General features: G+C 36.8%; 1 protein-coding gene across 1 annotated transcript; it reads left to right on the plus strand.

The window, feature by feature from the left end:
- Positions 1 to 26,051: 26,051 nt before the first annotated feature.
- On the plus strand, positions 26,052 to 110,280 carry GNAI1 (G protein subunit alpha i1). The gene is made up of 8 exons (XM_012466549.3): positions 26,052 to 26,212; positions 79,447 to 79,489; positions 79,589 to 79,730; positions 90,086 to 90,243; positions 93,733 to 93,861; positions 102,136 to 102,265; positions 103,615 to 103,768; positions 108,192 to 110,280. The coding sequence occupies exons 1-8, from the start codon at positions 26,095 to 26,097 to the stop codon at positions 108,380 to 108,382; spliced, it is 1,065 nt and encodes a 354-aa protein (XP_012321972.1). The 5' UTR covers positions 26,052 to 26,094; the 3' UTR covers positions 108,383 to 110,280.
- Positions 110,281 to 144,179: the final 33,899 nt, after the last annotated feature.

A 144,179-nucleotide genomic window follows, 5' to 3' on the forward strand; every position in this document is an offset into this window, starting at 1 on the left:
TATAGCACAATGTCAGGATCAAGAATGTTAAGGAAAGATGAAAAATATAGAATTAAGGAAATGATTCTAGTCACACTTAAAGACTTTTATTGTACTTAGCAAATATGACTGCTTTAACTCAAAAATCAAATAAAAATTGAGCATTCTGATTACCATCGAAATAGAAGAACTGAGTATTTTAAGTGCCCATTTTCTTAAAATAGCAGGGTAATATCAAGGCATTTCGATGTTTACCGGGAGGTGGAAGAAGCAGTATGTGGGCTGAAAGATCTTATATACTTCATTCAACATATTAATTGATAATAAAACATTACATTCATGATATTTTATAATTTTCATTTTATACTAGATTTATTGTTTTTCTTTAAAAAGAGAAACTATTACAAGTTATTTTTAGGTTCAATAGAGATTTTAAGTATGTAATTATAAAACCAAGTGGAAAGTAACAAATATTTATCATAATATATTACATAGTTTGTAACCATACAAGAGTACATACACATTGGACATCAATAATGTTATTGTTGTTGAATTCTTAACTACTTTCCATGTTTAAAAGTAGTTTCACAAACATGGTATGCAAACTGAGTTTTGTGTTCGCAGCCAAGAAACCTAGACAAGCCATAAATGTGTCACTTACGTTGGTTAACACAGTTGTACATACCTAAATACCTGGTAATAATGCACATAAAATTATTAACTTACTGGTTTGTAATAATTTGGGTATACTCTCAGTTTTTAAAACAGGAAGCTCATTTTGGTGGTCCTGCATTCCTGGGCAATGCTGGACCCACTGATCACTCCTAAGAGCACATCAGTATGTATTACCAAGAGTATTTATCAAAATTTGTATGTTTTGATACATTCATAAAACATTATTAGCATTTTGGTTTTTCTTCTAGAGCCTTCTTATTCAAATATGTTCTCTGAATCAGCAGTATCTACCACTTCTGGGAGCTTGTCAGAAATACAGAATCTCAGGCCCCACCTCAGCCTTGCTGAATTGTGATTTACCTTTGAACAAGATCCCCAGCACAGGTGATTTGTGTGCACATTAAGAGTTTGAGCAGAGCAGAGCAAGGAATTTAAAACCTAGTATATTGGAAGGTTTAAAGGTCTCAGGTGGTGTAGAAAATAAATAAATTTCAAGGAAAGGTATCCCAAATCATATTCAACTTTACTTTTTCACATCTTAAATTCTCTTTAGAATCCATATGTTGCAATTTGGCCATTGACTGAGTCAGTTAAATGAACAGGCACAGTTCAGAATTTTGTAGAAATAAGAGACTTTACTATAAAGCACTACAGTTTGGGAAATTGTTTTGAAAATAGAAAAAGATATGAAAGGATATTAGCAATATGTTTTCTGGTTAATTTTTTCAGCATTTTAAATCACAATTTCAATAATATTCAATATGTCACTGAATCAAAGGTAAAAATCCCTAAATAATGAAGTGATTGAGTACTCCATTCACTTTCTTTGCATGAGTTGAAAAGATTTCCAAATCTAAAGAAGCTGTAACTCAGTGGAAAGTACACAGGACTTGGTCCTATTTCAACAATTGTCTAAACTTATATGCTGGAAGTTTTCCTACCATCAGATATTGAGTTCTCTATAAACATTCTTTGAATAAATGAATTAGTGAGAAATCAGAGACAAAGACTATTCTTTCTAGAATATACTGTAACAGGAAAAGATAGAAGGCAATATCCCAAAGGAAGATACATTCGAAATATTTTTGACTGTTTATTAATCCAGAGAGCCAATTTGTTTTTAAAATAAGAATAGCATACTCATATTTGCCAATCAGCACATTCTCTTGCTGGTGAAAATATATGTCAGACACAATGTTATAATCAGAAAGTTACTGTGAAACCAAAACATTAGATGAATGATTATAATGGCTAGTGAAAAACCGATGCATAGCATTTTGCCTAAGATTATACTAAACTCACCGAATAGATGCTTGTTTTCTTGAGTTCAGGGCACCTCTTCATCAGTTATAGATATTTTGTTACTGTTTGCCCTCTGATTCTTGTTGTTTCTTTCTTTAGAAAAAAATGCTCGAAATGAAAGCAAGGATGGATTAAAGGAGGCCAATTAGGACCCAATTGCTATTCTGTGTGTGTGTGTGTGTGTGTGTGTGTGTGTGTGTGTGTACAAGTGACCTTGAGTACAAATTTGGCTTGGACAAGCTTCATTTACTCCTGTTTAGAATTTGTCCAGGACTTTTTATTTTTATCAAAGTATTTGTACTCATATTTGCATTAAAATAATCAGAGATGAGTTTATTAGATCTACTCTTTCTATTCTCAGCTTCTGTAAGGCATATGGTTATATCTTTAAAACAATATGCAATAACTACCTATCTTTTCTAGAATCTTTCCATATTTAGTAAAACTAGCATCTCCCTTCCAGACAGCATATCGTATGCTCACTGAGAAAAACCAACCACGCTTGGAAGTGAGTGGCTAGCACGGTCAACTCTTTGCAGTTTCAGGTGGTGATGGGAGAAGTTTTGAAGCCACAGCCTCTACCAGACACTTGGTAACTAGCTAGCTCTGTCACAGTCCAGATGATGCATGAAGATACCAGTCGACAGTCAGCAGGGTGAACAGGAAATATGGCAAATGAAAGGCTAGCTATACATGATATTTCTACTGTATGATGTAGAGACTACTTTATAATCTCTTGCTACAGTAGTTTTGTCATTTATTGTAAATTTTATTTTATTGTTTGGTAAAGCTTTTTTAGTTTGCAATAGATTTTGGTAGCAATGAACTCAAAACATAAACAGCAAGTGTTATAGTTTAGATATTTGACTCTCCAAACATTATGTGGAAATTTGACTCAAAATGATGGAAGTGGGGCTTAGCGAAAGATGTTTGGGTCTCGAGGGCAGATCCATTATGAATGGCTTGTTGTGCTCATCATGGTAATAAATGAGTTCTCACTCTATTAGTTCCCAGGAAAGCTGGTTGTTAAAAAGAGCCTGGCACCTCCTTGCCGTTGCTTCCTCTCTTGCCATGGGATCTCTACACAGCAGCACTGCTCTGCCTTTCAGTATGACTGCAAGCCGTCTGAGGCCCTCATCAGAAGCAGATGCTGGCGTCAGGCTTCTTGTACAGCCTGCAGAACTATGAGCCAAATAAACTTCTTTTCTTTATAAATTACGCAATCTCGGGTATTCCTGTACTGCAACACAAATAGACTAAGACAACATGTTTAATAAAAAATTTAGTTCTGGATACCTGTAGTTCCAGCTACTCAGGAGGCTGAGGCAGGAGGACCACTTGAACTCCCAGGAGTTCAAGGCTGCCATGAGCTATGCTTATGCCATTTCACTCCAGCCTGGGCAACAGAACACACACACACACAATTTCTACTGAACATCCATTTCCACTTTTAAAACACGTGAGTAATATAAATTTGCACAAAAAAAGTCTATCAATGATTACCATTCGCTGTAGGGACCACAGTAAAGTCAGTAGTCATTAGAAAACCAGAAAACACAAATCACTGAGAAATCATCATTATCTATTTAAAAGTCAATCATTATTTTAAGAAGAATGTTTCCAAAGACAGCAATTTAATACCTGCGGCTGTTATATTCCATTTTTAAAAGCATGAGTTTTTATTTACAACAAATGAGTGTTCTTCTAAATAATTTATTTTCAGTCCCAATTTTTAGGCACATATGGAAAGTAAAGCAAATAGCTCTGACACCAGTTTTATATATGTGTAATTATATGCTTCAAAGAAATTATGTTAGTTGAATCCAATAGTGCTTAAGAATTTTTTTCCAGCCAAATCATGAAATCAAAATCAAATCAATAAAAAATTTTAGAGAAGGTGAATATTTGCCATTTACAACATGACATAAATGTAAAATCAGTTTAAAAGTCCAACATTTAAGGTACATTTAGATACATTAAGATACAGTTTTTAAAGGTTCATTTTTACAGTGATAATATGAGTATAAATTTTGGTGGAGCCAGGTTTGTGGCAAACACAATGTTGCAGCTAAGAAACCTATTGTATTAACTGGCCATGCCACATTAACACTAATGCTCCATAATAAATCACCCCCAAATTCAACAGTTTAAAACATTTATCTTCATGGCTATGTGATGACCAGCTAATATCTGAATCAATAATCAAGAGTGAGATGATGGTAGCTCAGAGGAGGACAAGAGTAAGGACTTGGTGGTAGTGAGAAGTACGTGAATTTAAATATATGGGTAGGATTTGCATCAGACTGTAGCAGCTGAGTCCGTTGATCTGAGCTCCATTCAGCTGACATGATGGTCCATGTGTTTGTCATTCTTCTCATGGTACCAGTGCTCTAGACCAGGACCTGTTCTTCTCATGGTGATAGCAAAGGCTTAAGAGAGCAAGCACAGTTACTGAAGACTTCTTCAAGCCTAGGCTCAGAAATAGTAATAGCACACTATCACATCTGTCTAGATGCCACTGGCAAAATAAACCAAGGGATGGGGAAGTACAATCTGCTTAGGATGCCAAGGGTATGGATACAAAGAAGGCTGCAAAGACTTGAGCTAATCTAGTTGAATCTACAAATTCCTCTAGCAACAATGAGCTCAAAAACAGACATATACAGTATTTGGGGCCAAGTGCTGTGGCTCATGCCTGTAATTCCAGCACTTTGGGAGGCTGAGGCAGGAGAATTGCTTGAACCTGGGAGGTGGAGGTTGCAGTGAGCCAAGATTGTGCCATTGTGCGCCAGCCTGGGCAACAAGAGTGAAACTCTGTCTCAAAGGAAAAAAAAAAAAGACATATAATGTATTTGGAAGTGGTTGTGGTAGACACATAATTAATTGCAAACTGAAAAAGTACAATGTTCTATAATTAACAGAGAATGTAGGTGTCAAAACTTACACGTTTTTTATGTTTACAGAGTAGATAAAGTACAAAATTTTTGTGATAAAGCTGATCTTAAATAAGTTATAACATACTTCAGCGTGGCAGTACATGCTTTTTCTCTTTGTTCCTCATCATCAATAGGAGTTTAAGAAATATTTGAGACTTGGAAGAATTAGTTTGTACAACCACCTAAAAGGCCTACAGTGAATTGAACTTCTTTAAAAAAAAAAAAAATGCAAAGCCTCTAAATTTTGGCTCATTTTGTTTAAAATTAAATTTGGAAATCTTTAATCAAAATGTTCTGCAAATAGAGCACTTAAAAAAACTGCATCTTTTTAGACTTAAAGGAAAGTAAAATGGAAAACAATGCTTAAAACAGAAATGTATCTGCATAAGCAAGGTAAGGACTGAATAAATTAAGAAATGAGAGCACAAATGATGTACATAATTTTGGAATACTATAACTGTACTTGAAATACTTTGTGGGATGAACTTTTTGGTGTAGATCTTCTTTTTAACAAATTAATTTATAATTTCTACTAAAATTGAATGAAACACCTATACATTTAAACTTAGTGAAACATAAAAAAGAATTAAAAAAAGAACACTTATTTGACAAGTTATTTTCTTATGAAATACATATCAAAGAAAGGTTTTTTAAATGCAGACAATAAGATAAAGCCTGCCAAAATATCTAGGTTGAAATATTTGTACATTTGATTGACAAAAAAAAAATAGCCTCAGTTTAGCAAAAATTTTCTCAGGTCTTACTGGGCATCTTACATCTGAAAAGAGAATATTTGTTGTTTTTTGTTGGTTGGTTTGTTTTGTTTTTGAGATAGAGTCACACTCTGTCACCCAGACTAGAACGCAGTGGCGAGATCTTGGCTCACTGCAACCTCTGCTTCCTGAGTTCAAGCGATTCTCTTGCCTCAGCCTCCCGAGTAGCTGGGATTACAGGCACCCACCACCATGCCCAGCTAATTTTTGTATTTTTAGTAGAGACAGGGGTTCCCCATATTGGCCAGGGTTGGCTCGAACTCCCATCCGCCCGCCTCAGCCTACCAAAGTGCTGGGATTATAGGCATGAGCCACCATGCCTGGCTAAGAGAACAGTTGCTTAACTCAAAATATAATGGTCCATATAGAACTTCAACCTAAATTGTCAAAAATTCCAAATTAATTAGCTGTAAGATACAACTTTGAAGAAGATTATAAGCAATTTTATGAAAACTGAAAATAAACAGTATTGAAAAATAAATCATTAAGAAAAATTTCAGTGACATTATATATAGAAACATATAACAAACTGCTTAAAGAACATGAATAGTTGGCCGGGTGCAGTGGCTCATGCTTGTAATCCTAGTACTTTGGAAGGCCAAGGTGGGCAGATTGCTTGAGGTCAGGAATTGGAGACCAGCCTGGCCAACATGGTGAAACCACATATCTATTAAAAATACAAAAATTAGCTGGGCATAGTGGCAGGTGCCTGTAATCCCAGCTACTCTGAAGACTGGAGAGCCACTTGAACCCGGGAGGTGGAGGTTCCAGTGAGCCAAGATTGAACCATTGCACTCCAGCCTGTGAGACAAGAGCGAAACTCCATCTCAAAAGAAAAAAAGAAAAAGAAAAAGAAAGAAAGAGAAAGAAGAAAGAAAGAAAATATGAATAGTTTTCAAGAATAATTATTCTGCTTATATTTTTAACATTAATATAAATCAATAAAATCAATGTTAAAATTTTTGCTTTATGAACATGGACACATGCCACTTTTCATTTTTAGAAATTATTTTACAGTTTCAGCATAATAATTTTATGTAAAGAGAGACATATTTAAAAATACATAATTTCTGGGGAGGCATCTTTCATACTTATACATTTCCTAGATTGAGATTTAAATAAATGTTCAAACCTGTAATAGTAGCAAACACTGCACAGATGGTAGTTGTCAGAGAGAAATGTAGATAGAGTTTAATGACTTTTAAGTAAAATCAACAGGATATGAAGTAGACAGTGCTACGTTTTACATGTTGATGTGTGGAACTAGTTGTTTAGTAGAAGGTGTTGACTGTCATCGGATGAAAATTTAAAAGGAGGCAAGAAGAGGTACAGTTTGGCCAGAAACCAGTTTTCCAGTGGAGAGATTCAAGAGACATTGACACATAGGTCTGAAGCCCACAGAAGTCAGCTATTGATATAAATTGAACAGACAGCCTCTTCTAAATAACCATATGTGAGGGTTAATACTGAGTGTCAACTTAATTGGATTAAAGGATGCAAAGTATCGTTCCTGGGGGTATCTATGAGGGTGTTGCCAAAAGAGATGAACATTTGACTCAGTGAACTGGGAGAGGCAGACCCATCCTCATGCTGGGTGAGCACCATCTAATCAGCTGCCAGTGTAAAAGCAGGCCTGAAAAGAGCAGACTTGCTGAGTCTTCTGGCCTCTGTTTTTCTCCTGTGTTGGATGCTTCCTGCCCTTGAACATCAGCCTCCAAGTTCTTCAGCTTTTAGACTCTTGGACTTACACCAATGACTTGCCAGTGGCTCTTGGGCCTTCAGTCACAGACCGAAGGCTGCACCGTCGGCTTCCCCACTTTCCAGGTTTTAGGACTCGGCCTGGCTTCCCGACTCCTCAGCTTGCAGACAGCCTGTTGTGGGACTTCACCTTGTGATCTTGTGCGTCAATTCTCCTAATAAACTCCCCTTCATATATTCATCTATCCTATTAGTTCTGTCCCTTTAGAAAACTCTGACTAATACACGTTTTAAAGGCATTTCTCTTATCAAATGTACAGAGTTCAATTCATTGAAATCTCTGAATGTAATTATTTTAGGTGTTTTGAAAAAATATTAGGTAAAAGCTAATATATTCTGTATTTGCCTTGTTATGATAGACTAGTAACAAGTTAATAAACAAGAAAGAAAAAATACTCACTACATATTAGTTATCTGTGATATCAAGGCAAATCAATGAAGCCCCCAGTAAGATAATATAGAGAAAGGCAATTTTATAATTCCATTTACCCAGCAAACATAATGTATAATTCAACTAAACAATAAATCCACTCGAATTTAGCACATGGATGGAATTAAAAATTAATATATTTGCATTTTATATTGATTTATTACTCATGAGAAAATTATGTTGTCATTTACATTACATACATTTAAATCCCAGCTTATATAATACACCAGTTGAAAATGTATAGATACAACAGATAAACTAAGGCAATCTGGCATTTTTAACATTTAAAAAAGACTATTTCGAAATGAAATTTCTGTGTGTGTGCATATGTGTATGTTTTGAAAAATCTTTGTGGAAAATATGTTGTAGAATCCTGCAGTAATATAACATCTAAATTTATAGGATAGGAATTGGTAGTTCTAAGATATCTCATTACATCTGAAGAACTCTGAATACTTCTTTATTTTTCTTTTTTTGAGACGGAGTCTTGCTCTGTCGCCAGGCTGGAGTGCAGTGGCGCAATCCTGGCTCACTGCAACCTCTGCCTCCTGGGTTCAAACAATATTTCCGCCTCAGCCTCCCGAGTAGTTGGGACCACAGGCGCGTGCCACCACGCCCGGCTAATTTTTGTATTTTTAGTAGAGATGGGGTTTCACCATGTTGGCCAGGATGGTCTCTATCTCTTGAACTCGTGATCTGCCCACCTCGGCCTCCCAAAGTGCCGGGATTACAGGCGTGAGCCACCGCGCCCGGCCTAAATACCTCTTTTTATTGGAGACATTTAGATATTTAGTCTGACTAGATATCAGTAAGTGTAGGTAATCAAGCGCTTCACAGATAACTAAAACTAGAACAAAAAAAAAACGAGCTAAATGGAAACAGAGTCAACTGGATTCTAACAATTGTTAGAAAGCTAATTCTAAAATTAACATGAGGCTTTATTTTCCTGAACCTTTGAAAATATGTCAGTCATACTACTTGATGAACTCATCTTTCATGCCTTGAAAAATCACACGTTCATTATAACATTAGAATACATCAGAAACATCCGCTGTTTGCTCCTGGTGAGGACATCCCTTTTCCCACCCTACCCCCAGCTAACTTACCCAGGTTTTTCTCTTACTTTATATTTACCTCTCCTTTTCCTTTAATTCTTAGCTGGTGCACACCAGACCTTATTGTTCACTGAGAAAAATGACTACAGGGAAACTTACTCACATTTCCTGAAGCAAATCTATTTATTTTCTCCACCATTCCTACTCGTACAAAGGAACTAAACTGTGCTATCAAATCTACCCTCAACAGCATACAGATATTCTCTATTATTTCTATGTTAAAAATCCTTTCCCTAATCCCAATTTCCTCTAGTTATTGGCCTATATTTTATTACTTTCCTCAGCAAAAATTCTTGATTTAGTTGCCTGACTTACTGTTTTCAACTCCATTTGTCCAATTCATCCATCAAACTACACATATTTGATTTTATTCTCCTTTCCACTAACTTTATTCTTTTCAAGGTCACCAACTACTTCAGAGTTGCCAATTTCAATAGGAAATTCTGTGTTTAGCCTATTTGGTAATGCTGTTCTTCCAGAAACTTCCCTCCTGGATTCCTGGATCTAATCGTTTCAGGCTTTTCCCCCTACCTTATTATGTGCTTGAACTCAGTCTCTGAGTTGCATCCTCCTGCTACTTCTGATTCAAAATTTAGCTTTCTCTCCTCTTTACTGGCCACATTTTATTCCTAGTTGTCCCTTTCTTTCCGGTGGCTGTAGATGGCATTGTTGTGCTCCCATGTTCCAAATCTCATTCTGAGGTCAGACCTATCTCCTTGGTCTGAATATTAGACTCAGGTGTTCAACTGCCTGACATCTTTTCTTAGATTCCTAATTGGGTTGAAATGTACAACCATAGCTGATTATTCTCCCTATTGATCTATTCCTCTTCCTGTTTAAAAAAAATGGCTCTGCCAGTTATTTAAAAAAAAAAGTATCTATTGTGTGTGTGTATATATATATATATATATAAAATATGTATATATATTATATATATACAATATGTGTATATATATGTGTGTGCATACGCACACGCGCGCGCGCGCGCACACACACACACACACTTGATTCCTCTCTATTCCACACCACCATCCCTGATTGATGCCCAATTGACCCTCAGGTACTATTGGTTCTGACTCTGAACTGCCACTTCCCTAATTGTAAGTTATCTTCCTATCTTTTCTAAAATACTACAAGAACTTTATAGTTGCAATCTCTGCTTTCATTATCAATTTTTCTGTTCTCCAAATTGTGGCAACAGTCATCTTTTAAAATAAATCAGATTATATCCATCCTCTGTTTAACCTCCTGTAATGGTTCTTATTGTGTCTTTTCACAATAAAGCCCCCAATTCCTCTGCAAACATAGGTCTTCTGTATCCTCTCTTGCTTACACTCCACGCTTCAGCCCCCTGGCCTCCACTCTGCTCCTCTAGTGTCCACCTTACCTTTTTCTACTTGGAAAGCTCTTCTTTCCATCCCTACCCATCATCAGGCTCATTCTCATGAAAACATCCTTTAGATTTCAGCTCAATCATCCCCTTCCTGTAAGATTTAAAGTGGGCTCCTCCTACTGTTCTTTATCTTCTCACCCTGGCTATTTTGCTCTACACTTATCGCCATCTGAAAGCACCTATTCGTTTTCTTGTTTACCATGGATTATTTAAACGTCCATTTGGGTTGATATTTAAACGTCCATTTGGGTTGATGCTCCAGAACGACAGGAGCATTGTCACTTCCGATGTTCCTAGACCTAGACCACTGCTCACCCTGTAGAGCATTTGAGAAGTAATTGCTAAATACATAGACAATTAAATAAATAGATTGTTCATACAGCATATTTGTTATATACAAAGGGCCAAGGATTTTGAAATTGGATGACATCACAATCTAACTCAAACTAAATGGTCCAGCACCCTCAACTCTCTAGAAAATCCGGAAAACATTAATAATTCATGGAGACACAGAGCAATAGCTCGGCCGAAAAGAATAAAATTAAAACAAATATGTTAAGTTGGGAGGGACACGTTATTTTCCTTTTCTGAGAAATTACAAAGAAATGCATATATAACTACAGAAATCTTAGGATATATTTATGAGAAAAATAATCAAGAATACATAAAATCCCCTCATTTGGTTAGGACCTCAGTAAATACTTTATTATATAATTTTCAGATTTTTCCCATGGAGATCTATACACAGTTACTGAACTCTTGAAATGTGTTTAGTGCAAATGAAGAGCTGACTTTTTATCAACCTAAAATCAAAATTGAAGCAATATAAAATAGTTCTTCCAATAAACCCCACTTTATTGTTTAGTACAACTATATTTCACTTTACTGAAAATAAAGCGTGTGAATTAAGACACAAAACATATGCTGGATTTTCTTTTTCTTTCTCTCTTTTTTTTTTATTTTTGAGATGGAATCTCACTCTGTCACCCAGGCTGGAGTGCAGTGGCACGATCTCGGCTCACTGCAACCCCCACCTCCCGAGATCAAGCAATTCTCATGCCTCAGCCTCCTCAGTAGCTGGGACTACAGGCACCTGCCACTATGCCCAGCTAATTTTTGTATTTTTGTTTCTTTGTTTTTGAGGGAGAGTCTAGCTCTGTCATCCAGCTGGAGTGCAATGGCACAATCTTGGCTCACTGCAACCTCTGCCTCCTGGGTTCAAGCAATTCTCCTGACTCAGCCTCCTTAGTAGCTGGAATTACAAGCACTCACCACCACACCTGGCTAATTTTTGTACTTTTAGTAGAGATGGGGTTTCATCATGCTGGTTGAAACTCCTGACCTCAAGTGATCTGCTTGCCTCAGCCTCCCAAAGTGCTGGGATTACAGGTGGAGCCACTGCACCTGGCCTAATTTTTGTATTTTTAATAGAGACAGAGTTTTGTCATGTTGGCCAGGCTGGTCTTAAACTCCTGACCTCAGGTGATTCACCTGCCTCGGCTTCACAAAGTGCTGGGATTATAGGCTTGAGCCACCACACCCAGCCCATATGCTGGATTCTTAAAAGACTTAATTTTTTAAAAAAAGGAAAATATTTTACTAATAAATTTTTGATAGATAACATGTTAAAATGATAACATTTTGGATATAATGGCTTAAACATATTTTTAAAATAAATTTAATCTATTTTTATTTTTTCTATGTGCCTATCAGAAAATGTAAACTACATATGTGGCTTATATTTCCGCTGAATAGCACTTCTACACTTATAGATATATGTACACACATATATAGGTATTTTATAAAATAACTTTTTTTAATAAACTACTTCCTTAACTTGGCTTTATAGTAAAATAATCCTTTAAGTAAATAAATACAGATCTTTAGCCTTTTTGAGTAATTGCTTAGTATTCCACTGTGTGGAATATTAGAGCCATTCTTAGTGTTTAGATGGTTTCTAAATTTTCATTTTTGTATACAATGCTAGGAGAAATGCTTTAAGTGAAACTTTTACTGGTGGTGGATAGTTATAAGGGTCAAGTATCTTCTATGTTGAATTTTAAAAGAATTGGAGAAGGGCATGGCAAATTTTTAGAAAGTAATTTTTATAAAGCATATAAAAGTATATAAACTTATGTACTCTATAAAAGCATATGCTTTAGGCCAGGCACCGCGGCTCAGGCCTGTAATTCCAGCACTTTAGCAGGCCAAGGTGGGCGGACAAGGTCAGGAGTTCAAGACAAGCCTCGCCAACATAGTAAAACCCTGTCTCTACTAAAAATACAAAAATTAGCCAGGTGTGGTGGCATGCACCTGTAGTCCCAGCTACTCGGGAGGCTGAAGCAGAAGAATCAATTGAACCCAGGAGGCGGAGGTTGCAGTGAGCCGAGATCACGCCATTGCACTCCAACCTGGGTGACAGAGAGCAACCCCATCTCAAAAAAAGAAAAGTATGAACTTTATATACAGTTGTAGCTTGGTATCCACAGAGGATTGGTCTCAAGAACCCCCAGGATACCAAAGTTCACAGATGCTCAAATCCTTAATGTCAAATGGCTTAGTATTTGCATATAACCTAGGCACATCTTCCTATACACTTTAAATCATCTCTAGATTATTTACAACACCTAATATAAGGTCTACAGCATCACTTCCTTTGCATGGATTCAACATAGTACTCCATACCTAGCAAATTCAAGTTTTCCTTTGGAACATTGCGGAATTGTTTTTTCCAGATTTTTTTTATTCAGTTTGGCTAAATCCACAGATGTGGAACCCACCAATATGGAGAGCCAAATGTACTTTCATAAAATACAATCATTATACAGAGTACATAATATATATTATAAAGATTTCCATGAACAACAGCTAAAATACTTAAATGCTAAAACATTTATAATTTTCTTAAAAAATACATTCTACGACTATTTCACCTCCCTGAGAACATCTTACAATTTTTGATGAAATACTGCTATTTTAAACAATAGAATACAAGGCCTTCGATATAAGGGACTGAAATCTCTGGTCTATTTCTGTCATTTCTGCCTGTCTTTGAAGAGATGCCTTGAGTACAACCTCAGATGACAAAAAGCCCAAAGACTGGTACTCTAGGAGCCCCCCTGAGAAAGTGTGTGTCCTCTCTGGGATAATGTCACCCATCTAGGCTCTCGTGAGGGGTTTGCAAAGGAAATGGAATTGTTCTCAGGCCAATTCAGAGAAGTCTTTACCTTCTGAGAGCCAACCTGTTAGAACCATTCCAAGTAGCCAGAATCTATTACAATGTTGTCTCCAGAGAATCATAATACACTCCACATTAGAGGAAATAAACAGAGTAGGATTGTCTCGATTTTCCAAGTATTTCGAGTACTTGACCTGAGTATTGACCATTTGCTCAATATTTCAGTGTTCTATGAATTACATAGTCTTAGTGTCCCCGGGCCACTATTAGGTTCCCAGACAGCCAAATATTCAAGTTTAATATAGAGATTATTAGAGATACAGAAAAATTTATTTTATAATATATGAAAAAACTACCATATTTACCAGTCCTAGAAAATCTTTTAGAGTTTGAACCAGTTACGCTACTTACCTTATACATAAAATCATATGACTTTCCTGGGTGAGGAGCATTCAGTTTAGTCTTTTTTATTTGTTTCATCAATAAGGGCTTTTTGCCGTCTATGTCCTACATTGGAATTTACTATAATTTCATTCAATTTATATAAACAATAGTGGGATCTAAACATATTTGGATTTCTCACAGTTACAAATTTTATATAACTAGGTTGGAAATTCAGTTAGAAGGAGCCCCTCTCTACATAATCTCTGTAGTGTCATAGAAGCATCCAGAAGGTCTGTCTTCTTCCAGCCCTGCCATGTATTGATTATGCAACCAAGGACCTGCCACTAAATCTTTCTGGAAGTTAATTTCCTCATCTATAATATGAGAAAAATAAATCCTGTGCTACCTACCTCACAAGACAGCAACGAGAATCAAGTGGGGTAAAACATATAAATACATTTTAGAAAAAAAAAAAGAGAGATACCGTTTCTGGAAACCTAGAACAACTTTAGCAGTAATAACAATAACAAGTCCTCATTTTGTAACTATTTCTTATATTAGCAATCTTATGACTGCAATCAATAGAAATCAACTCAGACTAGCTTAAGAGGGGGCAAAAAGTGGAGAGAGGATTGCATTATAGGGATTCAATAGCATCCTGGTATCTGAAACTAGGAGCACATCAAGATCTCAGGACAGAACTGGAAGCAGTTACCTTTCCTCTCTTCTCTTGTATTTGTTTATCTGAAACGTTAATTCTAATATCTAAAGATATATTTATTCTGCTTATCTTTGAATAAAAATGTGGCTGCTTGCACATGCAGAGCATGTATTTTACAGATTCAGCCACTTCAAGACACAATCTCTATTTAATTTCCAAATACAAATTCCCTGGGAATCTGGTTATATTCGATTATGTGCCCACCTTTAGTTCTATATATTGTAATGATGATCAAGAATAAGATTTTTAAAATGGCTGTTGGGTGAATACTGCTCTTTTCCAATATATTAGAGACCTTTTGTTTTGTTTTATTTTTCCTCCAGAAAAAAAGGTTGTTGAATATAAAATCCCTTAGGTATCCACTATTCCCTTTAACTTTCCAAAGCATTTTCACATGTGAATGAAATGAGAAAATGTATTATCTTAACAGATAGAAACAGAGTTTCTCTGAGGGATGGAACTATTTTTGTTGAAAGGGGGAAAAAGATACTTCGGTAAGCCATTTGAAAGAGAAGAGGATCTGGAGGGCATAGGTGCAGCCGAGTCCCAATCATAAAAGAGCTGCTTAGGGTGCTCCAGTTTAGGAAATGAAAGCCATTGGATTTTGCTCCTAAGAGGACTGGGGAGAAAAAAGAAAGGAAGGAGGAGACCAGGAGGCATAGAGTCCAAGAAATGTGGTGCATCAAAGCGGCGTGGGGCAGGGAACTTATAAAAATCTTCCCAGGAGTACGGTGGCCCCCATCCCTGCAGCTTTACCACCCCCAGCCTACACAAACTCTTTAAGAAGAAAAATATTCAAGATGTGATTTTTAGTTGTTTTTATGCAATTTGAATTATTTGTTATTCTGTGGACATTATCAGAATTAAGTGAGAGAGAGAGAGAGAGAGAGTGTGTGTGTGTGTGTGTGTGTGTGTGTGTGTGTGTCTGTGTCTAAATTAAGCATGTCTGGCCTGAATGGTGTGGAACAGAGAGAATGTGTGTTAAAGCAGAAGTGGAGGCAGAGCAAACACCACCCAAGATGTCAAGGGCAGGGAGGGAGCAGCTGCCTTTGGGTTATAAATGCATTATTTCCTATGCGCTCTCCAACAACTTGCCAGGTAATTAAAACAGATATCATTACTGTTTGACAGATGAGGAAACTGAAAACAATCATTTACACAATGTCTTACAGCAAATTAGTCTTGGAGCAGAACTAAAATCTATATGTCTTGTCACTGGACTCGTGTTATTGCATTGAACTGCCTTCAAATGTTATGATAGAAACAGAACGATGGTCGCATACCTTAGTGGCAAGAATCAAGAAGACATTTCTTTAAATGAAATGCTTTTAATGCTTTTAGTGAATCCACCAAGATTAGCTTTTAGTCATTCTTCCATTCATTTAATATATATGTGTTGAATTCTTGCTCTCCAATTAGCATTATGATAGGTGATAGCCTTTTGCTTTTGAATAAGAATCATTTGACCAAAGTGAGTCTTATGAAAAAAAAAAGGAGTAAGAGGACCATGAAATTCACAGCATCCTGAGTGGTTTTTAAAAAACTTTTTTAAAATTTTTGGTTCTTTTTGAAATTGCAGTGACACAAAGTCTGATCTAGTTTCAGCACTAGAAGTAACTAACTATGAATCCACAACTAACCCTATTAATCCTCATCCACTGATGGTGGGAACTGAATGGTATAGCACTTTAGAAAACAGCTTGGTAGGCCTGGTGCCACGGCTCACACCTGTAATCCCAGCACTTTGGGAGGCTGAGGCGGACAGATCACCTGAGGTCAGAAGTTCAAGACCAAACTGGCCAACATGGCAAAACCCCATCACTACTAAAAGTACAAAACTTAGCTGGGCATGGTGGTGGGTGCCTGTTCAGGAGGCTGAAGCAGGAGAATCGCTTGAACCTGTGAGGCAGAGGTTGCAGTGAGCCAAGATCATGCCACTGCACTTCACTCCAGCCTGGGTGAGAGAGCAAGACTCCGTCTCAAAAAAAAATAAAATAAAAAGAAAACAGCTTGGTAGTTCCTGAAAAAGTTAAATACAGAATTACCATATAACCCAGGAAAATCATTTAAAATTTTCCTTTCTAAGATCAAGAAATGCCTAGAAAGTGCTCTGCCAGCCCAAACACGCCCCCTCATCCAAAAGTCCCCAGGGAGAAGGCTATGTTCTGAATGTCTGTGTCCCTGCAAACTTCGTATGTTCAACCTAATCCCCAATTAGTATTATGAGGGTGGGCCTTTGGGAGGGGATTAAGTGATGAACGCAGGGCCTCATTCATGGAGTAGTTCCTCATAAAAGAGGCCTGGAAAGTCTGTTTGTCCCTTCCACCATGAGAGGACACGCAGAAGCCATCATCTATGAGGAACAAGCCCTTGCCACATCTGCTGGCATCTTGATCTTATACTTTCAAACCTCCAGAACTATAAACAATAAATTTCTGTTGTGTGTAAGTTTCTCAGTCTAAGGTATTTGTTATAGCAGCCAGAGTGGACTGTTTAGAAAAGGGGCGAGAGCACTTTGTGAATTAAAGCACCACTCTATCAATAGCTGTGCAGCCCCAGATCTCCAAAGAAGCACCTCGGTAAAAGAACGAGGTTGAATTTACAGCTGAAGTTTGAGAGCTAAGCAGCACTTTTTAGTTAACACAGATTAAAAACTGGTGGGCCAGTATGCTCAGGCTTGCTTGTGAAAAAACAATGTTTAGCTTAGGCAGGTCCCGAACCCATTGACCCATCCAGGTGCATTGAAGGGAAAAGACAAGCTCCTGCAGAGGTTCTGTCTACACCATGGGGGCTGGAAACAGATAGGCAAGCAAAGCATGGAGAGCAGAACATTGCTTTTAAGATAAACTCAATGTTCTGAGGCTCATTCCATGTCTGAAACTTCTGCCTATTGAATTTTTGTCTTGTTCGGTGTTAGAGTAACAGTGAGCTGGGAATAAAGCGGGTAAGGATGAGCCCGGCACAGGAGAGGTGACCAAAGATTTTCTTTCAATACGTACACTTTCCCCAGTCACTTTTCTCAGAGATTTAGGATCTGATCTTGAGCACTTGGCTGACTGACCCTCCATTTTGCATGACCTTGGAGTTGGGTATATGGAAGATCTGGATAATTTCATGTCTTAAAGCTCCTCCTGTGTATTTTTTCCCCCATTTAATGGCCCTGAATTCTTTTTTTTTTTTTTTCTGAGATAGGGTCTCACTCTTAGACAGAAGTGAAGTGCAGTGGTGCAATTACAGCTCACTGCAGCCTCGACCTCCCAGGCTCAAGCAATCCTCCCACCTCAGCCTCCTAAATAGCTGGGACCATAGGTGCATGCCACAATGCCAGGTTGATTTTTAACTTTTTTTGTAGAGACAGGGTCTCACTATGTTGCCCAGGCTGGCCTTGAACTACTGGGCTAAAGGGATCCTCCTGCCTTGGCCTCACAAAGTGCTGGCATTACAGGTATGAGCCAATGCACCTGGCCCCAAACTCTTACACAGAAGTAATTTTTTAAAAACTGAAAACGTATTTTATTCCTTTTGGCCCCTAATCCATATGTGGCCTAATAAACTACTGGTATTCAACAAATGTTTGCTAAACTCTTTATTACCATTATTTGGAAAAATATTGCCACTGATAGTAATTAGAACAGAAAAACACTGAGTGCTTCCCTGAATCCCTTTGGCCTGCCTCCTACTCCCAGTCCTCTATCAACCCTTCTGCCGCAGTTCCTGCTGAGCTGAACAAGAGACACACATGTCAGCCTCACAGTTTAAACAAAGAGCTACAGTGAAAGAAAAACAGCTGAGCCAGCAGGAAGCATAAACAGAGGGGGAGGTGTCAAGATAGCTATTTTTAAAGCCGATGTAGTAAATAAACCCATAGGCCTTAATAAAGCCAGGTAGCTCTTTTCTTGAGAAGCTGGCCTATGCTCTAAACTTGTCCCAAGGTTTGCTTGATCCTCTGTTTGAACAGCATATTTGAAATTTGGTGGCAAACAAACACTGGGGCAGGGGAAGACAGGTCCTCATTCTTAGGTTTTTTTCTCACAAAGAAAAATAGGAAGCTTGAGAACCATGAAAACACAAGGCAGTTAAGGAATCACAAAATATGTACAAAATGTTATTGTTGTCTGTCAAGATACAAATGGATATATCATGAATTTGATAATGATTCCTCCCCTTTGGATCTTATCTGCATCCCTCCTGCTGGCCCTTGACGTCCTCAATTGTCCCTGTCACCTTAATCTCTTTCTCTTTCCTATTTTGCTCTTACTCTTGGATCTGACAAAACAGAAAGAAAAATGCTCTATAATTATGAGCACATGATGTGCCTGGAACTGTGTTGTGAGTTATCTTAATCAACGCAACACTTCTAATATCTTCAGTGTTGAAGAGGAAACTGAGGCTTACAAATTGCAATGTAGAATAAATGCCCACCACCTGAATGGCTCTATAGGATCTGGCTCCTGCTTACTTTTCGGCCCTAACATCCCTGGTCTCCTACTGTAACCGGGTTTTCTTGGGGTGCTGGTGAGGCACAGCTCCCCCGAGGGAATGCTGTGGGTTCTTGTTCTTCAACCTCTTAAAGAATAAGCGGTGGGACCACTGCAGGTATGCTGTAGGCCAGTAAAAGTAAATATCAGACCCAAGAAGTGTTGCAGAAAGGTGGTTTTATTTAGGTAGAGAAAAGAGAAGGAAAGGAGAAGAGAAAGATTTCCACAAAGAGTGTGGAAGGGGATTCCAGAGGGGAAAATCCGGCCAGGTGTGTGGATATGGACTTTTATCCTGGGAGGAACCCCCACCTTCTCCAAGACCCTGGGCCAATGAAAGGAGTTCCTTAGAACTTCCGCTGGAGAGATTGACTTTTAGTTTCTTCCCGAGCCAGTGAAATTCAAATATAAACCGTTAAATCTCCCGGATGGAGAGAGATGGGAGGGGGGCATGGTGCTGGGAAATTCTTGCCCTTAAAACTACGCCCCCTTGTGGACCCGGAAAGAGAACACATTCCCTCACTACCTCTCTCGTCCCCACTTCAGTCAAACTAACCTTTGAGTTTCTTGATCAAGTCAACTTCCATTCTACCCTAGGAGCCTGGCCCTTGTCCTCACCAGTGAAAGACACTGGAATCCTCTTCCTCCAACCATGGTTCCTTCTAGTCATCTGGTTCTCTGCTCAAATGTGTCACCCCATTAGAGTAATCTCCATAAACATTCAGTTCAAAGTACCTAATTTTTCCTTCAGAGTGACTCCTTGTTGTGGCCATGGAGGTGCACCATTCAGATGACCCTTCAAGGGAGCACAGTTGGCTGACAATCTCCAACTGCCCCATCTTTAAATCCATTGCAGTGTTCACACGTAGGCCTGAGGCTCTCTCTTTCGAGGCTGCCCTGAGCCTATAACAGAGTAAGGTAAGGGCACTAGAGCCAGCCCACTTCACCACTGCTGCCCAGTGCAGGACTCCTCTAATGAACAGTATTCACTTAGGGTGGGTTGTGGGGCAGAGATCTCATCAAATTGGCCAAGACTTTCTTCAAGCTGCATCATAACCTGTCCCAAATTCCCTCTTTCCTTATCTCTTTGTCCAAATGTCAGAGCTGCATCACATTCAAAGTGCTCCCCAGCTACTCCTGCTCCTACTCTCTCTTATCCTTAACAGGCACTTTTCTCAGTCTCTTGTTTGTCTAATTCTGTCTTGATGTCTGCTTCTCAGGAGACCTGAACTGGTGTACTCTCTTATAAAACACTGTTTCATTACTTGCATAGTATTTATAGCTGTTTTTATTTTATCCAATTAAATTGATCCACTTACATATTTATTTAATGTCTCCCTCCTACTACTGCCACCCTCTCCCCCTCAATGTAATCTGTCTTATTCATCACCTTACTCCCAGTGCTAAGAACAGTACCTGACTTGTAATTGTTCTTCAGTTAATATTGTTGAATGAATGAATGAATGAAAGAATGAATACATTTGGAAGGCTAGATTTATATTCCAGATCCATCACCTCCTCTTTATTCAGTTACTGTGGGTTTTACTATTCTAGGTTTTGGACATAAAACAGTAAGCAAGAAGGACACAGTCTCTGCCATTTTGAATTTAGATTCAAGGGAGGGAAGACAGGTAATAAACACATAATCATGAACATATATATGCTATGTGATAAGAGATATAAAGATATTATAGTGTGTAATAAGGGAATAAAAAGTGGTTGTTGAGTAGTTAGGAAAGCTAGCTCCCTGATAAGATGACATTTGAACAGAGATTTGAATGAAATAAGGGAGTGAGTCAAGCAGATACCTGGTTCAAGAGTGTTCCAGGCCAGGGGAATATAAATGGAGGCATTTATGTTGGAGTGTGTTTGGAAAGTTCAAAGAACAGTTTGGAGGTCAGTGAGGCTGAACGACAGACAACAAGGGGAATGGCAGAAAATGGGGAGGCACATGGTATAAAAGGTAAGTCCTTGTATGCCATCATAAGGAATTTAGATGGGATTTTCCTCTAAGTGAGATAAAAAGTGAGTGGATAGTTCTCCCTGACATTTTAAAGGATGTATCAGGCTACTAGGTGGGAAACAGTAGAAGATAAAGGTAGAAGTAGAGAGAGCAGAAAGCAGGTTATTTAATATTTCATAAATATCTCTAGTGTCTATCAGTAAATATGGTGATATTTAGTCAAATGCTGATTATACTTGAAGGCAAAGTTAGTAAGACTTCCTAACAGATTGAATAAATAAGGTTTGCGGGCAAGGAAAGAATCTAGAATGACTCTGAGTATTTGGCCTGAGCAAACAGAAAGGTGGAGTTATTGATTATTGTGTTTTCCTCTGGTTGAGCTCAGCTGAACTGGTATAGTCATGGATAGGCAGAGTAGATGTAACCAGATTTGAGGTTTTTCCTATTGAATACAATAGTAGGGGTGTTTTGAGGACATTGCAAAAGAATCATTATCCTTTTAGAAGATGGGATATAAGTTGCATAAAGAGAGACATTAGCACATGAAGGGCATGAGAGAAAGAGAAAAGGCATATGGTCAGTAGATGGAAGGTCTCTGTGGGGCTGAAGAATGAATGATAATGATGTAACAGAGGGTGAGATGAAAAGGTCTGAAGTGGTGGTCAGAAAGTGGGGTGGCCCTATTTTTTCCTTTGTACCACAACTATATTAGTCTGTTCTTATGCTGCTAATAAAGACACCCAAGACTGGGTAATTTTTAAAGGAAAAAGGCTTAACTGACTCACAGTTCAGGATGGCTATGGAGGCTTCAGAATCATGGCGGAAGGCAAAGGAGGAGCAAAGTCACATCTTACATGGCAGCAGGCAAGAAAGCTTGTGCAGGAAAACTCCTACTTATAAAACCATTAGATCTCATCAGACATATTCACTACGGTAAGAACAGTATGAGGAAATTTGACCCCATGATTCAATTATCTCCACCTGGTCCCACCCTTGACATGTGGGCATTATTACAATTCAACATGAGATTTGGATGGATACACAGCGAAACCATATCAATAGCAATCTCTTTTTCTCCCTTGAAAAATAAGAGGAGTGGCGAGTGAAATGAAACAAATCCTATACCTACCTCTCCAACTACCATCCCATGTGTCTACCCCTCTCCATGGTTTCTTGAAAAAGTCTTATTCAGCTTTTGCATTCTCTGTGCTTCCTTCTTAATTTCCTATGGTAAGACTCCCATTCACAACATAGCAAGGTAAAATTTTGTTTGCTGCAGATTTCTTTCAACACCACATTGAGGCTAGCTAAAAAGTCTATTCCTTTTGATAAATGCCATGTCTTCAGTCATTTGTATCTTCTCATTCCTACATTAAATATCCCCAATTTCTTCAATTATTCCTTATGACATAGTTTGGAGCTACTTTGAAACCTCAGGCTCTCAGCTGAATGTGTTCTAATTTATCTCTTAACATGTCTCTAACTCTGTTGATATATAATGTTCAGTATTATTCATAAATAAGAAGAAATGAAGTACTAGTGGATGCTACATGGATGAACCCTGAAAACTTTATGCTAAGTAAAGAAGTCAGTCACAAAATACTATATACTGTATGATTCCTTTTATATAAAATGTCAGAATAGGCAAATCTAAAGAGACAGAAATTAGATTAATGGTTGTCTAGGACTGGGGAAAGATAAAGGATTGGGGATGATGGCTAAGGAAAACAGAGCTGCTTTTTGTGGTGATGAAAACATTCTACAATTGATTGTAGTAATGGTTGCACAAATCTGTGAATATAGTAAAAGCCACTGAAGTGTACACTTTAAATAGGCAAATTCTATGGCATATGACTTACATCCCCAAAAAGCTGTTAAAAACAAACATGATACTGAAAAGAAAACGGAATACTTTCAAGTAGAGTGCTTTAACCTCTATCATTTCTATTTCACTCTGTATAAAAGAGAAGTAAATAATATCTGCTCCATCTCCTTGACAGGCTTGTTGAATCACATTTTGCGACATCATAATTATGTAAGTCATTAGCTTGAGTGACTCTCGCCAGCTCGTATATGGATTACTAACACAATTCACTGGCTGGTAACCCATTTGTTTTACATGTAGAGGTAAGAAGGTTTTTTTTAATTTTTTTGTTTTTTAACATCTGTTACCCAACTCAGGAAAGAACGTAAGGAGCACTTAGTACCCACCGTATCAAGTCCAACTCTTCACCTTAGCATTTCAAGCTGTCTTCCAACTTTGTCCCATACATCTTATCATTCTTTACCCCACCTTTGACACACATGTCCTATCATTCTTCACAGCCAAACTACTTTCAATTCCAAAACCATTGTTTTCTCTTTCATGTATCTTGCGGATTAACTGTTTAGCTGGTTATTCCCCTCAAACAAAATTACCCTATTACGGCCTGAATGTTTGTGTCTCTCCTAAGCCCTAACCTACAATACAGTGGTATTTGGAGCTGGAACCTTTGGGAGGTAATTAGATTTGGATGTGGTCTTGAAAGTGGGGCCTTTAAGATGGGGCCTTTATAAGAAGAGGAGAGACCTCTCTCCTCTTCGAAAAAGCATAAGAATGCTTTCGAGCTCTCTCTCACACTCGCTCTGCCATGTGAGGACACAGCAAGAAGGAGGCCATCTGCAAGGCAGCAGGAGAACCCTCACTGGGGAACTGAATCAGCTGGCACCTTAATCTTAGGTTTACCAGCCTCCAGAACTGTGAAAAATATATTCCTATTGTTTCCGCCACTCAGTCTATGGTATTTTTAGGGCAGCCTGAACTGACTAATATATATACTTCTTGAAACTCCCCACCAATATCCTGTTATCACTTGCTTCAAATGTTTCTTGAAAACATTCTTATCTTAGAAGCTCCCCCCATACTGATCAGTTCATTACTCTTCATCCTCTTAGGAATTTGGCTACAGATAAATCTAATTTGTTGGTCTTATTTGTTTATGTATCAGATTTAACTCACCTATTTGACTAACTTAAAAGAACAGAAGTAATGTCACCTATTTGACAAACTTCTGTTACACCTTCATTTCCCCTAAACACAAGTTTTATAGACATTTCTACCAAAATTCAGCCCCCACTGCTGCTTCTTTTGCTGAAACTGTTTTTTTCATGCTCTATCTGGTCCAAACTTAATAGGAAAGACTCATCATAAAAAATAATCCAGAACGGCTCGTGTTCTGGATTATTTGAAATTTGATTTCCTTAAGTTTAATTCCAGAGTTCTGATACACATTCCCATTTAGAGTGCCAAGAATTACAGTGTAGAAGGTGACTAAGTACATTTAAAGATTGTTCCTTTTTGTTGTTTTATTACAAAAGGTTATAGTTGAGGCAGATCTTGAAATTGCATCTCATCAGCCCAGCAGGTGTGACTCTCATAGAACAGGAAAAGACTTGTCCCATAAGGAGGCAACTCACTGTCTCTGCTAGCTCACCAGCCTGGTCTAAGTGTCCTACTCGAAAACTATTCTGTCTGTATCATCAGTTCAGCCTCACCTTGGAAAACTCCAGCTCAGTTTTCCCAAATGATTTTTAGAGACTAAGATTTCCAGGTGAAAACCAGGGAGGCTTTCCCAATTTTTAATTCATCAAGAAAGATGTTTTTCCTTGCTACCAGCCCTGTGATGTCTGTAGAGGAAAAGTGTAGTGCAATTGACAGGAAGAGATGAGATCTTAAGCCTCTGCTCATTCATTCGGTGCTGACTAGAATGCCTCCCGCAGGCCTTAGGAACTTATTTCCACCGACCAGTTAGAGCCAGAAGGATGAGGAGATAGCACCATAGATCCACTCCTCATTTCATGGGCAAAGAAGCTAAGGCCTGTAAAAATGACATGCCCAATGGTACAGGAGTTACAAACACAGTCATAAATATTGGCTCAAAACTTGGCATGGAAGCTTATGTGCTGCTCTAGAGATCTGCTACGATGTGGAGATTGGCTTGTGTTGGTGTGTTTTATTGCTCTTGTCATTTAAAAATACTTTTTGATTCTTTGTCTCCCATTTTTTCAGGTTCCGAGGAAATCCTTCAAAATGGGTTCTTGTGAAAAACGTGAGAATGGGAGGAAGGAGGGAGGGCTAGAAGGAAGGAAAGAGAAGCAAAAGCTAGGAAGAAAGTTGACCTTGGTGCCCTTTCCCAGTCTCCTCCCCCGACTTTTCTGTTCTCCACTGTGCCCATCTCTGGTTTCACCAGGCTCCATTCCCTCCCCAGCTCTCTGTTTCCCACGGCCCTGATCATCAGCCTACAGGGGTTTGCATATTGAAAACCCTTGCGTGGCTGCCGGCGCTGGGCTTGCTCAAACGCCCAGGACTGGCTTTTTTCGGCAACTTTGGCAGCTCTCCCACCCCCACCCAAAGGGGCAGGTACGCACAGCTCCCTTGGTGTGAGTAAACGGAAAGAAATTACCCCACTCCCGCCCAGGGCAGGAGGCCACAGCCCCGCCGGGCAGTGCCGTGCTCCGGGGAGGCTGCCAGGGGGCGCCGGGCCCACGAGGGTGGCGCGGCGCCGGGGTCGGGGGCCAGGCGGGCGCGCGCACCCCTCCGAGGGGGCGCTGTCCCAGGGCACGTGCGCGGGCGCGCGCCCCGGGAGTGGTCGCGGGGTGGTGGGAGGGGCGGGCAGGGGCGGGGCCGCGGCGGCGCGCGGAGGCCGAGCTCGGCTGGGCTTGGCGAGGCTGCGGCGCGGCCACCGGCTGGAGGGCAGCAGCCGCTGTACCCAGAGCTTCAGAACCCCAAATCCGGGACTTGGGGGCGCTGAACCGGGCCTGGAGCGGAGCCCGGCGGTCAGGAACAGCCGCCCGTTGCTGTCTGTCCCTCTGCGGACGGCGTCGCCCTCGACTCCGCTTAGGAAGTGGTGGGGGTGGCGTGGCCCCCGTCGGGAGGCGTTCGAACGCCCGCTCAGAGAAAGAAAGGATTCCCCTGTGCTTGGAGCCCGCACCGGGCGCGGAGGGAGCGGCGACAGGCTCTCGCTCTCGGCACCATGGGCTGCACGCTGAGCGCCGAGGACAAGGCGGCGGTGGAGCGGAGTAAGATGATCGACCGCAACCTCCGCGAGGACGGAGAGAAGGCTGCGCGCGAGGTCAAGCTACTGCTGCTCGGTAAGGGCGGCCGGGTCGGGGGCTGGGGGGTCGGCGGGGGACCGGGCGCGGCGCTCCGCGGTGACCGCTGCGCGGCCCTCAGCGTTTGGAAACCCGGAGGGAAAGGGAGGAAGCGCCCGAGGAGGCTTCGGAGCGGGAGCGGTGTCGGGCGGTGCGGAGCCGAGGCGGGTCCTCCTCTCCGGGTGTCCGGCCTCCCTCCGCCCCAGCGGGCGAGGACTCCCCGCGGCAGGGCGGGCGCGTCACTTCACTCGGTTGCCTTCGCGCGACCCAGCGAGGAGCCCAGGCGCGAGTCTGAGGCGGCGGGTCGCGTGGAAACCCTTTGCTTTGAAGTTTAGCTCAGCCTTATAAAGGTGGGGCATTCGCCGCTAGAAAATAAAAGCAACCCCCCGCCCCCAACCCCCTCCCGGAAAACCCTTCTTCTAACGAGGTGTAGGCTGTGTTTCGACTGTGGTTTTCTCTTGCCCAGAGTGCCACGTTTGGTGAAATCGTTGCACCTTTTGTGGGGCCTCTGAGATGGGGCTGAAATGCCTTTCCTGTTAACTTCCTATGGCGACTCCCTAAGTGGTCAAGGAGCACTGATTACATTCACCCTGCGCTGAGGAAAGAGGCTGCGCTGGATACTTGATTTTTCTTGCTGTGGGGACATGGAAGCCACCCAAGTGGGGTTGGGAAGCTTTGCTTTAGTAGTAGGCAAGGCAGATACTCGAGTGATGAAAACCGCTGTGAAAAGAGCGAGAGGGTCACGCCAGACAACAGGGCTCTGTTTCCGCTGCCACGGTTTCAGATGAATGAGATTTGCCAGGTACACGCCAGGCTTTTTATGTGTTCTTAGCACTGTTCGGTTCGTGAAACGCTACGTGGAGGTCTTTTCCAAATGTTTGATGGGGAAGAAACTAAAAAAGAGTAAACCAGGATTTTCACTGAGGGAAGCATTAGGAAAATATTCGCAGGTTAAGATTTGTGAGTTAGGGTTTTCTTTTGTTTGCATGTTTTCTTCTCACACTCTAGGTATTTAGGTAGATGAAAGGTTTCTCAGAATCTTCATTTGCATTTCCAAGGACTGCTTTTATTTTTATACCAGTTATAGAAAAAAATAGAAATGTTGCACAAACCTGTTTTTCAGTAAGCTTCTGTTTCATTGGTTTAATGACTGCAGAAAAAATGGTGGGGTTTTTTCCTCCAATACTAGTAGGCTTGGGAGCAGCAAAGTTGGAATGACTAAAAGTAATAATGATCTGAGTCATTTTGCAAGTAAACTGTGAAATAACTTTGCATTTTAAAGACCTGGGTGGCTTTCACCCTCTCGCCCCCAACATAAATCTTTCTCAGTTAATACTGTCTGCCTAAGTTTTTGCATTAATAAGAAATACTGTGTTTTGAGGAGATTAATGTATCTGCTCCTCTTGTGAATTGAATGTGAGATAGATATGAAATAAAAGAAGAATTAAAAAGTTCTTGCGGTTTTTGCACTCCTGGTGTGATACATTATTTCTGTGTATTTCTGTGTGACTCAGTTTGAGCCAACCATCCACCATGTTTAAAGCAATTGAAAAATGAATCCTCTGGTGGTGGTGTTTTGTCCTTTAATTAGATGACTGTTAGGGGTGGACTAGAATAAAGGTCCCAGGAGTAGGCTTTTGCTTATGTTCAGAAGTGATCAGTGTGTCTTAACCTTAGCCCAGTTGGCATTTAGGGCTGGGTAAGTCTTTGTTGTGCAGGCTGTTTTTGTGCATTGTGGGATGTTCAGCAGCATCTTTGGCCTCCACTCATTAGATGCTAGTAGCAGCCTCCCGGTCTGTGAGCCCCAAAAGTGTTTCCACATAATGCCTGAAGTCCTCTGGGGGCAAAATACAGCCTTGGTTAAGGACCACTGTTCTAGATTAACAGTTAAATATAATTGAATGTATAATATAGAACCAAAAGTTGAATCTTTACAGTCATCATAGTGAGTTCAAGGAAAGATGTGGCAGAGGCCTCATTTTCTGAAGAAATTATGGAGCTCTTATATCTCTATACCAGAACTAGTGCCGTTAGAAATATTTCAGAATGATTTTTAGAAATCCTGAGGTGATTGAATTCTTTCGGCTCTCTTTTCTAGCTTTGGTCTTTTGTTTTTCCCTGCCTCTCTCTTCTCTGTGGAAATCCTGGCTGTCCTGCTGGCCCAGCACTCTCCTCTGTCTTATCCCCATTCTCCTCTACCCTTTTGCCTAGAGTTCCAGCACCCTAGTCCTGTAAACAGAATGCTGGGTTACTTATTCCAGAAATTCAATTCTTGGAATGTTTGAAAACATTGTTTTCCTAATTTGACTTTAGTAGTGAATTGCGACCTCTGGGTTTTTTTTTTTGTTTTTTTTTTTGAATGCTTAAAGCATATGTATAAGCGGCTCAATGAAATAATTCCATGTAAAACACGGCAACAGAATCAACTAGAAACGTAAAATCGTTTCTAGGTAACGTATAACCAGTGTCACAGCCATTTACATCAGATCTTCCTCTTCAGTTATTCTGTTTTTCTCATCAAATGATGTTTTTAAAATTTAAGGCATAAAATCTCTAAGGTACTTTTAAGACAGTCTGTTAAATAGATTAGAATGTATTGTCATTTTAGACAGCTGGGCTGAGAAATTTGGATGTGAGACTTTTGCACACTGTTGGTAAAGATTTTGGCACTGAATGTCTATATGATTTAAATCAGAGGTATTGAGCAGTGAATTAGGCCTTAAAAAAAAGAGGACCTAGTCTAATCATTGACCTTAAGGAAATTAGGCCAGAGTTTGGGTTGTCTTTTAGGTTTAGTTTTTATGCTTATTAGGATGATAATACTAAATGGAGAAACTTAAGTAATAATGAAAGTTTTTAAAAATATATGTCTAATTGTTGGGGAAATTATTTTTTATTGTTACATCTTTGAGAATGTTTTAATTTATCACCCTTTTAAGGGCAGTGAGATTAAGCTTATGCTCTATTTCAGTAAGTAACTATAGTGTACTACTGGTACTTACTAAATATTTTATGTGTTTTGAGGATATATGAGATGATATACTAATAAGATGATCATGAATTAATTTTCTGTTCCAAAGCTTTGAGCAGTATTCTCCTTTATTCCACCTCACTATCCTTCCTTCTGCTCTACTCACCCACATATACAAAAATCCACAGCCTTATCTCTCCTCCTTTAGCTTGGTTTAAATATTACAGGTTTGGGGAAAATGAGCTGAGGGATTGGATTTCTTCTGTTTGGTGGAAATTTTTCTGTTGCTACCACCAGCCAGCTCTTTGGGATGCTACATCATTCATCTTCACTCCTATTGAACTTGCCCTGTGACTTCCCTAGTTGAGAAATTTTGGCATGCAGGACTTTTGCTATTTCTTCATTGGTTGGCTTTCTTAGAATGGGTTTAGGATGTTAGATGTCAAAAAGCCCATTTCCTTGACTAAATGGACTCGATATTTCAGCATGGGTTGTGTGCTTCTCTCTCATGGTCTCCCTTGTATTAGCAGTTACTTTAATAAGCCACAGGTGGTATAAAAGTATGTTTTGGAAGTGCTGATTTTTTCTTTATCTTCTGTTTTTCATTTTCACGTTCATAGTTCAAGTCCTTCTCTGCCTCTGGCAGCCTAATTCCAGTAGGCTTTCCTGCTTCTTGTCTTTCCCTCTAGCCTGTTCTTTCTACTATAGATACCATGCTGCTTCCTTGCTCAAAAACCTTTGTTGACTTTTCCATTTCCTGCAGAATAAAATCTTTTAGACTTGGCTTCCCTCTGCCCTTATACTTTTTCCTCAGGGCACTCTTCTCCTCCTAACAGAAACTGTTGGCATATGTTAAAGTATGTTTGCACTTGGTTTCTTGTGTTGTTTATAGCCTTCTGCCCAGCCTATTCTCCTACTGCTGTGAGCACTTTAAAGGCAGAATCTTTGTAGGTTTTCTTTGAATTCCTAACAACCCTTTCATTTTACCACGTGTAAAATGACTTCTTAATTATGTAAAATTATTATCTTGCTGGAATGTAAACATTATACTCTTCCATTTTTTCACTATCAATGAGAGCAAATAACTACCCAGCCAAATTATGTAAATAAAAAAGGAATAGCAAATTATGTGATGATCACGGTGAACACATGGCATCTAAAATCAAATTGTTTGGTTTAAGATTTTTTCCCTCATATTTATAAGAGCTTTTCAGTCATTGTATTTGATAAAGTTGAGAAAATGATAATGGATATTCATTGGAGGAGGGTCTGCTGTGTTGCAATTATGGCACTTTGCCCTACAGATTCTTTTTTTGTAAAGGTAGATCTCATTTTCTAATATTTATTTTTGGCCCCAATTTCTAATGCGTAAAAAATAACTCTTGTTAAATGTATCAGTGGTAGGAAATATGCCCATCTTAAAGAATTTAATAGATATTACTGAAACCTGAAAAAGACTTATGTAATTTTTTAAACGAAAATTGTGTATCCAACCACAATCTTAATTTTTATTTTGTTATACGTTTCTAACTGCCTTGGAAAATTCTGTGTACAACAGATTCACATGGAAGAACTGAATGTATTTGGCGGTGTTTGTGACAGAGTTTTTGGACACATGTTGTGGCATGCAGTTAACCAATGTATGACTCCTCAGAGTAAGACATTGGTGAAGTTCAGATCCCAGACCCCATTTGAGTCTTATGAACTAAGGTCAGCTCGACCTAATCTTTTAGTGCTCAGACTGCCTTCTGTCATAACTCGTTAAGTGCCAATTAGAAACCTTAATGGAAATAGGGCAGAAATAATTTTTAAATGAATGTTCATTACCACAAACTTAGTGACCTAATGCAAAATTTATTGTCATACAGATCTGGAGGTCAGAAGTCAGAGAAGGGTTTCCACTGGGCTAAAGTCAGAATGTCAATACGGCTTCTTTCCTTCTGGAGGTTCTAGAGGAGAATCCGTTCCCTTGCCTTTTTCAACCTCTACAGAGACTGCCTGCTTTCATTGGCTCATGGTGCCTTCTCCATCTCAAAGCCAGCAATAGCTTGGTGGACTCTTTCTCATGTGGCATCACTCTCCTGCCTCCTCTTTTCACTCATAAGGACCCTTGTAATTGCGTTGGGCCTATCCACATAATCCAGGTTAATAGCCCCATCTCAAGAACACATCTGCAAAATTCCTTTTGCCCTGTGAGGTGACATATTCACAGGTTTCAGGGATTGGAACATGCTTATCTTTGGAAACTATTATTTTGCCTACCACAGTCCACCCTCTGGCTCCCAAAAGTTCATGTCCATCCTGCATGCAAAATGCATTCACCCTCTCCCAACATCTCCAAAAGTCTCAACCCAATATTGCCACAACTGATTCCAAAAATCTCAACCCAGGGTTCTTGATCTAACTCAGAATGGGTGAGATTCTGGGTGTAATCCATAGTGGAACAAAATTTCTCTGTTTGTGGACCTGAGAAACTAGTAAACAAGTTATCTGCTCCCAGAATATGGTGGGTCAGGCATAGATTATCATTAAATGGAAAGAAAAAAGGAGTCATTACTTTTGAGCACTTTCAAAACTCCTTTAAATTTCAAGGACTGGGGATAGTTCTCTGTGACTCTTCGCTCCACTCTCTGGGTACTGAACTTACCTGCTCTTGGAGTCATCCTTTTCTAATGAAGGGTGGTGGCACCTGTATGCTGCTGATTACTTTTATCAGCCTGTTTCTTGACTGTGGAATTAGGGTTATCTGACAGTATTATTTCATTTAATATTCTTTCACTTTACTTTTTTCCTCTCCCATTTTATTGTAACCAGCAAGAAAAACCAAACCAAAACAAACAAAAAATGGCCACATCTTCAACACTTGGCTTGGAAATCTCTTCATCTTAATGTCCAGGTTCATAGCTTAAAAGGTCTGCTTTCCACATACTGGATTTAATTCAGCTAAGCTTTCTGCCTGTATATAACAAGGATCCCCCTTCCTCTAGTTTCTAATAACATGTTTCACGTTTCTTCCCATCCAGGTCCTCATCAGCAAATTTAAAGTCCGTGCATCTAGCAGTAGTATGTTTATGAGAATTTACATATTTTCTAAGATGATACATGTTTTGTCTGCCATGCTCCTCACTTCCTTCTGAGACCACACTGGGAGAGACATTAGCATCATATCTCTACTAACAGCATGTCAAGGCCACCTGGGCTTTTTCTATCATGCTTCTCAAAATTCTTTCAGCCTCTGCTCATTGCCCATTTCTGCATTTTTGGGTGTATGTTATAGCAGCACCTCACTTCCTATTATCTTCACTGGTATCTCATGTATAACTTTAGAGAGTGCAAAATGATTGTAATTTTACATTCTCCAGTCCTTGATAATTTATGTGACTATCATGGTAACACTAAAAACACCAGTTTCTTACATGTCATACTGAACCCATGGTGTTACTCAAGTCATAATGTGAAAGAATAAAGCTTTTCTTTGCCTCCTCTTTATGAAGTTTTTTCTGATCATTCAGTCTAAATTAGTCTTCCTTCCTCTCCCTTCCTAATAACACCATAATAAAATAATCCTGTACTTTTATTTTTTATTGTCTGTTGCCTTTCTCTATGGCATTGGCCCCATCAGAGCATGAATCTCGTCAGACTTATCACCTGATGGGATGGCGCATAGTAGCCATTTCATAATTGTTGGTTAAATGAATGGATAAATTATTGAACATTAATTTTGGCTAGTTTTCCTTTAATGGGAAAAATTGATACATATTCTTTGTGCCTTGGTTATTCTGAGTGAATTTTGGCTCAATATATATCTTGCTGGTTTAGAGTAACTAAAACCTACTGCGTTGTTCCTAACACGGTTCCAAAATAAATTAATTTGGGGGACCATATTCTTGTTGAGTGATCAGAAAAATATCATGACTCTTGGTAAATTAAGTAGTAGAGTGAAATATGATTTTCCTATTTGCATAGTCTTAGTGCTTTGTTTTTAATGGTATTGTTGCATTGCTATATGTTATTTTGTTGCTTTGTTTAAAATATTGCTATGAGGCATTTAATACATACTCACAACTGTATATTTCACATAGGATGATGTGAATCTGGTAACCTCAGCTTTCAGGAGCCAGCAGGCTGCTCAGAAACTCACCACCAGTCTGTTCTTTATGTCTTACTTGTTCTTATGTGGTGAGAATGATCACTGGTAGCATTTGTAAAGTGTGTTCTATGCTTTTGGTGTCAAGTTATGCTTTAGCCTTACCAGATCCTTAAGAGAATTTAAAGAAATAAAATATATATATAAAAATAATTCCTCATAACATCAAGTGGAGAAGAAAAAGAATAAAATAGATACTAGGTAGGGGAGGTGAGTATCAATATTGGGACTTCATTGTTGATCTTGGGAGGTGGAGGTGGAGGTAGCCTGCCTCTCAGAAATTACTTTGGTTATATATCTGTCAATTCTCTTCATGTATTTCTGAGCGTACCATTTAAGCCTGATTGGCTGTAAGCTCTGTGTTGTATGGAAACTTATAATTTAGAAAAGACTTTGCTATCTATGAATTCAATTTTCTAAAGTCTAAGGAATTTTTTTTTTTCCCCTCCAGGATTTATTTAGTTCTGTAGAAAGACTCTACAGATAGGAAAGGGTAGTTGACTTAGAACTTTGGTGGTAAAAGTTTTCCAGTGAGACCTTCGGCAAGTCATCCAAATTTTTTAAGCTTCAGTTTTTTCTTTTGTAAATGCTGGATAATAAATGTATTTACTTCATAGGGCTAGGGACAAAGTAAGCTAATGCATCTGAAGTACTTAGAATACTACATAGTACATACATTCTTAATAATTATAGGGTGTTATTATAAATACTTTAGAGACTCTCTGGAATCAGCCTTCCTTGCTGTTTCATCCATTTATGGTCACAGACATTAAATTCTTTTTATCGGCTTTTCTTAGCAAGGGTGTGTGTGTGTGTGTGTGTGTGTGCACGCATATATATATGTGTGTATATATATGTATGTGTATATATATGTGTATGTGTATATATATATGTATGTGTATATATATATGTATGTGTGTGTATATATATGTGTGTGTGTGTGTGTGTGTGTGTGTGTATATATATATATATATATATAGTGAAGACCTCAAGAAATAGAAATTCAGTTTTAAACATTGGTTTCTAATTCCGCCATAACTTCCTTGAAGGACTTGGATTTCTGTTAACAGCCTCCTCACTGGGACTAGACCAGGTAAATATCTGTTCTGTGTTAAGAATTTTATAGAGAATGTATTTTAAGTAATCAGAAGACTTTACAAATGTTATAAAAGTAATGTTCTCTTCATTTTATCTATTTTTAGAATTAGTGCAGTGGTTTCTCGTAAACTTTTTTTAAAAAATAAAGCTGTTAGTGTAAATTATGAAACGTTGAGTTTATTTAGTTTTATCTTTTAAAAGATGGTGCCATTTCTCAGAAGAGTTTATGACAACTTCCCACAAAATATAAAATCTTTCTAAAACTTTCTGTACTGTTGACTCAAAGAGATTCCTAACAGAACTCCAGGATTATAATGGATTTACTTTTAGGAGAAGCATCTCTTGAAAAGTGATGGTAACCTTGATAGAGAAACAGTGAATCATTTAATCTATGATAGTATTTGTGCCTTGTAATAAATTGTAAAAAGAGTTCCTTAAAACTTATGTCTTGAATTGTATGGAACTCCTCCTGGTACCCTTGCCTTACTAGAGTACAGTCCAGAATTTTTTCTAGTAACTAATCTACATTATGTCTTTTTTGTTTGGACATACCTTGACAGCCTTTTCTGAAGGCTTACTAATTTTGTTCTTCCTGGTATTTAATAGGGATGGAACTTGTAAGTAGACTGGTAGTTAAAATCAATATAATATAGTAGGAATTAAAACTGCCTTCTTATATGGTTCTGAAGTTAATCTAATTTCAAGAATTACATTTATCAGTATAGCTTAAAATTGGTCCGTGTATAGTAGCTCACTTAAGTTTTCACAAACTGAGCACATTAATGCAATCAGCAATCAGATCAAGAAATGTATGCAAGGAATATTTTGTTACTATAAGAAGTAATGCTGAGCAGTAAAGTTGCTGGAACTATAAGATGGTGTTCCTGTAATTCAAGGCCAGCAGTGTGCACTTGCCTCCATCCATTCATCCTTTCTTGCCTTCAGCACCTTTTTCCATCCACTTGATTTTAGCATCTTCACACTGCTTTAAAGACTCCTGTGTCCTGGTCTGCAGTCATGCCTAGCATTAAAAGTGATAAAATCCAAGTAATACACCCTTTAAGTAATTTTTAATCTATTATTTTTTATTTTAAACTCTTCAGAACATTCAGAAAAATAGGGAGCATTCTTATTTTTCCTTTTTCACTTTCCAGTCGCTCTTTAAATTACTTTCCACTTTAAATTATTGACTTTTTGATTGATACAGAAGTATTGAGTAATAGATAGTCATGTAACAATATCAATCTATATATTTTTTTAAAGAGGTGATGTGTCTATTCCCTTCTCTCCTTCTGGAGTTCCTTTTATATGAAGGTTGAGCTTCTCATTTGAACTTCTTTGTAACTTCTTTCTAGTTTTTATCTTTTTTGCTACTTACTCTTTTTCTAGGTTGATTTTATCTGTTCTACTTTATTTTCTGGCTTTCTCAAAGACATTTTCATTGTACTGTACTTATTTCACAGTCTGAAAAACTGTTTTTTTCAGTTCTTTAGCTTCAGCTATTTGTGGTGTCTTAACTCTGTCTCATGGTAAATTGTGTCCTCTTGTAATTTTTCATTTGTGAGCATATATTAGGCAGTACATTATCTTTGTGAATCCTGTATTCCCTGGGTCGGCTGTAGTTTTCCTTTCAATCTTATAGATGCTATGGCCCTCTTATTCTGTTTTTCCCAGGCAACCCTTTCCTGTAGAGCCAGTACAAGGTAACCAGGTTCTTAGCTGTTTTGAGTGCTTTGCCTTCTCTGGTTATCTCAAGCATCAGGAAAATTATATCTTGCATCCGTTCCACGGACATCCCGTGGTAGGAGAAAGGTCAGCCCAGGCATTCCCTCTGCTTAGCCGCACTTCATCATGCTTGGATGTGTTGCTGCCTGGGAGACTTTCTTAACCCAAACAGGCCCCCCTGCCTGTAGCAATTTCTTCATCTGTTCTGACATACAATTCACCTCTGGTACTTTGGCCCAGAGAGGAGATTAAGATATGGGTCTGATTCTGCCTCTCTTTTCTTGATCTGCCTTCTGCCATTGCTCCTCGCTGAATGTCCTGTAGCTCTCAAGCTTGCAGACTCTGCCATGGGATGCCTGGGAAAGGAAACCACTTGTACTCTTCCATTTTTGTCTGGGTGACACCAGTGCCTGCCTCTTCTCCCATTATTCATAATGTAAAAGAGAAAAAAAGCAGTTTAATAATTTTCAAAAATTTTTCATATTACATTCTCTATTGTGTCTGGCTCAGAAGTTAGGTTTTTTTTTTTTACCCCACAGTTATTCCTGCTGTATGTCCTTGCTACACTCCCATGTGCTGACCTTATTTTTTCAGAGCTCCTTTTTAAAGTTAAACTTTACTATACATAGAAACAATTTTGAATCTTTCAAAATGCAGATTCTCATTGAGTAGGTCTGGGATGGGGCCTGAGATTCTGCATTTCTCACAGGCTTCCAGGGGTGCTTATATTGCTGAGCCACACTCCAGTCCATCTCAGAGTTCTAGAAGAGGTGATCTTCTCTGGTTCTTTTCCATTGATCCATTTCATAAGCATTTTTCAAGTCTTATCTGGCCTTGCCACATTCATGAAACCTATCACTTTATCAGTAAACTATTTAAAACAATACCTTGTACACAGTAAACATTCATCATGTTTTAGATACTCACATGTACATGCACACACATATATCTATCACACTTAATATTACTGCTGTTCTGTAAACTTCTAATGTTAATTTAGAACCTTGTTTTAGTAGTGCATTTTGAGAGAAACCATTTGGTATCATCTTACATGGAAACATCCACTTCCTTAGGAATGACCAAAAACTATAATTAGTGATAATGAATCTTTTATGATTTGGCAAGAGTTTTTTAAGTGGAGTTCTTTTGATGGTATTATTCAGATCTGGCTGAAAGAGCCCCAATAATAATGTTTTCCTTTGGTAATATTTGTGATGAAATTCTTTTGTCATGAATAAGTAAAGGATGGTTGCTGCTGCTGGCTGAATGTTTGTATTCCCCCAAAATTCACATGTTGAAACCCTGACCCCCAATGTGATAGTATTTGGAGATGGGGCTTTTGGGAGGTAATTAAGGTTAGATTAGGTCACGAGGGCTGGTCCTTCATGATAAGATTAGTATCCTTATTTAAAAAAAGAGACCCAGGAGCTCTCTTGCATGTACCAAGAAATGACCATAAGCGACATAACTCGGTGAGCGCCCTCACCAAGAACCAGAGCATTCTGGCCCTCTGATGAGATTTCCGGCTTCTTGACCTATGAGAAATAAATGTTTGTTGTTTAAGCCACCCAGTATATAGTTTTCTATTATAGCAGGCTTCACTGACTGAGACAGTTGCAAATTCTGATTAAGTTGATAGTCATTGGACTTGAAATAATCATGCTGCTTTCGTATCACTTCAGCTGTTCTAATTTGTAGGTGGTGCATACAGCATGATTTCCATTGCTTTTAAAAGGGAATTCTGATCTTAGAAAACTGTTCTTCATGTTTAGTGATATGATAAATAATTGCAAAATAAGAACTGTTTTGTGATTAAACAGCATGTGTCCTATAGTTTGTGCTTTCATCATAGTATCATTTACTGGTTGGGCTTAGTTGAAGTTACGACATCTGGTTCTTATGAAACATGTGTAAATTCATTCAACAAACATTTATAGAATGCCAGTTCTGTGGTCTACATTTTCTAAATATATGAGAATGGAAGTCTTTGGGAAGCTGATATATTAAAGTACATAACACATTCTTGGAACATTTCACCATTAGGTAAAACAATATGTTTTTCATCGTTGTTGTTTAGTTACGAGTTTAAATATAAAAACTAGGCTGTGGATTGTTTCTCTCTCTTGTTTGTCTTAGTATGCCTTTGTAGTAAATCATCTTAACTATGTTTTAGATGAATGCAGTTTATAGGTCAGGTTGAATTTTATTGCTTTTTGCCAAAAACTATTTCAGGCTTTCAGAGCTAAGCAGTAAGTAAAGACTCCACAGTAATTTGTACTGTGCACATAGTGATGCTTAGAATTTTAGAACTAACTTTCTGGAAGGTCGTCAACTGACAAATGTCCATTGTAGACTTAGCAGTCCCATCTGAAACTGTAATTTAAAAAGTAACTAGTATAGAAAAAGTGATTCTGAAAAATATAGAACTCTTAAAGAGATCTTAATAGTGGCCTCCTTTGGAGAATTGGTAAGACTTAGGCTTTATAATTCATAGACCTTGTGTAGATTTTGAATTGTATTTTCGGTATATGTGGATGTTTATGTCCATCAGTGAAAAATATGTTATGCTAAAATTAAAAAAGCAAAACAAAAAAACTTAGAAAATTAGAGCATCTGAATGATTTTGTCAGAAAAGCAGCTTTTAAAAGATAGAAACCAAAAACCATTTTGAAGAATTTCTAGAATGGGTTCATATTCATGGAGAAATAAGTTGAGAATCAAACTTTAATGTTTTAGAATTGAATAGTCTAGAAATGATACACTATAAAGGTTTGTATGTATTTCTGAAAGTTAGGATTAGCCATTTAGATTTATTATAGTTTTAATAACTATTATGTGAATGTTTACAACTAATACCTCCAGTTTATTTGATAGAACTTTTGATGTAAAATATAGTTATAACTTCCTTGTAGTGAGTCTCCTACATATTTTGAGTTGTTCAGTCTTGAGACTGATATGTGATATTATTAATACTAATGTAGTCTGAATATTCTTTTTTTTTTTTTTTTTTTTTTTGAGACGGAGTCTTAGCTCTGTCGCCAGGCTGGGGTGCAGTGGTGCAGTCTCGGCTCACTGCGACCTCTGCCTCCTGGGTTCAAGTGATTCTTCCACCTCAGCCTCCTGAGTAGCTGGGACCACAGACGCGTGCCACCATGCCAGGCTATTTTTTTTGTATTTTTAATAGAGACAGGGTTTCACCGTGTTGGCCAGGATGGTCTTGATCTCTTGACCTCGTGATCTACCCGCCTCAGCCTACCAAAGTGCTGGGATTGCAGGTGTGAGCCACCGTGCCCGGCCTGAATATTCTTAATTATATGCAGTACCAGTGTAGGAAGAAAATATAGGCATTGCTCTCTTATTCTAGTATTTAATTATTTTCTAATGCTGCAAAGTATTACAGCTATACTGTGGACATTTAGGGAAGCAAACATTTGAGTAAATTTCTTTTTTGTATACATTTTAAATGGTTGATGTTGTATTGCAAATGTAACTTTACACTTTTTCTGGCTTAAATATTTATCATTAAACATTTTCTGTAAATCCCAACTCTAGTGGCTACATATTTTATAGATATTGCATAATTTATTTAATCACACTAATGTTGATAATTGAAGTCTCTCAGTTTTATAGTCATGTACTGTGCTGGAACTGTCATATTTTATGTATATATCATTGCATATATTCCTGATTATTTCCTTAAATTACTGGGTTAAAAGTTTTGAACCATTTTAAGGTTTATGGTATGCATATTTAGATTATTTTCCTTCTAAATGGTCCAGTTTCTATCCCTACAGGAGACACGTGAGGCTGCTGTGCTGCTTTGTTTCACCTTACCCTCATCAGCATTGAGTGTTCCTGTAATTATCTGTACTAACTTGATGGGTAAAAATGGCTTCCCATTGTTACTTTAATCTGAAATTTTGGATTTGCTGAGGGGCCCTGTTTTGTAATACTTTGCATGTTTGTATATTCCCCCATCCCCGTGTGCTTTTTGATTTTGTTACTTTTTGACCTAGATAGCTTGTTTTGCTTCGTGTTAATGAGAGGATTTAGAATGCCTTAAATTGTTGGCCCGTTTCTTGAGTGGTTTTAACAAGGCATTTTAAAATTCACTTAATTTTATGTGCCTTCAGGATATACACCCTAAAGTAGAGAAGAATTTGTTAAACAAAAAGAAAAAATGGAAAGTACAATAGACAAGATTGATTAATTCATGTTAGCATTGAAGACCTACATACCCTAAACAAAGTGGGACCAAACAGCATACCATCTATATCCCCCATGTTTACATGGAACTGCAGATTACAATGAGATGCCACTGCACACACATCGGAACCAGACAATACCAAATGTTGACTTGACAGCTTTAATGTACTATGGGTTGGTAGCATCAGTTGGTAAAACAGTTTGGGTAAAGCTTTGTCAATACTTAGTAAAGATATACATACCTTTGAATCAATAATCCCACTCCTAGGTAGGGATACCAGAGAGAGTGTTATACATGTACCAGGAAAAATATTTACTACAACATTGTTAGTAATAGCAAAATTTTGAAATAACTAAATTGTTAATCATCAGGACTGAATAAATATGTGAGCAGTAATGAATAAATAAATGAGGATATATATTGAAAGTGAAATACTATGTTAGGACTATACAAATGAAATACTATACAGAGAAAGTGAATGTATGATAAATCTCAGTGACAATGCTAAATATGCACTTTGTAAAGTGACATGCTTTATGATGCATTCGTATAAAGTTAAATTATCAGAACTATACCATATGTTTATAGGTACAAACATATATATGAAAAGTGTAAAGAAATGCAGGAAGAGGATAAACATCAAATTCAGAGGGTTGGTTACATCTGAGGAGGCAGAGAGGGAAGTGGATCAGGAGGATGCATCTAGGGTACTGCAGTGTTTTAATTCTCAAGCCGGATGCTAGACACACAGATGTTTATTATCTTATTTTCTATATATTTTTATATGACCGAAATATTTCGTAAATAAATAGAACTTTTGTTATTGTAGGCTAATCCATCTCAATTTTGGCATACTTTCCTGTGATTTCACATCCCGTTCTTTCCCAAGCCTTGTTTACTCCTCATTCCATTGCATTGTCCATCCATCATCCTCCTTTTTTCCATTTTTACACAAGTTCCTCTTCTATAATGTCCTCCTACCTGGTCTTCCTCTCTACATGCTTCCCGCCCTTTAGTCTCTATCAGTCCTCCAGAATGACAGCTTTGATTGTATCAGTGATTGGCCAGAAGTCATTAGTAGTTCTGGTTATTTACAGAATATTATTCTCTTTATTAGCATGGACTTCAGAAGCCTCTGTGGTGTAGCTTCCACGCTGCATTTCCATATTTCCCATGATCCTCCCTTGCCACAGTCTGAGAACTTCTCCTGCTTTCCCATCTTGATATCGTTGCTTATGTTGTACCTCTTTCTGAGAGTGCCCTTCCACCCTTAACCGTTTCTAGATCTGCCCAGGCATGTTCATGAGCAGAGTTTGGGAGAGCTTTTCTCAAAGTTGAATAATATCTGGATCCTTAATAAAACAATTCTTACAGATTCCTAATATTGATTTAAATATATTGCAAAATCACTTCAATACATAAAACTATGAAAACAATTAGGTATAAAAATGTTTCTCACTTTTAGATAACCACAAAGCCAGAAAAAATTACACGCAAAACTACAAACCAATAGAGTTCTCATTAACATGACTTATTCTGTGCTGGTTGTGATGTCAATCAGCCATAAACTGCTTTTGCGTGTGGTATGCCTACTATGAAATGCCTCAAGATGTCTCAATTCTTCCCTCCTCTTTCTCTAATGCAAAGTCCTCATTCCTGGGTGCTTCCGCATCCAGTGGAATAAATGCCTCAATGAAGCATCATCATGAATGAAAAGGCTTAGGTAGTGTTCCCCACCAAGTGCCTGTATTTGTACATGAAAAAAAATATCTGTTTCTATCTTTCAAACTGCCTAAGTGCAGATTCATTCGATAAATATTAAATTCGCTACTGTCTGCTATGAGCTGTGTCAAAGGTTGTGTGGATCTGAACATATGTCAAACATGGATCCTGCCCTCAAGGAGTTTAGTGGCAAAAGAAACAAAGGAAACATTATTTAGGAAGGGATAAATGCTTAGGGGTGTGATTTGAACTTGTCCAGGGAGGCATCTGAATTTCAGGTTTGGAGCTGTGAATGCATAGCCATTGAGCTATTAAAGGACACAAGCAAGAATATGAAGTTGACATGTTTATTTTTAATTTTTTTCACTTTGTTCTCCTTTCATGGCCTCTTTTCATTTTTTAAATGTACCCTATTTCCTTCAGTTTTCTAGAACTGAGTTAGATAGTATTATGTCATGTTACAAAGCAGGAAATTTTTGACAGATAAGGAATTTGCCCAAGATATACTGCTAGTAAGTGGCCAGGCTGGGTGTTGTCTCCTTGTGTACTGTCTCTCAGTCCTCTCTTACGCCTTCTGTTCTTATTTCATGTGCACATTTGCGATTATGCAATTAAATTGTATTTTTCCTTCTGTTAGGGAGACAGGGCCTGGTCAAAAGTAGACACTAAGTAAATGTTGAATAAATTAATGAACAATTATATTTTATGTTGAAATAATAACTACAACACCATTATTAACTGATATACCCAACAGGTGTTTTAATTAGATAATTTAAAAGGGGAGACTAAGCCTTCCATATCCATTGAAATAGGTCGGTGTTTTGTTTTTACAGAAAGGGGTTAAAGAAATCAACTTAAGGATATAATCTGGGGTTATATTCAGTCTCAGTTCTTCTGCCTACATTATTTATGTCTAAATATTTCAAATGAAAAGTGAAATTTATTTTAAAAAACCCGAGGCAATTAAATATCCTGAATCTTTGATGAGAAAAGTTAATTATACCTAATATACTGTATTTACCGAAGAATGCAGACTTCTATGTTTTAGAAAGGTTTTTTTTTTTTTAACATCAGTTACTTTCCCATTAACCAAAGTCACTAAAATATTACATTTGTGATAATGTATCACAATGTAAAAATATTCCTCTCATTCATGATAGGAATAGAGATTCCAAAAGGGTAGTTAAGTTAATCAAGCTTGTCATGTTAGAGATAGTCTTCAAGAAGGATCAAAGTGTTCATTTTAACTTTGTATTCTTTTTTTCCATTAATATAGCTATAATATAATTTTACGTCCTTGGTTTTGATTACACAATGTGTGTCTTAAAAATCAGTAAGCTGTAGTTAATGCTTGTATTTTTATATTAACTTTTAAAGTATGTTTAAGCACTGATTTGTCTTATTGTCAAATTGGAAGTAAAACTATTTCCAGTTCTAAAAATTAACTTGGAATAATGTCGGGGGTATTTTTTCTGTGATACAGTAGGACAAAAACGGTGAGGTGGTTAATAAGACACGGGTGGCTGAGGTAGGATGCATATTCCATCTGACATGCTAAAATAGTGAAACTATCCAAGAGAGTGTTTCTGGTGAGTTTATTTTGAGGACTTGTATTAGTTAATGGCCTTAACATTCTGAAACATGGCCCTAAAATACTTTTTTTCCTGAAGTCATGGAGAAGGTTTACATCTTTTGTGCCATAGTCAAGAAGGAGAAAATAAATTTAGGTAACACAAAGTGATATTTTTTTTTTTCTTGCACTTCAGTGATTACCTAGTTTTCTTAATCTTAATATCTTCTGTAATTTCTGTTTCCTTGAGTATAACTCCTAGAAATATTTCAGGCAGAAAATTTACATACATTTCTATTGAAATCAGGCTTATATAGTCACTGAACTGATTTCTTTCTTTTTTTTTTTTTTTGAGACAGTGTCTCACTCTGTCGTCAGGCTAGAGTGCAGTGACGTAATACCGGCTCACTGCAACCTCTGCCTCCCAGATTCAAGCGATTCTCCTGCCTCAGCCTTCCGAGTAGCTGGGACTACAGGCACCTGCCACTATGCCCAGCTAATTTTTGTATTTTTAGGAGAGACTGGGTTTCACTATGTTGGCTGGGATGGTTTTGATTTCTTGACCTCATGATCTGCCGGCCTCAGCCTTCCAAAGTGTTGGGATTACAGGAGTGAGCCACTGAGCCCCGCCTGATTATTTTTTAAATTAATTAATTAATTATTTTTGAGAGGATCCTGTGCTCCAGGCTGGAGTACAGAGACAAGATCTGGGCTCATTGCATCCTCAACTTCTCAGGCTCAAGTGATACTCTTGCCTCAGCCTCCTAAGTAGCTGGGACTACAGGCACTTACCTCACCCAGCTAAATTTTGTATTTTTTGCAAAGACAGGGTTTCACCGTGTTGCTCAGCCTGGCCTCAAACTCCTGTACTCAAGTAGTCTGCTCGCCTTGGCCTTCCAAAGTACTGGGATTACAGGCATGAGCCACTGTGCATGGCCACTGAGCTGATTTTTTTTTTTAAGAAAATAGAAGATGTGCTTTTATTTTAATTGTTATTTTATGGTTATAATATCTTGTGTTTATTTAATAGAGTTCTCGTTTGTAAACATTTTGTTAACGGTGTATTTTTAAGCTTCTGTATGAATTTGGTGAATTTTGTAGTTGGTGTAGTTATGAAAAACTAGGATTAAACTTGGTGCACAGGAATTTTAGAAATAAAGCCCTAATTTCCCCCAAGTTCTTGGTGGGTTTGCTCTGGAAAGAGTGGCAGGAATGAGGTGACAACATGATTTTTGAACACTGTGTATACATTAATTTCCAGATTGAGGTTATCTAGGGCTTCCAGTTTTTATTTGGGTGTTTCTTACATAAACAAGCCTCTAGCATACTTTCTATTATTTACTATAGTAACTTTATTTAGGTTCATTGTTGACAAATAACAGTTTAACTTTTGCATCATCTTTTAGAACTGGTTCTTTATATTAAAGGAAACGATGTGTACATTTTATATTTAAGAGAAAATACAATATTTTCCTGAAAATGGTATTTACATTTGCAAGAAGTTGGTTTTGATTATTGTCAGTGGAGCTTTGGGCTCAGCAATAGCTTTCTGGGCTGTGTTCCAGAATTATATGAGAGCTATAATTGTGAAAGACTTGGATTTACAATTTACTAGGTTATAGATAAAATATTTTGTAAAATAATTTATTTTTCTATAAAATATGGTTTCAGTGAGATATATTACTACAAGAAGGTTACCTATTACATATTCAGAAAAAAAATGATACATTGTTTATTTTTTCCATTATAACCTGCTTTTGAATTTAAGTTTAAATGTATTGTTTGTTATAAATGTATTTCTAACTGAAGTGATTTTTCAAGATTACTGACTCAATATGTGGGATTATGCAATTTTTGAAGTATTGAGCTCTTCTTGGTAAAAGAAAAAGTTTAATACTTTTTATATTCTCCTTATGTGAAGGAATTTGATACTAATCAAACCCAGGAATTATTTTGTTTTTTGGATATTTTAATCAACATTGAATTTTTTTTTCTTATGTAAAAAGTAAATATAGTCATTGATACATTATCAACTTTAGTAATATCTAATTCTGTATTTCTATCCAATAGTACATATGTAATGCATAAAATGATTTCTTTGGGCCTCTGTAAGATCTATAGTATTAAATAAAATTTTAGTGATTTCAGTTAGGTAGTTAGAGGTTATGTTTTTATTTATTCTGAAATAAAGTGATTTCATCAGGATTAAACAAAACTTCTTCGTGCTTACCTTCTTTAAATATATTTTATGTAGTCTAGTTTTCAAGACTTTGTACTCTTTGTCATTAAGGTGTCAAAGTCAATGAGTAGGCTGGTGCCTTTATTATTGAAGATCAGTGATTATAATTGAAGTTTTGAAATTTTAAGTAGCAATGGCATTCCAGGAGGAATGATAGCAGAGTTATGCAGTTAGATGTTTAAGAAAAAAAAAATACAGTATGTCACTGAGCAGGCTATTAGAAAGCTGCCAGGCACAGTGGCTCACACCTGTAATCCCAGCACTTTGAGAGGCTGAGGCGGGCAGATCACAAGGTTAGGAGTTCGAGACTAGCATGGCCAATATGGTGAAACCCCATCGCTACTAAAAATACAAAAAAATTAGCCAGGCATGGTGGTCTGCACTTATAGTCCCAGCTACTCGGGAGGCTGAGGGAGAAGAATCCCTTGAACCTGGGAGGAAGAGGTTGCAGTGAGTTGAGATCACGCCACTGCGCTCCAGCCTGGGTGACAGAGTGGAACTCTGTCTCTCTCTGTCTCTCTCTCTCTCTCTCTCTCTCTCTCTCTCTCTCTCTCTCACACACACACACACACACACACACACACACAGAGAGAGAGAGAGAGAGAGGGAGAGAGAAAGATAATGTACATATCAACAAGCATGTCTGTCTCTCCTCCCGTGAAATTAAAAACTAAGAGTTGTTCGAGCAGGCATTAGTTTTCTGAGGATGCATTATTCATTTGCATAATCTTCTCACTTTTCCAGTCCTAAAAAATATGTTATACTCATTAGACATTTATTGTGTGCTTATCATGTACCATGTGTCCTGTTAAAAGAAATGAAAGAAAATATGGAAAGAAAAGGTTCTTATATGCTGGGTGTAGCAGTGAATAAGAAATTTAAGATTTCCTTTTGCAAGGTAAATCAAACCCCTCCAGTGTATGTTATGTTGTGTCTTATCTACCCTTATAAAGCTTTTTTTTTCTTTTTGAGATTGTGTCTTGCTGTGTTACCTAGGCTAGAGTGCAGTGAGTGCAGCCATAGCACACTCTAACCTCAAACACCCGACTCAAGTAATCCTCCTGTCTCAGCCTCACAAGTAGCTGGGACTACAGGTGCATACCAACACTCCCAGCCATGTTTTTTTATTTTTTACTTTGTAGCGATGGTGTCTTACTCTGTTACCCAGGTTGGTCTTGAACTCCTGGCCTCTGGCCTCAAGTGATCTTCTCATTGCAGCCTTCCAAAGTCATAGAATTACAGGAGTGAGCTACTGTGCCCAGCTGAAGGAGGGCTTTTGAGTACTGAAATGAATCATTGATTTCTAATTCTATAAATTTTTTAACAGACTTTATTTTTTAGAGCAGTTTTAGGTTCACAGTACTATTGAGCAGAGAAGGTACAGAGATTTCCCATATATCCCAGCCCCGACATATGCATAGATGCCTCCATTATCAACATCTTCCACCAGAGTAGTGGATTTGTTAACAATGGATGAACCTACATCATCTTTCAAAGTCCATAGCTTTACATTAGGGTTTACCCCTGGTGTTACACATTCTGTGGGTTTGGAAAAATGCATAATTACATATCCAGCATTATAGAATCACACGTAGTAGATTCACTGCCCTGAAAATTCCCTGTGCTTCTCCTATTTATTCTCCCTCCCACCTTATGCTAAGCAACCACTGATCTTTTTTTTTTTACTGTCTTCATAGTTTTCTCTTTTTCAGAATGTCATATAGTTGAAATCACGTAGTATGTAGCCTTTTCAGATTAGCCTTTTACACTTAGTAACATGCACTTAAGTTTCCTCCATGTCATAGCTCGATTATTTCTTTTTAGAGCTGAATAATAGTCCATTTTTTGAATGCATCACAGTTTATTTATTCACCTACTGAATAATATCTTAGTTTGTCCAAATTATGGTAATTATGAATAAAGCTACTGTAAACATTGATGTGTAGATTTTTGTCTGGACATGTTTTAAATCCTTTTGTGCAAAAACGGACAAAATTTTTGGATAGTATGGTAAGAGTAAGTTTAATTTTGTAAGAAACTACCAAACTGTATTCCAAAGAGGCCAGACCATTTTGCATTTGCAAAGTGAAAGTTCCTGTTGCTCCACATTCTCACCAGCATTTGGTGGTGTCAGTGTTCTGGATTTTGGTCATTCTAATAAGTGTGTAGTGGTATCTCATTGGTATTTCAGTTTGCATTTTCTTTATGACATATGATGTGAAGCATCTGTGTGTGTGTGTGTGTGTGTGTGTGTGTGTGTGTGACACAGTCTCACTCTGTTACCCAGGCTGGAATGCAGTGGCATGATCTCAGATCACTGCAACCTCTGTCTTCTGGGTTTAAGCAATTCGCCTGCCTCAGCCGCCAGGGTAGCTGGGATTACAGGTGTGCACCAGCATATCCAGCTAATTTTTTTGTATTTTTAGTAGAGATGGGGTTTTACCGTATTGGCCATGCTGGTCTCGAACTCCTGACCTTAAGTGATTTGCCTGCCTTGGTCTCCCAAAATGCTGGGATTACAGGCGTGAGCCACTGTGCCCAGCCCTGAAACATCTTCTTATATGCTAATTTTCTGTCTGCATATCTTCTTTGGTGAGGTGTCAAGGTTTTTAGCCCATTTTTAAATTAATTTTTTTTTTATTGTTGAGTTCTAAGAGTTCTTTGTGTATTTTGTGTTTTTAAAAATACACATTAGTTTTTGAACTGAAAAATATAACCTTTGTATATTTTGGATAATAGTCCTTTATCACAATGTATTTGGCATGTTTTATCCCAGTCTTGTCTGTTCATTCTCTTGACAGTGTTTTTCACAGAATATAAGTTTTTTATTTTAATGAAGTCTAGCTTAATAGTTCATTCTTTCATGGATAGTGTCCCTTTGGTATTATATCTAAGACATCACCAAACCCAAGGTGATGGAGATTTTCTCCTTTTATCTTCTTGGAGTTTGATAATTTTGCATTTTACGTTTAGATCTATGATCCATTTGATTTAATTTTTGTAAAAGATGTAAGGTCTATGGCTAGGTTAATTTTTTTTGCATGTGAATATCCGGTTCTATCACCATTTGTTGAAAAGACTGCCTTTTCTCCATTGTATTGCCTTTGCTCCATTGTATTGCCTTTGCTCCTTTGTCAAAGATCAGTTGACTTCATTTATGTGGATCTGTTTTTGGGTTCGTTGTTCTGGTCCCTTGATCGGTCTGTCTGTTCTTTCACCACTGTTGTACTGTGTTGATTATGATGGGCTTATAGTAAGTCTTGAGCACAAGTAGTGTCAGTATTCCAACTTGGTTCTTCTCCTTCAGTATTGTGTTGGTTACTCTGGATCCTTTCTCATATACGGTTTAGAATCATTTTGTTGATACCTACAAAATAATTTGCTGTCTAATTCCGTAACTCTTAATGAGGTTTTTGTTTGCTTAATGAGTATTCTAATATTTAGCAGTGTTTCCACATATTTATGAAATTCTTGTTTTCTAAAGGGTAACTAGTATGGTTTGGCTGTGTCCTCACCCAAATCTTATCTTGAATTGTAGTTCCCATAGTCTTCACATGTAGGGAACTGGTGGAAGGTAATTTAATCATAGAAGCTGTTACCCTCATGCTGTTCTCATGATCATGATTTCTCATTAATTCTGACGGTTTTATAAGGGGCCTTTCTCCCTTTAACTCACTTACTTCTCTTCCTGCTGCCATGAAGAAGGATGTGTTTGCCTCTCCTTCTGCCATGATTGTAAGTTTCCTAAGGCCTCCCCAGCCATGCTGAACTGTGAGTCAATTAAACCTCTTTCCTTTATAAATTACCCAGTCTCAGGTGTGTCTTTATTAACAGCATGAGAACAAACTAATACAGTGACCTTTAAATAAATAGTCACAGTATAAATGGCAAAATACTGTTTTCTCAGTTTGCACCACGCTGTTCATGCCAGACTCAGGAAATCCATACCTTTCAAATTCCTCCCAGTTCATCCTGGGATATGTAGGAAGGACCTTTCAGCTATAATCTTTGACGTGTGGCCCTTGGATTCCACATGAACTCTTACCATTTTCTTCTTTTCTCACTATGGCTCACAGTGGCAATGTCTTCTAAAGCTGTTGACATTAGAGGTGGCATAGTTTCTGCCATTGCCCACCGCCCACCACAGACATGCTGATACTGCTGATGCCCAGGTTGAGTTTGCTGTGTCTATCTTGTGGCCTCAAAGTGTTCCTTTTGATGGTCTCCATGTCAAGCTGAGAGTACCATCCTGGACTACATAATAAATGTATCTTATGCTGCTGGTTCAAGTTCTGGTGGCTTGTGCTCTCACAGTCCCACAGAGACTTTTGTGAAACAGTTCATTTTGGAATTTACTTGCTTGTTTATTTGCAGTGCCCTTATGCCCTATTTCAGTCTAAGTCCAGATGGACTGGGCTAAGTGACACCATACTCAGAAACACAGATCTGAGACTTGTACTTTGTTTTTAAGCCAGGCTGTGTGGATTGATACCTTCTACCCCCACCTTGAGAGGTGTCTAGAAAAGCCTAATTTCTAGGTAAGCATATCTAAAGTTTAGGCAGTACTCTTATTGGCCCATAGCAGACACTTTAGATATTTAAATTTACTGTCATCTTTTTTTAAAAAATTATGATTGACACATAATAATTGAATGTAATTATGGGTTACATCATGATGTTTTAATGCATGTATACATTGTGTATATGATCAAATCAAGGTAATTAGCATATCCACGACTTTAAACATTTATTATTTCTTTGTGCCGAGAACATTCAGCAAAATATTCTTTGTTTCCTGTTTGGATGGTGGAGCATCTTTAGTTGTGGTTCTCTCCAGGTAGATTTTCTTGATTTCACTTTTTTGTATTATACTAAAAGAGCCTAGTGTTCAAGCAGGCTGAATTTAGTTTGAATCTCAGCTTCCTTGCTGGTGGTGTGATTGTGACACATTTCCAGATTTCTGGGGAACTCAATCTCCTTATCTGTGAAATTGACAGAAAACACATCTCATAGAGATGTGTGAGGATTGGAGATATATGTTAAGTGTATTGGGCACGTGCTATATACTCTTTATGTGGTAGTAATGTTGACCTCTCTGAGTTGGTTGTATCACTTATTTACTATCAGTAAATAAAGGAATCCCTCTTGTTACTTGGCTTCATATATCTGTACTCAGAGGCAACTGTATAGCAAGCACATCAGTTCCCTTAAGCCTCTCTGGGAAGATGTCTGCTTCTTCTGTAAATAGTACACCAACACTCTACAAGTGATTTTTGCATACTCTAAGTAGGCTCTCTTCTAAGTTAGGTTATTTTAGACAGTTTTTTCTTAAAAATGCAGTAGTCAGAAGAGTGTAGATTAAAAAAACAAACAAACAAAAACATCCCATGGAGCCCAGCTTCTCTGTAAATTTTCTGGACCTCATTTTGGTTTCTAGAAAAAATGGAAATAATGAGACAAGTGATCTTTTAAGAACTTTTTTGGGTTTAAAAAATCCATTATTCTGTAAGAGAAGATCTGTTATGCTCAATTTTGTATTTTGGGCAGGTGGCTTCCATATGTCTTGGATGTATTCTGGTATTTCCGGTGTGGAATTATCAAGTAAGCATCCAGGAGAAATACAGTATAAGTCAAAGTTTGGAAATTGACCAGACAGCTTACAGCCCCTTTTCGTTTTAGTCTGCAAAGATTTTCATCACATTTTAAAAGTGAATACTTGCTATTCTTTTGCAAATCAAATTCTTCATTTTAAGCTATTTGCCGATGTATCATCTGTAGTGATTTTGTCAATTGGAACTTTTAAGAAGGATATTATTTTGAATTGTTACAGCCCATTATGTTCTTCAGACCATTATAAAAATCTGTTTTATTAAGGAAAATATTTTGGTGAAACAATTTGAGTATTTCCTAAGGAAGGCAAAAAGTATATTTGTATTTTCTTTTCATTTAATTCCATTGTTTAGTAATAGTTCTTATTTTTAGAAAAAAAATCATACAATATCTTTCAGTCTTCTCCAGAACACCAAATTTCCACAAATCAAGTGGCTCCCTGGTTAATCACATCTAAGAAGTGCTGAATGAAAGTAAGTTAACAGACTTTTAAAATGTAGTACCCTTTTGAATCTTTAATATACTAATGTGAATTGTGAATCCTCAAAAAGAAAGTAGAGTATACACCTATTAAACCATGTAGTTTGATATCCAAAGAACACATATTGGGATTGTTCACAATATTAGTGTTCCAAGGATACAGTTTGTGAGAAGCTCATTATATAGTACTTTGTAGTTTATAAAGTACGGTTGCATTATTACCTTATCTGTTTCTGACAACCCTTTTAGGTGTTTTGTGGATCCAGGTACATGAGCATCTGAGAAATTGTTGCTACATGTTGAAGGCACATACTTATTTTACTTGGAAATTAATTTGTGTTAAGAAGGAAATTAGAATCTTAAATCAGCAACAGTTCGTTGTTTTGATAAGCATTTGAGGAGTTAATTGAGTACAGTTCTGGTGATTACCGAGAAATCTGTTAGAGGACGTTGACACAAAGAATGAGAGTTTAAAAATGTCAACTATTTTACCACTGGGCATGCTAGTGAAATTTTCCACCCAATTATGTTTGTGTCAACAACAAAGAATTTCTCTAAATGTCATATATTTTTAGTAGTGCATTATGGCTGTGCAGCATAAGCTCTCTTACTTTTTATTAAATTTAAATGTGTTAACCTATAATGTTATTGTTAATGCTGTACTTGTTTCTAAAGTGAGTGCTCCGCCATTCAAAATACTCTGAATCATAGACTGATAGGAAGTTGAGTCCAAAGATACTTTTTTTTTTAGCAAGTCTTGGTTTATCCTCCTCTTCATAAAGCTGAAATTACCCCTGAAACCACTGGATCATGGAATTATACGATATGATTGAAAGTCACTGGAAAGATGCTCAATTTTTTATTTATTGGTAGATGCTTATACAGTGCTTACCATTTGTCACCCGATGTCCTAAAGGATCTATAAATATCAGGTTATTTAATTAATAGTTATTGAGTGTCTGTGCTGTGGTCTGAATGATTGGGTCCCTCCAAAATTCTATGTTGAAGCCCTAACCGACAGTGTGATGGCATTTGGAGGTGGGGCATTTGGGAGGTAATTGGGTTGGAGTGAGGTCACGGAAGGGTGTCCTCTTGATGGGATTGGTGACCTTATAAGGGGATGAAAGGACCAGAGTTCTCTACCATGTGAGGATTCAGCAAGAAAGTGGCTGGCTGTAAACCAAGAATAGGGCCGTCACCAAGAACCTGACCATGTTGGCAATTTGATCTCAGACTTCTAGCCTCCAGAACTATGAGAAATAAGTGCTTGTTGTTTAGGCCACCCAGTCTGTGATACTCTATTATAGTAACCCAGACTAAGATAGTCTGCTCCTGTGCCAGGTAGTTAGCCTGGTATTTAAAGCATTTTATGAAATTCTACAACACCTCACTGAAGAAGTTTGTATTATTTTACTCAATTTACAGATGAGGAAACAGATACTCTTCTAGAAATCTCCTGCTTCTCAAACTGAAGGTACACAGCTGTATGGCAAGGTGTAAATACAAGCAATAGGAAAAGAACTATCCTACAGCTTTAGGATTTGGCTTTGTTGTTGCACGAACAAAATCAGCTGAATTCTTTTCAGCGTTATGTTTTTAAAGAGAAAGTTGTTCTTGGAGCTTACCAGTTCAGTATGGATGGAAAATCTCTCTACCTACAAAGAAACCGTTTGTTCCTGGGTCGAATGAATACTTTGAACAACACTTTGAGTTTGGGGATAGATGATTAAGGTACATACCTGGGATAAGTAATAAAATGGTCCTTATTCAGCCACACACTAGGATTTGTTGTGGCTGAGTACGATGGGTGGGTTTTGAGACATCCATCCATGGGTGGGTTTTGGGAAGAGATTTAAGAAAATTGAGGTGGCCTTCAGTGAAGAGAAACAGTAAAGAAGAATGGAAGTATGTGGGTGAAATTTGTAGGTTTCTGCTCTTCATTGTTTGATGTTAATCTTGTTCTTGTCTTCCCACAAAATCTGTAAAGTGTTTGCTTTAAAAAATAATCGTAAAACTGGATTTGTTTTAGGGAACGTGGCCAAGTACTGACGATAGCTTCAAGGAAGACTTAGAGGACTTTCTGAGACACCCAAGGGTGGTTGACATGTCTGGGTTTCATCTGTCTATCTGGGACTTGTGTTTATTTCCTCTGGCAGTATATGTGTCGGTTCTGTTTTATATAGCATCTGAAGGTTTTACATGTTTGGAATACAGAATGGTCCCTATCCCCTAGAACCCCTCAGTATTTTATTTAAGCTACATAATTTTAATTTTGTAATCATCTTTATCATACACCTCAGCATGCATGCTACTAGCCCTTCTGTAGGTAGACTCATACCTGTTTACAAAATGCTATGTGTTCTGAACGGTAGTGAGTTCTTAACACCTTGCTTGATCTCTACATGTCCTCTTCATAAGACGGTCTGTTTGTAGTAGATTCTCCATCACTCCAGTGTGTCTTCAGTGTACTCTTGACTGTTGGGACGTTAATTGTATTCAACTGAAATTCACTTACGTAACTACTTAGCTCAAACCAGTAACACATATTTGAGAAACTGAACATTTTGAGCCCAAGTTCTGTATTTTACATTAATTTAAACATCTGAAGATAGTTTTAGCCCATTTTCGTTGAATTTTTAGATTTATGGAGACAATAGTTTTCCTTTTGTCTTTTTGCCTACTTCATAGTCAATGTATTTATTCTGTAGCATATAATCCACATGTTGATACTGATTTATTAATGAATCTTTAAATAGAGTTGTCCCACCAGATACAAACCTACCTAAATGAACTAGAAGCCAGCCTTGTATTATTGTATTGAACATAAGAATACCATGGGGCATATTGTAAAAGTATCACTGAAATTAGACTACTCTAGGCCTCAGGTATACTTCATGCCTTTTTTCCTGTATCTAATAGTCTTATCAAAATAGAACTGACCTTTTATAGTGAACCTATGTTACTTTGTCATACTGTGCTCTCTTTTTCTTTTTTGGGGGTGGGGGTGGAGGTGGGGATGGGGATATGGAGTCTCGCTCTGTCACCAGGCTGGAGGGCAGTGGCGCAATCTTGGCTCACTGCGACTTCCACCTCCCGGGTTCAAGCGATTCTCCTGCCTCAGCATCCCTAGTAGCTGGGACTACAGGCAGGTGCCACCATGCCCAGCTCATTTTTTTACTTTTAGTAGAGACAGGGTTTCACCATGTTGGCCAGGATGGTCTCCATCTCTTGACCTTATGATCTGCCCTCCTCAGCCTCCCAAAGTATTGTGGTTACATGCCTCAGGCCACTGCACCTGACTACTTTCTTTTTGAGTACTCACATTTTATCTTTTAATGAGTTGCCTTCATAATTGGCAGAAGTCGACTCTAGACTTTACCGAATTTTCTCACTCTTTCAATTTAGGGCATTAGGGCATTTGTCCATCTCTGCTCTTCTCTAACACCCTCCATGATTTCTCAAATTTCCTTTGATGAGTTTACAAAGATACCAGTAATTGGAGAAGCAAAAACGATGATTTAATAATAGCTGGTTGACATCTCAGAGCGTTAGTATACCACTTACTTCTTTACTTGACCTGTTTAATAGCGATGGAGAAGCATCGGGAAAAAGGATATATAAAAAGTTAGAAAATAAACCTATGAGAAAAAAGCTAAAATGGCATTATTTGTCTCCAAAAAAGACAAAGCTCAGACTTTATATGTGAAAATGTATTGTAAAGGCCAGCTGTTTTGCATGTTCCAAGACCAAACTGAAAGAAATTGATTTAAGCTGTATTATTCAAGGATTTGTATTGAGTATTAATAGGAGTTTTATGATTCGGAATATTGTTCATTTCTGGAGTGACTTTTTGGTAGAAGTTGTGATTTTCCCCCCTCTTAAATCTCTAAAAATAACATCAATTTTCATCTCTCAGTAATGTACAGTGTTCCCAAAGGCTAAAAGAGATACTAGGTGACCTTTCAAGTCTTTTCTTGCTCAGTGACTTTGTCTTTTCACAGATCTCACCCCACATCTAGAGATCTGTTGCATTAGAGTCACTTTTGTTCTTTCTTTGTCATTTAAAGAGCTGTTAACATTCCATCATGAATCTGCTAATGGAGAGGTGACCCTGCAGTTTAATATACTATTCTCAGTGTAAAAATAAAGATCCACTTTATATATTTATGTAAAATATAAATACTTTATGTGGTATTTCAGTTATTTAAAAAACATGAGCTATTTGATAAATATTATTTTTAAAGACAGTCTTTATTTTCAGTTTACCTTCAGAGTTTTGGCAGATATTAATTGAACATGATATGCATTTATTTTTATTTTTTCATTCAAATACTTTAATTTTTTAGTTAACATACTCTGTAACTAGAAATAGTTTTTAGTATAATACTTTTTAAAAATTAGATTACCGAAAGAACAAATGCTATTTGAGAATACATCTCTCAAAATTTCTGATTTGGAAATAAATCATAGATAAAAAATCAAGATAAGGCCAGGTGTGGTGGCTCACGCCTGTAATCACAGCACTTTGGGAGGCTGAGGTGGGTGGATCACAGGGTCAGGAGTTCAAGAACAGCCTGGCCAATATGGTGAAACCCCTTCTCAACTAAAAATACAAAAATTAGCTGGGCATGATGGCACACATCTCTAGTCCCAGCTTCTCGGGAAGCTGAGGCAGGAGAATTGCTTGAACCCGGGATGGGGAGGTTGCGGTGAGCCGAGATCACACCACTGCACTCCATCCTGGAGACAGAGCGAGACTTCGTCTAAAAAAAAAAAGTAAATATGAATATGTAAAATATTTTAATAGCAGTTACTGCACCATTTGGACAGTATCATCCCATTTGACCTTTGTTACTGTCACTTCTTTGAGAATTAAAGCTAGGGAGGGTAAATTAATATAAAACCTTGGACTCCTGGATTTCAGCTTACAAATAGAGATTTTGGGCAATTTACTTAATCTTTGTTTGTTAAACCTCAGTTTTACCCTTTATAATCTAGCATGGTAATGGCATAGTACTTGTTTAGATTGCTGGAAAAATAAATGCAGAATCCTTAGCATAGTGCTTGTCACATAATAAGAGCTGTAAAGATTATTATTTTTATGCATTAACAACAACAGATTACAGTTTGCTTTCTGCCTTTCACTAGGCATTATGCTAAGCAATGAGCATGTAAGGACAAAAATATTCCATTCTTGCATTGGGGAATCTTTCATCCTTGTATTGGAAACATAGATAGAAACAAGTAATTGTGATATGAGTGATCATAGACATGCAATCTTCCAGAAAGTGGAGTTGGATTTGATCATGGGAGAAAACAGAATCTCAAAATCATTTAAAAAAACTGAGGGGGTTACCATTTCTTTAGATTGTTCTCCTGTTAGCAAAATAGATTGATACGTTATTCTTACAAGTAATCATAAAATAGAAATAAACAATTTTCCTTTACTTGAATATAAATGATTGTGTTTTGAAGACAGTTGAAGTGGAGAGCCTCTGTTCAATTTACATACTGATATTTATTCTAAGTTGATTTTAGGATTACTTATTTGAATTTATAGTCAAATGTTGTTTATTTAACTCTACATGTGATAATTAATTTTAGTCCTTTAAAATGACATGGGTACTTTGACAATATCTGTATTTATAAAGTTATTTTCCATTGCATTCCCCCACCCCTCACTAATACTACTGTCATAGATTGGGTATGACATGTTACAAACGAATCTTCTACGTATAATGCTTTATAAAATACATGTGTATATCTGTGGTTCTTAAAAGTGATTTACTCCAGTTTCCCAAACAGGTTCCAGGTGCTCTTCCCTTTTCAGTCTTTAGGTTTAAAGTTGAGAAGATGCATAAAGCACTTTTGTCATTTAAAGCTTATTCGGCATGATTAGGGTATATTACCTAAGATGTCAGACAGCCTGTGAGAGCTGATGAGGTGACTGTCATCATTATAAATAATAGCCAGTGAGAGTGAGTGGGTTAATGGATTGCTATTTCCTGGTAGTGAAAAGCAGGTAGTTAGAAACTGAGGTCACCTGAGAACCGTTGGTGGTTTCATAGACTTCTTAGAATTGGGAAGAAACTTGGAGTTGCCCCTTCAGCCTCATAGCTAAGGTAAGAATGACCTTTTTCTGCATTTCTGACTAATGGACATCCAGACTCGGAACACTGTGCATGCATGCATGGAAGAAAGACAAGAAAGTTTTTCCTTGCAATGCTCAGCATTCTGTAGAATGTAGATATTTGTAGCCTCTGTAGTTTATAGCAGGAGGCATATGCAGTTAGATTCACTTTTTTTTGTGCTTAAGATGGGGTGGTCAGTGTCCACAAAAGTGAAGATGGAGTCAGCTCTCTGACAGAAGAAAAGATTTTCACATTTTACTTGCCTAGAGTAGTAGCTCCCATCCTGTCAGACCCGATGTCCACTTTTGTAATATAATATTGATGCCCCCTGTAATATTCTGAAACATTTGTAGATAATAGTAACCTATTTTTATATATTAACTAAAAACTAGTATAATATGCCCAACTGCAATATATTACAGAAATAAAAGTGATTTATACCATGTTTTTCAGTATGTAAATGCTGAGCCACAACTGTAAGTCTTTATAAAAGTTGGATATTTGTTTCCATATACAGAATCGTTTATAGTTTGCTGTACATGCAAATGGAAATAGATGTGCCCTTGAGAATATGACTTGCAGAAATAGTGTTCAACTTTAATGAAATTTCCAAATGACAGGGATTACAATTGTCTCTTTTATGCAGTAGTTGCATTGCTGGAAAAAGTCAAAACATGTTAAAATCATGCAAAAAAGTCTTTGTGCTTATGTGGGAAGTTGAGCTAGGTTGTAGATTCAGATATTATAAAGTTTTGTTTTTTTCGCCAACAGAATATAGGTTATTGGAAAATTGTGCAGGACATGGAAACTATTGATAGGATTTTTCTGTATATCGCAGTAGTATACCCAGCCACACCAATGACCACAAATGCTCCCACAAATTCCCATTGAACTGTTCCTGTAGTAGCACCATCCTTTTTGAGTGTCATTGCCCGTAGCTGACTCCATGAGAACTTCAACCTGCAAGTTGAAGCCCTAGGAACTGCCTCAAACTAGAGAATATACAAGACACTGCATTTGACAGGTGCTCTAGAAATCTCTAGTCATATACTTACCCCCCACTTTTTTTTTTTTTTACCAATTTGCTAGGTTTTTAAAAGATTACTGTGAAATTTATTAGAAACAAGCCCCCCATGCATACAAAAGGCCATAGCTAGAACATCAGATTCACTTAAAAATTCTGACAAAATATAAATAATATGCACCATTTTAATTATTTTTAAGTGTACGATTCAGTGGCATTAAGTACAGTCACATTGTTGTTCAGCCATCACCAATGTTCATCTCTGGAACTCCTACATCATCCCAAATCAAAACTCTCTACCAATTAAATAATTAATCCTCATTGTTTCATTCCCAGTTCCTGACAACCACTATTCTACCTTTCTAAAAATTTATCCTACTGGTTTGACTAAAAATATTTTATTACAGGTTGTTTTTTTGATGATGTGAGGTTGACTTTTTATCTTATAGAACCTATATATCATTTTCTGTTTCTTAAATGTTGCTTATTCTGTTCCTTAAATATAAATAATAATATTCTTATTACTCTCTTTTTGCACTTCTGTCCCTGATTCTTTTGATTTTGTCATAATCTATGATTTTCCTCTTTAAAATGTTCTTAGACTTAAAATAAGGAGGAGAACCATGCCTTGAGAGATGACAATTGTACTTAGATTCCATATTCTACACATGGCTTTTGTGGTAGTTTTCCATCCAGTTGCCCCTGTTCTCTTTAATAAAGTTCTGTCACGACTGTTAAAAGGCCTAAAACTTTTTAACGTTTGCAAGCTGGAGTCTTACAGGCTAAAATTTCCTCCTGAAGGAATCTTTTTCTATTTTTGTATCATTTTAAAGTAATAGACATATATCATTCTCTCATATCAAACACTACCCCATCTGTTAGGTAAAAGCTTCAGACATCTGTTTTATATAAAATCACTAGTCTTTCAGCAAATTGTGTATTCAGAAAAGCTATACAGTAGAAAAGGAGGTAGAGTGTAGTTTCCATTTAGGAACAGTTTGCTCTTAGCAAGTAACTAGCTATTAGTCATTATTTCAGAATGACTTCATGGGAGGGAAGTCAGTGAAGTGTGTATAATCAGGTTTTTAAATATTATTCCCAAATTATCTTTTGATTGTTGATTACCAAATTTTAATATTAAAGACAGTTTTATTGAGATATAATTCACAAAAAATTATTTAAAGTATATATATTTCCATAATTTTTAAGTATATGCATAATGTTGTACAGCCATTACCATAATCAATTTTGGAATATTTGTATTACGACCAAAAAGTTTCATGACCTTAGGTAGTCACTTTTCATTTCCCCCAAAACCACACCCTTACTCAACTACTGGTCTACTTTCTGTCTCTCTAGATTTGACATTTATGGACATTTCATATAAATGGAATTGTATAATATGATCTTTGGCTTCTTTCACTGAACATAATAATGTTCATAAGGTTCCTCTGTTTTGTCACATATATCAGTACTTTGTTCTTTTTATAGCTGAACAATTCCTTTGTACAGATAGGCTACATTTTGTTTACCTCTTCATCAGTTGATGGACAGTTGTCTTGTTTCCACCATTTTGCTATTATGAATAATGCTCCTATAAACAGTCGTGTACAACTTTTTGCATGTGAGTATATTTCGTTATTCTGGTGTATGTATGTAGGATTGAGTGTTTAACTTTTTAAATAAATGCCAGAGTGTTTTCCAAAGTGGCTGTACCATTTACATTCTTATCAGCAGTGTATGAAGATTCCATAATTCTTCCACATTTCACCAATTCCTGTATTGTTTAACTTTTCTATTATGGCCATCTTAGTGAGTGTGAGGTAGTACCTTTATTGTGGTTTTGATTTGCATTTCCCTGTGAATAATGTTTTTGAACATCTTTTCATGTTTATTAACCTCTATTAACTCTGAAAACTTAAGTGTATGAAATCCCTAATGAAAGCCATATTAGTCTGTTCTTGCGCTGCTATCAAGAAGTCCCTGAGACTGGGTAGTTTATAAAGAAAAGACGTTTAACTGGCTCACAGATCTGCAGGCTGTACAAGAAGCACGGCTGAGGAGGCCTCAGGAAACTTTCAGTTGTGGTAGAATGTGAAGGGGAAGCAGGCACATCCTACATGACTGGAGCAGGAGGAAGAGAGAATGGAGGAGGTGCTATACGCTTGTAAGCACCCACATCTCAGATAACTCACTCACTGTCACCAGAACAGCACCAAAGGGGAAATCTATCTCCATGATACAGTCACCTTCCATCAGCTCCCCTTCTGACATTAGGGATTACAATTTGTCATGGGATTTGGGTGGGGACACAGACCCAAACCATATCAGAAGCTCTAACCTGGCAGTTAGATCCATTAGTGAGGATGGATCAAAGGGACATACCGTATTTCATTAATTCTAAGATAAGCATTTTTCACATTTGACGTCACTAAAATCAGTGCATTTTATGCTAAATATATTTTACCTTTAGTAAAGACAGTTTGGAAGAAGAAAATTCAGTTGACAGTTAAGAGATTTATTACTTCTTGTTCTGTAGTTCTAGAGCAACTGATTCAACTAGAAACTAAAGTATATTATTAAATTAGTACCAAATAGTTTCTTCTCTTACAATTCATCAGATTAAAGTTACAGTGTGAAATCTCTTTACCTACCTAAGCCTTTTCTGATTAGTATCTACTTGCCAACTTATAGACATTGATAAATTTGATGTATTATTTATCCTCATTAAAAAATAATTCCCTATTTCCTTGTGAAAATTTATTAATTAAAAATTTATTAATTTATTAATCCCAGCTCTACTTCACACACATTGACACACAGAGACCTGAAGTTTAGTTCTTCTTTATAAACTTTAGGTCTCTGTGTGTCAATCAATGTGCATGAAGTAGAGCAGGGATTTAGTGAAAGCTACACCATTTATCATTGTTAGACTCCTGCTTGTCTGGCAAAGACAGCTGACGAAGAAAAATATTGAAGGTTTGTCTTGTATTGATCTCCACTGAACTTTGACCCTTCCAGAAACTGGCTATGGCCAGAATGTATGAACTCAATGTCATCTTTTATTATTGATGCTTATTTTAATTTACATCTTGATGTGAAATGGCATCTGGTGAAACTATATGCTTCTTACAGTATTATTGAAAACTAGGGTGCAGGGGGCAACAATTCTATTGACAGATGATGTAGTTTTATAGATTCTGGCATCAGATTATTAGGTTGTATCTTTTCCGGAACCAGATTTGCTTCTGTATAACTTCTGTTTTTGATCTTAAATTTCAGTCTCTTGATTACATAGTATAACTTCTCTTAAATATGAGGGCTCTTCAGTTATTTATCAGACATCTTATTTCCACTAGTCTTTTTTCCTTCTAAGCATTCCTTCCTCCCTCCGCTTTTCTTCAAATGAAATAGATTGTACACACCACATTTCTGTATATAATCCTATTTGTGTGTCCCTCTGGAAAAATGTCTTTAAAAATGGTATTTGAAAAGCTAGTGGTCCAGTGAAAAGTATACTAGGGCTGTAGTTCGTGTACTTTTAGGATTATATGAACTGGTACACATTTTATTTGTATCAGCTTTTCTGTAATCTTTTACTGTCATATTCTTGTAATCTGATCGAGCTTTCTAGAACTAGGACCCACCTCGTATTTAACTTTGACTAGATTGCCTAACATTGTCCTGGCTATGTGGATTAAATAGATAATTTTGAAAGATTTCTATGGCTAGAAAATAGTTGGAGGTTTGTAAAAAGAAGTGAGGCTGAAAGGCCTTTGGATCCAGTCCTAGAAATGCCTGGAATGCCATGCTAAGAAGTTTGCATTTAAGAGTTGTTACAGATTTAAACATTTTAGAAAAATAGTTCTGTAAGGAGTATGCAATTTTGGAGATAAAGGTAGTTAAGTTTTGAATATGTAAATATGCAGAGGGAAGTTTCCTCTGTCTGATGGGATCAGATTTTGTCTGTCAAACCAACCTGTCTAAGGGGAACCTCTAAAAAAATAATTGCAACAATACCTTGAGTATTTATTTTAGTCAAAAACATACACTTTTATTCAGGAATCTTTTGATGTAGAGTCATGACCTTTTTTTTCCTTGAAGTATTGTTCAGTTATCTCTTTCACATAACCAAAATGGACCCTTTATTTCCAGTTTCTATTTCTTTCAAGTGAGAATTTAAAGATACTTGCAAAGCAACTTCAATGAAGAATCCTTCCAGATTGTAAAATTATTTTTCTTCCCGACTTAACAATTGTCACACCTTTACCTGTTCAGCAGCATTTTTTAGCAGCTTGCCTTACTTATTTTCTTTCCATGACATCTAGTTTTCAGGAGGAAAACCAAAACAAAATTTTTAAATGTTTTATCTTGCATGTTTATTTGCATAATGTTAAAAGTTTTTTAAAACGTAAAGATGAAACAGAGGTTAGAGGAAAGGAAGGAATAGGTTTATGGAGTGTGACAGAGACTGCCAGTTATTCCCCAATATCCAGTGTCTTTCAGTATCTGTTTTCTGGGCACATGGCCACAGTTAGTGACTATATTTCCCAGACTTACTTGAAGGAAAATGAGGCCAGAAGACAAACTTCTGGCTATGGGGATGTGAGTGGAAGTGACATCATGTTGGGTACCATTTTTGGGTTGTGCCCTTAAGGTGAAAGCGCATTTCCTCCACTTCCCCTACTTGTTTTCTACCTCCTGCTGACTGCAGGGTTCACATACAGGTGGGCTCATGGACATGTATCTTACATCTGAGATGGAAGCCATGTCATGCAGATGGCAGTGCTAAAGTATAATATGTCTTTTATATATTGTCTAAATATGCTTTTAAACTGTGCTTAAAAACCTGTTGCTTATGTTTTAGTAAGATTACAGTAATTGTTTTGGACTGTAGCTTAGATGTCAAGTAAAAAAAAATTATTTTACCTTATCCTGTACACAGCCTACCTCCTGCTGAGCCCCTACATTCTGATAAGTACGGAAAAACTACAAATGTCCCAGAATTGCAAAATGCTTGAGCCTTAGTCCTGTCTGATAACTTAGAGTCCATTTATGTAGTGTTCAGATAAAAATGTTTCGTCACTCGCCATGCTCCACTCCTGCTCTGCTCCCTAATTGGTGTGGGGGACAGCAGGTGGGTGGGAAGGGAGGGAAGAGTGGCTTAAACTCATTGAAGCAGGAACTGTCTGATCCCATAGATATGATGTTCTCTGCCTCCCTGGTCTCATAGGTGATGGCTTCCACCTAGGTATTCCTGGCATCACAATTGAAATCTCTGGTGCAGTAACTCATGGCTTCCTTAAAGCTTGCTTGCTTAAAGCTTACCTGCTTGAGCTCCCTCTAAGGGCAGTCCTCAGTCTTTCATTAAGTCTTAGTTGTCTCTCTTACTGCTGTATTGGTCCATGTAGCATCCCAGTGTCTATCAACTCAGTTACCACACTCTCTGAAAATTGGAGGTGCCTTGGTTGTGAAAAGTCAACCCCAGAGGCTCTCCTGCCCAAATGTGGTATGGTCATTTTTAGGGCCCATGTTGACTTGGGAGAAAGTGTGGGGAAGGAATTGAGGTAGGGGTTATCAAGAAACTTTTGAGTGTTAGAAGTAATTTGCTTTGACTAGGATGTGAGATTTATGTATATGAGTGATGAGATGAGAAGATGGGTAGATGTAAAGGAAATTAAAGAAGATGATTTTATTCATCTTTAACCATAGAGATACCATTTTTTTCCTAAACAAATTGCAGAATTTTGATTTAGTGTAAAAATATGGAAATTACAGAAATATTCAAGAAGTAAAATCACATTACTTCAATATAAACACTTTTTTTCTCTCAGAGATCATTGTTCTGAGTTTTAATTTTTTTTATTTTTAAAAAAATACTTCTTCAGTATATTTCTTCTCATGTACTTGTCTTGTATGAATAAACATATGTATTTATATATAGCTCTAAAATACACTATATATACTTATTTCCCTCTATGAAATTGTTTTTGTATCTTTTGCTGTTTTGTTTTTCAGAATATTGGTATTCTTCTTGTCAATTAGTGTTCATTATGTATTAAAGAAAACTATAGTTTGATACTCATTAATTATGATTTTTTTTTCCTGTTCTGTAGTTGCCCTTTCCATTTTATTTATGATGTTACTTTTTTTTTCCAGTAGGTTTTGGGGCTTTTTATTTCATGTATTAGGTCTACATGTTTATATATTTGTTTGTATGTTCAAATCTAGCTTGCTTTTAAAAAATTTTTCAGTGTAAATTTTTCAATCTCTTGCATCAAATAAACTAAACCTGACCATGGCTTTAAAAAGGCAGATGTTTATTTCTCCCATGTCACAAGTCTAAAGTTAAATAGTCCTGAGGCACTCTAACCATGTGGTCATTCAGGGATCCAAGTACTAGTAGTCAGTCATTGATTCTTCACTACTGTGCACCTGTAATAAAAGAAAAAGCTAAAGAAGCAAAAAGTATTATTTTCATTAAACCTTGAGCCATAAAAATACACCTCTTTAATATTCCATGTGACCAAATGGGAAATGCATTTACAGTACTTCTGTATACCAGAGCATGATGGTTGGTTATTGTGAGGGAAAGCAGTTGTATGAGTGTTTGAGTTGTGAACTGAACTAGTTCTTTTCTTGGAAAACCATTTTTAATTGATAGACAAACTACAGTTAGTCCAACTTGGGATTTGGCAGAGTTAGCCATTCACTTCAAGGAAAATAGCTGTGACAGTGTTTGTTGTCAGTAATAAAATTTGAACTTTCAAGCCAAATAAAATTTTAAAAATAAAAATATTTAAAAACTTATTCCTGCTACTGGTATCTTGATGTCTTCACAAGACTGAAATCCTTTTCTGATGAGATTATGGGTAATTCTGAAAAGGAAATTTAAAAATATATATGTGTATATTTATGTGTGTGTATATATATGTACAAAAATAATGAAATGTGTCCTGCAAAACTTGGTGAACTGATTTCTAAGTCAAATATGGGCAAAAGATTCATCCAAGTACAAGACAGACTGATGGAGCTAATGTACAGGCATACCTTGTTTTGTTGCTCTTCACTTGATACTACTTTGTAGATACTGCCTTTTTTAATTAACTAATTTTTTTTTTTAACAAATTGAAGGTTTGTGGCAACCCTGCATCCAGCAAGTCTGTCAACACCATTTTTCTAATACATGTGGTCATTTGTATCTCTGTGTCACATTTTAGTAGTTCTCACAATATCTCAAATGTCACACGTCTCTCAGTTTAAGTCAAAAGCTAGAAATGATTAAGCTTAGTGAGGAATGTGTGTCCAAAGATGAGATAGGCTGAGTGCTAGTCCTCTCACACCGAACATTTAGCCAAGTTGTAAAGGAAAAGTTCTTGGAGGAAATTAAAAGTGCTATGAACACATGAATGATAAAGTGAAACAGCCTTATTGCTGTTACGGAGAAAGTTTTAGTGGTCTGGATAGAAGATCAAACTAGGCACAATATTCCCTTAAGCCAAAGCCTAAGCCAGAGCAAGGCCCTAATTCTTCAGTTCTGTGAAGGTTGAGAGAAGTGAAGAAGCTGCAGAAGAAAAGTTGGAAGCTATTATAGCAGAGGTTGCTTCACGAGGTTGAAGGAAAGAAGCCATCTCTGTAAGATAAAAGTGCAAGGTAAAGCAGCAAGTGCTGACGTAGAAGCTGTAGCAGGTTATCTGGAAGATAGAGCTAAGATCGTTGATGAAGATGACTACACTGAACAACAGATTTTCAATGTAGGCAAAACAGCCTACTGTTTGAAGAAAATCCCATCTAAGACATTCACAGCTAGAGAAAAGTCTCTAGCCTTTCTCTCAGAAAAGATACTGAAAAGTCAGTGTCTGGCTGCAGAGCTACAAAGGACAGGCTTATTCTCCTGTTAGGGGCTAATGCAGCTGGTGACTGTTGAAGTCAGTGCTCATTTAGCATTCTAAATATCGTAGGGCCCTTAAGAATTATAATAAATCTTGGCTAGGCACAGTGACTCATGCCTGTGTTGCCAGAAATTTGGGAGGCTGAGGCAGGCAGATCACCTGAGATCAGGAGTTTGAGACCAGCCTGGCCAACGTGGTGAAACACCATCCCTACTAAAAATACAAAAATTAGCCTGGTGTGGTGGCACACACCAGTAATCCCAGCTACTCAGGAGGCTGAGGCAGGAGAATTGCTTGAACCCAGGAGGTCGAGGCTGCAGTGAGCTGAGATCACACCACTGCACTCCAGCCTGGGTGACAAAGGGAGGCTCTGTCTCAAAAAAAAAAAAATACTAAGTCTACTATGTCTGTGCTGTTAATAGAGAACAAAAGCATGGATGACAGCACATCTTTTTAGAGCATGGTTTTCTTAGTATCTTAAGCCCAGTGTTGAGACCTTACTGCTCAGATATAAAGATTCTTTTCAATATATTACTGCTCATTTACAATGCACCACATTATCTAAGAGCACTGGTGGAGATGTACAGGAAATTGTTGTTGTTGTTGCTGTTTTTAGGGACAAGGTCTTGCTCTGTTACCAGGACAGAGTGCTGTGGCATGGTCATAGTTTACCTCAGCTTTGAACTCCTGAGCTCAGGTGATTCTTCCTCCTCAGCCTCCCGAGTAGCTACGACTACAAATGCCTGGCCGGTATTTTTTATTGTTATTTTTTTGTAGAGATGGATGTCTTGTTATATTAGCCTAGGTTGGTCTTGAACTCATGGCCTCAAACTATTCTCCTGCCTTGGCTTCCCGAGGGGATTATAGGTGTGTGCCACTGTGCCCAGCCTAATGTTTTTATCCCTTCTAACACAGAATTTGTTCTGCAGCTTATGATCAAGAAGTAATTTCAACTTTCATGTATTATTATGTAAGAAACACATTTTGTGAGACTATAACTGCCATTAGGTGGTGGTGATTCCTTTAATAGATCTTTAATTGAAAACCTTATGAACAGGATTAATCATTCAAATGTTTTCATGCCATGAAAAACATTTGTGATTCATGGGAAGAGACCAGAATATTAATGTTAACGGGCATTTGAAAGAATGGTCAGTCTCATGGATGACTGAGAGGGTTAGGACTTTGGTAGAGGAAGGAGCTACAGTTGTGGTGGAAATAACAAAAGAACTAGAATTAGAAGTGGAGCCTGAAGATGTGAACGATTTGCTGCAATCTTATGATAAAGCTTTAAGTAAGGAGAATTGCTTCTCATGGATGAACAAAGAAAATGGTTTCTTGAGATGGAGTCTATTCCTGGTGAAGATGCTATGAACATTGTTGAAATGACATCAAAGGATTTAGAATCTTACATAAACTTAGTTGATAAAGGAGTGGCAGGGCTTTAGAGGTTTGGATCCAGTTTTGAAAGAAGGTCAGCTGCTGTGGGTAAAATGTTATTCAAAGAGCATCACATGCTGCAGAAAATCTTTCTTGAAATGCAGCAGACTTCATTACATTATTTTAAGAAATTGCCATAGCCACCTCAACTTTCATCAACACTAGCTTGATCAGTTGGCAGCCATCATCATGGAGGCAGGACCCTTCTACAGCAGAAGGTCGTGACTCACTGAAGGTTCAGTGATCGTTAACATGTTTTAGCAATAAAGTATTTTTTATTAAGGTATGTACACTTTTTAGACATCATGCTATTGCACAGTTAATATAGACTATGGTAGAGTGTGAACCTAATTTTTATATGTACTGGGAAACCAAAAAATTCATGTGAATTGCTTTATTGTAATATTCTCTTTAATGCAGTGGTTTTGAATAGAACCTGTAATATCTCTGAGGTATGCCCGTACAAAAATAGGAAAACTTCATAGAAATGGTTTCAGATTCTACACTGTAATCAAACTTAAGAATTTACTCCTTCTCAAATTACAGCATAGAATAAGACTATCCATAATTATATTTAAATGCTGTTGAATGCTCTTCCCTTTTCTAAGTAAATTATGTGAAAATTGATTTTCTTTATAGATTTCAAGTGAAGTGTAATATATTACAATATATTAAATGCAAAAGTTGATATGAGAATCCAGCTGCCTTTTATTGTGCTATTTGCAGAAATGCAGAACAGTGCTACTTGTCTTACTATTTTGGGGAGGGATGGGAAAATAGAATTATTTCATTTAAATTGTGTATCTGTTTTTAATAACTAGCAACTTAATGACTATGTATGATCATTAATCAAGAAAAAAGGAGGTGACCTTTATCTTCTTTTTCTTCCTTATTTGCTCTCAATCTTTAGCATGCATCAGAATCACTTGGAGGGATTGTTAAAACACAGGTTACTGGACCACTCACCTCCAGAGTTTCTGATTCAGTAAATGCTGGATGGGGCCTGAGATGTCTATGTCTAACAAAATTCCCAGGTGATACAAATACTGCTATCATAGCTTCAGAACCACTGTTCTACTTACTACTTTGGTTCATTAGGCAAACTTGTTTTACCTGCCATTTGGGAAGGAAAACACAATACTAGAATTTTAAATAGACATGTAGTTCAGGTAAAAAGATGCTGGAAGTGTAGTGTCCTTAGTTGCCAGAAATTTGAGAATTAATTAAAAAATAAGCAGAACACTTTGTCAGGAATTATTCAGTGTCTAAGACTTTTCTCTACATACAAGCTAACAATTTACCATACCACCATTTCATAGATGCTGTGAAAAGACATGAAATTCCTGGTTTAGAGACAAAAAAATAACTTTAATACAGCATTATACCAGAGAATCAGCTTTGATGGTGATTTACCAAGCCCCAGTCCATAAGGGCAACATGAACAGTGCCAGGTGATAGGTGCACAAGCAGTAGGTTGTATTACAGTAGAGGAACCCTGGCCTTAGAGATTGCAGTTTTTAAAAAATAAGTCACTCTGTCTGACCTTTGTCCCAAAGGATGCAATACCTTTATTATACTGGACAGTAAACCTATGTTCTGCTGCAGAGGGATACATTATCTGTATCTTGTTGTCTCTACAAATATTTTTGAAAAGATAGGAATAGGTCCTCCATAACTCTGTTCACAAATGTTCACATATGTGAGAGAGGCTCATGGAGAATTGTAGCTTGGCATAGGAAATGTTGAAAAAGTTTGTATATGTTAATTATTTACCAGTCCTTAATAGAAAACAGCTTAGCAAAAACATGAGAGCAATTAGACTTGAGCTTTAGACAAAGTAGTGTATGATTTCCCGATGAAGAAAAATACCCTCCTCTTGTCTGGTTCTAAATTATTTTCATAAATGTGTATGTATAATTGTCATAGGAAGTAAAATTTCTTACCCTTATAGGTCTTACATGAACTGTAAAACATTCTTATGAAGTGTTGTGTGTGTGTAAAGTTTAAATGTGAAATTAGTATGAGAAATAATGGAATGTTAGCCACAATAAATTGCACTTGCAATATGTTTCTTTTGATTTAACATACCTCTTTTGCAATGGGATGTATAATGACAAATTTTCCCACATCTTTTTCTACCTAAAATTCTCTAACTTCCTTTTGTGCAACATGCAATGTTTGTTTATTTGCACTTGGTGCAAATGCATCATTAACCTCCTTTGTTTTTCACTCATTAGCTCAAGATAATTAAAGTATTACTAGTTGGCACAGGGATAGTCCAAACTCTTTGGGTTGATGTGACAGAAAGCAACCTAATACCTGGCTCTTATAGCTGGGAAATCAAGGTTGATTTGTCTGCAGTTATGACTAGAGCGATATATTTCCTACTTTGCCTAGGTCAGTCCAGTTGAGCTTGTGTCTAATTTAACTCTCAAAAGTTCCTACTTGGAAGATAAATTGTATGTTCTCCCTGACTGTGGCTTCATTTAGTGGTTGAAACAGTACTGTAAGCCTTCTCATGTCCTGGTCTTCATTCAGTGCTGCTCCCCTATGCTTTTTCCCCATCCTTTAATGGCATCCTCCATTATGTGATCATGAGAAATGGCTTTTGTGGGCCAGATTTCACATCATCTTTTCAGTGCTGTGATCTTTCTTGATAGCTTTACATAAAAGGAAAGGGAAAGAATCTGGCTGATTCCTTTGTGGGAGGGAAAAAAAAATCACTACATCTTAAGTGATTGTTTTATAAGTTTTTATATATATTTTACATGTATATATCTTATATTAATTTGTAAAATATTTTGATTGTTTGTTGGTATAAGATCTATAAGCATAGGGAATTTTATTCCTAATGACACCACTCTCATGGGCCAGAAACACATGACCCTTCTTCTTTGGTCAATTGGGTGATTGACAGTCAAACCAGATAGAGTAATGGATGGAAAGGTCCCTCCAGCACAGTATTTGACATTTGCTTAAGTGTCTTAGGGACTTATAAACACAAACTCAAATACAGACCTTGAAACTCTGTGACTCCCTTCAAACATATGGTGTGATCAGAGTGACTAATTTAGAGTTTATTTTATCACTATACAAATAAAAACACTATATTAAAAATTTTTTGCAGAAAACTTATAGACACCTGAAAATATGCCTGTAAGCCTCCGGTCCTCCACACTTGCTCATTAAGTGGGTGTGTAGATTCAAATTTTAGAAACATTTTGTCTCAGTTCAGTTAGCCGAATGATCTGTTTGACGGGGATCTCAGAAAAGAGCCTTCGGTGTTGCACACAATTCTTTCTTTTGTCCTGCCTTTCTAGGGTAGCTTTGTGCATTCATTCATTTTTTTTAACCACATAAATGTATTATTTCATGATTCTGCAGCTAAATTTCAAAATCAAGGTGTCAGCAGGGCTGGCTCCTTCTTTGATATATAAAAATCACAGATATTTACAGTATGCAAGGTGATGTTTTAGTATATGGGTACATAAATAATAAGGCTAATTAACATATCATCACCTTACATACATACCATTTTCTGTGGTAAAAACATTTAAGATCTACTCTGTTAGCAATTTTCAAGTATACAATATGTTGTTATTAACTGTTGTCACCATGATGTGCAGAGGATCTCTGCAATTTATTCATCCTAACTAAAACTTTGTATCCTTTGACCTCATCTCCCTTCCTCCCCTTCAATTCTCCCAACTAATCCCCCTGGTAATCACAGTTCTATGCTGTTTCTATGAGTTTGACTTTTTTAGATTCTACATGTACTGTATAAGTGAGATTCTGTGGTGTTTGTCCAGGTTTACCCATGCTATCACAAATGACAGGATTTCTTTTTTAAGGGTGAATAGTATTTCATTGTGTATATATACACATTTTCTTTATTCATCCCTTGACAATTTAGATTGATTTAATAAGTTGGCTATTGTGAATAATGCTGCTGTGAACATACCTCGTCAATACACTGATTTCATTTCCATTATGTACATATATTCTTACTCATAATAGTATGATGCCTATCTCAGCAGTGTATGGCTCAGTGTATAGTTTTATATGGAGTTAAGATTGGGGAAAGTGGGTCATTTTGAAGCTCTAGATTTCGGGTCTGATTTCATTTCCTTTATGTACATATATTCTTACTCATAATAGTATGATGCCTATCTCAGAAGTGTATGGCTCAGTGTATAGTTTTATATGGAGTTAAGATTGGGGAAAGTGGGTCATTTTGAAGCTCTAGATTTTGGGTTTTAATGTTTACAGTCATAATTAAATTATTCCTTTATCCTAGAATGTCAGATATTTCCCATATATATGTAAATATTTATTTAAATATAAGTTCAGAGCTTCTTAGAATGAAATAGAAAAGATTTTTAGATAATTGCTCCTGTTGGGGAATGATAATTAAAAACAAAATCTTTTCCCAACCCAGAAATCCTCTTTACAAAATAGCAGAGAAATAAAATACTTTCATTATTAAATAAGCATTAAACCAGATTGTGATGTACATCTGCTAAGAGATTGTAAAGACAAAAGAAGACCCTTACCCCTTTATACATTGAAGCCTGTTCAACCCATTACATGATAAACAGTAAGTTCTCAAGTAAGAGGACTTCAAAGCACCTTTGTCACGCACAGCTTACCATACCTTTACTATGGTAATTGAAATAACCATCATGTTAGCTAATTGGCCTTATTCATAGGAGAAAATGAAACTTCTATCTTTAGAACAATAGGTAGTTTTGCATCTTGGAGCAAGGTGCCCAAGGAAGTCTAGTTCCTACCCTGCCATAGAAACTGGGAGATAGGGATGCTATCTCTCTTGATATTTACATTTCAAAGAGATGGCTCCGAGGTCCTTGAGAAAGACATTCCTGAGTTATAAAGCTGGCAAAAGGCCTATTTAGTTTTCAAAAGAATATATTATATACATTTCAAAGAGAGAAGTATTTCCAATTACAATTTTCTAAAGTAAATGCTCTAAGAAAAAGGGAGGGAAATGTTTTTCCTTTCAACAGGGAGAATTGAACGTTTTATTTTTAATTTATATTTGCCCTTGCACCCACTTTATCTGCTTCTGTCTTACATATAAGGACCTTGATCTTGTTAATCTTACAGTAGCATTATAATAAACAGAATGGATTTTAAATGCATTTGTAATTTAGTTTTATTTCATTTGTAACTAAATTATAGTTTAGTTTTATTCAATGTTAACATTTTAAATTGTTAAATTCGACAGAAATATTAGGATTTCATAAAAGGAGAGTAGTGGTATGAGGACTGCAGCATCAGATAACTTGGCTAAATCCCCATGTTGTAGTTAAACAGCCTGTGATGTTGGGCACCCTCCATCCTTGAAGCCAGGAAATAAATAATATAAATGTGACCGTAAGCAGAAAGTTGACCAAATGATTTTTTTCTTTGAAAGAAAAAAAAAAAAGATGCTTGTTTCTGAGGTCAGAAGTGTGTTTTGTTTGTTTTGTTTTAAATATTGCCAGCAGATAAAACTAAAAGTTCCTGTGCTACCCCCAGCCAAATCAGAGGCGGACATTGTTTGACTGTCATATTGATAGCAGTGATTACATAACTTTGTTTAGGGAATTAGAATCTAACAAAGGGTTACCTTAGATCGATTGGTTTTTCGTTTTTTGCTCTTCCTCCCACCTTTTTCTTATTCGGACTTGATGCATTTTCCTTTTCTGGATCCTGCCGGTAGGCTGCTGTATGTTTGAGACCCCAAACTACTGGTGAGTTCTCTCCCTGGTGTTACTGTGGTGGTGCTCCATTGCCCTCAGCACAGTCTTATTTGCTGGGCTCCATATTTGCTCTCAGAGATGCAGTTTTTCGTTAGCCACTTCCTCCTTAAAGGAGACCAGCAGGCGGAGGGCGGAGTGGGGAGGACTCCTCTGTGTCCCTGTTACCAGTGGTGAATCCAGTGTATCTGCAGCGACCTCATTTCTTGCCTCCTCAGAAGAAAGAATTTGGCCAAGGGGCATAAGGTAGAAGGAGGGACTGAACAACTTTTAGAGCAGTAATGAAAGTTTATTAAAAAGCTTTAGAGCAGGAACAAAAGGAAGGAATGTACACCTGGAAGAGGTCCAAGGAGGTGACTTGAAAGGCTCGTGTGCAGTCTGACCTTTTGACTTGGGGTTTTATACATTGGTGCACTTTTGGGGACTTGTGTCCCTTCTCCCCCGATTCTTCTTTTGGGTTGGGCTGTTCATGCACAGTGGCCTCCTAGTGCTTGGGACAGGAGCCTGGGCAGTGTGTTTACTGGTGGTTTACACATGCATGCTTGTAGCCAAGGTGAGGTAGCAGGGCATCGCGAAGACACTCCCAGTTTCTACAATCTCTTGTGCCCAGGTCCTTGACCTCTCTTACTCCAGGAATGGGGAAGGGGCCCCGGAGGCGTGCTGAGCTTACCATTCGAATAAATACCGTGGACCCAAAGAGTTTAGCAGAGAAACGATTTATTAGGCAGAGAGTGAGAGAGGAGAGAGAGCTCCCATGATGCCGTGGGAAGGAATCCAAGGGAGGAATCCGTATAGGTTAAGGAGCAGTGGGGGGCGGGGCGGGGGCGGCCCTTGGAGTTATTAACCTTGGAGTTATTCCCGCCCCATTCATGTTCTCGTCCAATGAGAGGAGTTTTTTCAGACTTTCGCTGGAGTGATTGATCTTTGACTTTGATACTGGATTGGCTACAGAGCCTCCTCCTCCCAGAAAGCTTTTTAAACAAAGGAGCACTCCTGGATTTTCCACCTAGCCCGCACGCAGGAAAGTCACAGAGAACTCTAGGATGGAGGCGTGGCACTGGAAGCTCCTGCCTTTGAAACCACGCCCCTTGTGGACTCAGGAAGATAAGGTTTTTTCCTTAACACAGCCCTTCATGCTCACTTGAGACGCTCTTCCCTTACCAGTCTAGCATTCCTAGAGGAAGGTCATATACCAGTTAAACTCCACCATTTTGACTCTCAATATGCATGCTTGAGCTCACTCACTCTTATCCTGAGATCTTATTGAGAAGCTGCTGATGACCAGTTGCAGGTTTTTTCTGTCTGTAGGGAGACTGCCTCTCCCTTATACTGGCTGTGACCAATTACTATTTTAGAGAGACAGTTAACCACCTGACCATCACCTAATGGTCGCCTGACATGCCTGGTCGGGAGGAGCCCCCTCCTGCCCTGCTCATGCCTGACTGGCTACCTACCGTAACATCACAACTTTGGCTTTATAGCCACTGGCCAACCATAACCATTGCACGCACATTCTCAGCCTTCTGAGTCACATTCTCTCCTCTAAACTCTCATTCACTCCACAGTGATTAGCTTATTGACAGTTCCTTTGTGGGCCACTTAGTCACCTTGACCAGTGAGGACTTGTGACTGCAAGTGGTCACGCACTTTGATCTTTCTTGACTGACACATGTTACAGATTTCTGTTTCTTCTTGAAGTTGCTCTTGGTAGATGGGAGCACTTTTCATCCCACCCTGGATTTAAGTGAAAAGTAACAGCAACTTAACTGAGTACTGCTGGAAAAAATTTACCCCCCAACCCCATTTTTTCCTTTACAATATTGCTTCCTGCTTAAGACATCTTCACAAGGTTAACAAGAATTATGGGCAGAAATATAGTTATAATTAAGCATTAATCAGGCTGTACTTTGACCCACTTCCTTGTAACTGAACATCACATAACACTGGATATTATTTGCATCCCCATTGTTCCTGTAGATAGTATTTCTGGCCTTAGATTGGATCTCTGATGTTAGAATCATGAGGCTTTTTTGTAAGAGTTATTTAAGTAGATCCTGAATTTCAGGTTAACAGCTGAGGCCACCCAGTTTAGAGACCCTCACAGAAGAACCAAATCAGCCTGAGAATTTCTTGATCTCCTTGTCCTATGACTTTACCCTGCATTTGTTGACCGGTCAATGTTCTGTACACTTCAGTCTACTCCAAAACCCTTAAAAACTGTAGCCCCAAACTCCTCAGGCAGATGGATTTGAGGTTTCCTGCATCTCTGTTCAGTGGCCCTACTATGATTAGACCTCTTTATCTGCTGCAGCCCAGGGTCTCAGCATATTGCCTTGGCATGCACATCAGGCAATGATGTGCAGCATTACACTACCAGCCTCTCAGAAGTAACTGTGCTGCCTGAGATTTGTAGAGAACAGCTATTTACTCTTTCCTGTATACTGTATGGAGAAAATACCAGTGTTCAGAATGTTGAAACCCTAACCACGTGGCATTTGTAATTTTCCTGTTAGGAGACTCTGTATGAAAGTGAGAGTTGAAAACTAATTATGTAAATTGCTAAGCTTTGAAAGGTTTTTGCAAAATTTCTGCCTGCAGATATCTATTCCACAAAGAGTATTTTGTGACTAGTAAAGAAAGTACAAATCCTGTTAATAAGACTGCCATACCCACTCTTTAATGTTAAAGAGATTTCAGGATTTTTTGAACCACAGACCATTGACTGGATGTGCAGTGCAAAGTAAGCCAAGTGTCCCATGTCACCATTTATTTGAAGTGATAAAAAAGTGAATTAGAATGTAGAGATAATGTCTAACATCAGGAAAATTTGTTTTTTCTTGTTAAGGTCTAAACATTCTCGTTTGTACATATTAACTGGAAACATTCTTTACTATTTCTGATTTTCTTTCTTTTGTGGATCTCAAAACTCACGAGCTTACATCACTTGAACCTTTCTCTGGGCATTTGAGTTGTTTCACTAATGGAATGGACCATAGGTGGCTATTCATCAAAGCTCACTATACCTGTGGAATCACCACCCCCATGTATGAATCCTGAGACCTAGAGTGTCCCATCATCACAGCATGGCAGCTACTGATTCAACTTGCAGTACTGTAGAAACCCAGAGTGGTTTCTTAAAGACAACCCTGTGGGAAACTGCCTAGGTTGTATTACTTGGGTGGACCGCCCCTGGATTAGAGAAATGCGTGAGCCAGAATGCCTGCGATTTTGCTTTTCATGGAACCAAGCACACTGTTGTTGATTAATAAATAATGGGTTGTTTATCTTGGAATTGTTTTTATTGGCAGATACCCTGAAAGATTCAAAGGCTGTCTGTAAATGAAGAATGCCTTTATTGTTTATTCACTGCCTGCTTTTCTATTCAGTGTGAGGGTATTTTGGGAAAATTTCTTGAATATCAAACCACAAGTAAAATTTAGGAAGTTTTACCCTAAGATTTTCAAATAGGCCATTTAATTATGACCTCTTTTCAGATGCCTCTGATGATTTGTGTGTGTGTGTTTGTGTGTGTGTGTGTATCTGTGTGTCTGTCTGTCTGAAGAGGGAAAGAGGGAAAGGGAAAGATGAAACCCAGAATTTGACCATCAGTTGTATCAGTCAGAAATAGCTTAAATAAATTCAAGTACAATTCTGGTTGGTTGATTTTGTGTATAGCACAAACTAGCTTCTGAGAATTCAAATACAAACACGTGCAAAGTGAGAGGCAGCAGGAGTCCCATGAAGAGTGGATAAGGAGACGTTGACAAAGGAGATAAGTTTGATGGTTGATAGAGAATCACCAGGGTGGCAAGACCAGAGCAAATTACATTTTGACAGGGGAAACAGTGTTTGAAGATGTGTAGCATGAGTAGCAATGGGTGTTTCTGGAACTGTAAGTTGTTCTGTAATGCCAAACATAAAACTCTGTAGGAATGGCCCAGGGCAAATGGGAATATGGAGCCTAAAATGAAATGAAAATCCCGGCCCCTGTCTCTCAAACAGTCACAAATTCCTCCAGGATATTGTAGTATTGGCCAAAGAGTATGTGAAGCCAAATGATAGACTTGTCATGTCTTCCATGTCTTGTGTCTTGTGCTCCATGTTCTCAATATCCAGCAATCAAGGGAGGGAAGCCTGACAAATACCTGAACCACTTTGGTATAAAGATAGCAGCCGTTAAGTAGAAAGGGTATTTAAGAATGCCCTGATTTTATAAGTGGTCATTTCCTTAGTAGTATTTTCATGTTAGGATAGCATAGCACTAGGAACTCAAATCATGAGGAGACCCTGCATATATAGAGAGTGAAGAAGAGTTTTGAGAATGGCTCCTGGCCTTATGACTTACACGACAATGAAGATGAAAAAACACTTTTTATTTTTTTGTCCAGCACAACATTGAATCCTCAGTGCTAGCAAATCACGTTGGTTCTGTATTAGGCTTTTAATAATGGTGATTGAACACATATTGCATGAGACATAGCTATTTGAACATCTGATATTTTGAAATAGTTTTTCATGTGGCTTCCTGGTGCCACTGCTGCCTGTTTCACAAGAGCCAAAGGTTAAAATTAAGATAATTGGTTAGGCAGTTAAAACATCTTCCAGTGGGGACTAGATTCTTAAATAAAACAAATTTATACAGGTTTAACTTAGAGAAGACTGAATTTTTTTAATGCTTTAGAGAACACATACAACAACAGTAGAAGCATGTTTTTTTCCGTTGAGTTTATTGACTTGAGTAAGTATATGAAATAATAGGTAGAGCACTTATTTCCCAGAACTTTTCTATGTGTTTGGAGACCAGTGAAGCTCATTTTATTTGTTTTAAAATAAATTTTATTTTGTATATTTAAAGTATACAACATGATATTACAAAATACATATCAACGTGGTTACTATGGTGAGACAAATGAACATAAACATCATTTTATAGGGTTACCTGTTTGTCACCTGTGGCCAGAGCAGCTGTCATCTACTCTTTTAGCAAAAATCCTGAGTATATACAGTATTACTAACTACAATATGAGATAATAATATCTCATGTTGTATGTTAGATCTTGATACTTACCCTACATATTTACTGCCTTATATCTCATTTTTAGTATAAAAAATCAGCTCTAAAAGATAGACACACACAGACTGGGTGTGTGTATGTTGAGAGTTGAATATACTTAAGTGGTTATGATGAAGTAGAAATCTTTTATGTTTTATTTTTTTAGGTGCTGGTGAATCTGGTAAAAGTACAATTGTGAAGCAGATGAAGTAAGTAGACTTAAACATTAAATTTGCTGTTTATGTTTAAGTGTACCCGTCTACCAAAGGAAGTAAATGTTCTTTTTTTTTTTCCTTTTGTGTCAATAGAATTATCCATGAAGCTGGTTATTCAGAAGAGGAGTGTAAACAATACAAAGCCGTGGTCTACAGTAACACCATCCAGTCAATTATTGCTATCATTAGGGCCATGGGGAGGTTGAAGATAGACTTTGGTGACTCAGCCCGGGCGGTAAGTTATTAAATTTGTTGAAGCAGACCTGATGAGTAAACAGAATAACTTGTATGCTAATACCGTACTACGTAACATAGTCTTGTCAACTATCAGGACCATTTTATAAAAGGAATCAAAAGGATAGAAGTGAGTGAAATCAGGAGCATTAGAAGTGAGTGAAATAAAACTATAGAGGATTGTGTAATCTCTCCTTTATGCTTTCCTTATCCATTAGATAATTTGGACAACTGAATATAATCACCACAGTGTTTTCTACGTAGCATGCTGTGTTGGGTACTCCTGGATTCCCATAACAATTTTTGGTACTGAGTGAACTGCTTACACTGGCCCTCTTCAAAATCTGTTTCTGTAATTTGGAATATTCAAGTGATCTAGTTATTTGTATTCATGCCTAGAATGAAAAGCAATTTAATCTCAAATAATGAAAACAAAATAAAAGTTTGCTTATCTTTGGAATAGGAAAATATCGGCTATTAAAAACCATGTATCAAAATTGAGACCTAAAAGAGATTTTTGGAGACAATCTAGTTCTAACTCTTTATTTTGCCAAGAAAGAAACTAGCACCCAGGAAATTACATGATACAGAGATTGCCATACAGCTCGTGGTAACCAAGGCACTATGCCTATGCCTCCTCATTTGGCCTAATAACTTGTTTCAGTTGGATTGGAAGCAGCCCAGATCCAATCCATAAGGCACTTTCTTTTGCCTTTTTTCTCTTATCTTCTGTTTGATTGCTTAATTTATTTATTTCTAGTAGATATATTATTTTTACTAGTATCTATTTTTATAGTTTCTTTGTATTTCTGTGTGTTCAGTATACATACTCTCTCTCTACTAATACTATGATGATTTTGTGTATAGAGACTATAGATTTTTCTTTTATTCTTAATATCTGCTAGATTTTATTTTTTAAACATGCAGGTTCAATTCATGATTAGTAGGGAAGAAAAATGAATGAAAGCAACATTAGGGAATACATATTAGAAAAATATGTAAAAATAAGTCTAGTTTTTAAAATGTTACTTTAAAAATTCTCTTAGCCATATTAATTTCTGTTTTTTAAACTTTTTTAAAAAGCTTAGTGTTAATTAAATTTTTCAAGTAGATTTCAATATCATTTTAAATAATTTATACATTGATCATTTATTCATTCAGCAGACTTTGAACTCAAAAAGCATTTGTTGAATGAATAAATGATAAATGCATAAATTACAGAGTGATTTTTAAGCAACATATATTCTTGAGATGATCAAATCTTATTTCAGAAGAAATATTTTTAAAGAACGTAATAAATTATTATTGAAAATAATGTTGAAATCTACTTAGAAATGCTAATCATGCTAAGCCTTTTTAATCTTTGTTTAAAAGACTATACAGTAGGGAACCACTCTTAAATTAAGCAAAAAGAATTCTTGAAAATTGTATCTTACACCAATTCTGATTATGGTAATTTAAATCTTTTACCAAATTCACAAATACAGCATTCTGCATATGGATCTTTTATGTGCTTATAAAAGAAAAAAGTGTTGTAGCCTCCATTTTAGATAATCATGAAGGGTCAATACAAACAACTTTTCATGAGTTCTTTTTATTTTCAAGTTTTTCTTTCAAGGAATGTTTTCATTTTCTCTTTCTTTTTTTAAACATAACTTGGGCATAGATTCAAGACTGGAAATAACTACTTTCAAGCTCTTTTTTTTTTTTTCCTTTAAACCACCGTTTTGATGCTTTGGAATCTTTGGACCTGCTTTACTCATGTTTGTTTCACTATTGCTAGTTTGACCTACCCTTTTTAGACCCTTTCTAGCGATACTTCAGTAACTGTCTTCTTCCTACCTTCAGATTATTACTTCTGTTTGCTTTAGCCATCATCATTAACTCATTCACACAAATGCCTCATGTCCTCCCATTGCTTCTCATTGGTCTACTCCATGTTTTGTGTTGCCTGTCTTTACATAAGCTTTCAAAACTACTGGGCTTTTGCAGTTGTACTGAGGAATACAAAGATGAATTAAACATGTCCTGGTCATGAAGAAGGGACTTTGGAACTGAGTGTTGAAACATGAATAAGGGTTTTCTAGGCAAAAACAGAAAAAGCATTCTAGGAATAAGAAACAGTATGTTATTATTATTTTATTTATTTATTTTTTGAGACAGAATGTCAGTCTCTAGCCCAGGCTGGAGTACAGTGGTACAATCTCAGCCCACTGCAACCTCTGCTTTCCGAGTTTAAGCAATTCTCATCCCTCAGCCTCCCAAGTAGCTGGAACCATGGACGTGTGCTACCACACCTGGCTAATTTTTGTATTTTTAGTAGAGATGAGGTTTTACTGTGTTGGCCATGCTGGTCTCGAGCTCCTGGCCTCAAGTGATCATCCCGCCTTGGCCTCCCAAAGTACTGGGATTACAGTTGTCAGCCACTGTGCCCAGCCACAAACAGTACATTCAAAAGAAGTCTGAATGTATTTCTGTTTCTGGAAATCTAACCTGAGTTGAAGGATAACCGGATACTGAATAAGTACCACAGGTTTGCTTTCCAAAGAAAAGCAACATGAATTACCTGTCTCCTAACCATTCAGCAGTGTCTGTTGTACCATAGTCTCACCAACTTAGATGTTATCAACATTTCAGTTTTTAACATCTGATAAATGAGAAGAATTATCTTTTTCTAGTTTTTCTTTCTGATTTTTATTTTTATTTTTTTATTTTTTTATTTTTTGAGACGGAGTTTCGCTCTTGTTACCCAGGCTGGAGTGCAATGGCGCGATCTCGGCTCACCGCAACCTCCGTCTCCTGGGTTCAAGCAATTCTCCTGCCTCAGCCTCCCGAGTAGCTGAGACTACAGGCGTGTGCCACCATGCCCAGCTAATTTTTGTATTTTTTAGTAGAGACAGGGTTTCACCTTGTTGACCAGGATGGTCTCGATCTCTTGACCTCGTGATCCACCTGCCTCAGCCTCCCAAAGTGCTGGGATTGTAGGCGTGAGCCACCGCGCCCGGCCCTTTCTTTCTGATTTTTAATGAATTTGAGAATTATTTTAAAACATTTTGTTCATTTGTATTTCTTCTGTGAACTCTTAGTTTTTACTCATTTCTGTTCAATTTTCACATTGATTCTCTTTAAGTATTAAGAATATTAACCCTTCTTTGCCTCTTGCAAACACTTTGCCTAGCATATTTCTTTTAATTTTTGAAATAGTATTCATTATAGAACTGTTAAGATTTTTTACGGTCGATTCTGACTTCTGTATTGTGTGTCTTATTAGAATGGCATTCTTCACCTTATAATTTTTTTAATTTCTCTTATTTTTTTAGAATGTTTGTAGTTTTATTCTTTAAAACCACTCTCTTTATCTCTTAACATACCTTTAAATGTTATTTGTGTTTGTTGCTAGGTAGGATCTAAGTATATTTCACAATACGATTGTCTTTTGCCTAACAGTCATTTATTCAATATTAAATAATCAGTCTATTTCTCAGCAACTTGAAATTGCTACCCTTATTATTAAATTGGTTATGTTTATGGACTCCAGTTTTTATTTCTATTGATGTATTCTTTTTCCCCACATCTGTCACTTACTAAGCTATTTAACCTCCCTAAGCTTGTTTCCTTGTAATACAAGGGAAATAATGGTAACATCTATGTTGTAGGGCTTTGAAGAATAATGACATTATGAATATTAAGCACTTACCACATGCCTTGGTCGTAATACATGCTCAGTAAATGTCTGTTGCTGCTATTGTTGTCTTTTGCTTTTTTTGTTTGTTTTTTGAGATAGAGTTTTGGTCTTGTTGCCCAGGCTGGAGTGCAGTGGCATGATCTTGGCTTACTGCAACCTCTGCCTCCTGGTTCAAGCGATTCTCCTGCCTCAGGCTCCCTAGTAGCTGGGATTACAGGTACGCACCACCGTGCCTGGCTGATTTTTCATATTTTTAATAGAGATGGGGTTTCACCATGTTGGCCAGGCTGGTCTCGAATTCTGGAATCTCAGGTAATCCACCTGCCTTGACCTCCCAAATTACTGGGATTATAGGCGTGAGCCACTGCACCCAGCCTTGTTGTTTTTATAATTATTACACTACTGTTATTCTTGTGAAAATGACATTATTTTAATTTCTATGGATTAATTGGCAACTGATAGAGTAAACGCACCCCATTTCATTCTGTTGTTCTTTTACCAGATATCAAGGCCATCATGATTTCTCTCCCAGATGAACTTGAGAGGCAATTTAATTCTCCCACAACCCTGTTGAAACACAACAAACCAAAACAGCTTGTTGATTTGGTTGGGATTACATCTTAGTATTTAGGTTGATTTGGGAAGAATTGAGTAAGAAGATGTAAAATCTTAAGAAGTGGTGACTAATTTCCTGTGGTTTGCTTCATACTTGACAGTTACCAGATTTGCAAACCAGATTACACACTAGTTATTTAAAATGAGAAGAAACAAAATTGTTTTCAAGGCTGGCATAAGGCAGTCACATTTTATGCCTAATATCATTTCAGAATGTTCACAGAATGAGGATAGTCTATCTGTGAATGATAATATATTGATAATTTAGGTGATTATGTTTCTAATTAAGTAAAATTTTAGATGTTTTACATAGGGCCCTATTAGCCTGTTCAGGCACTGGTCACATAGAGGAGTGCTGCTCAAAATGTGATCCATGGACTTGTGCCCGTCCACAAGCGTGTGCACAAAATGGATATACAATGTAAGCATTGAGTTTATAGCAATTGACAGACTAATTTATATGTTAACTTGGGTAGTTTTAAAAATACAAATTTATATTTTGTATGTCATTTAATTTTATTTTTCTACTAGTATTATGAAATAGATTGGAAACAAATGAAAATGAAATAAAGCATGACACTGGTTGTTCATCACAGTTTGAGAAGCACTTATTTAGAATACTTAAGGCTATGAGAGGTAGGAAACCTTATCTTAAATTGACTTAAATAACTTTCTCCCCCTAAGCCTCATTATATGCTCCTGCATAATGGCCACTTTTCTGTTCCAACAACTTTGTTATTTACTTTCATTGGTTAGTTTGTCCATGTCTGTCTGCCAGAATTGCTAGATTGTGTTTTAGAAAGGTTGTATCAGTTAACCTTCCTTGCAGCAATTTTTGGAATGCCTTTTCTTAGCACTCTGGGCAGCCAAAATTTAGGAGTCTTGTATTTAAAAAATCTTTGCTAATTTGTTGTTAGTAAATGGCGTATTGGTTTAATTTGAATTTTCCATTTTTAATTTAGTTGAACAGTTTTCCATGTCTATTGATTATATTTTTATTTCTCTACATGGCTTTTGCACTTTATTCATTCACTTGGAATCTTGTGTTTTGATGATCTGTTTGCTTTTTATATGTACATACGTACTGACCCTTTGTCCACTAATAAAAATGTTTAGTAAGTCCCATTTTACTTAACTGCCATTAATGTTAATACTATATTTAAAAATAATTTAAATCTTCCTGACACTTCTTCCATTGTGTTTAAATGTAGAGCATCCTCTCTCAACAAAAGATTTACCAAATATTGACTCTCTTTTTTAAAGCAAGAGGAATTTCAAGGGAGTGAATTTTAATATTTGTGTGTTTGTTTTTGAATCTGTCCGAAGCATGTTTTGTTATATTTATGGAGTAAGGATGTACATTATTTTATTTCTCTTCAGTTGGCTATTTAATTATCACCAGTGTTACTGGATTAATTGTATCTTGTCTGACTGATTTATCTTACCACATTTATCATGTAATGAGTTCAGATTTGGGATCTTTTTTCCCTATAGATCTGCCTTCATAGTAAACTGTTCTACATATTGTAGGCTTTTAATACCTGGTAATATCATCCCTGTGCTCCCAGACTTTTTCAAAATGCTCCTAGTTACTTTTACTTGCTTTTTCCACATGAATGTTTGAATCATTTATAGTAGTAGTCTGGTTTATGTTTGAAAACTAAGATGAAGAAACTTCTGGTTTTGTTTTGATTCTGAGAAATACTGATAAATATGTGGCAAATCATATTAGCTACCATTTGAAATAAATGTGTGCTTCTAGCACAGTATATATCTACTCTCATTTCACTTATCTCACATTCCTTATCGCTTTTGACAAGTTCTGTCAATACAAAGAACACTTAAATGCAGTATTTCTCCATTTTACCAATTAAAAAAAAAGTCTATACATGTATAAGATAAGTATGTATATGTTTATCGATAATTTCCCTTCTTGACTTAATGAAACTCATACTTCATACTAAGTTCACTGCAATTAGTCAAAAATTTAAATCTCTGCATTTTAGTTAAAATTAACTTTTTATTTTAGGCTTTTTCCCCCTTTTAATAATTCTTATGGGGAAAAAAGAAAAATGACTTCCTATTTCATTGCCTTAAGTCATTCTTACTTTGATTACATTTGTGCTTTTAGAAAAAAAATGTATTTTACATTTATGTATTCCTTAAAGCAGCTCTATAACAATTGAGATGGGTGCCATGTGCCATGGAGTGATGAATCCACTAAAGTTTTTATGATTTCCTCAAGGGTACGCTAACTTTGGTAGGACCAATGTAGCTAACTTAAATGTACAGGAGTTATATAATGCATGTTACAGAAATATAGTACATAAAACATATAAGTTCACATTATATGCGGTAGTAACATTGGCTAATGTTATTAATGAAATAAACTAACCCACTGAAACAGAATTTCCATACATATGTTAATTATGACATAAATATATATTATCACTATTACCAAAATTTCAAAGGTATCACTATTTTTAACACTCTTTACCATATTATTTAGCTCCTATTTTAGAAAGGCTTGCTGATGTTTTTAAATTTAAACTCTTAACCTCACACATAAATTCCGTCTGCTGTATTACATTAGTTACCTGACCTTTGCTTTAAAAACCTCAGTCTTTCATTCCCCTTCCCTCTTTTTTTTAGGTGGCTTTGATTCTAAAAAAAAAATTCCGCTTATTGAGATGAAATCTGATGTCTTTTGCTCTAAGAATGCTCCTTTTTCTGCCCTGTGCCTAAACGTGAACTCTGTTCTTTCTTACCATTTGATTATGTCAGATGCCAGCCATCATGCTCCCTCAAAGTCTTCTCCTCCCATCCTAGGTGGACTCTTCTGAATTTTCATAAAGTGGGTGACAGCTTTAAATAAAACATGTAGTCACTAAATAAGTACAGCATGCCAGATATTCCCTGACCACTGCTTGGAATGAGGACTTACTATTTGTCTCTTGACAAAATAGTGTTTCATAGCTCTTTTCTGAGTTCTCAGAGCACACAGTTATATGAACTGAAATTTACATTCTCTAGATCATCTTATTTTTATTTAGCTCTTAGTAATTTGAAAATATTTTAGCTTTGCTACATCCAAAGAGTTTTTCTGTCAAATAATTGCCTGGCAAATAATGTTTCTTTCTTTTCAACACCACAAAGGCTTCCCTTAAACTGCTTTATTAACCTGTAATTCTCCTGACCAAACTCCAATCTTGAGTAATCTCTATTCTTTTTCTACCCTGTATCACACTATTTTGGTACACTTACATTTATGTTTTTAAATGTTAAGTAATTTTCTTTCTCATAAATTTTGCAAAGATCTCATTCCATTGCAAGATAAAATCATTGTCATCATTCTGTGTTTTTAAAATTTACCCTGTTTTAGATAATGACCATTTATGAACCAATGACTCGCCTGTATGATTGGGTGACTAGCCATGGAACTTCAAATAAGTTGCTTAACCTCTCTGTGCCTTGGGTTCATTTTATGCAGAAGATTAGGTAGAATAATTTCAGCCGTGTTTTCCTGCTCAGATTTATTGCCTAAAAGTTCATCTACAGACACACCTGAATGTCCTGGTAATGATGTGGAAGTGAATAATCTCAGTAAGTTTTTTTTTTAAGAAAAGAGGCTTAAAAAAATTATTTGAGCTTTGCAACTTGATGTTATAAGATACAAATAGATAGTAAAATGGTTACTACAGTGGAGCAAATCAACATATCCATCATATCACATAATTACTTTTATTTGACAACAAGAGCAGTTAAAACCTATTTAACGAAAATCTCTAATACAGTACATTTTAATTAGCTATAGTCCTCATTATTGTGCTTCAGTCTCTACTCTCTAGACTTTGTCATCCTGCATATCTGCTACTTTGTATCCTTTGAATATATCTCCTTATTTTCTCTTTCTCCTCCTTCCTCTCTTCCCCCACCCCATAACCATAACTACTGGTTTGTTCTCTTTGTATATTTGACCTTGACCTATTTTTGTTTCTGTGGGTTTTGTTTTTTGTTTGTTTTTTTGGGGGGTGGGGGTGGGGGAGACCTGGAGGCCATTATGCTTAGTGAAATGAGCCAGACACAGAAAGAAAAATATTGCATCATCTCACTTATATGTGGAATTGTGAAAAAGAAACATTTTTTTAAATGCCACAGAGAGAATCCAGTTTATAATTAAAGCTTCCAAAGTTTCTTATGTCTTTTCTTCAGACCTATTCCTGGAAAGTTTGAAAAGAATGTGATCTTATGCCCCATACTGGAGGGCATTAGTCTTTTTTTTTTGTCAAAAAACTTTATTGAAATTGAATTAAGACATCATAATGAAAGCTCATTTAAAAACCTACTTAAGCGAAAAGTACTTTTCTAAAATAGGTTATGTTTGATGTAATTTAATAAATAAAAATGGACAGATTCAGAAATTTCTCATGTATAGGTAATAATTTGGGTAATTGAATAATTGTTTACTGGAATTATGCTAATGGTGCTAAGAATGACTTGAAACCATGTTATGTGAGGTTTATTAAGGATATCATGCACGTGTTGCTTGCTTGCATGTATTACTCTTGTGATTTGCTAAAAAGGGAAGCATATGCTTGAATAATATGTTCTCGTGCTGAGAGACTTAATTATTTTTCATGATGGGTTCCAGCTGAAAAGAGAATGTTTCACAAATTGGCAACAGCATGAATTTATATTGTCAGCTAGTACACTCTGCTAGCCTGTGTCACCAGATGCTGCTTCTCTTCTATACCCCTTATAACAATGTGTGCCATCACTTTATAAGCATCTGCTACAGTAGTTCGGAAGAATTTCCCTTGAGACATATTAGGAATTGTCTACCCAGTTAAGTTTAAGCTACACATCTCAAGTTATGGAGAATCTGTGAAGAAAGAACCTTCACATCTGGGTTTTTTGTTTGTTTGTTTATTGTTTTGTTTTTTTAATTAACTGTGTTATTACTTGGAAACTGGAGTTATATTATCCAGTGTGGTAGCTACTATCCACATGTGGCTATTGAGTCCTTAAAATATATCTACTGTGGTTTTGTAATATGTATGAAATATGTGAAATATAATAATTGTTTATTTATTACATAGAAATGAATTGATATTTTTATACATAGGTTATGTATATTGTTAAAAATCATTTCACCTAGCTTTAAAAAAAAAGCTTTTTAAAAAGATGTAGCTATTAGAAAAGGTAGATTGTATTAGTGGCACACATTATATTTCTCTTGGACTACACACTGATTTATTAGAGTGGTTGATTACTTGTGGATCAGAATAACCAAATATGAGTAGCCTCAAATTTTAAGCGAAGTTTAATTAACTTTATATAAAGTATCTTTTCATTTAGAAATTTTTACATACTATCCTCTATGTATATCATGATTATTTCTACTCCAAAGCTGTGCTTATTTTGTTTTCTATGCCTGGATTAACAAAACACCTGCCCCCAACTTCTGCCCCATTCATTTTAATGTGTCTATACTTGAAGATTTCCTGAAAATCTCAGACCATTTTATGAAACGAGTCTTCTGGTCTTGCCCACTCCACATTCATATCCTCCTTCTCTGAATTTATTTTTGCAACTACAAAGTGTGTAAGAAAGCTAACACTTAATTCACGTATCTCTCATCTTTAAAAGTTGTGTTTCTTAGTTTAGAAACATTTTGAGGAGGGAGGATAGGTTCTTCTTCTGTTTTCCTAAAATGATCATCTTCAATACACAGCAAACTACTAGTGGACAATTGGTTAATGTCCCCTTTATGAGCTGGAACATTAGTCATTCTTCCAGCTTCCTGGTACCCTGACAGATACTACTAACACTACAAAACATAGGTTTATGATATATGATTATCTTTTGGTCGAGCCAATTTTTAAGTGGTGCCTTAGAGAATGAAAACTAATGATACTTTAATAAAAACCAAGGAAATTCACTTTTGCCTTGTTGTTGTTGTTGTTGTTGTTTTTTAACTCTGTAATGGTCTTCTTTGTACTTTTTATCTCTAATGTATCCCTTTTTACTTAAAAAAATGGCCTTTGAATGTTCAGGATGATGCGCGCCAACTCTTCGTGCTAGCTGGAGCTGCTGAAGAAGGCTTTATGACTGCAGAACTTGCTGGAGTTATAAAGAGATTGTGGAAAGATAGTGGTGTACAAGCCTGTTTCAACAGATCCCGAGAGTACCAGCTTAATGATTCTGCAGCATAGTAAGTAATCATAACTTCAGAACTAAACTATCATGAATAATTACTTGCAAATCAAATATACCTCCAAGTCAATTTTATTGCAGAATTGGCTGACACATTCTTGAACAACTTAGATTATTCAAGATGACAGTATTTTAAAACTTTATCTGTCTATGTGTGTTGTGTGTGTGTGTGTATAGATAGATAGATAGCAATGATATTTCCTATATATTCAATAGTGTCTCAAGACTCATGCTATGTAACTCTAATTGAAACATGCAGAATGGTCAAGAAAGTAATTGGAACTCTGAATTGGGTTATATTTCTAATTTACTTTGAGCTATCTTAATGAGAGTATAACTGATTTGAGTTCTTTTCATTGTGCTAGTAGTGCCTAAGAAGTGTTACTTGTTCAATGACAGGTACTGTGAGTAGTGATTTTTTGAAGGCATGCAAGGTGACTCCAAGATATTTTTCACTAAGTAAAATAGCTCTGTATATGAAAATTGTCAATTGGCTGTGTACCCTGTTGTATTTGATACTGTTTCCAGATATTTAAGTACAGATTTTTGGAAGAAAAATCTGCCCTGATTTTTCAGGTGGTAGCCCCAGAAAGTTTGCAAAGCAAGTTGTGATAAAACCTAATCAGGGGGACTGGGTGAGGTGGCTCATTGCTTGTAATCCCAGCACTTTGGGAAGACAAGATGGGCAGAACACTTGAGAAGTTCAAGACCAGCCTGGGCAATCTAGCGAGACCCTCATCTCTACAAAAAATACAAAAATTAGCCAGACTTGGTGGTGCACACCTGTGGTCCCATATGTTGTGTGATTTAGTGTGTTTATATAAGAAATAATGAATATTTTATCACCGACGTCAATCTTTATAACCTGTATAAAAAAATCTACATTTTAACATTTTACACTAATACACATTAACCATATATATTATGCGGTTTATACATGTATATATAACATATACACATAGAATATGTATCATATTCCAAATAGTATCATACCCTATACAAAGAGATATTTCTTGACACACCGAGTTGGTCCTTGCTTTCCAGTTTTAGATACTCCTAATACAATGTACTTTTTCTTCAGCTTTACATTTATTTTGAGATTATTTTATTTCTGTTTATGTTGTGAATATTTGATTGTTTTCTGTCTCTGCCATTATGTTGTAAATTCGGTAATGTGTTTTTACCTAATATTGTATTCCCATAGCCTGACACAGTCATCACTCAATATGATCTTGTTTAATAATGAATGAATTAATAAACCAGACATCACAGAAGCTAGAAGACAAATTAGAAAAAATACTTAGAGGAAGAACACAACTCTTAAACCATATTTGCTTTGACACCACCAGCATCTGCAAAGATTTAAGCGGGAATCACTATTATGAGAAGATTGCTTTGAGTTGAGCTCACCAAAAGGAGCTCTTTCAATAATTAAGGGGTGCTACTTGGGAATAACAGATCGAAGTTCTCTTTCTCACCATGTGGGGAAACTTCCAGACCCTCTCAGTCTCTTGTCCAAGACCTTCTCTCCTGTGCACACTACTTGAACATGAGTTAACAAAAACGTAGGCCAGGCCTGATGGCTCATGCCCTTTAATCCCAGCATTTTGGGAGGCTGAGGTGAGAGGATCAGTTGAGCTCAGGAATTCCAGACCAGCCTGGGCAACATACTGAGACCTTGTCTCTACAAAAAGTAAAAAAAAATAAATAAATAACCAGGCATGTTGGTCCATGCCTGTAGTCCTAGCTACTTGAGAGGCTGAGGCAGGAGTATCGCCCAACCCCAAAAGGTTAAGGCTGTAGTGAGCCATGACTCTGCCACTGCATTCTAGTCTGGTTGACAGAGCAAGACCATGTCTCAAAGAAAAAAAAATCAAAATTACAAAATGAAAAATACGTTGCTTTGGTTTTTCATTATTTTATTTCTAGTGTGTGACCTTAAGATGGCACTAATGTGGCTTTTTTTTAGGAATGAAGAAAGTCATAGAAACATTTTTCTCCATAGTGATTAGAGGGCATCTTGATTTATGAGTTCTTGACTAGGGATGGTAAGATGTAGTCAGATTGCCCATTAGGACTGAGTAGCCACCAGTTCACACTTTATATTTGTAATCATTTAAAACAGTCAGAGTTTCTCACAGTGCCTGCTTTTCTTCTTTGTCTTACTGAAATACTATTTTTAGAGATTTTTTGAACTATAGCAGTTTTGAGCAAAGAAATCTGTGAGTAGTCAGAGTACATTTTAATTAAGAGTAGCTCATCATTTTAAAGAGGCAGTAAAATCTTGCCATAGCTTGTTTCATTTGTTAAATTGGATTTTCTTACAGTAAACATTTGGAATTAAAAGCACAGAGAAAGTACTGGAGGATTATCAACAATATGATAATAAGATTCTCTTAAATTCAGTAAATACAATACAGGTAACTCAAGCTGTCATCCCTCTATGTATTCTAGTATAATGAGCACATACATACCCTTAACTGTCTAAAAAATTTTTTTATTTCTACGTTATCAGTCACATTACAGCTCTCATAATAAAAACGCTGTGGTGATACTCTCTATATTCAGCTGACCTTAGGACTCATTCCAAACTCCTTATTTAAGGTTCTATATAGCTTACGAGTGGCCTTACTGTCCAAGAAAGAACATGCACCTGTTCCCATCTCCATACAGATTTACGGCTTCTCCTGGGGCAGTGTCATTCCTTTTTGCCCATCCCGTTATTTATGTTTCTGTTTACACCCCTTGCTATCCATGAATCCTTCTTTAATCACCTAGGTCCATATTAATCTCTCCATACTGCACTTTCTGTGAATTACTGACTGTACCATACAATTTGACAAAAAATTAACTTATTCTCTTACATTGAATGGTATGATACCACTACATTCTTATATCACAACATATATAGCACCAGTGGCAGAGAGTATTACATGAGTGACTAAAATGTGTATTGATTTTCAGAGCAGTAAAGGAGTATGTGCTGTTTTCCTGTATGTAACTTAAGACTGGTTGAAAAGAAACTCTTATTCAGCCTTTGGGTAGTTTTCATCACTACTTGCTCCAAAATTAAGATTTTAAAACTCTTCAATAAAAAAAGAGTGACGTCTGGATCTTAAACACAGTGCTATATCCAAAAAGTGTGATAAAGAATCTAAGAAACAAACTTACAGTGTGTATTCATTTTTTGTTGTTTTTTTTTTAAGCTAGTCTCTTTTCTTTGAATTACTAATAACTGTCTCTAAGAAATAAAGTACACATTTAAAAAATACTAAAAGAGCTTTGTGGTTGCAGAGGTGTAAACAGTTTTATTTCCTTTGGAGTTATATAAGATACAAGCTTAAACTGGTTTATATCTTTACTCAGAAATTTTAAACCTTTTATTGATTTGAAATTATTGCATGTATTGAAATGTGTTTTAATTTTTGTTTTGGATGATCTTTATTGGCTGTATTTACTATTAACATGTTCTGTTTAATGTTTTCAGCTATTTGAATGACTTGGACAGAATAGCTCAACCAAATTATATCCCGACTCAACAAGATGTTCTTAGAACTAGAGTGAAGACTACAGGAATTGTTGAAACCCATTTTACTTTCAAAGATCTTCATTTTAAGTGAGTAGCTTTGAAACATATGATTTCTAAATTTAGATATAAAACATATTGCTTTAGAAATAAAAGGTATTTAAAAAACACCATAAAAACCCTAGAAGAAGAACTAGCCAAAACCATTCAGGACATAGGCATAGGCAAGGACTTCATGACTAAAACACCAAAAACATTGGCAACAAAAGCCAAAATAGACAAATGAGAGCTAATTAAACTCCAGAGCTTCTATACAGCAAAAGAAACAATCATTAGAGTGAACTGGCAACCAACAGAAAGGGAAAAAAATTTTGCAATCTACCCATCTGACAAAGGGCTAATATCCAGAATCTACAAAGAACTAAAACAGATTTACAAGAAAAAAGAAACAAACCCATCCAAAAGTGGGAGAAGGATATGAACAGACACTTTTCAAAAGAAGACATTTATGAGGCCAACAAACATATGAAAAAATGCTCATCATCACTGATTATTAAAGAAATGCAAATCAAAACCACATTGAGATACCATCTCATGCCAGTTAGAATGATGATCATTAAAAAAATCTGGAGACAACAGATGCTGGAGAGGATGTGGAGAAATAAGAACACTTTCCACTGTTGGTGGGAACGTAAACTAGTTCAGCCATTGTGGAAGACAGTGTGGCGCTTCCTTAAGGACCTAGAAATAGAAATTCCATTTGACCCAGCAATCCCATATACCCAAAGGATTATAAATCATTTTATTATAAAGGCACATGCACACATATGTTCATTGCAGCACTGTTTACAATAGCAAAGACTTGGAACCAACCCAAATGCCCATTGACAATAGACTGGACTAGGAAAATGTGGCATATATACATCGTGGAATACTATGCAGCCATAAAAAATGATGAGGTCATGCCCTTTATAGGGACATGGATGAATCTGGAAACCATCATTCTCAGCAGGCTGACACAAGAACAGAAAATCAAACACCACATGTTCTCATTCATAGGCAGTTGTTGAACAATGAGAACACAGGGACACAGGGAGGGGAGCATCACACACTGGGGTCTGTTGGTGGGGCCAAGGGAGGGATAGCATGGTGGGAGGTGGGTGGGGAGGTCGGGGAAGGATAACATGGAAAAGCGCCAGATGTAGGTGATGGGGTGATGGAGGCAGCAAACCACATTGCCATGTGTGTACCTATGCAATAATCCTGCATGATCTGCACATGTACCTCAGAACCTAAAGTGCAATAAAAAAATAAATAAATAAAAGGTATAATAAAAGTTTACAGCATTTTTACAGTTGGTAATTACAGTTAGAAAAAAACTTTTTTCAGATGATTGGACCAAAGAATTTTTGGGTTAAAGAAGTCAAAAAAAGCATTCCTGAGAGGAATATTTAAAAATATTTTTAAGAAAAACTAGCCAGGCGAATTCCTTTTCGCCTGTAGTTTTTACAGTGACTCAGATAAAGTAGTTTTTGGCTTTTGTTTCTAAACAGAAAATTCTGCTCTGATATACTGTGTTTTCATTAAGTGTTGCCATCTATTACGTAAAAAGAGAGCAAGTTTTACAGATAGCATAAATGCTTATTTATAGAAATGTTAAGAAAGAAGAGCACCTTTAAAATTTTTTTCATGAAAAGTTTTCTTTCATGGAACGTATCTTCCCTATGAAGGAGCTAGTTTATGCATTATTTCATGATGAGAAATATTCATTTAATTTAAGGTGTACTGAGTATCAGCTTAGTGAGATCTGTGCAGAAAAACACTGAATTGTAGCCTTTATAAATGCAAGGGCTCTTGGAGTGCATGTTCTAGTTCCCTCATTTTATGATGAACCAGGTTCAGGAAGGTTTAGTAAAACATCACATTCGAATTTACAAAACCGCTTTTCTTTTTTTCCATTAAATTACAGTTTCCAAGGTATGAGGAAAGTTGTTGGACTTAAACGCGACCGAATATAATGTTTTCGTTTGCAGATTCTTGTTTTATCTCTACAGCCTTCATGGTCAGTTACTTTAATCTGTTTCCCTTCCAGGTCATCTGCTAGTGATTACTATAACTTTCTTCTTCTAAAATGCTCCACTTACGCATTTCATTGTTCACTAAAACAAAATTGCCTAAATTAAGTCTATACTGTTATTCATCATTTCTTAAAGTAATAATTAAATCATGGAAAAAGAAATTATGTAGCCTGTATAAAGATACATACATTAATAACATCACAGGATGGTCTACTGAAACAAAACTGTATTTTCATAGAAATCTAAGACCACTGTAGTGTTACTTGATGTAAAAAATTCCAATTAAAAAATGCAGATGTTTCTTTTTTGCTTCTTAGTATTATTTGTTTCAGTACATTGAATCTAAATAAAGAGGTTGGCAGAGGTTCTTTTTTTTAAATCTGCTAGTTTTTTATAATTCACATTTATTTAAAATGTCACATGTCCTAAGTGCCAGTTGAGTGTTCAGTTGAAGGAACACCAGACATTTCCAAACACAAAGCCCTTGATCAGTGTTGGGAGGACCATCTGAAGTCAGTGCCTAATTTTTATGAATTCACTAGTAAATAGTCCTGGTGCAAATAATAAAAATGCTAGAATTAAATGAGTGGTAGACTTACAGATGTTGTTGTTGTTCTTTTAAGTTTAACGGGTAGGGATTTTTCTGTTTGTTTTTAACCCAACAAGGTTAAGATTGATTTTAAGGAAGATTGCCACTGCAGTCATGGGCATCAGTTAGATCCCATCTCACAGCTGCCGAGCTTTATAGATACATTGACCCAAATTGAGCACATTCCAGTTGTCACCACAGAAAATTGGATTAGAGAAGGTGTTTATGATCTGTTTTTCAAGGAAAATTTTAATATTTTATGTTTTTCTAAATTTCAGCTTTTAAATACAATGAAGGATTAGATAAATCATTTATCAGTTTGTGATTTTTTTAAGATTATGTTTAGTGGAGGTTTTTGGTTTCTTTGTAGAAATTCACTCTTTACAAAACTGTGTATATATCTCCTTAACCCAACTCCATCCCCACAATACCAAGAAGAATTTTTTTAAAAAAAGATTACAAAAGCAAAAATAACAATAAACTGTTATGTCATTCTGTTTGCCAAAAAGTAATTTATCTACATTTGGTTTGCAAACGGAGTGTCCCATATCTTTATTGAAATTATTTTGTCTTTTTTTTCATTAAAAATTACATGGTTCAACATAATCGTTCTGAATAAATCTTTACTATGAATTATGGATTAGGCTTTGCTTCAGTTAACTCTATTGCTCTGAAATGGTCATGATAATAAAGCAGAATTTCTAAAATCATTTTGGAAAAAAGGTTTCTTGTGAAAGAAAAATTATCAGTTCACCTCAAAAAAAAAGCTCACTGTTATAGTTAGTGAGCACTGTTAAATTATATGCAATGATACTTCTGATTGCTTCCATAAGTATTTTAAATTTAATACATTTGTTACTATCACTTGCCACTGATATATCAGTAGTTCATGTAATTGAATTTACCAGAGAACTAAAGTTTTATTTCAGTTTTTTATGGCTACTTCTCCTGAAAAAACAAACATTAACCTGCTTTCTTAAACAAAGATCTAGGTCATAATTAACTTATGTGGCAACATTAGCTTTGTGCTTTAGTGCATGCTGTGGTTTTGCATATGCTTCCCCCACCCCTTTTCACTTTTTCTAAGAAAAGCCCTCGGTGGACATTTTATGCTGCTGTCGTTAACTCTTACTGAAAGCATTTACTTTCTTTTAGTCTGTTCATTACTATTTCTGTAATATCAAATAAACAAACTCAGTACTCTGATTTCAAGTAATCAGATATGTCTGAACTGGCGAATATTGTCATTTTATCTTAAAACTGTAAGAAGTCATTTTATTGACAAGGAAGTTCGCTTTTAGGTTGGGCCTTACAACTTTTTTTTTAAGTTAGTATACCTTAGATTCTGATTTTGGTTTTGCTCACTTTGTTTTAAATATTATGTTCTAAGGCAAACTTAAATTATGTTCAGGTAATGGCTTAAGTAGTCTCCCCTTATTTGAGGATACGTTCCAAGAACCCCCTTGAATGCTTGCAACTGCTGAGTTACTGAACCCTGTATACACCATGTTTCTTCATAGGCATGCATACCTATGATAAAGTTTATAAATTCTGCACAGTAAGGGACTGACAACTAATACTAAAATAGAACAATCATAGCAACATGCTATAATTAAAAGTTATGTGAATGTGGTCTCGCTGTCTCAAAATACTGTAATATTTTTGGACCTTGGTTGACCACAGGTGACTGAAACTGCAGAGAGTGAAATCAGGAATAAGTGGGAACTACTGTATTTCTAAGCAATATTATCTCAGGAGAAAATGTGTGGAGCTGGAGTTAGCAAGTAAAGATTCTAGATCTAGGTTCCCCTATAATAAGTATTTGGGTAAACCTGGTTAAGCTTCTTAACAGGCTATTACAGTTTTGCTCTGTGTTAGAGGCTTAAAAATAAAATGAATTATTGCCTATGAAAAATGTTGTATAAGTGAGAACTCTATAAATGGTAATAAGCGGCAGTGGCAAATGTTAAAATCCGTTATTTGGTACTTAAGGCAGTCTGACTATATAAAATTCACTTTTCATCTTGGTCAGGTGCACTCTTAAACATTTATTTCAGAACCATACTTTCCACTTCCAGCCTAGATTTTTCAAACTTGTCATTTCAACATTCAGCAAATACTGGGATTCAGTAAAGTTGACACTCAGCATTATCCTTCCAGGAGGTTCATTTATCGTACTCCATTTAAGCTTCTTGGTTGAGGTTGATGTAATTTAGTTGCTGTTTTTATTTGCTGGCTTAAAGATAAACACAGGTTTGTCAGGAACCTCAGATAAACTTTGTCTTAATTTTGGATTTTAAATTCTGTTAAATTACTATCATTGCTACCATATGGTTTCAACTTTGCTTTTTATAGGTTAAATGAGCCTCAGATGAGTGAGAGCAGAAATGCATTTAGAATAATTCTACTGGGAACGCTTGAGTATGGTCATCTTGTGGTTTTTGGTTCTCTTCATATCGTAATCATTTGTTTAATTTTAACTGCTAAGTAAAATTTCAGTTTCACATTAAAAAAATTATTAGTATTAACAAATTCAAAATGAGGCAATACAGCATCATAATTTAAGAATTCTTATTATCCCGACTGTTTAGGTATTTATGGCCAGTGTCTGTGTGGATTATTTTGCTTTAATTAAAGAATCAGCAATTTCATTTTATTTTAATTTTTTTGCCAGATATAGAGTTAAAGCATGCTTTCTACCCTAAAATTATAATATGAGATAAATTTCTATTTCATTTCTATAGTACTATAAATGTGTTATGGATTTTGGAAGACAGCATCCAGTTTATGAGTTTGATATCCATATATGGTTAGCTAGCTTTGTACTGGTTGGTTTTGGTGAAGGTGTGTTAGATGCTAGTCTGAGGCATAAATCAGCACATCTCAGCAGGTCCAACATCTCCTTCCACTCCACCCTTCACAATCCCTAAGAAAACTCAAATTCATTTCCTATGTGATGTTGATTTAAACTCTCATTGTTTCATAGGAAAGAGAACATACTATATTTTTGCTCTTTTTTAATGGAAGTTCAGGACTTAACAGTATATAAAATAAGATATTTCTAATATAGGTGTAGAGGAATGAATAATGCTTGTACATTTTTATCTACCATTATATGGAAAACGAAAGTAGTGATAAAACTTAGTGTTTCCTCTGGTTGTTACCTTCATTTAGCTCTCTCTGAATTCCAACAAACTTAAGTAGTTTGATCATTTGTAATATCAGTTCTCAGTCATTGTTGCTTCTGGATTAATTAATTGGCTTGGGAATTAATTGATTCTCAAAATGATGGCACCCAGACTAGTAACATCTGACTCCTAATATTCTGAATCACACCAAAGTTTGCTAACCACTAGCTTAGACTTTGAGTTCTTTCCATGACCATTCTCTACCTATCATCCCATGTCCTCCTTCCCTGTGTGTGTCTGGTTCCATTTAGCTTATAGTTCATTTTTTAGTTTATCTCTTCCACTCTCATTTCACTATAAGCAGCAAAGAGGAAACTGTAGCCTTCTACACTTTGCTTGCAAATTTCCTCAGCTGAATGTTGAAGTTCATTACTTAGAAGTTGCACCTTCCACCAGTTCAGCCAGCTGTTTGCCGCTTTATAACAAGGACTATCTTTCCTGTAGTATATAATAACATGTTTTCATTTCCTTCTGAGGCCTCATTAAAAGCTCCTTTAACATTCATATATCTACCGACATTCTGTCCACAATGATACGTGTATTCTGGAAGACAACAGAAGCTTCTTTCCAGTTGTATTTCCATCTGAGCTCTTACGTCTTTCTCCCAATTTCTACCAGCAGTCTTTTCAAGACAATCTAGTTTTCCTGTCTGTCAAATGCTTAAATTTTCTTCCACCTCCTACATATTACCCAATTCTAAAGTCACTTCCATGTTTTTAGGTATTTGTTAGAGTAGCACCTCACTCTCAGTGCTAAAAGTTGTATCAGTCAGTATTCGCCAGAAAAACAGATCCATTAGGTTATGTTTATTTAAAGGAATTGGTTTATGAGATTATGAAGGCTAGCAGGTCTGAAGTTTGTAGGGTAGGTCAGCAAATGTGGACATGAGTTGTCATGACGTTGTTGAAGAAGAATTACATTTTCTTCTGGGAAACCTCAGTTTTTGCCAGTTTTGGCCTGTAGAGTGATTGAGACCTGTTAAATTATTGAGGACAGTCTCCATTATTTAAAGTTAACTGATTATAGATGTTAACCATTTCTATAAAATACCTTCACAGCAACATCTGAAGTGTTTGAATAAATAAAACCTAGATAAATGTATGATGGCGTAGCCAAGTTAACACACAGAACTATACCATCACAGAGAGAAAATGTGAGCTAGCGTCATTTGGGTTGTTATTTATATCCGTTATTGGATGGACAGGGTATATGTAACATCTAACCAGAGGAGTTATCTAAGATATGCTATCTTTTCAGTCAAGTTATTTTCAAATTGTGTTCCTGGGCATTTTAGCAAATGGTAACCCAATTTAAATCATTTTAATTTACTATCATTTATTTCATTCTTGTTAGATCTTTATTACCAGCTATGCTTTTTACATCTTAACTCTTTGATTTATTTTGTGGTAGAAACATTTTGTTATATTGCTTACCTGAATTTAATGAACAATTTACCAGCTAAGCCAAAAGAATGAAGCCCGCTTAAATGATGATAAAAGTAACAATACTAGTTGATGTACTCAGATTTGGTTTATAGGCCAGTACTGCTCTGTAGGGAAAATTCTTTTTGCCTGGGAATTAAATAGGAACTATTTTAATTAGTGCACCATCTAGATAAATGGAGCCTTTAAAAATGTACCAGTTCGCATAGTGTTTTCATTATATAAGTGGTTATTTCTAGGTTGCATAATGTAGTCTATGCAAATTTTAACTTTTGCTTAGCTTTATAAAGTCTTACAAGAGAAAAAGAATAGACTATTGTCTTTATATTGTTTGATTTTGCTGCTACTTTGTTCACTAACCTACAGTGGTTCACTATTGTATGTTAATATAAAAATTGAGGTTTTTTTCATTCTAAATGTTAAGGCCATTCAATAGGATCAGTCATTTATTTTATATTTCAGTTCTCTCATTTTGTAATGTATCATGATTTTACTTTTTATGCAAACCTGTTTTACCCTATCTGAATTTTATTTGCTTGCCCTACATTTTCTTACCTAGAATGATTTCTTCTTTACATCAAAGTACTGCTTATTACTTCTGAGCCAAAAGGACATATTGTAGTAGGAGGAGAGAAGGTCTCTGTTCTCTGCCTTCAATGTTCTGTGACTGTGGCAAATGGAATATTTACTCTTTGATTTCTGCATTCCCCAGTTGCTTCATGTGACTTCTCAGTGTTTACACATAGTGCAGTCCTTTCATTTGTGTTTGCTTTAATGTTCTAAGTGTTCTCATGTGTGTTAATGTCTAGTTTTTTTTTGAGGGTATTTTTTGTTTTTGCTTTTGTTTTAGAGATACCCTCCCTTCAATCAAAAACTTTAAAAACCAGTAGTTCTTTTTCCCCTTTTGAGAAGTCCAGTTTGTGACATTGTTTTCCTCCCATAAAGTCCTTCTCTCCTTCCTTTCATCACACATTTCCACAACTATTTGGAGCTTTTTTGTTAGCATTAAAGAACTCGGAGCTTTTTGAAGATTTAATGTGATGTCAACTTGTTTCTTCTCTTAACAGAATGTTTGATGTGGGAGGTCAGCGATCTGAGCGGAAGAAGTGGATTCATTGCTTCGAAGGAGTGACAGCGATCATCTTCTGTGTAGCACTGAGTGACTACGACCTGGTTCTAGCTGAAGATGAAGAAATGGCAAGTAGAACTACTTTAAGAGTTGAGCTTGAAACATGAAGAGCTGAAGATGCTGCCAAGAATTTTTCTGAGAAAAATTCTTAAGAAATTCTTTCTAATGTCTATAATAATTTTGAAGTAGAGGGTCTTTTCTCTAACTTTTCTATTTGTGTAATAAAAGAGAAATATACTAGAGAAGCACAGGTGGATCTTGAGGAAAAGGAAAACATGGAGAGTTAATGTCACCTCAACCCTGTAAGCTTAACGATGCATTTCTGTATCTAATATCTACATAGCAAATGGAAATATAGTTACATAGTAGTCCAAGGTTTCCTTTTCTTAATTTGTTACTTCTGTTGGTTTATTAAATCTTTAGTTTATGTTATGCTTTATTGCTGCCCTGTAATTTTTAGATATGTTTCGATGTACCATCAACATGGGGGAAATGTTTTTAAATAGAAATGTGTAAAACTTTGTCATTTTAAGTTAACTTTACTACGTAGTGGGGAAAAAGGAGTAGAAATGTCAGTTTTATACAGCTGACCCTTGAACAACAGGGGTTTAAGCTGCATAGGTCTACTTATATGAGATTTTTTTCAACTAAGCACATTAATGGGATGCGAAACCTGAGTATACAAAGAGCCAGCTTTTCCTATATAGCAGGTTTTCCAACTCCTGCACTTGAATATATGCAGATTTTGGTACCCTTGGGGGATTCTTGTACCAATCCCCCTGAGTATACTGAGGGACGATTGTATTTTCAAAAGCAAGTATATGAATTATAGTGCAGTAGGTGCAGTGCAACACCACACGTTCATTTCTCTCATTTCAGCACTATAAAATGTATCAGTGCCCTCTTTGAGCACAGATCCTGGAAGGTCAAGAAACAGGAATTGGAAGTGTCCTTCCATTCCAGTATTTATATTTAATATAATATTTAGAGTATTGGACTAATTGGGTCTTAGCTTGTTCAACTTAATTTATTAATCTTTTAAAACCTTGATTTATCTTTTAATGGAAACTAAGATGAAATGAACTCTAGGACAATGCCATTTCTTTTCACATGTTCACACTTCACATCCCTAGATTGTAACGACCTGTAGCAGGATGTTCCCTGGCACAGTGCATGACATGAAATGGGCACTCAGCAAGTGAAAGTTGAATGCAAAAAGTGATGAAAGTTGATTAGACACTTATCTCACCTAAAGTGAAAGTGTGTTTGTTCTGAAATGGCAGAAATGTATTTTTGTGATATGTTATATATTTTTCAACAGACCAAACTCTGTTTTATTACAACACCTATTATTTTTTAAAATAGTCCTCAAAAATCCTTGCTGTTAGTGACAAATTGTTTTTTTTTTCTGTTACAGAATCGAATGCATGAAAGCATGAAGTTGTTCGACAGCATATGTAACAACAAGTGGTTTACAGATACATCTATTATACTTTTTCTAAACAAGAAGGATCTCTTTGAAGAAAAAATCAAAAAGAGCCCTCTCACTATATGCTATCCGGAATATGCAGGTATCTTACTTTTCTGGGAATAACTTGTCAAGTTACATATTTCTAAGTGAAACTTCCCCTAAGGCAAGAATTCAGTAGTTAATTTGAATCTATTGGCCTAGTGATTCTTAAAACTTTAAGGGATATTATTTATCAAAGTTCATTTGACCACAGATATTTCCTTAAGATGTGGATGAAATTACTGAACATAATGTATTCATTGTATGGAAAAGCTGTTAGATAATTTTTAGTGATGACTGTAAGTTAAAATACTATCTTTTTAAATCCAGTTAACAGATTTTACGTCAGGTACTGTGTGGTGTACAATGAATAAGACATGTCTCTGTTCACCGTCTAATCTCAAAACAGACACACTTAAACAACAAGCAATAGCAGTGCAATCTACTGCTAAAATAGAACATGAACATTGTTGTAAGGGGGAAAATAAAGATGGAATCGGTGACGCAGAACTCTTCTAGAAAGGCAGGCAAGGTTTCACAAGAAGCCTGATTTGGTAATGAGACTGTTAATGGTAACTTTAATTTTACTACGATGGAAAATTCCCTTGAGTGAGAAAGGTAGACCTGAAGTACAGTCCTCACTTTTCCATAATTAGCTTTTTGATCTTGACCAAGGCAGTTAGTTCACCTAGGTCTCAGTATTTCATCTGTGCAGTCAGGAGTTGGGCTGAAACATTGGTTTTAGTTCAGTTCCTTGGAGCACCTCCTGGGTTGCTGTTGAAGGTGGAGATGAGGGAGGGAACAGAACTAATTACTGCCCCCCCCACCCACCACCTTATCACTCTTTCATTAGAGCAGAGTAACTCAGTTTTCATCTGGTTTACGTATCGAGCGGAGTAAGATTTTATTTTAGTGAAGAGCACTCAATATGCCTTAAAAAACAGGGAGTTTGTCTATCATTGGTTTATCTCCAAACCTAGATAGTTGGAAGTGTTTACTTACTCTCACCCCACTCCTCCTTTTTTTTTAAACGTCTCAAAAATTGGTTTCTTCATAAACAAAATTTTCCTCAGTCTTGTGTTGAGTAAATTGTAAGATGAGTATTTACTGCCATTTACAGGAAATGTTAAGACAATACTGTGATGTCAGTGCTCTGGTATCCCCACCCATACAGATGAGAATACCAGGGGTTAATGAAGCCAGAGTTCCATTCCAGACCCAAGTCCATTGTCCTCCTGCTCCTAGGCCATTAACAACTTGGCTACATTTAATGAAATATTCACTGGAACCAAAAGGGGAGGGTTCTTTGGTAAATATAATCATGTTACTTATTGTTATAGCTCTTTTTGTGTACTGTGAAGCTATGCTTCCAGTTCAAAATAATTTCACACAGTTGCTTACTTTAAAACGTTGCTTTCTTTTTGAAAGTCATAGTCCTAAATCACCATACTCAGGAACATTTTCTGTGCTTATTAGGAATAGATTGAAGTTATCCAGAATCAAGATGGCTTAATTTTTCCCTTATTTGAATATATTTTTCAGTGTATTGTTATCATTTTCTATGATGTAGCCATTTTTGTGTTAATTCATATTATCAGATTCCCCAAATGAATCCATAAATATTGTATACTTAAAAGGATTTCAGAGCAACTAAGGATACGCTTGTTAACTCTTCCCTTGCCAAGTAGACAGTGTGTTTAGGAATTTTTGCTTGTGCTTTGTTTAAGTTAATACGAATACCTGATTTCAGAATCTTTGCACAAAAAGAATATTACATAATTCTTTCACATCCCCAGAGTTAATATTATTATTTAAGATCTCTATTGCATGCCCGAAGTATTGATTCAGTGCCTTCTTGCTTCAGCCTCAACTCTCAGTTTCCTATGGCTATGGAAGAACCCTGTGTAGCCCTTAAACGACTCACTTGATTTATCTCCTGTCCATCTGCTCCTGTGTTGTCCTTCTCCTCGTCTTCTTTTTACTCTATGTTGCCACTTCACCAGTTTCATCTGCAGTCATGTCATCTTAGCTGTCTATCCTTTCATAGTCATATCTATTCTCAATAGGTTAAATGTTGTGGTCAGCCCTAATTTCTCTCTGGAGCCTTAGATTTGCATTACCAACCGCTTGAACATACATGCTTTGTTGTTGTTTGTTTGTTTTTTAGCACCCAAAGCTCAAACGGAACTCTTTTTCTTTTTTTTTTTCTTTCCCTCTCAGCTTTCCTGTCTTTCCCTTTTGATTGCGTCATCAGCCTCCCAGTTCTTCATTTTTGAACCTGGTTATCACCTACTTACCTTTGTTCAGGACAATTCTATCACCTATTAAAAAAAAATCTGTCATATTTACTCTCCTGTCCCTGCTTTGCCATTCTTTTCTTAAGACTTAAAATCAGATTGAAGAATGTTTATTCATACGTGTTGTAGCTTTTAGGGTAATCTGGCTAGCTGCCTAGGATATATAGAGCAAATTGACGTATGCACTGAATGTAAGCTGTTTGGCTGAAATGTGTTTTAATTTAGCAGTTGCATTAGCTTCTGAGGGCCAACAAGATGCTGTTGATTGCTTTAAAATTTTGGAGAACAAAACTTACTGTGATTTAATATAATTTGATTTTTAAAAGTATATGATTGCTAGTGATATAAAAGAGTTAAAATGTAAACTTACTCAAAGTCTATAGCTTTATTACCTTCTTATCCCTAATAAAAATCTCATGATCTATGCTATCATAGCACATTAAACAACATTCCTGTGGGCATTTGTCAAATCGTATTATATTGGATTCTATAAGCTATAAAAGGAGTGTAGGGGCTGGTGGGGTATGATGTTTACTCTTAAGAGTTCACATTCTAGTTTAGGAGACTCAGCACTGAAAAAGAATTTAAGTCTCTATAAAGCAGTATAACAAAAACTGAAATAGTTATTTCTAGGAGGAGGAAAAAGTTTTTATGTGATAGGGAACCCAGCTAGATTTGATTAATTAGGAAAAGTTACATGGAGTGCCAATTTTGAGCAAATGTGAAGGCAAGCAGAGATCTCAGCCGGCGAAGTAGAGTGAAGAGGAAGTACTGCAGTACCACAGCTGGCAGTTTGCATATTGGGTCCTCACGATGTGGGGTGAGTGCCAGTGTGGAGGAGAGGATCTTAGAATGGCACTGCAGGGTAGGCTGGGTAGTAGAGGACCTTGAAAGCCTGGCAGATAATTTTGGATTATTACTACAAAAGAGGGGTTTAGACAGTTATTTTCCAAATGAAATTTGATTTTTTTTATTGAAGCATTACACATATCATTACATTATATACATTAATGTATATTACAGTATTATGTACATACATACATACATACGTACACACACACCCTCAGCATAAGTGCATTTTTTAAGGTGAGCATGCCAATATCTACCACTCAGGTCAAGAAACCAAACAGCTTCAGGACCCCAGAAAGCCCCATCATGCCTCCTCTCAGTCTTAACCAGTCAAACCCTCCCCCCAACACACACATACACACACACACCCCCTATACACACACAGAGTAATCACTGATTCCTCACGGATAATCACTGAAGACCTTAATAAAGAAAGCACACAAAGGAAATAGACACCCACTTCACGTGTGCCACAGATAATATCAATTGGTGAAGCTTTTATTCTTACCAATTCTTTTTCAAATATTGTTGGATCATACAGTATATGATCTTTTTGCATCTAGCTTCTTCTGTTCAATAGTATGGTTATGAAATTAATTTATGTTATTGAGTATAGCAGTAGTACTTTCATTCTCATTTATTATATGTCTTCAGTGATATACAGTTCTGTCAAGTGTACATCCAGAAACTGAATTGTGGGGTGAGAGTGTGTGTGTGATTATCTTTAGATATTGCCAATTTCTGGAGGGTTTGTACTCAGAGGAAGTCTTTAGTCAGTAACCTGAGAGCTGGAGTGTGTCATTCACTTTTTGGTAACCTCATACTCCTAAACATGATTGTAGACCTTGGTACAATTTTTGAATAAAGAAAAAGGAGTGAAGAATGCTAATTAATATATATATAGAAAAGGGAGGTAAAAATACTGATCAACGTTCAGCCAACATTTCTTGATCTACCATTGGGCCAAAACTGAAATAGCATATGCTGTCATCAAGCAGCTGAATTGGGGTATAGAGAACAAAGGGTAAGAGGGAAAAAGATCTGGCATTTGGAGATCGAGGCAGGAACAAAGATCATGATGAACATGGAATGCCATGTAGAGGAAATTTTTTGTTTAAATTTAGGGATAACTTACAGTCATTAAAGGTAATTAACATGGAGTGTTTTTCATTGAGAATAGTCTCTCCCGTTCTAGAAGGGAAAGCACAGTTAAGGAGTCCATGAATGAAACTGTATGAAACTGACTTCAGTTTGATATGTATGAAACTGAATTCAGTATTTTCAGCAGTATACTTGTTATTTTAGCTTTTTGCATTATGTTTCCTTTTTCCATCTCAGGATCAAACACATATGAAGAGGCAGCTGCATATATTCAATGTCAGTTTGAAGACCTCAATAAAAGAAAGGACACAAAGGAAATTTACACCCACTTCACATGTGCCACAGATACTAAGAATGTGCAGTTTGTTTTTGATGCTGTAACAGATGTCATCATAAAAAATAATCTAAAAGATTGTGGTCTCTTCTAAGTTTTGCAGTTAATGGTAAAATGCATTTTCAAACCAAATGAGTACTTATATATGGATCTCTGTAGACTAGAGTCTTGCAGCAACACAGAATGTAATATAAGGCAAATGCATCTGGGACCTGACCAAAGTTGTTCTGTTTTTGTTTTTTTAACTGAAAGTAACAGAAGGACCTTTCTTAAATGTGACAGATGGTCCTGCAGTGTGAAACTGAAGGACAGTGTTAAAGCTGGGCTCTAGTATATTGATGATTTCTGCATAAGTGTAAATATGCAAATGTATGTATACATGTATTTATGACTTTAGTTTTTGATATTATTTTTAGGTTTTAAGAGTGGCAACTTAGGATTCTAGGGTGATGGCTTTGGAAATAACATAAATATTCCTTGTACTGAATGACAGACTATTTCTATGTTTGCCAGTTTTAAGCAGCTCTATTTATGTTCATGTCCTGTAAATTTTTAAGTACAGTAATTAATATTAGGAAACATTACAGCCCTTATCTTGGTTATATGTATACTTGTATTAATAAAAATGTTATTTGTACAAACATTGCACAGACTATTTTAATAACATGATTTGTTCTTTAAAGTCTATGTGTTTTATTGAAATGTTCTCAAGATGAATATATATGCCTTTGGATCAATTATTTAAACATTGTATGCATTTTGATTTTTCCTACTTTAAGAAAATAAAATAATTTAATTTTACATTAGATTCCACATTAGATTTGATTTGAAAAACTAAAATTTCAGATTTTTGAGGATAGACTCTCTTAGACTTATTGTAAACACTTAGTTTTTATTCACTTTTTTTCACTCCGAATTTTAATATTTGGCTGATATTAAAGCGTCACCTCAAAGGTGATGTCATATTAATTTTTATACACTTTAAATAACTACATTTTTGTTTTTAACTAAGTTTGGAGGGATCCTAAGAGCATTTTTGTGGGTAAAAAAAACCTGTGGACATAATGAATTTTGAGACATTCATTTGTGTATTTCCCTTGAGGAGTCTCTTGTACCTAGCATACATAATAGCTCCTGTTTAGAAGATATTAAGAAGGATCTTTGAATACTCTATTGCCGATGTAATGCAGTATTTAAATTCATACATATAACTAGTTTCAAATGTAATTATCACACTATGTTAAAATTACTTTTTTCCCTTAGATTTTCAAATTTCTCCACTTGCTTGAGTTTTTATTTCTTTTTCAGTTATACTATCATTTCTGAGAATGAAATGGACAATTACACTTAGAAAATGAGTAATAGTATTTAATAAGTCAGTGACTATATGTATGCTCAAATAAGTGTTACATATCAGCTAGATATTAAGCTTTAATAGAATAATTTTCTTTTGATTATTCATGATGTGTCATCTCTGTGACCTTGTTTCAGCAAAATGAACAGCACTCCCCACCCAACCTCCCTTTTTTCACTCATCTTGGAAAAAGGTAGTCTTTCAGTACACGTTATTGGTAAGTAGTTTCTAAGTTATGTGTTGTCACTGGGTTGAAGTATATTTGTTAAAGTATGTGTGTGTATGTATGTAACCATAAACTATAGTCATATCTGTTTCATTTGGAGGATTTTCTCCTTTGTAATGTAAAGAAATTCAGAGTTGTCAAAGTTCCTTAAATGTGTTAGCTTAGATTCTTTATGTGCCTTTCATTAAAGATACGTTTTCATTAATTTTACTGATGGACCTGTAATATCCACATTGTGAAGCTATGTATGAAATTCAACTATAATATGAATAAATTTGAATCATGAGAAATATGGGTTAAAAAGCCACAAAGAAGCACATACTGGTGACCATCGTTAATGAAATCCTGAACTTTATTCTGTGTAATTGTGTTAACTAATCCTAATAAATTTAAATTTTTAAAATTTTACAAACCTATTGGCCAAGTACATTTTTGATTGGAATTTAAGTATCAGTCTGTTTTATCTTCATTTCTTCTTTGTCTATGCTCTGTTTACAATTTCAGCTACTCCAGAAGCTCCAGTTTTCCCTGCTACAAGTTATGAGATGTGATGCCACATTTGGAATTGCCTGTTTGATGTCCCTTTCTGAGAATTCATTCCCTGCTTAACTTATTATATTCAAAACTAAATTTATCATCGTTCTCCCCTTAAACTAGTTCTCACCCCTGACTTTGCTATTTTACCTACTAAGTACCATCATTATTTATTCCTTCAATGGGGAACTTTTTAGCCATTTGGAACTTTTTTTTTTTTTTAATTTAAGTCCTGGGATACGTGTGCAGAATGTGCGGGTTTGTTACATAGGTATACATGGGCCATAGTGGTTTGCTGCACCTATGAACCTGTCATGTAGGTTTTAAGCCCCACATGCATTAAGTAGAACTCTTCCTATTCCTCATCTCCATTTCAGTTTACTGACAATTCTACAATGCCTTACATCTGTTTTTTGTTTGTTTACGTTTCTATTCCTGTTACTACCTACTGAATTCCAGTCTTTGCTAAACTTCCTCTTGAAATGGCTTATTAATTAAATTCCTCATCTCCCATTTCTCTCTTCTCAAAAAACCCAGGTTAGCTATCCCAACATAGAACTGTGGCCCTATCGCCTTCTGTGCCTTGATCTGCATTGGCTCTGATTTGTCAATAAAATTAAACATAAGTTGGCCTCCCATTTAATGCTCTTCATCACCTGTGGTCTCTTCACTACTTCCCCATTCCTTTCTACACTTTATCCAAATAGTGTCCTGTGCATAGCCTGTGCTTTCTTCCAAGTACTGTATTACATACTACGTGTGGTATGCTTTTAGCAGTGCCTAGACTGTGGGAAGTGTTCATTTGTGTCTGTCAATGTTATTTTTATTAGCCCACTTTTAAAATTGTGTGTAAAATTTATTGGCACTTTTAAATTTGTTTGTGATATCTCTTTCAGACTCTTCTGGCATCTGTTCTTCAGGGTACTCTTTTGGGAACTACATGGTTCTGGTAGAGCCACCAGTCACATTTCTCACTCTGTCTATAGGCTCGGACCTGACCAATCCGAGTACTGCAGCACTGGACAAGTGAACCAATCATCGTCCCAGTTGCCATTCTTAAAGTCACTAAAGCATTTGTGGTTTCTAAAATTCTCTTCATTCATTTCAGTACCCTTCTAAAAGTCTACTTTTGTGCTTGATCTAGTTCAATCAAGTTCAGTTTGTTACTGAAAAAGTGCTGATTAAAATGTGTACCTTCTCATTGAAAGAAAGGCTCAAAAAGGTTAATTAACTTGAGCAAGACCAGATCAAGATTTTAAACCTAGGGCTTCTGACTCCATGTCTGTCCGAGGACCCCAAAGATGCTACCTTATTTCCAGAAAATGTATAATTAGTCTTTTACCTATCCCCACTCTGCCCTTCTGAGTTTCTCTGAAGATACTTACTAATGTCTTTCATCAAAGCTATTTTTTACTTCTTAGATTTGAAGCTACTTAAGAGCACGAACAGTTATGACTATTTTTTATATCTTTGGTTGTTTGCAGAACTTCCTTGTGTAACTGACTTCAGTTGATAATGTAATCATTATTACAGATGGTAGCAACGTCATTACTTAGTGTGTTATGTTAGAAGTAGAACGTGATGGTGAAAATCCTAGGCTTTGGCACCCAGTCTGGCTTCAAATCCTGGCTCAATTTCTTATTAACTGGGAAAACCTGGGCTAATAATTTAATTTTGCTCTGCCTCCATTTATAGCATCTGAAAAAAAGAAATAAGGATTAAATAATCCAGCCACTAATCTTAATGGTGGTTGTCACTATTAAATAAGTTTGAAGTATATGTTAAGTACCTAGACAGGAGTGTGGAATGTATAGGCCCTCAATAAATTTGATTGTAAAGAATAGTTTTAGGGTGTGTTTAAAATCACAATCAGTGCTTAACAAGTAGTTATTGATAGAGGCTTTGAGCAAAATGCCTCAAAAACAAAACTCATAATTTATTTTCATAATGAAAACTAAGTGTCTCACATTGATATTGATACTAGAAAATGAATGAGAAAACAATGCAATCTCTTTAATCAACTTGGAGGATACTTTTCTGTCATTTTAATGTAATCAATAATATGGGAGAGTTGATATTTTAATGTTAAAGGTTGGAATATTGTCTTTTTTTAGTTCTTTGCAAAACCCTATCTTAACAGTTGAAATGCATTTATATAAAGAGGTTTACGTTCCACAATCCCACTGGCCTGTTTCCCAGGCATTTTTTTTCTTAACCAGTAACTGTTAGCTTTGGTGTCTGTTGTGATTTCTCTTAATTACTTGGATTTTGTAGTTACATTAAAAGTTATGAAATTTCACATTTCATCAAGTCCAGAGGCCGGAAACACCCAAATATGCACAGAAAAGAACCGGCTGCAATTGTCCAAGCCAGAGCTGATGAGGCCTCAACTGGACAGTCCCATCATGTAATAAATCTTCCTGAGTACCGTGTATAAGGTCAAATATTTCCAGCATATTTGATTTTACTGCTCATCTAACTAGGTCTCCATCCATAAAGTGGATGGAAACACTGTCATTGATGGAGCTAGTTCTTCACATTTAAAATATTTTTATTGATTAAAAAAGAAAATTTGAGGAAAACCTGCGTAGAAGACTAGGCAGAGACTATTTTAACAGATGATAAGAATGCCACTTTTAATAAAAGGTGTCACCTAGAAGAAAGTACAGGTGCTCCTTGACTTACCATGGGTTACGTCCTGAAAAACCTACTGTAAGTTGAAAATACCTTACATCGAAAATGCATTTAATACACCTAACCTACCAAACGTTGTAGTTTAGCCTAGCCTACCTTAAAGATGCTCAGAACATTAGCACACAGTTGGACAAAATAGCACAAAGCCTATTTTACAGTAAAGGATATCTCATAATGTTCTTGGATACTGTACTGAAAGTGAAAAACAGACTGATTGCATGGGTACTTGAAGTATGGTTTCTAACTGAGTGCATACCAGTTTCACACCAACGTCAAGTTGAAAAATGGTTAAGTTCGACCATCATACGTTGGGGACATGTATATGTACATACATTGGGGACTATGTGTCTGTACATAGAGAAGGACTTTTGAGAGCCTAAGGGCCACAGAAATTCCTTTCCAACTGTAGTGTCTATGGAGGGATTCTTAGGATTTTATTTCTGTGCAAACACACTGTATTCTTTCTTTTACCAGGATTTTCTGTTTTTGCTACATTAGATGTGCAATTTTGCAGTTATTTTTTACTAAATTGATAAATGTACAGTTTCAGTGTAAAGCTAGTCTTCAAAACAAACCACTGTGAAGATTGGATATTACCTTGGATTTCCTGTCATGCACTCTTGAATTTTAATTATGTTCTGTAGAAACTTCACAGAGTTTTAGCTTTGATCCGTCCTTCACTTTTGAAAATCAAGAGTGAAGTAAGACAAAGCTACTTCTAAACAACTCTATCTTTAATTTCTATTAAATAGTACTGAGGTATCACTTTTGTAGCTTGTGGAATGCGGACTATCCCAGCAGCAAATTCATTAATATGATTTGTATAGGACTCACTTTGCAGCATTGCATTTTAGTATAATGTATGTTTTCCTGTTTATAAATATAAGTAATTACCTTTCCATTTTAAGTGACCGATTGTCCTAGCAATCTACTTCACAAGGCAATTTACCTGTAATAAATAGAACTTTTTTGCAGACTTCAGAATACATTTTACACCATTCTTGAATTCCTTAATATAGTAAGTTACAGATTTTAACTATGAGTCTTTTTTTTTTTTTTTCAAAAGGAATCTTGTCTAAATCTAAGAAAGCATTTTTCTGGCTGAAGCTGCAACGGAAAGCTTCAATATGCAGCTGGCATAAGGAAAGCCAGTATAAAGTGTGCTTTCTTCTTTCTGAGAGCCCCACCTCTGATCCTCCTACACTTAAGGCTTCTAGATGCAGATTTAAACAATAGTTCTAAATCAAGATCTTGAAAAACTTACTAACATAGTAGGATTTACTGAAAACCACGAACTCCTACATTATTTAAAGTAAGTTAGAGATACATTGTTCCTTCTAATAGCATAAGTAGATAGAGAAAATGCATACATAATTTATTGAGTGCCTATAGTGTGCCAGATACTTTTCTGGGTACTTTACTAATGCTCTCATTTAGTCGCCAGAGCAGTCCTGCAATATTGGTAAAATTTCCATTTTCAATATAAGGAAACAAATTCAAGAGTTGGCTACCGAAGAAGTGGCAGAGCTGGGACTAAAATCTAGAGTTAAGTCGTTTGTTAGACATATCTTCAAAATTCAGTGTCAATTGTTAGCCGTATCTTCAAAATCCAACGGCATAAAGAAGTTGTCCCCAAGGGTGCCACATGGTGTAGTGCAGCATGTCCAGCAGTATTTCCTGAGCAGATGTTGGTAAGTATGCATGATGCACATTAGCATGTCAATGGCTATGAAGAGCCAGTGCAGTAAAGAAGTAAAGAGCTTTATATGTGTTAACCCTCTGTTTTGCAAACATAGGAACTGTAAGGACACTACCCAGGTGTGAATGTAGAGCACTTGAAATGTAGCTAGTCCAAAGTGAGTTGCCCTGTTAGTGTCAAATACAAGAGTTCATATATGAAAAACAAAAAATTGTACGTGTTGAACTGATTTTTGGTATATTGGGTTAAATTGTATAAAATTTTAAAATTCTATTTTCACATTCTTAATGTGGTTACTGGAAAATGTCTTTGCATTATATTTGTATTTGGGAAGTGAAATGCTTTTTTTTTCTATTTGCATTCTGTGGTAAAGTTCCCAAGTTTTAGAGAAGCACATACAAAAAAAAAAAAAGGATAGAATGCTAAAATTTGAATGTGGAAGATCTGGGTCTTGGTGTCTTGAATAAATCACACCTTCAGTGACTTTCTTGGAAAATGGTGGGCCTCAGTGAAGACTTGGACTATTTCAGTTTTAAATGCTATGGTTTGGTGTAATGTAGCCTTTCCTGTGGGGGGAAAACCCATCTCATTTTCACTTTAAATATGTCAGCTATAATAAAAGAGAGACATACACATTTTAAGATCTATACTCTAAAACAGGGCTTTGAAATTAGCAGTTCTCTTTATTTTTAGTTACAAATACATGGTGTGGGAGTTGACCCATCAAGATACTGGAAAATTATTAAATCCCAGTTTACAGACCCATCTCTTTAGGGTTCTGTAGCCAAATCAAAAGATTAGTGTTTTTTTAAATGTTGTTATTGTGTTGTGCTGTGTGTTTTTTAATATGTTTCAATTCCCCCAGCCAAATTCCTTTCTTTCTCCACACCTCCCACAGAACTGGGCTGAGCACAGTCATGCATTAAAAAAGCTTCCGAACTTATTTTGGAAAGAGTAGCTCCCTGGAGTGTGGAGAAGGACAGGAATTTGCTATCTGCAGGACTTAAATCAGGACAGAGATCAAATATTCCAAGGCCTTACATACGTATTTTGTTTTTTGATAAGGACAGAAGACTGCAAATGGGTTGCTCTTTAAGGGTCAATAAAATCATATCTACTAATCTATATAATTGAAGTTTACTAGATTCTCAAACTTACCGCAAGATTTGAATTCATTCGTTTAATGGGATCAGTCAGAGAAAAACTGTATTTATGTGCATGTTTTAGCTATCCTTGTCCTTAGAATGTGTACACACACACACACACACACACACACACACACACACCTGTGAGAATGATTATTTTCTATTTGGTACAGTGTGCATCAAATCAAAGTTTACTATATTGGAATATGGGAATACATTGATAATTAGTTGAAATTGTTCAGACATATGTTTTAGAAAAATATCTCATTTTTGTTTTAAGTTTGGAAGTACCTGAATGATTAAACCTGACTTAAGTCCCTCTAACAATTATGAAGAAGAAAAAGTTTAGATTTTATATCAACTTAATCGTCATTTGGTTAAACAATTATATATCCAATAAAGACATTTAAAAAATAAACTTATGTCTGTATTTTTAATAAAGAACCTAATGTTTGAAAAAAATCAGTTTTTTATCACCTCATCATGTTCATATTTATGTACATCATTCAGGTAATTCTACCTATTTTTACCTCTTGTATTAAGTTAGACAAATGAACTTATCTTTATTTAAATACATTGTGATTCACATGGAAAGCAGAGCTTTCCATGGAAGAAAAGCAACATCAATCCTGCTACCTAATTTCTTAGAATCCAAGTTTATTTTTTAGGACTGTGATTTTTCTTGGCATAAGTATGGGGATAATCAAAATCAATGGTTATTCTGTTTACTCAGTAGCAGAACACCGCATACTTGGCTGGCAGTCTCAGGCCAGGGCTGTTTTAAACATGACTTACCTAAGATTTAGCAAAGGAGTTCACTTAAGTCATATAAATGTTTCATCTTTTCTAATTAAGTGCTATCTCTGTTTTCCATGAACCTTTGGCAAAAATGCCCTTTGTGTTTAGCTGCTGTCAAGGACAGTTTGGAAGCATTTGATCTGTTAAGGAAAATACAGCTGCTAGCTCCACTTAACAGACATTGTGGTGAAGTTCTAATGAAAAGGCAACTTTAAAAATGTATATGTTTCTTCTAATAACTCATTTCACCAAATCAATGTAATGCTTTCAGGGCTGAAAAAGACTAAGGAAAACGTTTGGTGTGGATAGGTTTTTAAAAATTTTGCCACAAAGATTTGGACAGAACAAAAACTATTATACTGACATTATTATTTGTATTCCAAACTCTGTTTTTCCACTAGAATTTAGGGATAGGAGGATAAGTGTGTTGACCCTGGTGTCATTTACTTTTCAAATGACAACTTAGCACCTTCGCTGTGAAAAGTCCTATTTAGGGACACAAACCAGGAATAGTAATGATGAGGCCACACTGTCTAAAACTGAATGCTGGCCCTGCCGCCTGCGATTGTGTGACCTTGAATAAGTTACCTGGCCTTTCTATGCCTCAATAATTTCTCTGTAAAATGAGAATGACATTAATGTTGTCCTCTGTAGTTGTTGCAAGGACTCATGAGTTATTAATGTAAGGTGCACGATGTGTGCCAGACACATGGTAAATGTGATGGAACTTTTAAATATTATAATTTTCATGATAGTGATGGTGGTGATGATGATGAATATATTACTAAGAATAGAGAGAAAGAGAAAAGGGAGATAGACATTTCTGTGACTAATTGTAATTTAAGGCAAAACAAAACGGGTATGGTGACCATCTGTTCCAGCAGAGTTCCAGTTTATCCCTGTTGTCACAGCATGATTATTAACTTCATCCTATAGCAGTGTCAGAATGCATCTATGGTCCTGTAAATAAGAGCAACCTGATATGAGAGATCAGAGGACAGACTTCAGCCCTCATGAAGGACAGGACTATTGAACTGACCCATTAAAGAAACAGAGGTAGAGAGGGAAAGTCATTTCTCTGTCTGTTGCCGAGCTCTTTGTGAAGGTGGGGTCTAGAAGGGTGAAAACTACATTTTCCTTTAGTTTTCAGCAGTGCGGAAAAAATTCCAAACAAGTCTATATTAGCCTTCTATTGCCGTTGTAACAATTTACCGCAAAATTAGTGGTTTAAAGCAATATAAACTTATTCACTTAAATTCTGGAGGTCAAAAGTCTAAAATGGGTCCATGGGACTGCACATCATCTGGAAGCTCTAGGGGAGAATCTGTTTCCTTGCCTTTTCCTCTTTCTAGAGGCTGTTCACATTCCCTGGCTGATAACCCCTTCCACTGTCTTCAAAACCCAAAGCCTAGCCTCTTGCCTATGATCTTTGCATCTGTCCTTACATTTTCTCTATATATGTTCTGACTCCTGCCTCTCTCCTATAAGGACCTTTTTGATTGCACTGGGCTCATCTGGGTAATCTGGGATAATCTGCAATTTAAGAGCCTTAATTTAATCACATCTGTAAAATCCCTTTCACCTTATAAAGTAACATGTCCACAGGTTTCAAGAATTAGAACACGGACATCTTTCGGTAGGGGCAGTGTGTTATTCAGCCTACCACAGAGACTCATCTTTCTAGTATCAACAGGATGGTATATAAAGTCAAATGTCATCCTATTAAAGATGAAAAGTTCAATGTTTTAACAGTCTCAGGCACAGGGCTGTCAGCTAACTGCAGTTTTCAAAACCAGAATCAGGAACTCACTGAGAAAACAGGGCTCCAAACTTTAATGTGACTTTTTAGATATGTGTTTAGAAGAATATCAGTACAGGAAGTCCTCATTATCTGAGAGCAATCGGTAATGGAAAGGGGTTTAAAGTCAGGCCCCTTAAAATAGGAAGAGAAATTCACAATAAATAATAGTAAATCAGGTTGACTGGTTCATTTTTTGACATATGCTCTTTGTGCTTAACAAAATTTAAATTACACTTTCAATTGTGCTCTGATTTGTTGAACAAATGGTAAAGTAAGTTGATTCTTTTAGTATGGTATTTTTCAAAAATGATAGAGCGTGACTGCCTTTGTATTTGACTTTCATAGAATGATCATAAAGAGTTATTTCTGAAAATACATTTGAGGGCTTTCCAGGTTTTTCAAGGACCTCTTAATAATTCACTTCTGAATAATTTTGTTATCATTCTTATAACTATTCTTTTTTAACAATTCTCATTCTACATCTTCATTTTTTTATGGGCTTTGATCACAGAATTTCTCCAATATTACTTTCATCAATGACATTGACAATATATTCACAATATTTCTAATTTCACTAATAGTTCATTTGAATTACATTTGCATTGAACATCAGACCACGCAATGCAAATAGAATAATAAAACTTGGATGGGCAAAGATGTTGCCATCATTGTTAGGGCTGTGTACTCCTATTTATAGTAGAGGACTGATTGAGCAGAGACCAAATCGAAAGTTCCGAATGAATTTTTCATTATGTGATGCCTTTTTCTTCCCTACGCAATCTTTTTTGTATAATGGGTAAATCAAATAATAAATACCCAGGTAACCAATCTAGCCTTTAACTTGAATAGAGATGTAATAATTTGGGTAAATAAAAGTTGGGACTAAAAACTCCATTTAATTTGTAAGAAAGTTTTAAAAGTTTTTAAAGTTTTAACAGTTTTAATGTTACTGTTATAATAATTACATTCAATAGAGTGGTGATTAATTTCTGACAATTTTTTTTGTTACCTATAAGCTCCATGAGGGCAGTAATTATGTCTTTAATATTCACAATTTTGTCCCAAACACTAAGATAGTATCTGTTATAGAACAGGCAATCATTCAATTTTCAAGCAGGAAGCAAGATGTAAAATGTTTTAAAAGATGGTTATTTTGAGTGAATACTCACTTATAGCTGTAGCAATCACTATAAAGAATTTGATGCCCATGTGAACCTAGAATTCGTTGTAGAAAGTGGGAGAATTCAATAAAAATGTTTTGTAACTAAGTAGAAAGAAATATAATTGTAGAAAGAAGGATAATTTTTTCTCCTTATACTTTGAAGAACATTCTCGATGGTAATTCAAACTCAGCATTTCCCATATTTTTTCCACTGAACATAGTATTATCCAAGATGGGTATTTGGAGAACAGGGAAATTGATTCATCAAACAAATTAGTAAATAAACAACATACTATATCCTCCTCTTAAAGTTCTCTACGCCTTGCTGCGAAAAAAAAAAAATGCTTCATTGGCTATATTTATTTGATAAGGAAACCTCAACTCCCCCTGCCCTCCAAATACCAACAAGGACACAATGAGTTTGCTTAGAATAGTTTTGAAGTGCTTCCTGCATTTTTCTCCTCTTCCCACGCCATTCTATTATTTGGAGCTTTGAGAACTTGGCAAGTAGAGAATGAACTGAAAAAATAGAAAAGTAGGTGAAGAAAAGAAGAGAGAAAAAAAGATGAAAGAGTAGAAATGTTCAATAAATACAGATGGGTGAACAAGAGGCTGTACTCTGGAGCCAGGGTTGCAGGGAGAGGAGAGACTTAGTCAAACTGCTGGAAGAAGAGGTGGGTGGTTGTCACCCACAGGAAGGCTTTTTCAGGAGGAAGCTCTCCAGTGTTTAAGGATATGGTCATAGATGTCTGTGGTTGTTTGCAGAGAACAGCTAAGAAAGAGTTGGTATTTTGGTACTTCCTCTCAGAAAGCTTCTTGGATTCTTATCCAAATGAGTCTTAACCCTTCTAGAGTTTATTGAGCCAGGGAGTTAAGGGAGAGCCATGGAGAATTATGGACTTGTACTTATATAACGAACCCCACTTCAGTGAGTCTTTATAAAAATTGTTTTTGAAATTATTGTATATGTGTTTGTGAATGGGTATGCAGAACATATAATGTATAAGATATGCATATATATATATATATATATATGGAATAGAGGTACTATATGCATGTATGCCTTAAAGAAGAAAAAAGCAAACACTTGTGTTCTCTCTGATATATAAGGTTACAATATCTGGAGCCCACTATGTGTCTGTCCCTGACCACAGCTCTCTCTATCCCCTACAGCAGTAAGCAAGATCCTGAAGTTTGTGTTCATCATTCCCTTGTGGGTTTTTAAAATTTATCACGTATGTATTCTTTATATATTTTTCTTTTATCTTCTTTCTCTCTCTCTCTTTCTTTTTTTTTTTTTTTTTTTTTTTTTTTTTTTTTTTTTTCTTTTTGTCAGTGTCTTACTCTGTCATCCAGGCTGGAGCACAATGGCGCAATCTTAGCTCATGGCAACCTCTGCCTCCCAAGTTCAAGTAATTCTCCTGCCTCAGCCTCCTGAGTAGCTGGGACTACCGGCATGTGCCACCATGCCCAGCTAATTTTTGTGTTTTTGTAGAGACAAGTTTTCACCATGTTGACCAGGCTGGTCTTGAACTCCTGACCTCAGGTGATCCACCCACCTTGGCCTCCCAAAGTGCTGGGATTATAGGCGTGGGCCCCTGTTCCCAGCCCTATTTTTCATGTTTGAACTTTAGATATACCACCTCCAGTGGTAGGTGTCCTCTACAACTTGCTTTTCTTATTGTTCAACATTGTTTGTGAGAGTTATCCATGTTGGTGTGCCTTGCTGTTCATATACTTTCACTGGTAAATTTTAATCCATTGTGTGGGCATGTCATAATTTATTTGGTAATACTCTATTGTTGGACATTTTATTATTTCCCCTTCTTTGGTCAATACCACTGTGAATTCACCCATCTGGAACATATACTTGGGGAATGGAATTATTGGATACAAACATACCTATTATCTTGAACTTGGCTAGATGTGAAATTACTTTTCAGGGTAGGCATAGCAATTTATATTCCTACCCACATTTTATAAAACTTGCTGTTTATTACTATACTCAAGAACACTTGATATTTTTAAAGTCATATCCAATTTGCAGCAGGGCAGCAAAGTTTGCACCAGCTGCTAGGAGACAGCTTGTGAAGTGTTGAGCATATCCTCTAAAAACACATCTGTACTCCGTCTCTGTGAGTCAGCATGAGTTCAGCCCCAGAGAATCCGTATGGTGTCCTGTCTTAGGAAACAATGTTTGAGAACAGAAATATTTGCCTAAAATCTATCTTTGAAGCTGAAAGATGGCCACCACTCCATCTTCTGCAGATATCTGGACTAGCAAGGGCATCCCTGCAAGAGGGGGAAAAATCTCTGACTATGTGAGATGCACATGACCAAATCCATGGTGGATGGGGACTCATCTAACTTTACAGTTCCCTTTTCCTGTTTGGTATTTGGAAACAGAACTAATCTCCCTTTATGTATATTGAGTTAGCTCCTTGGTTTTTGGACATTTCAGTGTGGGGTGGGAGTAAAGATGACAATCTCAAAAAGGGAAATAGAGAATCTCATGCAGTATAAGGAAGGAATCTTGAAAGCTTAAGTGACTATCTGAAAAATAAGAAATGTGATTGTATTTATGCTGCAAACAAATTAAACAGGTGCTGCTAAGTCCACACTCGGTGATGTAGAAACCCTCTGTCTGCTTCCTATTTCATTCATACTAAATCCAATTTAAACTTCTCTGATAAACTGTACCCTAACCCAACCCTCTCATAACTAGCCAGTTGTATTTCTCACAACTCCCTCCAAAATTTCGTCTTGTCTCATCAGTTTGGTATCGCCTTGTGAATATGCCAAGATTTATTGTCAATATTTTCCTTTCTTTGGCAGGACCTTCTCACTTCTTCTATGATATAAGTAGTCTGAAGTTATACTTAACAACTGTTCCTTAACTCACAATAGCTGCAAGCCTCCACAACCTTTCTTACAGAAATTGTAATAGATGTAAGGACCTCCCTTTTATGAATATTCCCAACATCTTCTTGTGAATTATGAAACATTTCTCATTGGTCTTACCCTTCATGATTCCAAGGAAACAGTACCTCAAAGCTCCTAGAGGTCAAACTTCATTTCCACACCCCTTTCGTCTAACAGTTGACCATCATCCATGTTGCATTCCCAGGGATTTATTGCCATTCTTCCCAGTTTATGTCCAGTTTATGTAACATAAACTGGACATAAACTGTCACTGATAACTTTGCTGGAAGTCCTAATAATTCTGCAAGTCTATGATTCACATGAATACCAATCACCTCTTTCTGAATTTCTAGTACCACTGCAGTCTCACCTGCTCTCCAGTTTCCTGAAGAAAACGTCTGTCAATGGCTCCATCCATCTCCTGGCTCCTTTCTGCGAAAACTGGGGTGGCTATCCATTAGTCAACACCCTCTTTGTGAAAGAAACCAAACACAAATTCAAGACAGCTTAAGTAAGTAAGTATTGACTCCTATAACTGGCAAGTCTGAGCATGGGGTAGACTTTGAGCACATTGTGATCTAGAGTTTCTAAGAAAGCTGTCATTCATACTGTTATTCTATGACTCTGGGCTCTGCTTTTCTCTGTGTGATGGCTTCATTCTTATGCAAGCTTTTTTTCCACGTGGTAGGAAAAATGGTTCCTGTCAGCCTCAAGTTATTATTCTCTGTAACTTACTAACCAAAAGAAAAAGAATCTCTCTCTTTCCCAGTGTCTAGCTAATCTCATGAGGGACTCAGATAGGTATTTCTGAGGTCATATATCTAGCCTTTGGACTATCGCCCTTGCTGATAAGGAAGGTAAGTTACTATGATAAGCTAGGCCGGGTCTCGGGCAGAACCCTGTGGCTAGAGATGGTAGAACGATGTAATTGATAGGCTTCCTCAGAATGACATCAGATGGAAGAGGAACATTTCCCCATGGAAATGGTGACAAATGAAGCATGCATGCATGCATGTGAATGCACGCAGACACATGTACACACCACATCCACTGGAGTCTTCATATTATTTTCCCAGGGCCCATTTAGATCCCTCCTGTATCTTTAACTTTTCCATTGTTCATTTCAGCTGACATTGCTATATAGTTTTCCTGAACACTTAGGCATTTATACTCTTTACAATTCAGAACACCCAATGCAGCACAGTGATTGTATGTTCAACAAGAATATGTAGTTATCAAAAGAGCCATACCTTATACATACAATATTGCATACTGTATGTGTTCAATACATACTTTTTAATACTTTTAAATAGTCTTAAAAGTATATAAATTGGTCACTCATTTTATATATAATTTTTTTAAGCTCACAAAGTTCACATAGTTCAGAAGAGAATTCTGACCAGTTAATTTCCTGTGAGATAGAGAAAAGCTCCCTGCAACACTCCCCATGATTTTCCTCAACTTTCTTGGAGTGATATATTTACTGATTCATTTAAACTAATGCTTTTCAAACTGTTTCACTGACAATTAATTCTGCAAGATGTCTCTCAAAATATTTCCAAAGAAATGTTTACTATTTCTTCCTTTGGGAGATTTACAAAGCACATTACCATAATAAAGATTCTGAACAGGAAAGACTGCATTAAAGAAAGCTACTTAATTTAACACAGCACCCCACACTCTTATTCCACCAGAGAAACAAATTTATATGAAAGATGTATTAACATCTTGTACATTTAGTGCTTGAGGAACACAGTATGAGAAGTACTAATAAATTAGGAGATGTAGACTCTTTTTTTAATGAGTCAATTGTGTCTCAAGTGTTTTGCCAGAAAATAGTTACTTAATGTAAGATGGAAAGAAAGGCATTAAAGTGTTAGGATGGTGTAAGAAAAAGGACATTTACCTGGGAGATCAGTTTATCTGGGCCCTATGTCTATCACAGCACATTTAGTGTGCAATTTCACTCCTGACTCTTTATTACCATATTGATTTTATTCCTTGGTTCATTTCTTGATTGTTTTTAATTTGTTATTTGGTTGTATTACTTGTCTTTAGGTTGCTTTAAATTCATCCTCTCATTTAATCAATAAAAGTATATTGAAAACATGTAACCTCTCTGCTAGCTGTAGCAATGAAAAATTAACACTAGATATATGAAAATACCTTCTCTAATTTTCCAGTCCATTGGGGATTTCAGTAAGTAATTACTGCAAGCTATAAAAATTCTAGGGTTTTCCAGAGAATGTTATCTCAAGCTCAAATAATCAGGTAAGTTTTCTTGGAAGAAATCATATCAACGACTTGAAGGATGAATGAGTGATGGTGAGGTGACCATCTGTCATAGGCGGCATTCCAGGTAAAGAGAACAACATGTTCTGCTGATGAGAAGAGAGAAAAAACATGCTGGGTTCAAGAAACCTAACATTTAGTATGGCTACATCATTGAAGGGATTCAGGGAGGAGAATAGTAGATAGATGAAGCAGGACTATTACACAGAACTTATGGAGTGCTTTGAAAGTCATTTTAAAAAGTTTGGACACTATCAGATTTGCATTTTAGAAAGATAACATTGACTACAGTGTGAAGAATGGGTTGAAAAGAGGTAAAACAGAGCAAGCAGATCAGTAGTAGAAGTGTGTTTAATAACCCAAGGAATAGTGAGCTGATTTTTAAATTGAATATACAAGTTTCCAATATGGAACAGCTCATATAAATGCCACTCTAGTAGCTGGGTGTGGGAATGAAAAAGTAACGACAGATTTATGAAAATATCTTCTTAATGTTCATCCTCTTTCTGGCTCTCTGTACCTTCAGCGAATGAAATAATGAGGAACAGCAAGAAAGCAGTGTCAACAAAAAGGGGCAAAATTATCACCACACATTTGTACATGCTTAAGACATGGTAAGTAGTTGATCCATGGAATAAATACGTGCAGCTTATACCAGTGTCTCTCTATCCTACGTGCTCAGTAGCCAGAGAGCTTTTGAAAATGCTGATACTAGGGCAAGATTCCTATTCAATTCAACTCTGATTATCTGGTTTAGAGTCTTCTAAACATCCCCAGGTAGGATCAGTGGGTGGGAGTGAGATCCAATGAGAACCAATAGTCTACAGATAAATTCAGGCCTATTTTAGCTTTGTTAATTTACATTCCATAGTCAAAGGCAGTTTTCCTCTAACTTTAGCAGGTATTAGAATTACATGGGAGGCTTGTGAAACTCAGATCGATGGGCCCTCCTCTGAGAGTTTATGATTCAGTAGGCCTGGATGGGGCCTGAGCACATGCATTTATAACAAGCACTCGGGTGGTGCTGCTACTGTTCTGGAAACCAAGATTTCAGAACCACAAGTCCAAGAACCACTAGTCATTTTGGAAATAAGAACTTCATAATTTCTTTTTTGCTAGTGGAACAATATTTTCTTATTTCATTCTTTTATTTATGTAGATATTTGGAATCTCTTCAGTTTCACACCTGTGCACTGCATACCAAAATGGAAACAAAATTGAGAAACTATGATATGCTTTTATTTTATTATAGACATGAGAAGTAAATACAGGGCTTAGAAGAATTTCCTCAAAATATTATCTACACTGAAATTTCTTTTAAAAAATTTATTCTGATTCAAGTAAGGAAGGAAACCCACATTTTAAAAATGATGCATATGCAGTGAGAGAAAATACAAAATAATCTGATGATTCACCACGTTCATGACTTAGCAAAAGCTTGCCCACCATAAATAATAGAGTGGCATGTCTGCCTTATGTTTCTCTCTGAAATGAGTCTACAGCTTATGGCAATACCCAGTACCTGGGACTGGCTGGCTGGCTCATAACTCACAGTCAGAATCAACTACATTGTAGTGTGTGCTAATGAGTTATTATTTATGTGACGTTATTGTTGTTCTGATTTGTTACTAACCTTGGCTGGTTTATAAAAGACTGTTTTTTAACAGCAAAATATTACCAAGAAAAATTTGATTTCATAGTCAAGTCTGACATGTTTCTCGAATGCACACAAATCATTTCAAAGTTTTCATTAGAAGTAAAATCTATGATTAAAAAAAACTGCATGAATTAATCACATCAATTATAATTTAGAAATTATATACACATACGTGTTGCTAAATTGGGAAAAGTTCTGAGGAATGTACTGTTAAGGGATTTTGTTGTACAAACATTATAGACCATACTTCCATAAACCTAGATAACCTACTACACACCTAGGTTGTATGGTATAGCTTTCCTAGACTACAAACCTGTACAGCATGTTACTGTAGTGAATATTAGAGTGAATACTGCAATTCTAACACAATGGCAAGTATTGGTGTGTCTAAACATAGAAAAGGCATAGTATAAATATGTTATAAAGATAAAAAATGGTACCCCTGTGTATTGATCTGTTCTCACACTGCTATAAAGAACTACCTGAGATTGGGCAATTTATGAAAAAAAAGAAAAGTTTTAATGGGTTCACAGTTCCACAGGCTGTACAGGAAGCATGGCTGAGTGGCCTCAGGAAACTTACAATCATGGCAGAAGGCAAAGGAGAAGAAGGCATGTCTTATCATGCTAAAGTAAGAGAAAGAGGATGAAAGGGAAAGTTCTACACACTTTTAAACAACCAGATCTCATAAGAATTCACTCACTTACATGAGAACAGCAAGGGGGGAATCTATCACCCCATGATCCAATCACCTCTCACTAGATTCCTTTCCTAACATTGGGAATTACAATTCAACATGAGATTTGGGGGGGTCACAGATCCAAACCATGACAACCTATATAAGGAGCCTATATAAGGAACCTATAAATGAACTCTGTAGGACTGGAAGTTGCTCTGGTAAGTTAAGGAGTGAGGTGGGGCACAGTGGCTCACACCTGTAATCCCAGGACTTTGGAAGGCTGAGGCAGGAGGATCACCTTAGGTCAGGAGTTTAAGAGCAGCCAGGCCAACATGGTGAAACTCTGTCTCTTATACTAAAAATACAAAAATTAGCCGGGCATGGTGGCATGTGCCTATAATCCTAGCTACTCTGGAGGCTGAGGCAGGAGAATTGCCTGAACCCAGGAGGCGGAGGTTGCGGTGAGCCGAGATCGTGCCATTGCACTCCAGCCTGGGTAACAAGAGCGAAACTCCATCTCAAAAAAAAAAAAAATACAAAAATTAGCCAGGCATGGTGGCATGTGCCTGTAATCCCAGCTACTCTGGAGGCTGAGGCAAGAGAATCACTTGAACCCAAGCGGCAGAAGTTGCAGTGAATAGAGATCGTGCTATTGCACTCCAGCCTGGGCGACAAGAGTGAAACTCCATCTAGGAAAAAAAAAAGTTAATGAGTGGTGACTAAATGTGAAGCCCGAGGACATTACTGTACATTACTGCATATTTTATAAACTGTACACTTAGGCTACACTAAATTTATAAAAATATTTTTATTTCTACAATAATGTAACCTTAGCTTAGCTTATAAAGTAACTTTTAACTGTATAAACATTTTAATTTTAAACTTTTTACTCTTTCGTAATAACACATCTTAAAACACAAACATTGTACAGTTGTAGAAACAATGTCTTCTTTCTTTATATTTTTGTAAGCCCTTTTCTATTTTTAAATTTTAATTTTTGCTTTTTAAACTGTTTTGTTAAAAACTAAGACATAAACACACAAATTATCCTAGGCCCACATAAAAGATCAGGATCATCAAGAGGTCACTAGACAGAATTTTTCAACTTCATTATAATGTTATGGGATCACTGATGTGGATGTCCCTCACTGACCAAATGTCATTATGTGGCACATCACCATATTAAATTATAATATAAATTATTATAAATTTAAATTTTTGAAATAAAATTACTCTCAAGGAATGTAAGTGCCACAGTATCTAGCATTACTCTTTCTGCTTAGCATATAATATTTCTTGTGCCTATTGGTGAATGAAATCTTATGGATAGGAAGAAATTTTCATACTGAATAATTTACCATAAATACTTCTTTTTCAGAATAAGTTTGGCATGTTTTTTACATACCACACATTTTTCTACCAGTATCATTTTTAGCAGTAACAAAATGAAATCCACTCAATACCCCAAAACATAATGATCACTATAGATTTTACTTCTAAAAATATACCAATATGAAATATCACAGGAACTATGAATATAAAAGCAAAACTCCCAAAATAAAATGAAATGTTGCAATTTTGAACTTGAAGAGCCAACTGACTTCAATTAGAAAAAAATATCTGGCTAAGCAGATGGATCCTGTACTGAGAGCCCCAAGGCCAATAGACTTGGCTTTATTGGACCATGACCATTAGCCATAGCTTTGCCCTTTTCTTGTCATTAACTCATAATACTTTACCAAACTGGAATATTCTAAAAATAAGGTAACTAATATATTAGCTTTTGGAAGCATCATAAAAACTGACAGGAAAAGCCAACGAACCAATACTTTTTATTTCCTTATCATTCCAGATTGTCATTAAACAACATCAGAAGTTTTCATCAACTTTGGATGCTTGCTGAATTTCCTCTTTACTTCAATTTTTCTTGATACACCCTTCTTTAATAAGATGGTCCCCGTATCCTCCAAAATTCCATTATGAAAGAAACAATATTGTTTCCGTAATCTCACTATTGTGAAAACATGTACTTAAGAACTCATAATTTATCCAGAGCAGTTTCAAAATGTCAGGATAATAGGAAATTATTTTAAAATACATTAAAATTATAGACAAAAGCCCTGTAACCTCTGTAAGCCCCTGGAAAACCACACTGTTGTTTATTTGAATTGTTATTTACGTCAAAATTTGTGGAGTATTCAATTGCCAGCCAACAAATACTTATTACCAGTACCAGTATAAGACATTGCACTAGATACTTTTCAACATAGATTTAATTTCATTCTAAGTATATACATTATTACTTATTCATAGCTTAAGAAATATTTTAACTCAAAACAATAAAAGAAAGCCTCAATTTTTAAACATGTACTCCAAATTAGCCATTAATAGAACATAAAATTGCATTTTTACAATAAAAAATAGAGAAAAACTATGACTAGAATTAGACATTGAAACAAAACAGGATGTTACTGGATATTACTGACTTTTTGATGTTTAAAGTATTTATGCCAACAATGGTGATAAACTTGAAGTATTTGTCTCCAGCCAATGCAACAAATGCATGGTGAAGCTGGAGTCCCAAGTAAAGCTGTATAATATTATTTATGGTTTTTGGAAGTGGCTATATGTTGATAAATAAGTAATTCAATCATAGCACTTTCGAACAGGAAGAGAAATTAGAGATAATCTACAATCTACTTCTACACTCTTATTTTACCCGTGAAGCCCAGAGCTAGCACCAGTAACACTTGTAGGTATACTTTTATCCCATTTATGCTCGAAGTACAGAGAGTGCATCTGATGACACATTCTCATATGGTATAGCATAAACTAGGAAAAAGTTTATTCTTGGCTTTCAAGTTGTTGTGTGCTGGTGTGTTTGTTAATGCACAGAGATCCCATACAATAAGTCTGAATGGAACCCAGGTATTTGCAGTTTGAATAGACACTCATAGTGATTGTGAGGCAACTTATCTTTGGTTGCCTCACAATCAAAGTGTGTACTTAGGAAACACAGAACTACAGAATTTTAAAGTTCTGAAAAGGGATTTTCTGTCGAGTAAGCACACTTTTCCAAACAACTCATAGTTATATTCTTATTCAAATATGATGCTTTTTCTCTTCCTTTGTCAACTCTAAGGAAAAGGGAATGTTGTATAAACACGAAGCCTGGGAGACCACAGAGCAGTCCATGTGACACCCTCCCCACCCTTGACTAATCATCAGAATCACTTGTAAACATACACATTCATAAACCCTTTTCTTAGAGAGTCTTATTTATGGGAGGATATATGGTGGGATATACAAATCTTTAATTTTCAGAATCACTCCTGGTGATTTTGTTAACTCACCCAATTTGAAAGCCCAGCCGTGATCTGTTATATTAGAATATGTTTCAGAGATCTTCAACTTTGGCATATGGAATTAACTAAGGGACTCTGTGAAACCTAGAGTGCTAGACCCCAACTCCAGAGTCTTTGAATGTGTAGGTCCGGGGTCAAGAATTTGCATCTCTCCCAAGTTCCCAGACAATGCTGCTGATGTTTCAGGGATGACACTTTGAGAACAATTGGGCTAGATGATGCTGTGCTGAAGCAGATAAAACAGGAAAGAGCCTAGAAGTCGCAGCAGTACCTCTGCCAAAACCCATGATCTGCCTACTGTTGCCTAAGAATAATAATCTACTTCTTTTCTTTCTTCCAAATCTCAAGCAGGTGTTTCTGATTAGTGGAACCCAAACTGAAACACCTGGTAGAGATTCTGGTGCATGTAGTTCCCAGGATTCTAGCTGTTACAATGTTTGGGTGCAGCTGGGGCTGGAGTGGAGGTTAGAAGAGGGAAATTGGCATTCAGTTGCCAATATATAACATAGCACAAATGTGCAGGTAGGTTTTCGTGATAGTTGATCCCAAGCTAAGGAAGTTAGTTAATTCCTGACCATATTCCAAATGTGAAAGGGCTAGTAGGATCTGAGCATCTGGAAAATGAAAAAAAAAAAAACACTTAAGAGAGAGAAAACAATTTTAGAGTTAGGTGATCAGGCTGGGACCAGAGTGCCCATTATGACTAGTAATATAGACCCAATCAAGAGATTTAGTGAGGCCAAAAGAAAATCTGATCAATGAAGAACGGCATTACGCTTTTGACAACGCACCCAAATGTAGAATCCTGCAAAAGACCTGGACATCTGAAAACTATTATTATATATATACGTGCTCAGAATCATTAATGTGATTTTCAAGCACAAGGTTTTTTCAATTTTCTCTTGAATCCTTATCTTAGTTTTATTTTAGGCAGAATAGGAATTGGAAACAAAAACAGATCACAGGAAGGGCCGAAAATGAGTGTTAGGGAAAAGGTATGCGCAGAATATGGCATACTTCAAGTGAGAATACAAGATAGAAAAGAAAACTGAAATCTAATCTGAATATACAGAGGTCTCACATTCACCAGGCAAATGAATGCATTAATATGCAATGACAAAAATGAAAATAGGAAAAAATATTTCAGGACATAGAAAGAAATGAATGTTAAAGGTGTAACTATGAGGGAAAACAGCAGGTAAGGCAGGAAGCATAGTGTTTGCAATTAGTGTCCAGTGAGTGGAAAGAAATAAATTATTAAGATTCTAGTTAGCTTGACTGACTTCTGCCAGGCCTTCATTTGTACACACACCATTTCAAAATCAGGTATTAAAACGGAGAATAGTCCTGAGATAAAAGATTCAGTTTTACAAAGGAAACTAAACAGGGACATTGAAGCTGTCATTGATTTGAGTAGCCCAAGGTAACCAGATGACCACATTAGCACAGAACAAGATTTTCAAGCACTAGGTTCTTTCCAATTTTCTTTTGAATCCTTATCTGAGTTATATTTTAGAGAGATAAAAAAGCAATATTCTTTGCTCTCTGCAAATGAAATAAACACCCTACAATGCTGCAATATCTAAACTCATTTTAGCTTTCATTTAAGCATTTTAGAAATGCTTAGGTAGAAGAAATCACAAAATAACAAACATAGATGTGACCACATTAAAATTTAAAACTTTTTAATGCTAAAATGAAAACAGAAAATGGTATGTTTTGGAAGGGAAGGGTGCCTAGGATAGCTACATTGCGTGAGAAAAGCAAATTGCAGCATAATATGTATGTTTTACTCACCTCTTGTGAGATTAAAAAATGAATATGGAGAGACAGACCTTACACTGTGAAGTGGGTACATCTGGGAGTGAGGCATGAAAGGGAGGAAGGGGGCTTAGACTTTTTACTTAGTAGTTTAGTTCTACTCAAATATTTTATAATGAGCCTTTTGTTTTATAAATATAAGTGATTGATCACTTAAGTATTAAATATTAAAATATTGGATTGTGGAATGTTGGTTATTTGTGTATTTTCATGACTCCCCTGACTTTAGAATCTTCTCAGTAGCATTTTGTAACAAAAAGCAATTGAGTGATACTGCTGAATTATGAGGAAAAAAATTACTTCTCAGAAATGTCATAATAATTCAAGGCATCAGACAGACATTTTCTGATGAGAAAGGACTCAAGAAATACATTAAGCGTATGCTACTAACTAAGACATCCATCCATGCATACACATACATGTATAATTCATTAATTAGAAATCGCTGGGCAGAAGACCCGTGATGAATGTAATCCGTTAGAACGTGGAAATAATGCTAAAATAATATGGACTGTCATTACAGAAAATAACATAGAAATTACAATTCTTGAAATAAATCTACATAACAAAAATAATAATTTCTCTATAAAAGACCAAAAAAATATTATGCAGTGTCTCCCTAAAGTAGTAAAATTGATCCTGGAAGAAGCATAATCATCAAAGTGTCCTCATCTTTAATGCGTGAAGTGCGGTGGATGCTGTGATGTGCTACCAGATCGCTCTTCAGGAGTGACACACATTTTCTCAGCTGCCTGGGAAGTTGCTGGGTGCGCTGCCTGGTCAACGACTCTCAGTCTTCAGCTGTTGTCAGGCATTGCCTCATTTGAAGTGTCACCTGGCCCAAGGTCGTGGCCCCTTCTAGGGACAAGGCAGTATGCAGTGACTGGTCATCTGGGTCCCCTTGCCAAAACTCTGAAGGATTGACTATCTAAGCTTCAGAACTCCTTGTGGGTTGCTAAGGACTTTATTGCAATTGTATAACAACCCAGCGTTTCTGATGCCCAGTCCTGTTTTCATCTCTTCCTTCTCACAGGTAATTGATTTTAAGAGCAATTCCCCCAAATCTTCCTGCACTCAAATCTCCATCTCAAAGGCTATTATGGTAGGTTCTGACTGTTATAGTAAGGTTAATGAGAAATAAATTCAATATAAATTAATAAAAGATTACTATTTTTAAAAAAATAAGGAAAATGAACAAATGTAAAAACTCATTGAATTCCATAAAAGGATCAATAAAAGAGCAATATAATAAAATCTTTAATTCTCCCATTTTAACAACCAAAACTTTGAAAATGTAACAGAATAATTCTGAATAGCAACTAAAAGTAAACCATCATGGTAATAAACTTGAAAAGTATGTGATGTTGAGAAACATTAAGTTTACCCTGCCCCCCGCCCCCGCTTGTGGAGAATACCTTTTAGTTTGCAATTAGTGGTAAGCGGGTAACAGCTGCCTAATGGGAATATTTTTGAGTTACAAGTAAATACAGAACACTTGTTTATTAATAATAATCACCTGTTAAGAGAGAATAAATACGTGGATCAGAATCTGCTCAGGGCCTTCAGCCTGGATTGCTATCAGTCCCTGAGGCTCTCCCCCCACCCCATATAGACCCACTCTGTTGTTCTCTCTGGGTGTCTGCCTCTCATTCCTTCAGCGCTGCCTGGGTGGGGGTCTGTCTCCTGGCTGAGCTGGTACGTAATAATGTGATATATAGAAAATAAATTTAAAATTGTAAAAGAGGAGGACAATGAGAAAGAAAGTGTTATCCTACCATTGATCAAAATGTTATATAAACCTACGGTAATTTTATCAACTTATTATTGGGTGAGGAATAGATAAGGAGGTTATGAAATAGAAGAGTCTAAAAATAAGCACAGGCATATATAGTTTGTGATATAAGTAGCAATTTATATAAGTGGGGAAAGAAGAAACTAGTCAAGAATAGTGTTGAAATGAGTGACTAATCATCTGCAAAACATCGTCATATTTTTAAGTCATCCCATCTAAATAAGGTTAAGCCTTAACTTTCTGCTCGAGCCTTTGATTCCGACCCTTCCTGTTGCCTCTGTAACCTCATAGCATTCATTTTTCTCATGTTTTTTCTGTATCTTCTGTTCCTCCCCCTCCATTCCCTCAAATGTAAGCAATGTTTAAGCCTTTTCTATCTTAAACAATCAACCAACAATAAGGAAATAAAACCTCTCTCAACCCCTCTAGCTCTTGGAGATTCCACCATGTTTCTTTCCTCTTCTTGACTGAAACAGCTTCCTGTTGTTACTGTCCCAGCTGCTTCTCCTATGGTCATTTTGCTTATAGTAGCTTGTTGTTTGCCCCCATGTCTTAGACTCAGTCCCTGGAGACAGATTCTGAGACGGAGAATTTGGGTCAAAGGGTTTTTTGGACATGCTCTCAGGAGATGCTCTAGTAAGGACATGAGGCAGGCAGGATTAAACAACAGGAAGGGGATCTCCGGCGTGTTTCCTCCTGAGGCCTCAGTTGATCCTGTGGGGGAGGTCTGGAATTCTTCCAATTAAGACAAATCTCCTCACCTTATGGTCATTGACCTGGGCTGCCTCTTCCATAACAGTTCTGCAAATGAAGGCACCTGCCTCTGGTGGATGGCAATTCCCAGAGAAGGACTGAGGTAACTGGCTCTAAAGAGAGGGTCTGGGTGAGCAACACAGTATGCACTACATCTAAACTTTGAGAGGTTCACGGCCACTTGCTTCCTAAATACCGTCTTCCTACCAGGGCAAAGCTTTCTGGGATCCTGATTAGTCTTGTTGTTTGGGAAATTATGAAGAGAAGTGGCAGTTGGATGAACTACAGCCCCTGTTGCTGCAGCCGATTTCAAAACTATAACTGACACCATCTTCCTATACAATCCGTTCGAGGATCCCCTCTCCCTCAGCTCACACTTCTGCTGATATAGGAAGTCTGCCTCATAGGTGACACACACCATCATTCTTGAGCAGTTTGAGTTCCGCGTTACTGTGCTATCCTCAGGCATTGTATTTTCCTATATACCGTTAAAACTGGGCGTGGCAGCACGAACGGAGGGCCAAACATAGCCTGTCCTGCTCTCGCTGGGTAGCAGCTGCTCTTCCTTCTCCTGAAGACCATATCAATTACCTCTTCCAGGTGCTGCCTCCTTTTCCTGCTGGTTTCTTGGCACGAGGATCCTGGAAGACGGAGTAGCAGTAAGTCTAAAATTCAATGATACTGTTATAGGAACCAGAATCTCTAGACACGTAGAATCTAAAACTTAGGGGGAAACACCAGCTCCCTCCAAGTGGATCACTGGGAGTAATGGTTACCAGGGCCACTCCAACTTAAACCTTTCGGTTCCCAAGCCCCTGAAGTCTACCTCTGGGGAACAAAGCTCCATATGATGATTGTTGATTTAGGTTGTACATGATACCCTGGAAAGTGACACCCATTCTCATAGGGTATCATTTATAAGCTGGCACCTCAACTATGCTTGTAAGAAGCCAACGTACCAGGTGTGGTAGTCCACACCTGCGGTCCCAGCTGCATGGGAGGCAGAGGCAGGAGCATAGCTTGGGCTCCTGAGTTCTGGGCTTTAGTGTGATAACGCCAATTGGGTGTCCACATTAAGTAAGTTCAGTATCACTATGGTGACCTCCCAGGAACAGGTGAGGTTGCCTAAGGAGGGGTGAACCAGCTCATATTGGAAATGGAGCAGGTCAAAACTCCTGTGCTGAGCAGTGGTGGGATCACGTGTGTGAATAGTCAGTGCACTCCAGCCTGGGCAACACAGAAAGATCCCTGTTTCTTTACTTTTTTTTTTTTTTTTTTTAAAAAAAAGGAAGCCAATTTATCTCTATCTAACTGATTGCTTCTGAGAAGGATGGGGAGGACATCATAGGAGCAGTGGAGCCCTTGATCTCAGACAGGACCGAGTAGTGTGAGACAAGAGAGGCACCTGGAATGCAACACTTACAGAGCCGCTCAGTCTCAGGATTGTGCCACTGACCTCAGCCTGTTTAGCTTTCCATATAAAATAGCTGACCAGATCCATCACTGGGAGCTCTGCCCATCCAGAAGATTTCCTCTCACTGTTGATGAAAAAGTCAAACTCTGTAAAATAGTTGAAGAGATTTATTCTGAGCCAAATATGAGGGACCTCTGGCTGGTGACACAGCCTTCAGGAGATCCTGAGAACATGTGCCGAAAGTGACTTGGCCATAGCTTGGTTTTATACATCTTAGGGAGGCATAAGGCATCGATCAATACATGTAAGATGTACATTGGTTTTGTCCCAAAAGGCAGGACAACTGGAAGCGAAGGCTTCTAGGTCATAGGTGGATTCAAAGATTTTCTGACTGGCAGTTGGTTGAAAGAGTTATTATCAACAGAAAGGAATGTCTGGATTATAAGGGGTTGTGGAGACCAAGGCTTTATCAGGCAGACAAAGCCTCCAGGCAGCAGGCTTCAGAGACGATAGATTGTAAATGTTTCTTACCAGACTTAGAGTCTTTTCTATCAGTAATTTCAAAAGGGAGGAGGGAATAATAAGGCATGTCTAGCTCCTGCTTCTTATCATGGCCTGAACTAGTTTTTTTTTTTTTTTTGGAGGGGGTTTAATTTTTGAATGCCCTTGCTGAAACGACAGATCCATTCACATGGTTTTGGGGTTTAGAATTTTATTTTTGGTTGGCATCACCAGTGACTCGCAGGGCCAGGCTTGAGTTAGATGATGGTGCAGAAGCATCCACGTCTAGCTGGAACCCACCATCATAATTTACCCATCTGTTAATTCTGTTTGTCCTTTTCCCCTCTCAGAAGTTGCCATAGGGGCTTCCTGTGAGGCAACAGGCATGAGCAGAGGGAAGCAAGCTGTGCAGCCCTGGCAGATGACTGGGGAGCTGGGCCCCATGTCATGCAGTTTACTTGTGCATTCCAGCATTCTGGATCTGTCATGTTCAACTCCAGCTGTACCAACTCCATCTGGCAGTGGATTGCTGCTGGGCTTTTTTCAGCCCTTTCTGACTTGGTGGTTTTGACAGAATAATGCTCATGAGGAAAACTCTGGCCATGTGGTTACTTGATGGTCCAGCATCAGATGCTGTCATCTATTGGGCTTGCTGTAAAATCCAAACAGAGTTTGGTCCCACTGCAGGTAACTCTAGCACTAGAGTCCCAGGCTGTATGGTCTGAGTGACAGCGTTGTTTGCACTGTAGCCTGAACTCGTTCTTTCCTAAAAAGCTCTTTCCCATTCTTGTCTCCACCCAAAGATGGCATTTTTTCATGTCACTATCTGGGGTAAATAGGTTAATCAGTATTTACAGTAATAGAGCTCTAAAATATCTACTCAGTGTGGCAATTTGTTTTGTTTTTAGTTGTGAGAGATGCAAGATGCAATCAATTGCCCCTTATTTGTCCTCACACACCCGAGATTACTGGATCCTTGAAAGCTTTACTGATCTGACAGTTTGCTAACACATTGTAGAGTGTATCCACCACTCCATGGAGTGCATGAGTTTTCCAAGTTTCCGACATAGTACTCACAGCTTGCTCATCCCATGAGATTACAAGAATGTCTCTGTGAACTGTCCAAATAGTTAGAGTTCCTTCAGATTATAATCAACAGCAGGAGAGCAAACAGTGTCCTGAGGAAAGACCATTGTGCAGTGTTCATTGCACATGAATTCAAACTGCTCCTGATCCTACTTCTAAGTGGGAAAGAAGGCATTTTCCAGGTTAATGGCTACATAGTATGTGCCAGAGGCTATGTTAACCTGCCATAGCAAATACCTTGCTGACAGTTGCAATTCAGACTGTTATTTGATTAAGTTTATGGCAACTCACTAGCAACCTCCACGACTTATCTGATTTTTGCAAATTAAATGGATATATTACATGGACAGTCACCTCTGTCTTGTTTAAATCTCTGGGGGGTGGTATTCCTCCTGAGATAATTTTTTAAAAATAAAGTTATTATCAGGGCTGAAGGTAGGGGTTGAAGGCAGTTCACAATAATCCATCAAGATAATTTTCACCTCACAGGTCAAGCAAACAAAATAAGAGGTTGGGCCCATCATCAAGTATGTCCATTTCAAATACAAATTCAGGGAGCAGAGAAATAACCATCAGGTGGGTCTGTGGACCCCACTGGACAACTGTGAGCCAGACCTGGCCAGGACTTTATTTATTACCTTTCCTCCTATAGGCACCCATACTAACTGGGAGAGGAGGAGAATCCTGGTGCTTTGTGTCCTGAGTTTCATAATCAGTTATTAGCCTGTGTCCAACAACCCTTTAGAAAATCTAGAAAATCTTTTCACAATACATAGTTACCTGAGCAAATGGCTATGATCCCCTTAGGGAGATTATAAGTGATCCTGAGTAGAACTGCAGTGTTCTAGGTTCTTTTCCCATCAGGACCTGGCTTCTCCTTTGTTCATTGCTTGGATTTAACCCTTAGTATGATCACCTGCCAGGGAAGTAGGAGTAGAGTTTAAAGAGGGCAAACATTGCTTTGTGAAGTGCTGATGCATTTGAGGCCTCTGAATGATCCTCAAGCAAGGGGAGAGCCACTATCTTTTAAGAAGAGGGAATGGGCCACATCTTCAGGCACAATGGTTTCATGGACCTCTGGGTGCTGAGAAATGCTGAGTGTATGATAAAATTGTATTGTTTGCTAAGAAGAACAATGGCAAAGCAAGGAAAACCTAACTGCCCTCCCAAGTGGAAAACTACTTGGGGCATTCTAAAGTAGCAAAACAGTATATCATACATCAATTAGAACAATTCTTTAAGCACGGGATATGCGAGCCTGCCCCTGTGGTTCCCTCGTGGAGAATACTTTCTGGTTTGTCCCGGATCAGTGCTAAGCAGGCACCAGCTGCTTACCTAGTTTATCTTGGTTCTATGGGAAAACACAGAACACCTGTTTGTTAATAATAATCACCTGTTCAGAGAATAAATACGTGGGTCAGGCTCTGCTCGGGGGCCTCAGCCTGGAATGTTGTCAGTCCCTGAGGCGCTCAGCTCAGAGGGCTTTTGGCCCACAGATAGTCCTACTTTGCTGTTCTGTCTGCTTCTTAATGCTTTCAGCGCTGCCTGGGTGGGGGTGTCTACGGCAGAGCTGGTCTTGGTATCTGGGAGTTCAAGATATTCAATAGCATCTATCCTTTCCAGGTTCCCTGCTTGTCCTATTAGGGCTCTATCAGTATACAGAAAAAATTTCAGAGCTGAAAATTTAATCTCGCTGAAGTTCTTCTACTCTTATAAATAAATCATGAGCCTGATCCTCTCCTCTCTCTGGCTTTAGGAGATTAGGATTTTCATAAAATTTGCCAAGGAGTCCCTCTGACTCTCATATTTTGTCTTTAATTGGTGATTTCTCACCTCAAGCTCATCTTTATCTTTCTTCAATGATAAACAGCCCTAGTCACCCAATTTCAGAATATATTTTAGCTCATTCCTGTTAAGTGTCAGAGATATTCCATTAGTCAGTATATCCTTTTCTACAGTATTCGATCCCAGCTCACCATCAGTGAAAGTTTTTGTTTTTTTGAGACGGAGTTTCACTCTTGTTACCCAGGCTGGAGTGCAATGGCGCGATCTCAGCTCACTGCAACCTCCGCCTCCTGGGTTCAGGCAATTCTCCTGCCTCAGCCTCCTGAGTAGCTGGGATTACAGGCACGCGCCACCGTGCCCAGCTAATTTTTTGTATTTTGAGTAGAGACGGGGTTTCACCATGTTGACCAGGATGGTCTCGATCTCTTGACCTCGTGATCCACCTGGCTCGGCCTCCCAAAGTGCTGGGATTACAGGCTTGAGCCACCGCGCCCGGCCCTCAGTGAAAGTTTTAATGCTTGTGCTATCACAGCATGGCAGGGGCTATCCATACTACAACTGCTACCATAATTACCAGCTTGCCAGTGAGAGATCCACCTCCAAAACCCAATTTAGAGTCTACTTTGTAGGACTACTTCTTGTACCAGCTGGCTTAGGTTAAGTTTCCTGAAATTGACTGATATAACAAGTTGTGAGCAGAAAGTTTATTGGAAATTATCCTTGGGAGATTCACTTGTAAGAAAGTGACGAAGGTAGAACTGGGCAGAGGGTGAAACCGACTCATACTGCAAGTACAATTGCAATCTCAGCTAAAGCTATGAGAGCTATGAAACTGAGGTGGCTTTCAGAGTTATCTCAAATTGAGAGAAGAGGTCTTCGTATTCTCACACCAGCAAGTATTTGGTCACAGGCCACCCTTGGGGGAGGGTATAGCTGGGCAAGGAAGTTCTCTGTTGGCTGAACACAATTTTCACTGAGGGACACAGCTGAGGACTAAACCACAGCTATTCGGAGCAGCTGGGGATGGATGTTTGGGCCCTATAGAGATCTGGGTGGAGCATGCCACTCTTCTCCACTGCTTCACTGATCTACTGAATCTAGGGTTATAAGTTGTTGCCAAATACAATGAACACTTTTTAGATTTTTATCTTGTCTTTATCCTAACATCAGGTTTTGTGGTCATTACTCTTGTCTTGAAATGCTCTTTTTCTGGCTTCCTTGAGACCATTCCCAGGCCACAGTAATCTCTTTTTTTTTTTGAGACGGAGTTTCGCTCTTGTTACCCAGGCTGGAGTGCAATGGCGCGATCTCGGCTCACCGCAACCTCCGCCTCCTGGGTTCAGGCAATTCTCCTGCCTCAGCCTCCTGAGTAGCTGGGATTACAGACACACGCCACCATGCCCAGCTAATTTTTTGTATTTTTAGTAGAGACGGGGTTTCACCATGTTGACCAGGATGGTCTCGATTCCTTGACCTCGTGATCCACCCGCCTCGGCCTCCCAAAGTGCTGGGTTTACAGGCGTGAGCCACAGAGCCCGGCTCTCTTTTTTTTTTTCTGTCTAGTCATTGCTTAGTCTCTGCTGTTAGTTCTCTTTCTTTGCATATCTCTTAGCTATTGGTTTTCCTCAGGATTCTGTCCAAAGCCCTCCTCATTCCTAGCCAGTATCGCACAGTTGTGTAGAATCAATTTCAGTTTATGTAATCATGACTTGTGAATATAGATTATGCCTTTGTACTGATTGTATCTTAAATAGGCATCTTGCTTTCTGGTTATTTGGAAAAGCCACATTTAGGCTTAATGTGTCAACAGCGGAAACTATCTTCTTTCTTTAAAATATAGGCTCATCTACTCAGGTTTTCTATCTTGGTGAAAGGCATCACCTTCCAACAGTTACTTTACCTAGAAACCTGGGAGATTTCTTTGCTCACTCTTGTTCTCACACTCAATATTCTGTTTCACTATGTGCAGTTGATTATACCTCAAGTCAGCTGTTTATAAACAGTTTACTTTCCTTCATTTGTTCCACCTTTAATCAGACTACGTCAACAGCCTCCTAGTTGGCGCCCATTGCTATTATTCTGAAATTCAAACTTCTTATGGAATTTTTTGTCTCTTGATCTTGTCACTCCTTATTCCCTACAGCCTATTTCTCACCACTCCTCAATTCCTCCTCTTTCTATTTACCTCTGACCTTTGACGTGACAATCTTTTGTTAGCTGTGAGACGTTACTTGTTGCTCACCTTTGAAGAATGCTATTAAGCATAGCTAAAATAGTATAGTATATTGGTTAATAGAATGTGTTCTGAAGTTAGACTCCTTTAGGTCAAAGGCTCCACTGTGTATTAGCTGTAAGCCCTTGGAGGAATTACTGAATCTCTTTGTGCCTGAGTTTTTCTCACAGATTTGTGGTGAGAATGATACAAGATAGCACATGTAACATATTTGGAATATCCTGTGTGACAATGCAGTAAACAATGTCAACACAAATACATGGACATGAAACAACTTACCCCTGAATAACTCCTGAGTGAATATTAACATTAAGGCAGAAATTTTAAAAAATCTTTGAAATTGATGAAAACGTGGACAGAAAAAATCTCTGAGATGCCCTCAAAGCAGTGTTAAGAAAAGTTTATAACCCTAAATGCCTTCATCAAGAAGTTAGAAATACCTCAAATGAACAATGTAACTTTCTACCTAAAGGAACTAGGGTAAAAAAAAAAAAAAACAAAAAACCCAAAACTAGCAGAAGAAAAGAAATAACAAAAATTAGAGAAGAAATTAAGGAAACTGAGATGCAAAAATTGAGATACAAAAGATCAACGAAACCAAGTGTTCTTTGAAAACAAGATAGATAGACTGCTAGCTAGATTAGCAAAGAAAGAGATCTAAGCACAATCAGAAATGACAAAGGTAATATTACAACTGCTACTGGAGGAAATGGATAAATTCCTGGAGGCATACAATCTCCCAAGATGGAATCAGGAAGATATTGAAACTCTGAATAGGCCAATATCAATTTCTGAAAATGAATCAGTAATAAGGAACTTACAAACCAAATAAAGTCCTGGACCAGATGCATTTGCAGCTGAATTCTACCAGATATACAAAGAAAAGCTGGCACCAGTCCTACTTAAACTATTTTTTAAAAATCAGGGAAAAAGGGGCTTTTCCCTAACTCATTCTATGAAGCCGGCATCAACCTGATACCAAAATCTGGCAGAGACACGATGAAAAAAGAAAACTTTAGGCTAACATCCCTGATGAACATAGATGCTAAAATCTTCAACAAAATATTGATAAACTGAATCCATCAGCACATCAAAAGTAAGTACATTACAATTAAGTAGGCTTTATTCTTGGGATGGAAGGCTGTTTCAACATACACATATCAGTAATTGTGATTCTCCACATAAACAGAATTAAAAGCAAAAATCATATGATCATCTCAATAGACACAGAAAAAGCTTTTGATAAAATCCAACATCCCTTCATGATAAAAAACCTCAATAGACTAGGCATCAAAGGAACATACCTCAAAATAATAACAGCCATCTATTACAAACCTACAGCCAACAATATAATGAATGGAGAAAAATTGAAAGCATTTCCCCTGAGAAATAGAACAAGACAAAGCTGCCCACTCTCACCACTCCTATCCAACATCGTACTGAAAAACCTAGCATAGCAATCAGGCAAGAGAAAGGAAGAAAAGATGTACAAATAGAAAAAGAAGAATTCAAACTATCTCTTTGCTGATGATATGATTCTATACCCAGAAAATCCTAAAGAATCTGCTAAAGGCTCCTAGAATAAATTACTTTAGATTACTTTCAGGATACAAAATCAATTTACAAAAATCAGTAGCATTTCTATGCACTAACCATGTTCAGGGTGAGAGTGAAGTCAAGAGTAGACTCCTACTTTACAGAAGCCACAAAGAAAATGAAATACCTAGGAATACAGCTACCTAAGGAGGTAAAAGATATCTACAAGTAGAACTTTGATATCATTACTTCCAATGAACTTCATATACATCATTGCAATTACCTATTTCCACCTTAAATTCTTCCTTCGAGTATAAGTTCCTTAGGAACATAATATATTCCCTGTTCCAAAGAATCTAGTAATAATTATAAAAGGTTTGTATAGACTGCAATGGCAATGATTTAAGGATGTGTAATCATGATAAAAGATTACAGAGCTTGGGAAAGGAAGGGTAGTCCCTGTAGAGAAGACAGGATTTGTGAAGGCTTAGACACTATTAACAGTAGTTGGTAAGATGGCTGCAAAGGATGGACAGGGAAGCAGTAGGAGCGGAGGTCAGAGACTGGTAGCAAACAGATGATTACCTAAGTCAAGGCCTTATTTTCCAGGTGCCACATAAACCTTCCTGATTCAATGTGAAC

The sequence above is a fragment of the Aotus nancymaae genome, unplaced genomic scaffold (assembly GCF_030222135.1).
Source record: "Aotus nancymaae isolate 86718 unplaced genomic scaffold, 86718_ANA_hifiasm-v0.15.2.pri h1tg000002l, whole genome shotgun sequence".
In the NCBI taxonomy this organism is placed as follows: domain Eukaryota; kingdom Metazoa; phylum Chordata; class Mammalia; order Primates; family Aotidae; genus Aotus; species Aotus nancymaae.

What these genes read in the sequence shown, in the direction of transcription:
- GNAI1 (XM_012466549.3), top strand. Translation starts at nt 26,095, where the DNA reads ATGGGCTGCACGCTGAGCGCCGAGGACAAGGCGGCGGTGGAGCGGAGT. An exon ending in TTGGTGACTCAGCCCGGGCG is followed by an intron (nt 79,731 to 90,085) that starts GTAAGTTATTAA and finishes TTGAATGTTCAG; the next exon opens with GATGATGCGCGCCAACTCTT. An exon ending in TAGCTGAAGATGAAGAAATG is followed by an intron (nt 102,266 to 103,614) that starts GCAAGTAGAACT and finishes TTTCTGTTACAG; the next exon opens with AATCGAATGCATGAAAGCAT.